Consider the following 116,392-nt stretch of genomic DNA (forward strand, 5'->3'; position numbering starts at 1 on the left):
AACACTAAGGATTATATACAATTGTCAAAAGAAATGGCAGTTTCGCCCGAAGACGAAGCAGTCATAGCGATAACAAGGTTTAGCATCCTGGTCGAGCTCCTTGTTCTAACAACAGTGTTCTAAGTCTTCGCACGATGTGATAACACTACGCAGCGGTGGCATGACGTCACGCAGCGCACGAGACAACTGCTGCGCAGTAGGAAAAACGCCCTGCCATGTCACGTCGCTACCGCTATGAGGAAGGTCGACAACGGTGCTACCGACGTCGCACCCTGATGGGGCAGGAGATTAGACCAATGAAAAAGTGGGAAAGCTGTCGACGTTTGTCAGCGCTAGACTTAGTTTCACGTTTATTTTTACCGTTCCGCTAAGACCAGCTGAAAATTCAAATGCGCATATTCTAACTTCGGCACGAAAATAACGTAGGTGGGAAATGCGCTGCCGCACGACCCATGTCGAGCCCACTACGAGGCGCTTGTCGCGTATAAATTAAAGGCTCACGAAGTACATTGAATTCGGCTAAGGTGGGAGCCACTTATGTGGCACTGCAGTGACCATAAACCAATCGTCCGTGTGCTGTAATAAACATGAACCTGTGAAATTGCGCAATTGCAATTGGATGACAGTATCTGAGGTGGTAAAACACAGCCATCGCAAAAGCAGTTCTTAATATTTTTTTTTTCACTTTCGCCAGATAAAATTTCGTATTTGCAGAATAAAAGATATGTAACAAAAAAGACAAAGCGTTTTTATTTTCTATTTTCTCGGCTAACGCAATTAAGAGCCACATTTAAGGCGATAGCGTTAAGGGAACCGGTTTCGCAGTAAATCTGGCGTCAGCGTCCCTGTCCGTTAGAGGAAACCCTATTACGGTATATGTAATGCCGCGCCTTGCTATTTGACGTGCGGCATATGAGGGTTATTTGCCACACCATTCTATCACTAAAGTTGCTCACAATATCACATGGGAGCGCCTGGAAAGGCCTTCGCATATTACTAGCCCGTACATAACATCACAACCACTCATGTTAAATAGGCAGTGGGAGGCATGGCTTGCGGACGAGGGAAAGGAGAGCCAAGTGGCTCTCCTGGACCAAGCCCAGCGAGCCGCTCGCGCCAGTGGAGCCCTGGACTAAGGGCCCAACCACACTCGCCTAATTTTCTTTTATTGCGATAGCAATTATATGGACACTCAAAAGCAGATTTCTGCCGTCGGCGTCGCCGTCGCCGTGAGGTTCCGTATGACGTCATTTGGAGATGAAATCGTCGCCGCGCGCCGAACGCTGTATGTGCGAGTGAAAGGGCGCGAGGGGCGCGTCTTTCACGGGGAGTGAACGCACGGCGGAGAACAAACGCGCGTTCTGCGCCGTGCTCGCTTAAGGGCTGCAGAAGTAGGCGTCTCTTTTCTCCTTTACAATCACCATATATGTAGAGCAAACGCGCCTTCTTCGGACGCGCGAGAGGCCGTGGGGGAGGGGGAGGGAAGGGAGGCGACGTTTAGCTGCGGCACCAAGTGCCTATTTATATCAGAGGCTCCAGCAACAGTCACCAACGCCGCACGCATTTTGAGCTAACGCGGGCAAAACGCCGATGGCGTCGACAACAGTTCTGCGTGTTGTTGCTACCAAAGCCGCTCACCTTACTTCGTATGACATTGCTGTGTTGCTATCGCATTCATTGCTTCGCCCTTAGGGCGAAACTGTGACATTTTTTTTGAAATAAAGTTTATTCCTCCTCCTCCTCCTTGACTTACATTCTCGGCTAAGTTATTCCTCGGAATTTGGAAAATGACAGCGCCAAACAAATGGCATGAAACAGCATCAATAGCACATGCCTTTTATGTTACATCTTCTCAAACTGAAATATTGAAAGCGCGGAACAATAAAAGAAACTTGAAAATGATGTGTGTGTGTGTGTGTGTGTGTGTGTGTGTGTGTGTGTGTGTGTGTGTGTGTGTGTGTGTGTGTGTGTGTGTGTGTGTGTGTGTGTGTGTTTTCTTGTTTTTTTAGGGGGTGGCGCGGCTCTGCACTGCCTCCGGGATAGGCCCATGCAATAGGCCTATGCAAGAGGCCCCGTTTCTACCAAAAGTTCGCCTTTGTGCATAGCGTTCGCCGCAAGCGTTTCCCGGTAAACATTACGGTTACATAAGCTGCTGTCGCGCAGAAGCGTGAAAAGCAGTCGGGGATCTTTGAATCCTATTGCGTTCCACGTTTAAAGGCGAAGCTTAAGCGTCCCACAAGTTTTTTTTTTTTTTTCAACTTATCACTTGATCTTCGCACAGAATGTTCTGTAGAACACCTACATGCACTCGAAGTCTTGACCCATAGGCCCTTCAGTGAACAGGCCAGTGTCCGGCCCCGGCCTGCAGCTTCAAGCCTCAGTTTGAACCGAGGCCCGAATGTATCCAGGGCCCGCTAACAATCGATTTACCAAGCCCGGTCTTGCCCGCAGGCCGGGTGACGGCCGGGTATTTGTGCAAGCCCCAGGCCCATGTAGTGCCCTAAAATTCTAGACATACAAGGAGACCGAAATGTTATATCACAAGCCACTGGTAAACCTACGGTTAATGCCTTTAATTGAATTTTAACGAAACTTACATAAACAATGCAATGTTTTACGCCAGTTATAAACAGTACGTCAATTTGTCTATTTTAGACTGCAATAAATACAATTTACAGAATGGGGACTTATGTTTCGTTCCCAAAGTTAAGAAATGTTTAGGACTTTTGTAAGGGTTTGCGAAGAATGTGGTATTTTAAGTAAAATTGCTCCCAACAATTCATATAACATTTTTTTTCGACTAGATGAAGCAAATTTTGCACAACGGAATTTACCAACTGCGTATAATGAGAAATTCTACACTTCACGTGTATACTTGAACAAATGGCCTTGCGTTGCGATTCCCTTCCATGCGTAAATGTTGTCCTTTCGGTTTCCCATACTATATCTCAGCTTAATTTTGTCACACTTTACCAGCAACTGCTAGAAAGCTAAAGCAGACATAGCAATCAGGTTTGTCAGAGAACTGACTACACACGCGGGCCCTAAATTTCTATTTTGTTATGTTGAATAGATGTTGGAACGTGCATTTTGTGTCTTCGTGCCGCGAGATTACTCTCAAATAAAGAAATGTTGTCTTTACCGGCAGCCCCACAACAGCGACAAAAACTACTAAAGTTTATCACGGTCTCCCCCCCCCCCCCCCCCTTATATGACTGTTGATGTCCTCATCACACCGGCCATGAACTCCAACTGTCACGCCCACGTGCTCGCACTGTTGAATTCGCTTCCTGGCTTTTTTTTACGCTCGCAGCATCAGCATGTAACGACCTTTCCAACCATATCCCTTCAATCGCCTGTCCATCATGTTTCCTGATTGGCATCACGGGACAATTTTGTAAGCTTTATGGAATATTTGACGGAAGCGTTTAGAAGCCGCTATCTTCGGCTGTTAACGCTGCCTTTTCTACCTAAGAATTGTTCGATAAACGCGTTCAGCGTTTCATGACCATGTTACGTGGCTTCACTTCCCATAAACCTGAGAGATTGTTTGTGTAATAGCCCAATATGACGCCGCCCATGAATTGAATATAAAATCGCCTATAGCCGACCTCTTTTGTAATACCCCGTAGGGAAGGTATATTTTATCATTTGTTGGCCATATAACATATTATCTGATTCATGATTACGTTAGGCTGTTTTACACTGGCAAAAGAAGTTATAGAGAAGGGTACAAGTACGCAACGGGGCGAAGCGCGTCCTTGTTCACTTCATTAATTTTTTGCCACTGTATAACTCAGCGCAAGGTCATCATGAACGTGCACCAACTATAGCACTATTCACTTGTACTATTCACTGCCTTACTTAAAATTATCTGACAAGTAAGCAACAGCTCGACTGGTTAACAGGTGCAAGAACGGCAAGCAATGGTACAAAACTGGAACAATTTCTTTTCTTGTCTAACTTACGGATGTGGGCAGTTTTCTTTAAGTTGCTTAGTGTGGCAGAACAACTGCTGACTAAAGCAACTTTAGCGCTTTAGGCAGCCTTACGAGGGTATCCTGAAACGTCCCATGATGTTTCATTTAACGAGGGGGCACACAGTAAAAACAATTATTCGCATAAAATAAAAGGAAGTATTTAAAACTCTTATTGACAATTATGTGAAGATACGAGGCGCATAACGTCAACACGTAAAGCAATTTTAACTCGGAGACAACAAACCAGGGACAGGCGAGTTGTGTTAGCGTGCTAAAGAGATGGCAGTTCTGTGTAGGCTTTTTTTCTTTGAAACCGTTTTTTTTTTTTTATATACAAGTCGGCTGCTTTCATTGAATCGCACCTAATTGGCTTACGCACGAATTTTCTGATATAGGAATGACTCCTCATAGTTAACAATCCACAGGAAGAAAACATTCCAACAACATTCGATTGTGTTATTGCAGATGTCTTACCCGTCGCTTGAGGTCGCAACCACCCAACTCATGTTTCTCCGCGTTGCCTGCACGCGACAAGCGGCGCATCTCGTGCAAAATTCACGTGGCTGAGTGCTGCAGCTGCAACATGAGAGCGATGTTTGTGAAATGCGTGAACGCGTAGAATACATGTTTTCGTGTAGTTGTGCACGTGCGCTAAAATATATACCGACGATTGTGATCACGCCGGAGATATCCGAGTCCCGTACAATTCGAAGCGAGAGACGGGACAGTATAAAAGTGCAACCGCGCTTGACTAGCCGCCGCACCGTGCCATCGACACGTGCCTCGGAGCCCGTTAGTCCAACATCCTCGCTTGTCGAAAGATAGTCTTGAAAGAATCTGAGTCCCTGCACAGATAGAAAGCCAACAGGGTAGGTTCTGACTTTACCATATACCTTGCCGTGGCCTCATACAGTTCCTCAGCCTCTCATTACCAATTCTTTTGTGCCATGCAAATTACCTTGACTAATATTTTAAGTATTTTATGAGGTGAGAACAACAAGCGAAATTTCCTTCGCCTACGCCTTCCTACATTTCATTTTGAGCGGAATTCACTTCTTCGTAAAAGAAGTTGACGCCGCATGCAAACTGCAGCTGTCTCGAGTGCTACCATTTTTAACATTACTGAGGACGTTTCCCAAGCGATCAGGAAATGTATATAATGCTTGGTAGGGCATCTCATATTCCTAACAATTATTTCTGAAAGAAGTTTAAATAGGCCAATTTAGGCGACATGTAGCGCACTAAAAGCCATAACCATGGGCGCAAAGGCCACGGAAGCCGCAAGAAACCCAGGTGGGAAAACCATGGACAGCTCATTATTTTGTACGTATTGAATAAGACTATGTGACATCATCACGTTTCTCAACTTTAACGCTTATACTCGTAGCTTAACTTCACCGTTCATTCTTACGAAAAAAAAAACTGCAGCTGTCACATGTGGACTCAATATTCACGTCGAGCATTCTAAAGGTCGACATGTGTAAACTTTAGTTCGCCAGTCTGCTAAAGAATGTTTTCATGCGCCGGTCCTCAAACAAAATGCGTCTTTATTTAGATTTCAAAGAAGAGCGAATTACGTATATGGGTTAACAGCGCCATTCTGCAGCTTAGGTGAGAGGAATCAGGCTAACTTGTGTATAAAAGAAACCGACGGACTCTTTCGTGTTCAAGACAAAAGTGCACTTGAAAATACGTTCGTGTCAGGTGCCAAACGTCTGTATAATACATTAATATGTTTGCTTTAGGAAAACGACGGAGGTGTCTTGCTACACCCTGCCCCGTCCTACCACTTTGGATGGCTTGTGAAATTTTTCGTGTCGAGGGGTGCGGCCTGCTTCATTGTGCATTTCTTCCCATTACTTTTCCAGAGCTCACGAGCCAGCATGCAGATGTCGGGATTCCTTGTGCTCTTCCTGGTTTCTCTGTGTGAGTTGTAGGCTTCAAACGTGTTTCCGAAGGCCATCCGGCGAAGCAGCATCATGGCCCTGTTTGTTACTCCATTCTTACTTCGCCTTTGTATTGCTAGACATATTGATACTAATGATAACGTAAGACTATTGGGGTTGTCTTATGTTAATTGTTGTTATTATGTTATTTCGTCTACCACTTCAAGGTAAACGGGAGCGTCCCGCAAGTCCGGTCAGTTTATACGTGACGCGCTTCCTCGTTAACATGTTATCAATGTTAACAATGTCTGCCGTTTTTACTGCGAGGAGGAGTTATGAACTAAACGTAGGGTTTAATATTTCCATCCGTTCGCCGGAATATCGAAAGGTATAGCGAATTCTGCGATTGTGTGGTAAATATAGTCACGTTTTATTGCTAGTGCCGAAATTTATTTTAAATACATTTTCGAAAGAAACAAAGTACGAGTACTAAAATTTATCTGAAATATATTTTCGAAAGGAAAAAAGTACCCAATCTTGTCGCATTTCTTTAAACTCTTTCGTAAAAAAATGAAATGCCAACTTGAGGTAGGGCATAAGGAGCGGGAAGGTATAAAAGGTCGAAAAATCTCGGGCCCCTAAATCCAGCTGTCGGTTTAGGCTCAGCTTAACTCCTTGAAGCCCTTGGGTTCAGGGCTAGCATGCAGGGGGAAAGTAAACATGTCCGCAATAGAAATTAGTAAAAGTTGATTGGAGGCTTCGGTGGCATAAAAGTACGGAGGCCACAGAAAGTTTGATGGTGGGAATTCTTTGTGTGTTTGCTTTTACAAGACAGGTAGGACATTGGGCAAAATAAAAACAAGAGCATGGTGGCGCAGCCCACGGCCCCGTTTCAAAGGCGACGCCCATAGCATCCATCTGTAAGCATCCATCCATAAGCGCCTATATACAGGCACTTGTAGGCGCCTTCTATGGTGCTTATAGATGGCACTTATATATTCAAACAAGACTGAGTATACAGGTCGCGGCGCCGATTCCGCCCAGAAACATTTTAAGAGTTATTTTCTTGTGCCATCGAAGAGCGGCACATACACAGTGGCACTTATCTAGCCATCCAAGTTAGCGTGAAAGAGGTTCTTCGAAGAAAGATACGCAACCGGTGTCGCATACTCAGGTGCCCACGTTGGTTAGACCGTTGCTTCCCAAACAGGTTCGCTCAGCACATCAGCCCGATGCTGTAAAATTAGACCACGGAATAGGCAGTGACCGAGGTATGTGTGAACGGAAACCGTCACACACCGGCATAGATAGATACAGGAAACCACGTAATACCAATAGCATTAAAGTGATATAATGCGGAACTACAGAAATGGCTCAGACCAGGACGACACTTAGATGATATGTTCGTACAGACTCAATGCAAAGATATTTCAATCACTGAGAATAGACCCTTATGGATCGTATTTATAGATACTGTTACGTAAAGAAAACACAGGGTCTGCTTATGTACAGGGTGTATTTACACTGAGATTCAGTGCTCTCAACAAAATGGCGGACAGCTCACATGAGAACGACCCCATCCTCTTCGTCGTCTTTTCCCAGCGACGGTTCTTTCCTTTGGCCTTCAGTAGACGCGTAGTAATATTATGGGAGCTGACGACAACGTAGACCGGGAAATGCTACGGGATGTTCCCAAGTACGAGGTCATAAGTGCAAATTTTGTGGAGGTGCTGAGGGAGGCACATAAAAACAACCGAGTGTAAACCGTATGGTAAGGCCGGGAATTCAAAGGACTAGTGTAAATTCAAGAAGGACAGAAGCAAGAATGCCCTCTCTCTCCATCTCTATTCATCGTTGCTTACGTTTTAAGTAAAAGGCCTAGAAAGACAACCGGAAAACAGTGAATCAGTTGTTGTTTTTTATTTATCTTACATTCATATATAATGAGCAAAGGGTCGAACAGAGAGTTCCTGGACAGATGTATGCGGCCGACATAATGCATTTAGCGGAGAATGCAAGAGATTTACAGAGACTTTCGAATATGTGTGGTAATGAAGCGGCGAATGTAGATCTTCTGTTTAGTACAGATAAATCGGGAATTAGAATGAAGAGACGGGTGATGACGGGGTATTAATTCAACAGCAATTCATACCCATAGTCAAGAAATACAAATGTCTGGATGTATACACAAACGAAGAAAAGACACACAAACATCCCCCGAGATAATATGACGATGAAAAGAAAGCATAATGCAGCAATATCTAAACATATAGCATTTTGAGGCTAGCATAAATATGAGGTGGCGCGAGGAATCTGGAAATGACTAACGGTGCTAGCGCCAAAGTTCGCAAATGTCATTCTGTGCTTAAATTCAAAAATTTTCGGGGACTGAAGTTAAGGCCGCTGGGCCGACTGGCGCGTCCATCATCCCTATACAGGGTGTTTCAGCGAACATTTTCAAAATTTATTTAAGGTTGCCTGTGGCAGATAGCCCAATTCTAGCTAATGAGCTGGTCCACTCGAAGAGGCGGACATTACTTGCACAAAAAATTGACATGCATAATCGATTAATCAACAAAAATTAACTAATTACGTTTTTAACTAATTACCTGATAGCCCATATTGCAATTTACAAATTGTAGCCCCGGAGTTCGCAAGGCGGATCCACTTGGAATTAATTCTCAGGATGACACCAGTTTCGAGATATTAATTCGTGAACTTTGCGGAGAAATGCATTGGCGTTCCAGTTAATTTTGTGCTTCAATGCATAAAGCGACGTTTTCTTAAGAAACTAACTGAACGCCAATGCATTTCTCCGCAAAGTTCGGGAATTATTATCTCGAAACTGGTGTCATCCCGAGAATTCACCAAGGAAGACCCGCAGGGAACTTACTCTTTCCACACGCAATTGGATTCAAAGTGGACCCAAGCCTTATCAGGTCAGGCAGTCGAGACGAGCGAGATAGGTTTAGAGTATTGGTGAAAAAAAACAGAGAAGAGATTGATAAAGCCGGAATCATTAAAGGCATAGTTGACTACAATAAAAAAGATAGAGGTTTTCATGAAGCGAGAACAAAAAACCAAAGACAAATCGGCAAAATGCTAGACTGCAATAGATGTATATAATACTTGATTAGCTCAAGTAGGCTTGGTGAGTATTTTTCGCATCTCCATCTCGAAGTGGACGCCAATAATAATCATCATCATCATGTTCGGGATTGCGCTTTTTTGTCACAAGGCATCTTGTCGTCTGCGCTTACTGGTGATTGGCATGGAGAGCTCAAATTTGCCCGCACAGGACGTGAAGAACGCTTCGTCAAGTAATGTGAACATTTACTGTCTCACCTCACATTACACACATGTTGTGCAGTGTCGATTAGAGCACTGCACGGGCTCGGGCTTACCCGAAAGCCCGGGCCCGGCCCGGCCCGTGGGCCGGGCCGGGCCGGGTAGAGGAGTTTTTTCACGGGCTCGGGCCGGGCTCGGGCACGGTGTGTGCTTTTTGACCCGGGCCCGGGCCGGGCTCGGGTTTTTTGACGCGGGCCCGGGCCGGGCTCGGGCTGTCTGCGAGTTATTCTCGGGCTTCTAAACTCTCAAAAACATGTATTTTTCGGTCTCGGGCCTGGTTCGGGCCGGTTTCGAGTCGGGCTCGGGCCGGGCTCGGGCTTAAGGTAAAGGGGTGGCGGGCCGGGCCGGGCGGGTAACGTAGATTATTTCCGGGCCCGGGCCGGGCCCGGGTCTCGCCATAAAAGTTTTGATCGGGCTCGGGCGGGCCGCCCAATGTAAAAACGGGCCCGGGCCGGGCCCGGGCCGCAAAAATCGGCCCGTGCAGTGCTCTAGTGTCGATATTCTCAATTTCTGCTTACGTTGGGCAGGCGTCTGAGCAACTCAATAAATGTAGCATGGCGGTGCCTGCGTGGTGACCGAATCCATGCATGAGCGCCGTGTGCAGTTTTTCCTCTACAGTTAGTCTTCCTAACTTAATGGTATCGCATTAAAACAAGTGGAAGTGGGGACGCATAATCACTGCTTGCCGTAATTAGGTCAATATATAAAATTAAACTGACTGCTGTTTCTTCTTTCTATTTCCTTATGTCGAAACTTTCGTAATCTACTGTCCTGGCTTTCTCATCTTTCAGTGGTGCCTTGCTGATTAAACAGGCTTATAAAGCATTGATTACTAACTAATAAAACAGTGAGAGTAAGTGCACCTGTGTTGTGCGAAATAAAACAATCAAGTGTGACAATAAATTGGAATCTCTAAAGCGCGCAGACCTTTTACTGAAAGGGCGCATAATATTCAAACTCACATGATTTTGTTGAATTTCTTATATTTGGACTACAAATTCTAGGCCCACGGAGAGAGAGAGAGAGAGATGGTGAGGAAGGCGGCATTGCCTTCTTGACTAATCTTCAAAAAAATGTGTATACACCATTGCGGCACAAAGCTGCAGAAACCATAAATTTATTTACATGTGGCGTAATTCCTTGCTCAAAACACCTCTCTTCACCGTTCTTTCCTCTACAAACATATACGGCCTCAGACCCTTTGACGTCGCTAAGTCAACGTTAAATAACACTGTAAGCTTCCCACCTAGTTGTATGGCGTTTAATAAACGCTACAGTAAAGCATCGCTTCACCTGTATTCCAATATGTGCACTGGATTTGCATTATTTTTTTTTCTTCTTCCTATTCAATGCAGTGAGCCTTGTGGCCTGCACTGCCATTGACCAGGCTGGTCAAATCATCGGCGGATTAACCACGGCTTTGGCAAACGCGGTGCGTGCTCTCGCCGGCAGCGGCGCCAAGTCGAAGGATACGAGTGACTAAAGTGTGATGTTCATCGACCAACGAAAGTAAACCGCGTTGCCTGACCAATCCGACTTCATCGTCTTACTCATGTTCTACAGCTACTGAACCCAAGCCTGCTGCCTTGTTACAAAAGAACACTTTATTGAGGTATGCTACTTCGCAAGAAAACTGCATTGCAATATATATATATATATATGCAAACACCACACACTTTGGGAATCAATGTTATGCGAAGCATTTTGCAGGTAACGGACTATCTAGTATCGTTCGGGGCCCTGCAAAGTGTTACCAGATGGCGTAACGTGTTCGTGTAGGGCGAGCAAAATGTGTATGCTACGTGAGCGTTTATGTGACGGAGATGGCAAGGCGACGGCACGACAACGCCACGAGAATCACACAACTTATTTATTGTATACTCCAGCAACGGGGCGTTACAACCTGCTCCGTTACGACCTTAGTCGATTCCAAAGGTAATGCTCTGAGTAAAAGGCGATGCAATGCCACATGTCGTTCGAAAGCGCTAGCTACTCCTAGGGAAGGAAGATGAAAACGCGCGCTCTCATACGAGTGTAATATGTTTCCTGTTCACGACTTCAAAACTAAATGCTCGGCCCCTAGCGGCCGCACCGAGAACCAACCGAGATAGGTTAAGCCGCAGGTTCTGACATTACAGCGTGCGCTGCAACGTTGCCTCGTAGTTGTCAAATCGTCCTGATGCCGCCGCGCACGAGCCCAAAAAAGAAACAGATCAGATGTCGAAAACATTTTGCTCTGTACCATTATTATGGCGATCATTGCGGTGGAAAGACAGCAATTCATCACTTCATCGATTCCCGAAAGTAGCAGCCGACGCGCAATGGAGAGTGACATGGATAAGCAACTTGCGCATTGGCAAAAGTGTGACTGACATTGTGGTGGTTTGTTCGAAACACTTTCTTCGGAACGACATCTTTATTCCCGGCGAGTAGACCATTGCTTTCTTTTTACATATTTTAAATATATTCCTGGCGTTACAAATTGCGGAGTGCACTTTATTTAGGCAGGCACTTTAATAAATTATTGATGTACGCCTAAGCGTCTTTCGGTTTGGTTAGTTTAGTTTTCTGGTGCAGCCTTAGTGTTACAAATGCCTTAAAGGGACACTAAAGCCAAATACTAAGTCGACGTGAACTGTTTCAATCATCATCACCATCAGCAGCAGCAGCCTATACTTTTATGTCCACTGCAGGACGAAGGCCTCTCCCTGAAATCTCCAATACCTCTGTCTTGCGCTAGCTGATTCTGATTACTGTTTAAGTTCAAGTCCAGAAACCGCGCAACGCTTCTTTCGTGCCAAGAAACGGCTTAGTTTACGCAATAAATTGCACATTAAGGGTCCGAATACCTTTATCCCAATTCAAAACACCCGCCACCCAATCGGAGAGTGGTGACGTTGCATACGCCATCAACGCCCATTGCTGGCGTCGGTAAATAGAACGGGGCCCGACAGACGGCGTTATGGTTTGTTTTTTTTTTTTCGCACAAAACGCAAACGCGCGGCCATGCATAAACCGAGCCAAGACATAGCGGTGGATTCGCCGCTGCAGCTGCTTTTGGTGAAGTGGCGTGGACCGTTCGGGTATCCCGCGATATTGCATGGAAAGTGGTATTGTCTCCTACTTGCAGCTTCTCCTAGTTTCTGAGACCCAGCAAAACCAGCGCAGCGCAACGCGAAAACGAAACTAGTGCGAAAGTGCGGGCGGCGCAGAGTCGAGGGAAAACGAAACCTTTCGACCACCCGCGTCGTTACCAAGGGTATTGCAACAAGTTATTTCTTCCTAAAAATGTAATAGGAACGGGACAAGTAGCATTTTCTTTTGTCTTATAATGCAATACAGTTGTGTTTTTATAACGAGTGGTTGAGAGTACTATAGTGACAGAATTTAAATGAGGAGTGCCTTCATTATCGGGCAAGTACTTGAATGTCCAGGGGAGTCTCTAATCGAGCCCTGCATTTATCCCAATTTCTCGATTACTAAAGCTTTCTTCGCGATAATATTGACGCTTGAAGATTCTCGAGCACTAACCTATCACTTTCGCCTGACTTAATGTTTGCCTTTAGTGTCTCTTTAAGCAGTAGGAATATTATGTCTAATGTACTGTTTCCCGCAGGCACCGGTAGCTAGCTCGGAAGGTCTGAAGTTGATCAATGACACATGTGATGCCACGAGGTGACATGCATTTGTTTTTCATTCAAAGCGGTGAGTTAATTAGTTTATTTGCTCGCAAGAAATATAGAAGCAACTGCAAAAAGCGCTCGTTCCAGATTTGGAGCGATCGGCCTAGCCACAGCGCTGCTCGTTGGCTTTCCAACACCGCACACAGCCAAATTCTAACACAACTGGTTCGACTCGTTCGCAAGTCATGCATGTACACTAATTCAAATGGCATTGCTCAAAAAGAAACTTCGCTAAAATTTGGAAACCTATTGGAAGAAATGCCAATTTGGTCCGATGGGTTGTTATTTACTTTTCACGTTTCACCGGTGTTTGAGAACTCTTACGGGCGCCGGGTGTCTGTTGGGTTCCCAAGCCTGGGCCTTAACCTCGAACACTGTGTACTGCGAGCATGAACAAGCACAAGTCGGCAGACGGAGACTACCTTTTCATATTGATAATCTAACTGTAAATAGAAAGTGCACCCCGACTCACAAACGTAACTCTCATTCATATCTATCCCAAGACACACTGACCAGGAGCCGTATTCTGAAACGTTCCACTTCGGCGATGGTTCGCCTAGGCGACAATTTCGCCTTCAGGCGCGCGCGGATTGGCTGGTTGAGCAAAATTGAATGACGTCGGGCTCAACCATGCCAATCAGCTCATCCAATTTTGCTAAAACTGCCAATCAGCGCGCGCGTGAAGGCGAAATTGCCGCCTGGTTGAACTATCGCCGAAATGGAACGTTTCAGAATACCGCCCCAGGTAACTTGAAAGCTTTTAGTCTCGTTCTGTCAGTGCCCAATATCCGTATAAGTCTTCTGAAAGCACAACAGACGTACTTATTGCCTATATACGGTGGGTTGCTATGTGATATATTGCAACATGAGTCACAGTGCGGAGTCGCCTCTGAAGGTCGAAAACAGTCAATAATCGTACCTGTAGTGGTGGAGCAAGGCCGCGAAAAAGTGCTTGCACTTTTCGGAGACCCGATACGCACAACCACTTCTCTCTTTTAACAGCGAAGCTGTTTAATCCAGCCGTAATTTGTGGTTCGTATCAAGAAACTATGAAGTAATAAAAGAATAAACTTTCTTAGCAGAGGCGGGATTCAAAACCCCGTACCCACGGTCCCTAGGCGAGCGTCGTAACCACTAGGCTACACAGCCATTTTTTTTCTTTAATGCGTGGAAAATAAAACTCAAGGTATATTACAGTGCGGACATAGCTACACACTTAAAACTCGGTCAAACACACACATGCGTCTAACAAGTGCATCCAGTCAGGCGGGGGTTCCTGTGCAGCGTACACACTTCTCATATAAGCTGCCCTTTCTTGAAAGAATGATCTTGTAGATCGCGGGCTTTCGGCATGGCGATCGCACATTCTAGCTCTCCATAGGCTATACAAACCCAGTACTATAAACATGTCATAGGGAGGACCGCCACTAATCTTAAACGGTAGGAACCTAATTACGTATGGAGTGATGTCAATGTCCTTTTTAAGCGTCCGTTGGAGAATGTCCCAGAAAAATATAGCATCTGTACAGTCTATAAAACCGTGATCTATGGTTTCAGCACGTGGACACAGTCGACAGTTCGTGGACCATGGCACGAACCATGTTCAACCAGATTTTAACAGGAAGTGTTTCCGTATGCAATTTAAAGAAAAATGTTTTAGCTCCAGGAGGTATACACATTTTACGGCTGTGTAGCCTACCAGGATGTACTTAGGTAGGCTACACAGCCACGCTTGCCAAACATGCATTTTTGCGAACCATATGATTGCGTTCGAGCGTCGTCGTCTTCGTCCACAGCTGGCGCGTTCGCATGAGCTTGTGCGAATGCTCGGCGAGGTGAACAAGAGGTTTTGAACGCTATGCTCGGAAGAGAGATAAGGAAAATGAGAGAGAGCGAGAGAGAGAGAGACGCATTCACGGAGCTGGTCTGCCGGAAGGTGTTGTCGGCACTGCAACGCGGTGGAACGCGGTGTCGGCATTTCGGCCAGCTTCGCTCTTTCTTGAGCTTTGTGCGGCCTAGTGCAAGCTTTTCTTGGCGAACATTTGAGCGTATCACCATGGTAACGGGTCGTTCTGGAACATGACTTTTACCTCGAGTGGTTTCACATTCCCGAGATTCAACAATTTAAGTTGAGCATTCCAAATGCTATTCCTGGCATTAAGAATACCTAATATCTTCAATTTTCCCTCATTCGGTTTCATTGGGCATTCATTTCAAGCTATATGACGCGTGTGTACTTCAGACGAGGAGTTTTACATTTGCAGGGATGTAAACATGTATCTTTTGTAACTACATTGCTATACCAGTCTGTACCACTTCTCGTAAGCAATATGTGTATACACTGTAATAAAGGAACAATGGATGCGAAAGCGTAGTTGTCCTTGTAGGTCAAAACCCCTCTATTAATTTAAAAAATCACCAGCCCTTCCCCTGTCGATAAAAGGGGGGGAGGGGTAAGGGATGGATGGATGGATAGAAACTTTTATTGAGCGATGGTAAGTATCGCGGTGAGTCTTCGAAGATCGGAGGCTCTTGGTCTCGCGGTGGGGGGGCCCTCAGTCCAGGGCTCCGCTCGCCGTCGCCGCCCTGCGTGCCCTGTCAATCAGGCTAAGCTGATCGTCCAGGGCCTCGCTGGCCAACAGCGACTCCCACCGCTCCGCGCTCGGGTGTTGGATGGGGGGTAAGGCAGTAATTGCACGACACGCCCATGTAATGTGGAATAGAGTGGCTTTCTCGGAACACCACGGGCAGCGTGAAGGGTATGCCGTGGGGTGGATTTTGCTGAGGAGGTGGAGGTTGGGGTAGGTACCTGCCTGGATAAGTCTCCAGCTGGTAGCCTCCTCTTTGGTGAGTGAGCGATGGGGGGGAGAGTATTTTCTTCGGGTACCCTTATAATAATTTAGAATGGACGAATAGTCACACGGTACTGGAACGGGTGCCTCAGGGGCAGGGTGATCGGGTGCTCGGCTTGTATACCCTCGAGCGACCCTGTCCGCCGCCTGGTTTCCCTCCAGCCCCGCGTGGCCAGGTGTCCATATGATCTTATGCCTGATCGGAGGTGTTCGAATGTGCAGCTGTTCGCCAGCGTCATGTGCCCTTAGGAGGATATTGAGCGCAGGTTGAGAAATGCGTCCTTTCAGGTAATTGCGGCAGGCGGCCTGGGAGTCCGTGAGAACGTGAAACGACCGTCCTAGCTTGTTGCCCTGAGCGATGGCAAGTGCGATGGCAACTTCTTCAGCCTCCGTGATGTTCTGGCAGTGGAGGGAGGCACTGGCTAGCTCCCTGTGGTGGTGGTCGAGGACGACCGCTACTGCTCGAGTGCGGGTGGTGTCATACAGTGCTGCGTCGGTGTAGCAAGTGGTGTTGTTCTCACCGTACCTGAGGGTTAAGGCCTCAACTCGTGCTTCCCGTCGACCCTGGTGCAGTAGGGGGTCCATGTTGCGGGGGATAGGCGCAACGGTGAGTGTTGAGCGGACATGATCTGGGACTAGGTGGAGTCGGGCTGCCTCCCGAAGGGTACCAGTGTGTCCGAGGAGCTGCAGGAGGGCGCGGCCTGTGGGTGTGAGCGTTAAACGTTGGAGCTGAGTGGCCATTTGTGCTTCACATAGCTCCGTGAAGGTGTTATGTACCCCCATGGCAAGGAGTTTGCTTGTTGGGGCACCAGGGGGGAGCTTTAAGGCCACCCGATAGGCCCGACGCATCATGGCGTCAATTTGGTCGCGTTCTTGCTGATTTAGGTGATGGTAGGGGAGGCCGTAGACGATTCGACTCACTATCAGACTTCGAACGAGCTTGAGAGTATCTTCTTCCCGCATTCCATGGCGGCGGGTGGTGACACGGGCAATCATGCGGGCCACTTGTAGCGTTGTGTTGCGCAAGAGTGTGAGGGTATGTGTGGCGCGACGGTTGGATTGCAGCCACGCACCTAGCACTCTGATGATGGAGCGTTCGGGGACGACTTTGCCAGCGAGGAGGACCCGGATGGGATTTTCCTGGGCAGTCTGGCGGGGCTGGGTTGTGGAGTGGCGAACTCGGAGCAGCTCGGATTTTTCGGTGGAGCAGGCCAGCCCGCGGGCATGCGCATATTGCTCGACACAAGTGGCGGCTTGCTGGAGGTTGTATTCTTTTTCGCCGAGGGAGCCCTGGGTAGCCCAGACCGTAATATCGTCCGCATACATGGCATGGCGAACGCCCTCGATGTGTTGGAGTTGATGTGCCAGGCCCACCATGGCCACGTTGAAAAGGAGGGGGGAGATGACCGAACCCTGCGGCGTACCCTTATTAGGGACTACGAGGGTGTCTGATCGGATCGTCCCCATCCCGACAGTGGCAGTGCGATCGGTCAGGAATGCTTTGACGTAGTTGAAGACACGGTGGCCGCAGTTCAGGGCTGCAAGGCCTTCGAGAATGGCTGGGTGGCTAACGTTGTCAAATGCTCCCTTGATATCAAGCGCCATGATGACGTTTTCACCATAGCGGGGTACGGGTTCAATGACTTCCTCTTTTAGTTGGAGGAGGACGTCTTGAGTGGACAGATGCGCACGGAACCCGAACATCGTGTGTGGGAGCAGGTTGCCATCTTCGAGGTAGGTCTGAAGGCGGAAGGTGATCACGCGTTCGAAAAGCTTGCCCAGACATGAAGTAAGGGAGATTGGACGCAGGTTCTCGATTTGCAACTTCTTGCCTGGTTTCGGGATAAGGATCACTTCGGCATGCTTCCACTCCGGGGGGATGGTGCCGTTCTGCCAGTGGGTGTTCAAGAACGCCGTGAGATCTTGCAGGGCAGTGTCATTGAGGTTACGGATAAGCGAATATGTAATGCGGTCAGCCCCGGCAGCAGTGTTGCGTGTGCTTGCGCGGACGGCCGCATACACTTCCTCGATCGTTATGGGGCGGTCCAGGAGGGCGTTTGGGGAGCCTTGATAGACAGTGTTGGCAGGGGGTGGATTGTGATCGCCAAAGCATTTTCTCCGGAGCTGGTCGAGAAGGTCGTCATCAGTACCGTCAAATGTGTGAATGAGGCGATGGACGGCCTTGTTCGTTTCAGTTTTGCTGCGGGTGGGGTCGATGAGAGCCCGCAAAATGCGCCACGTGCGCGCCGTCCCCAAAGAGCCCTTAAGGGTGTCCGTGAATTGCGCCCAGTTGAGTTGGGCTAGGCTGGCGGCGTATTCCTCTGCTTGGGTGGTGAGCAAGGCAATTTTGACCTTAAGTTTTCGATTATGTTTTTGAGTCTTCCAGCGGCGGAGTAGACTACGACGTGCGTCCCATAGGTGGAGCAGGTGGCCGTCTACCTCGGGGGTCTGGGTGGTGCGGGTGATGTGTTTTGTATGGCGATCTTGGGTGCGGCGAAGCTGTTCGCACCAGTCCGTAAGGCTGGTGTTAGCGTCGAGGGTTTGCTCGCTATCGCATCGGAATGCATCCCAATCCGTGATTTTGGCTTTCCCGATGGGACGCCGCAGAGCATCCTCAGTGAGTTGAGTGCGAATGATATAGTGGTCACTACCCAGGGTTTCCATGAGATTTTCCCAAGTGTACGTGGAGCTGCCTCTGATGAAGGTAAGGTCAGGGCAGGTATCACGACAAACACTGTTTCCGATGCGGGTGGGTGTGGTAGGATCGGTCAGGAGCTCGAGCCGGTAAGTGTCGACGGCAGCGGCAATTTGCTTGCCTTTGTGGTCAGAATTCCTGTAGCCCCAGCTTGTGTCTTGGGCATTGAAATCCCCGAGTAGGATCAGATCCTTACCCTTGGCCAGTGTACAAGCACCTCGGATGAGGGTATAAAAGTCTGTGTGGCGTTGCCGGGGGGGGACTATAGGCATTGAGGATGAAAAGGCTGTGCTTGCTGGTCTTTTTCCGGCGCCGGAGCACGATCTCTACAATGACATGCTCAATATGAGTGTCTGGGATGACGTCATGGGCAATGACAGTGAGCGCCTTACTGACGAGAATGGCCGCTTTGCCCTCGGTCGGGCTGTCATAGGCCTCGTAACCTGACAGGGTTGGCGAGACACCTGGCTCCTGTAGGGCGATGACGTCTGGCGGTTCAAGCTGGGTGTTTATGTATTGTTGAAGGAGGCTCCGCTTACGACGGTAGCCTCGGCAGTTCCATTGCCAGATTTCTAAACGTTTTTGCTGAGATGCGGTGGTGCTGCCCATGTTAGTTCCGAGAGGTGGGGGGTAGGGTGAGTTGGGGGGCCTTGAGGATAACTCCGGGGCCGGTAGCTGTCTGCGCGGGGGTGACCGGGTTGAGCTGAATCGGGGGGTTGGAGGTAGGAGTGGGCGTTCGTTTCTTGCGGAGGGAGCCGCCTATTTCCGCAAAGCGGGCTTCAAGGTGTGTTTCGACATCCGCGATGCGTGTGCCCAGTTGGGAGAGTTGGGCAGAGAAGCTCTGCGTAAGTTGGTGGTGTTGGTTCTGTTGTTGTTGCGTGAGTTGTTTCGTGAGTTCTCGCAACATTTCGTGTAGTACGGTATATGTAATGGGGGGTTCCTGGGGGGATGCAGGAGGATCCGCGCAGGGAGGGGCCTGGTGTGTGGGGTGGAGTGGGGGGGGTGGCGGCTTGGGTGATAAGGGCGCGTAGTTCAGCCATTTCACGGGCGTGTTCGGCTTTAAGTTGTGAGAGTTCTTTCTTAAGCTGCTGGTTCTCTTGGGCCAGTGCTTCATATTGAAGTGTGGGTGGGGGGTTTGAGCGCGGAGCGACGGGGGTCTTTGCCACAGTCGACCAGCTTACCTTGGCGGCCCTGTCGGGCGGCGGGGCGGCAGGCCGGCCGGCTGGTGCAGCGGAGCCTTTCTTTTGCAGGCCGGTGCGTTGGTCCTGGGTGGCGTGGCGTTCCGGCTGGGCGCGGGAGCTGCGTTGCTCGGGCTGGGAGGGTTGAAGCTGGTCCAGGCCGGCTGGTGGGAGCGGCGGAAAGGACTGTGATCGGGAGCGGGACCGGGAAGGGGTCTTTGAGGAGTCGTCATCGTTACTGAACCACCGGCGGCGCGCGCTTGGCGGCTGGCGTTGAGGGGTTCTGCTACGGCGAAGAGTTTTGAGACGTTGAGGACACTCCTTGGCCCCTGAGAGGTGTCCCTCCCCACAGAACTTGCACTGAGGAGTGCAGGGGTGGTTCTCAGTGGGGTTCAAAATGCCACACTGGCGGCACACGGCAGCGTCCGGAGTGGGGCAAACGTCCGAGCGATGACCAGGCTGGTAGCACACCTGGCACACTTGTCGGGTTGGACGGTACGGGTGGCACGCTACCTCCCCGCCGTAGTAGAGAACGTAGCGGGGAACAAGGGAGCCTTCGAAAGTTATAACGGCCGTCTTCGATGTCCCAAGCATGCGGGCGCTATGGATAGTAACGCCCTGCGTCCGCACTCGCAGGTTAGCTTTTAGTTCATCTGGAGAAGTTCCAGGGTCCAAACCATGTATAACGCCCCGTAGAGTGTTGTCAGGGGCCGCCACGTAGGTGTTGAAGTCATGATTGCTCCCGCCGAAGGCGAGCGTGGACACTCGACGAAGGAGCTCAGCTGTTTCGATGTGTGGAGTGCTTGCGATAATAATGTTCGACCCTGTACGGATCCGCACAATAAAGTCGTTGCCGGTGCACTTGGGGTGGTAGTTGCAGGCTGCCACCACAGCCCGAGACACCTGGTGAGTTGTGAGTGTCTTGATATTTAGGCCCTTTTTGGGGCGCAGAATAATCTTGAAGTCGTTCCGAGGTAGCGGCGGTAGCCGGCGACGCGGCCGGCGCGTCTCTCCGGGCGAGCTCTTGGCGTTCGCTGCGGACGCGTCGGGCGTCGCTGCCGTTTGCGTGGTAGGAGGCGAGTTGTTTACCTGGGCGTTGCTGGCAGAGCCTGGCGGGGACTGAATTCCGGCCGGCCCGGTAGCCTGGCCTTCCAGTTCTCGTGCTCGGTCCTGGCGCTTTTGTTTTTGCTTCTGGCGCCGGGAGAGCGCCAGTTCCCAGTTTGTGTCGGACTGTGTCCCTTGTTGTTGGGCAGCCTGCGGGAGCAGCGGGGAGGACGCTCGGTCGTCGTCACTGGCCGAGGTAAGTTCCTCCATCTCCTGTAGGTCCACGAGCTGGGGCGTCGGGGGGGCTTGAAGGGGCTGCATGGCCGGAGATTGTCCGGCTTGCAGACCCGACGTCGTAGGTGGTGTATCCATGGGGCTAAGGAGGCTAGCAGGTCATCGCTCGCCGAGTGCGAGCTAGGCCTACTTGCGAGTCTAGCGGGTCAGCGCCCGCTTCGTTCTTCTTGAACCGATAGGAGAAGGTGGGATGGTCCTACCGGTTGAGAGTGGGGTCCTCAGGGTCCCGCTGATAAGGGCTCGAATCTCCGGCACAGTGCCTGGGGCGATAGCGAGGTGGACCGGTCAGAACGGGCAAATGTAGCGGAGCCGAGGTGACGTGCGACCGCTCAGCCCGGCGGCCATGTTGATCTCCAGGGGTAAGGGAAGCTTGTCGTGTATGTACCTGACCTACTACTTTCCCGTAGTTACGAGGCGTGCACCACCGTTGTCGGGTTCCTCGAGGGCAAGACGACGCTGTCGCAAGCGTTCGCATCGTTTGCTCTAAACTCGGGGTCAGCGGCTCTTCGCTGACGTTTGGCCTCAACATCGCGCTCCCGCAACTCGGAGTACGCGGCTCTTCGCTGGCATTTCGCCTGGGCTTCGAAAGCCCTCACGCTAGAATCGGCACGTCGACGACGAGTTCTTTCCCAAGCAAGTTCGCAGCGCCGTTGCTCAAACGCAGCCTGCTCCTCGGCGGAACTGATCTGACGCGAGGGAAGCCCGGCGGAGCGCGCGCCAACCCCCTTTCCTTCCCTTTCCCTCCCCTCGACACACGAAATGATCCTGATTGGCAGGGCGCGTCATGTGATCCGGCGCCGGCGCAGCGTTCCCTGCACCGGCTCTGCTATGGGAGCAGCCGGGTTTTTCAGCGTAACACCACCGCCACCACCGCCGACACTTGTGAGCCAGTACAAACGCAGTCGAGGACTGCGTTTATATTGTATTCTAGTTGACATTAGGAGAAAAAAATGGAGCTGGGAAGGCTATGTAATTAGTAGGGCAGATAACCGGTGGACCATTCGAGTTACAGAATAGGTGCAAAGGGAAAGGAAGCACAGTTGGAGACAGAAAATTGGGTGGGTTGATGAAATTACAAAATTTGCACGCGCAAATTTTGGATCAGCTTACGCAAGACAGGGGTAAGTGGAGGTCGCTGGGAGAGGGCTTTGTCCTGCAGTGGACATAAAAATAGGCTGATTACGATTATCATACAGCTGATGAAGATAATAACCTTACTTCGTATCACTGCCTAATAATTTGCTCGCGTATAATCAATGCTTCAGTAATGTGACATTTTACTTTCAAGAAATTTGCATTTCTCATATTCTTTTCAAACAGCTGTTATGAATAAATGCAGATACATTTCAGAAACGCGTACCAGCGCTTCATTTTAGGCATGTTTGCGGAGCCACGCAAAAGTTTTTGCATAGAACGCGATCTATAATATTACTGAACACCGCTGACAAACACACGGACCCGCGCACGCAAACTATAGGGACACAGACCTATTTCTCCACATTTATATGTCACGACAGTTTTACTATGCGCGAAGTCCGTGCTGATAACAGCTGGCTCAAGAATCCCAATGCTTTTAGACGAATGATCTATGCTTTTGTATCTGCATTTTTGGCGTCACTGTAACACTCACCTTTATGCAACCCGACTGCTCCTGTTGGTAACAAAGCCACCAAGGAGAACTTATGAACATTCCTCTCACGTTAATTTTTTTCTCAAGCACAGGAACTGCTATCTGCGTTTCGCATAACTCGGGAATAGAACAAACAACAAAGGATTTTCTTTACATACCTTGAATGAATTAAGGTATACAATGAAGGTATTCATGCAACAAGTGTTATTGCCATTGCTTTAAATTTGCCAGCACATAAGACTGCAAAAAATAAATAATAGGTCATGCATTTATGAGTAGGTTATAGCAAATACAAGACGTAGGTGACTATATGCTTGCTCGAGAAGACTACTTATCTGTTTGAAATAAACTACAGCTTGAAATATTTAGGTGGCTTATGGCACGGTGTTGCTGGAACGCGAGCAGTGCTAGCGTTCGAGCACGGCCTTGTTTGAGGAGAGTTCGATGTGCAGAACTGCGATTTTTTCTGCATTATTTTACACAATAAACACAATTGTTATGCAAACACTGGGCCTTTCATTCTTTTATATTGCCTTAAATAATCTGTTTCTTCTTTAAGAAATAAATTATTATTGAAACTTCAAGGTCCACAGCTGCATTCCTGAACAAACTCTGTCAGAAAGGACAATGTTAAAAGAACTGCGGCTTCTGGTCTTTCATCTTGCCTCAAGTATACTGCTTCTTTTTAAGAAAGAAGTTGATACTTAAAATTCAAGGTCCGCTGTTTCATTCCTCAATAAAGTCTGCGGTAGAAAACAGCCGAGCTTTATAGTGACTGCGCCTTTCAGTTTTTTATCCTGCCTCAAACAATGTTTCCTTTTTTAAGGAAGAAGTTCATATTGAAAAGTGAAGGTCCGCTGTGGAATTCATGATAAAACTCTGCAAGAAAACAGTATGACCTTAAAGCGACGGCGCCTTCCCGTCTTTTAGCTTGCCTCAATTAAGTAACCTGTTTCTTCTTAAAAATGAAGTTGACGTTGAAAAGTCGAGGTCCATTGTTGCATTCCTGAAAACTCTGCCAGCAAACGGACTCCGCCTTCCAGTCTTAAATCGTGCCTCGAGAAATCTGTGTTTTTAAGAAAGAAGTTCATATTGAAAAGTCAAGGACCACTATTGCACTCCTGAATGAATTCTGCCAGAAATGAGTTTAATTTTAAAGCAAGGGCACCTGCCAGTTTTTTTACTTTGCCTCAAATCTGGTTCTTTTTAAGGATGAGGTTAGTATTGAAAAGTCAATGTCTGCTGCTGTATTCCTGAATAAAGTCTGCCAAGAACTGTCTTACTTTAAATGGACTGTGCCTCCCAGTGTTTTAGATTCCCATCAAATAATGTTTTAATTTTTCTAAGATTAATTCCAGAATAATATCTGCAAGAAAACCATCTAAATTTAAAAGGCCTGTGCCTTCCAGTCTTTTATCTTGCGTTAAATACGCTGTTTTTTTTAAAGTTGACATCGAAAAATTAAGATTCACTCTAGCATTCCTGATTAAACTCTGCCAGAAAACCACCCAACTTTAATGGGACGGCACCCTCCAGTCTTCTATCTTGCTTCAAATGATATGTTTCTTTTATAACAAGGAAGATATTGAAAAGTCAAGGTTGAATTGAATTGTTCTTTTTCAATGATGATTTTGATATTGAAAAATCAAGGTCAGCTCTTACATCCTTGAATAAACTCTGCCAGACAACCGTCTCACATTGAAGGGACCAGGTCTTCCAATCATTTATCTTGTCTCAAATAATCTGTATATTTAGGAAAGAAGTTCTCATCGTAAAGTACAGGTGCACAGTTGCATTCTTAAATAAATTCTGTCAGAAAACAGCGCGACTTAAAACAGATTGCGCATTCCAGTCTTTGTAAGAATGAAGTTAATTTTAAAAAGTCAAGGAGGCACTGCTGCATTCCTGAATAAACTCTGCCATAAAACAGTGCAATTTTAAAAGGAAGGCACCTTCCAGTCTCTTACCAAGCTCAAATTATCTCTTTTTATGAACAAAGTTGATATTGAAAAGTTGAAGCCCAGTGTTGCATTGCTGAGTAAATTCTGTCAGAAAATAGAGTAAGTTTAAAAGGAATGCACCATCTAGTCTTTTAGCATGACTCAAATAATATGTCTTTATAAGAATTCAGTTGATATAGTCAAGTCCGAATGTTGCATTCCTGTACGTATAAGCTCTGCCGGAAAGCAGTCTAAATATAAAGGTAGTGCGCGTGCCTACTTTTTACTGCCTCAAATAATCTATTTCATTTTAAAAGCTGATACTTAAAAGTGAAGGTCCACTGTTGCATTCCTAAATAAAGCATGCCTTCCAGTTTTTTTATCCTGCCTCAAGTAATCTACTATTGCGATCGCAATTATATTGGCACTCCAGGCGCATTTCTGCCATCGTCGTCGGCGTCAACGTGATGTTCCGTATAAAGTCCAGGAGTGATAACATTGTCGCCGCACCCTGTACGCTGCATGTGCGAGTGAAAGCGCACGAGGGTGAGCCGACAATGATGGCTGAATCTCGCACGCCTAGGGGAGGAAAGTAGGCAGTAGAGCACTGCACGGGCTCGGGCTTACCCGAAAGCCCGGGCCCGGCCCGGCCCACGGGCCGGGTCGGGCCGGGTAGAGGAGTTTTTTCACGGGCTCGGGCCGGGCTCGGGCACGGCGTGTGCTTTTTGACCCGAGCCCGGGCCGGGCTCGGGCTTTCTGCGAGGTATTCTCGGGCTTCTCAACTCTGAAAAACATGTATTTTTTGGTCTCGGGCCGGGTTCGGGCCGGGTTCGACTCGGGCTCGGGCCGGGCTCGGGCTTAAGGTAAAGGGGTGGCGGGCCGGGCCGGGCGGGTAACGTAGATTATTTCCGGGCCCGGGCCGGGCCCGGGTCTCGCCATAAATGTTTTGATCGGGCTCGGGAGGGCCGCCCAATGTAAAAACGGGCCCGGGTCGAGCTCGGGCCGCAAAAATCGGCCCGTGCAGTGCTCTAGTAGGCAGTAAGCCCGCCGTCTTCCGTCGCACGTGATCCGAGAGGGGGGGGGGGAGTAGTTGGAGGGCAGCGCTCTACTCCTGCAATGGCTGCATATGGCGCGGCCACGCGGGCACTATCTTGGAAGCGATGTGCGATGGAGACAGAGTGTGCCGAGTGCTGATAGCTTCATGGGCGTGTGTTCTCGCCGCTTAGTTTGCGCTGAAGCCCGAAGGTCGATTCGCTCGCTGCTGCCATGATATCTCACTCCAGCGTTGTGACAGCGACTGTGCGCGGTCATCGAGTGATATGCGTTCATGTTTGCTTGTGCGCGCGTAACACCGTGCTTGTTGATTTAGTTCGTACGCGAATGTTTACAAGTTTATACGGCTGATAATTAAACTACTACTCTTACTTGGTATGGATGTCTACTGGTTTGCTATCGCAATCGATGCTTCGCTTTTCGGGCTAAACTGCGATTATTAAAAAAAAAAAAGCAGTTGAGACTGAAAAGTTTAACTGCACTGTTGCATTTCTGAATAAACTCTGCCAGAGCCTGACTTAAATACCACCCCAGTTTCGTCCGCAGCGGTTGCGGCAAATGGTAGTTTCGTTTTCACTCGGTGCGCGCGTCGGCTGCGCGCCTTCACAACTGCGTAGTCGCCGTACATGATCGCGTCGATAGCGGCCGCGGTTTCGTCCGCACTTCTTGCAGCGAACGGTAGTTTCGTTTTGACTTGGTGCGTGCGTCAGAAACACTAAATAGAAGCACCTAATCGCTTCGGACTGATAAACTATTTTTTTTTTCAGAACTCCACTTGCTTTAATTTCGCGGTAAGTAGTTGATTATTGGAAGAAAGAAATGAACGTCAGTTAATGTTTTTTTTTTATTAGTTTGGGCTCTAATTCCACGTAGTCACGTGCGTCAATTGACGTTAAGGATTTCAAAGCGTCTTTATGCATTTAGGCCTTCGCGGTGCAGTAAAAGTTTTCAATACTTACTATGTCCAGTCTTTGGCTCAATTTTGATTCAATCGCGTCCATTCATTAGCAATAAAACATGACTGGGCAGAGAAGACGCTGTCAAAAGCTTTGTCATCAATGTGAGGTGTTGCGGGAAGTTCACGGTGGCATCAAAAAAAAAATTAAATTATAGGGTTTTACGTGCCAGAACCAGTTCTGATTATGAGGCACGGTGGCATCGCCACCGGGGTTTGGTTTTGGGATTTTAGTGTTTAACAAGCTCCCTCTCAATGTAAGTGGCTTTTTTGTATTGTGGAAATGTAATTTACTAATGGCACATTCAGGTGGTCGTGTTTGAGCGCTTTGGTAGCGCTACAAAGGTCATGTAAAATAGTTACTAAGCGTTACCGTTTGCATAAACGGATTCCTCTGATGATAAGGAAGGAGGATCATCACTTTCATACCCGGTTATTGTCGTAATACAGCTTAAAAGTTGTTTTTCATCACTTTTGTAGCACCGCCAGAGCGGTCTGAAACGACCATTCGAATATGCCATAAGAAAGCTGAATTCAGTTTTCTGTTTGATGCTCCTAGTGTTCCGCATTCCAAGAATAAAGTACCGAAACAAACGGTTACTTAATTCTGACATTAGTAAAATTCAAAATAAGCCTTTTACGTTGTTGTAGTGCAGGCGGATCGACAGACACACAGAAAGGCACCTTAGTCAACACACATGTGCCTTTTTGTTTGTCTATCGTTCTGCCTACGCTACAATAAAGTAGATTAGTAGAAGATACATACAAACAAGCGCATATCGTTACCCCCATCAAAATTAGGCAGACGAGTTTACCGTTGCCGAAATGGCCCAGTTCACTGTTAGACTATGTTGCTATGTTGTTAGTGAACACAAAATCACGATATCGTTGGAGTACATCCCCTTGAATTACACTCACATGCAGGACAATATACTTAAGAAAGTTTTTGGTTTTTATATGTGGCATCTTTCGAACTGTATGTAACGGCATGCTACAAGAGAACGTCAGCTGATTCAATCCGACGGTACAAGTGCCATTACCGCAAAAAGCCAGAACAACCACATAACCCATTTCATCCTGAGAATTATTGTATGACTGCTGCATAAACAAGTGGTAACCATGCAGTTGAGGTGCAGCTGAATAACAGTCGATCTATAGGATACATCTTGGAGTTCCACTAGCAGCATGGCCAAGCGAGGCCTTCCTGTTGAGCTCGATGTATTATCTTCACAACTCTTTCAGGAACTAGTGCGTGGAGATAAGCCACTGGGGCATAAACAGAGAACAGATGACATGGCTCTGTCCGATGATAGGATGTTGCACACGGAGAAAAGAAGAAATGTTTAGAGCCTATCCGCTCGCTTCGATGCACATCGGTGTCACGAAGCATATCCCATACATGCAATTCCAAACAAAATTAACTATCGCTTACACAATCCTCCTAGCTGTGTAGGCCATTGTGATACTTTTATGCTAACAGGACAATTAGCTCAAATCCTATTAAATTGTACATCTGCAAAAGCCAATTCCTACATTTCCAACTCATCATTCCTATTTCTTTGCATTAATTTAGTGTCCTGCACATCGAAACCCTACAATCGCGAGCGTTAAAATGGTAGAATAGATTCCCTATTTACTAAGATTTCGCGTGAACCATGCATCAGCTTTGTTTCGCAGGATGTGCATGCATTTGTCGTGACCTGAAGATGGTCATGTAGGAGCAGGGCACCTCATACATACCCGAGGTGTTTCGGGGCTGTAATTTTGTAGTGATTCCTTTTCGCGCTTCGTGAATGGCCAGAGCGACGCTCTTCCCGCGTTATCAGTGAGATCAGCTGGCCATGAACCGTGGATAAGAGTGGCTTATAATTGAATGAAAGGCATCGCTACAAAAACGCAGCAAAAACGCCTTAGACGAGGCAAGCTAGGAAGACTCGGTCGTATGCTTTAATCGCGGACTAGGCCGGTGGGATCGAGTGGCTCTAGATTGCCTGTACCAGGCAGATTTCTTATTGACCTTAGATGTATGCTCTCCGTCACTTGCTCACTTCACGTCCTGCCTATTTTTTTTTTTTAATCAACGAAAAAAACCAGCGAAGTTCGGGAACCACGAAACTTTATTTACTTAAACAATGCAGAAATGATGCTGCGTCTGCGTTGTTTTAACATGATGAAGAAAAAGCAATTACACATAGTATAAAAACAAAGAAGTGTGTAGATTCGTTTAAAGAGACACGAAATAGAAACACATCATCATGTTATACTGACAAAGTGTACTTTCAAAGCTGTATTATCGTCAATTTCCCAGTATAGAAGTTGATTATATCACACAAACTAAAATGAAGGTCAAAGTTACATTTTTCTCAATTTTGCGCTGAAACTCCAGCGATAGCACATAGCTCAGTGTGACAGATTCCAATCGATTTTCTCGTATTCGGGCCATTGTGACCGAGTGAAAGTTTGTGAAACTTGCTTAATTTTGTCTTTGGCACCTTTAAAATACAATGTGGTCCATCTTTATTGATAACAAGAGAACTAGGCCCGAGCAGACGCAGTCAAAATCCGCGATGTCTCGGCGAGCTGGTGCGGGAAGTTCAGGCGGCATAGTGATACTTCCACTATACTTGCATATAGTGCAAGTAGTGATACTGGCACTATATGGCTGCACGTATCACATAAACGAATCAATAGGACTGCGACTCTGTAATTGAAGTCACATCCGACACAGAAACAGATTGGATATAGGGAATATTCGTTATAAACATGTATTAGTTACATGCTGTTGGCAAAAAACACGCTTTTAGATGCACTTTGTCGTTACTTTTTTACATCCGTGTTCGTTACATCGAGGTTCCAATCGATAACTTTTTATCTGCATTGACCAATCTTACACACGAAAAAAAAAGGCACACAGTAACACAAGGTCACTTTATTTCAAAGTCAATGCACTTGCACACAGTCAACACAATAAATGTATCAAATCAGGTATACCACACAAGTATATATAGAACATAGACATTGGAATGTTTTACGTTAATTTATCAGATACGACAAACTTCATTTGAACATATTTTACCTCTTCAGGCAGTGCATGAGCAGAGTGGCCACAAAGTGCCCTGCCATGATAAACACAAAAGAATACCCTGCTCACCACTGCAACAAATTACATTGTTCAAAAGATGTATAAAGTGTGCAACACATGGAAAGTTTCATCACAGCACCCAACAACGCCACTTAATGGAAAAGCATTTACTGCTGCTTTGTTACAAACAGCTAGCATTGGTGCTGAATTGCACATTAGCACAACAGAAACCATATGAAAAGAGCAATTCGAAAAGGCTATAATGCAGTACATACAGTTTGCAAGCTATAATACAGTCCATTCATGTTCATTCAACAACACAGCAAGTTTCAGAACTAGGTAGGCTAGCATGAGTGTTGCCTTTATTTGACACTGTTTAATGAATCTTATTGTGGATTCTACTGACTGTTTGGAAGCCAATCAAATCCATAAAACAACCACTAAAATTTTAATTTTATCAATCCTCATATATACCCTTCAAAAACAAACCGCAAACAAACTACTGTATGCCAATAGAGTGTACTAGGTAGAATGTAATGAAAGATTTTCATGCAAGTTGCCATGTTACGATGCTTCTGGAAAGAGTTCATATCATTTCTGTTCAGTCAACACATCAAGAAATCAGAGCAAGAACACAGTTGCTACGTCTGTAAACCACAGCGCTTAAAGTAATAATTCAGCTTTTCATCATCAGAAAATGCAGCTACATGCAGAACTGTGAAAATAAATTTTGAAAAACGCACAATGCTTTACGGTGTTTATCAGTGAGCAATAAACTCACTTTCGGAAAGAACAAAAGTGTGAAAGATCGCAGGTCAAGGAACAGTATCACATTGGTTTCAAGTACCATTGAACACCTGTTATATCGCTTTGAATCTTGTGCAGTCGTGCATTGCTACTTAACCAAACACACACAGATTTTAAGTACCAGCATATGCCCCATGTCATTCGGTGCCTTCCAGGTGCAGTTTACGCACACAATTTTCGTAGACACCAATGCTGCGGAATAATGAAAATCGGGATCACACACCTGGGCTGCAACAATATAAGGATTTCTTTTGCTCCCGATTCTATTCCTTCCTTATCCTCCACTATTCACGGCCAGGCAATCCAGTTGATAGAGGGTGGAGCACCACTTCGACCACTGACAAGGTGTGAAAAGATCCAGATAGCAATGGAATCGCTACGTCACCCTGAAGCTGCATATAAATTTTCGAGAATGACTAGCAGTAGGCATGACTAGGAAACGTTTCTGGATTTTAGGCTCAGGTGTGTAACTCCTTACTCTTCAAATGGATAGTCTTCAGAGCTATGAGATACACCATAGTTCAGGGCTGTGAGTTGATTTTACACTTCCAGAGCTATTTATTTAATGTACACTGAATGCTTGGTGCAGGTGTCCTCACATTCCCCAATTATCAAGACGTAATCATGGCAGCTGGGAAGAGCACCCGCAATTTCATGCTCCACAGCAGAATGCTACTTTAGCAAAATAAAAAGATAGGCTAAGTCAGGCATCTATCACGCTGTATATTATGAATATATTCATAACAACAATAATACAATATTTATTTATGTACCATACTTATAAACAGCCAGAGGTTTTGGTAATGGTTTCATTTTAAAAAAGAAAAGACAAGAAATACAGAAAGCACTCGCAAAAAGGTGGGCTATCATTTTCAAGAAAGCAGTGACAGTGATGTGGTGTTCAATTACTTAATTTGCATTTTTTCTTGCCTGGTTTGTTACGAAATGCAAATGTTCGTCACATGAGCATGTGCAGGTGTGTATATTAAGGTACATAGTTGTGACTGCAGCACTTGTCAGGTTTCTTTGTCTTTCTTTTGTGTACAGGTACCTTCACTGCCCCTTTTCAAAATGAGAACTTCATTTTTGTCAAGCCTATGTACCAAGCAGGAAACTTGTTACAGCTCCTAGATTACGTTATCAGTCAATGTCAACGATTGAAACAGGAGATCCAATTTACCAGGGAGTAGAAGTTGATGGCATTTAAATAAATGACTGCATGAATACTGCAAAGGCCTATCATGCCAACATCTAAGAACTGCAAAATGACTGGCTTATTTAGGAATGAAAAATCTGACGAAGAAAAGCACATGGCTTGACTTTAGATAATTGCTTTTACAATGAATAGATTCAATAAGCGATAGAATAAGTTTACAACTGGCAATATGAATTTAACCTGTGTCCAAAGCTAATTAATTTCCCATTTACATTCGCTTGATTATTGTTTTTGTATAAAAGTATTAAAATTATCTTAGTGTTCAGCAAAAATGTCTATTTCAGAGCAGTTCTTCATAGGTAGTTTTTTAGTGTTAACATAAAAGTCAAACCATAAATATAATTGATTTTTAACAACGGACAGTAACTCGTATGACTAGCGATCGACATACACATAAAAAAATTTGAAAATTTTGTAGGTTTCTTCTAGAAAGAATTCCCACACTAAAAGCTTAAAAAGAACACAATAAAAAGTGTGTGATAATGTAAAGTGTTTGACATTATTGTGAAGGCAGATCCTATAGCTATGTGTTATTTATCTAAAGTAATTAAAAAAATCAATTTTAAGTGCCTTAAATCATGATCCCATTATTGACCACAGAGGGTTCATTAACATGCACCTAATTTTAAGTACGCAAGTGCTTTTGCATTTCGCCGCCATGAAAATGCAGCCACTGTAGCCAGGATTGTATCGTGACCCCGAGCTCAGCAGTGCATTATCCAAAGTGTTGGCGCTTTACAGAATTTACTGCAAGTTCTAGTGAATTTAGGGCTTATTTAGCTTCTAGAGGATGGTGGATTCTGAAACAATTGTTTTCACCAGACTAAGCTGCTTCACAAAATTATTTGGAAGATTGTATCATATTTGAATGTTTTAACAGTCTCCTTAGAGAACGAAAATTGGCAAGCTGGTTTTCAGCACCTTCTGTTCTAATTTAGCCACTGCGATATAATACTCTGATGTAAATTTTGTCACACATTTAAATTTTTACATAAAAAGGCATTCTTGAGGAACATTGAAAACACATTTTCTTAATGTAAACAAGTGCGAGGCAACAAAAAACTAGGCATCCTATTGGTGCCGTTTTAAGCTGTTTGATTCAATGTTATATTTATTCAATACTTTGATATACCTGAAACTATGCTTGATACTATTTCTTAGAGGAGTTTCTCGTAGTAGATATCTAGCACGTTCATAAAATATTCAGCTGATTCTAGCAGATCCTGACTGTTCTTTTAAAAGAACCTTTGGTATAAAATAATGCCAACTCTGTTTATACGTGATGTGCATAGGTGCAAGCAAGAGTGTAAAAATTTACTCTGTTGTCTTGAGGCTAGACGCACAAAGCGCATGGATACAGACACTGTCGCAGGAAGACTAGTCAAACACACGGACATTTACGCCATTTTTGTTCCAGTTCACTGGCAAGGAGCCACAAATCAGAGAAAATGAAACATGATATCGCACACAGAAGGCGTCTCATTTCTTCACATGCTTCGACAATATTACACAACAATGTCTTAGATAATTCATAAAAAAATAGAGTGTAGTGCGAGTGTGTTGGCCTGCTCTCAACCAAGAAAGGGCAATGCTGGCAAGGGCTTGAAAACGAAGGAAAAAAAGGATAAACTTCGAAAGACAAGAGGGCACGAGATTACTACAGAAGAGCCTCGTTATAACAGTAGCATCTCACACGAAAATACCTTTGTCATTCAATAGTGAATAATATATTCAATATTCATTATTAAGCATATATTCGTTCCATGCCAACATTGGCTAGAAACAGTCTAGATTTACTTCATTATATCTGACAGTTCATTATAATTAGGTTTGTGATATCCAGGTTCAACTGTTATGAAAAAGTTATTAAAAAAAGCAAGATAAAATAGCATGAAAAAATTTAAACAGACCTCTGGCACAAAAAGGACAAAAAAGAAAAGACTTGGAAGGTGAAATAAAATAAGTGCAATGTGCGAGCTACTACTATGATCAGGTTCTGTGCAGCACTTGCAATGTGTAAGCAGCTAAACCTTTTCCAAGCATAGCAACCTGAAAAGCTAGACAGTAGTGTGTAACAGCGTGTACAATATATATCCAGGCAAGATCCTATCCATTGCAGCTGAACAGTGCTGAGCCAGCAATATTGACAGTTTTTCGCAAAGTGTACAAAAACTAAAATTTAACGTAGCTGGGATGCCCTCAAAAACATACTACAGCCGACTTCTATATTAATTAGACACTGGAATTTGTTTCAAGTACCAAATGTTTTGCCTGAAGAGACCCTAAAGAGAAAAATAGGTTCAGCAGTGTAAATTACTGTTCTACTACATTGCAAACGCACTCTCGTGAGAGGAAGCTTGGAATGCCAGAAAAGCTGCAAAAAGAAAGACAGGTGGCGCCACCGCCTTGAAGTTCCAACGCTTTCTCGCCGTGACATCATGAATTTTGATGGTGTTAGCTGAGGCATAGCTAAATATTTATTAGTAACGATGGACTACATTTTACTCAAAAGAAGCCAAAGACTGAACTTAATAAGTTTTGCAAACATTTACTGCCTAACAATGGCCCAAATAGAAGAAAATACTTTGAAATCCATGATTCCACACTGACGCACTGGCACTAGTGTTTCTGAGTGGAAATTTAAAAAATGCAACTCTGACCTCCACTTTTTAAAAATAATCAACCAAGTACTGCAAAATTGAGAAAAATAGGAGTTTTCAAAGAATACTCTATTGCTGTTTCTCTTTAGTGACCCCTAATTACGTTTGGGTGCCCTTGGAAACGTTAAACAGTCGAGTTAAAAGGTGAGGAGTATAATTTGCAGATCTTGAATTCAAAAGTCTATAGTAAAAACATTGCTTTTGCGGCCCGGTTCAAGTAACCCTAAGGAATGTCAGTCACAAAAGCAGCACTTCATGCTCTGAGCATTCTGTAACATCCTATGAACTGAATGTATACAAGTGCTTTTGCATTGCACTATCTTTGGAATAAGGCTCCAGTGGAGCCTGTGTTCCATGCAACTATGTTCAGCAGCAGAACCCCAATACCGCCCTGAGCCACTAGAGATGAAGACCATAGCCATAGCCTCCTGTAGTTTTTCAATGCCTGACCAGTGACCGGGAGTCACATAGAGGGCACTGTTAGGGCCACGCTAACTTTCCCTGAGTGCACGTCATGCTGAAGCAAAGGCATGGCAGCAGTGCTTGGCAAAAGTTGTCCATGCTGTAACGACCGGTATAAAATACTTGGTGACACGGTGACACCATTGTAGACCGCTAGCTTCCATGCATTGTGCAGCGATTGAGCAGGCACTGTGAAAATACAGGGTGCTGTGTCACAGCAAACACAGTGCTATTTCTAGTGTTCCTGGTGGTCTATGTAAAAAAAAAGTATTAAAGGGCCTTTAAAGGCACCTTTGGCCCAGAAAAAGCATTAGTATAAAGGCCAACAGCAATATTACAGTTGACAGTTTAAAAATAAAATATATTGTCTTCAACAACCTTTTTCCTATAGCCCTAGAACAAAAAAGGCACAAAGAAATAGCATAACATGTGAACCACCACAAATTCACTAAAAGTACTGCATTGGCTTGAGCTCTATATACTGAACAAACTTTACAGCCAGATGTCCAAACAAAATCAGCCACCTTGAAACATAATTCAGTGATTTTTAAGCTACTTTGAGAGACACAATGGCCTTTAAAAAAAAGTGTTCTGATATTCAAGAGTTTCAAGGATTGCTATGAACCCTGTGTTTCCCAGCAATGCAACCGGGTTTGACACCGGGTTTATTCTCCACTAGAGACCAGTGTGCAATTGTAGTGGTAAAATTTAAATGTGCGTGCTCATAACAAAAGATATATTTTGCTAGTAGCATTGTCGTCTTTTCATATGCCATGCACAGGTGCATATAAATCATCTTTCATTCATCACTTACAAGACTTGAGTCAACACTTTAACACGTTTCACACACACGTCGGCTCAGGAAGTATGACTAGACAGACACACGAAAACAACGTACAGTTCTGCCCGGCATTCCATTAACACAAATGCCAAGAGCCCAAGAAAATATGCTGACTATAATGGAATTTGTGGTTTTTCAACACGAAAGCATCAACACTCCAGGCCATTCAAAAACATGTAAACAGTAATGGAAAACACTTGGTTAGCCCGGCCGATGTTTAATTGCTGCTGGAATGACTGTTCACCGCACACATGAGAAGGTGGGTGGGCCTGTGTCAACATGGAATGTATCAGACATCACTGCACCTGATGAATATTCACAGCAGTGGTGAAAATTTACAACACCTCCTCAGGCTCCAGATGGAAAGTCTGACTAGGCAGCACTGAAAACAGCGTACAAAAATGACTAGTCATAAGTGTCTCCTCAAATTCGCTCAGTCTGCATGCTTGGGGCATTCAGGCCGAGACGGTGACTCCTAGATCCTGCGAGATTTCAAAAACAAATGGCACTAATGTCACAATTACATTAAAATCCCACATATAGCAAGATCACTGACGTAACGTGAGGGGCAGTTTCAGGCGGCAAAATAGAGAACATGCAAGAACACACATATACATTTGCACATGCATGCACACATAGCTTTGGTCATATTTTCCAAGTAGTAGTCAAGACCAATACATGACCCTGTACTCTGGCACAGCAATTAAAGATGTGACAAAAACTTGACATCCCAAACTTTGGAACGAAGACTTGCAGTTACAGTAAAACCTTGTTATGATTATGTGACATCCAACATGGAAATACCTTTAGTACATCGAATACTCATTATAAGCATACTACAGTAGAACCCCGCTGTTACGTTCCCGGGTGCTGCGTTTTCCCGGCTGTTACGTCGTTTTCGGCCGGTCCTGGCACAGCTCCCATAGAACCCAATGCATTGGTAACCCCGCTGTTACGTCGCAACTGTGGGACCGTTCCCGCATCATACGTTGCGAACTGCCACACCGCGCCGGCCCGAGCGGCCATTTTGACTTTTCATGTCGCTTGGCTTGGTTGCTTGACGATGGCATTGGCCGCCCAAAGTGCTGGGGGCGACATTTATTACGTATTTTCGGTTTCCGCCAGCAAAAGTATGGCCTTTGATATCCGCTTTTGCTATCTAAAGATGATGTCTATGACGTGTTGCGGCCCTAAAATTGGTTTTGGCTCATAGATGTTCCGTATAAAGTCCAAAGGCGATAACGCCGTCGTCCGCGCGCCGTATGCTTTCTTTCGCGCGCGAGACGCAGTCGTCGGCTCCCCTCGCACGCTTTCACTCGCACATACAGCATACGTCGCCGCGCGCCGTATGCTGTATGTGCGAGTGAAAGCGTGCGAGTGAAAGCGTGCGAGGGAGCACGACGTATGCTGTATGTGCGAGTGAAAGCGTGCGAGGGAAGCCGCGCGGCCATATGCTGAATGTGCGAGTGAAAGCTTGCGAGGGGAGCCGACGACCGCGTCTCGCGCGCGAAAGAAAAGCAGGGAGGAAGCGTGCCTCCTTCCGTTGCGCTCGAGGCACCAGCGAGGGGGGGGGGGGGGGGGGGTAGCGTTGTGCTCTGGCATCATACTGCGCGGCGGCGCGCGCGCGGTCCCGCGGGCCGTATCTTGAAAGCGATCTGCGTGGGGGCAGATTCTACGCAGTGTAGGTGCGTCGGCGGCTCGTGGCTTTGTGCGTGCTGCGTGTTCTCGGCGCTCAGTTTGGGTTGAAGCGATAGACAACAGCACGAAGGTCACTTCGCTCGCTTCTGCAGCGACGCTTAACTGCGCGTGTCCGCGCTCATCGAGTGTGATGTGTTCATGTTTGCCTGTGGGCGCTGACACCATGTTTGTTAATTAGCTAATAACCGAATGTTTACAAGTTTATCCAGACGATAAAACTACTATTCTTACTTTGTATAGCTCATCGCAATCGATACTTCGGCTGTCGGGCGAAACTACTTTTTGTCGCACGTAAGAATTAAAATAATATTGTGTGCAGTTCAACACTACTCCCATTTCACAATTTTTCCTGTTTCCTGGCTCTTGCGTTTCCCGGCTCTTATGTTATTTTTTACGGTCCCGTGAAAAACGTAACAGCGGGGTTCTACTGTATATATATTATACACTGATCTCTATGACAGTTTATATTATCTGACAATTTCTTATACACTAGTCAATTATGTCGAGTTCTGACTGTATATATGCTACTGACATGGTGCATATATAGTCGAACACCTCTTCAATGAAATGGTCTCCATAACAAAGGATTGATTATGTCCCGGCCGAATTCCTATCTATCATGTGTATTGTAAATGCCTCTGCAACAAAGATCACTACAACGAGTCTGCCTGTGCAACAAAGAAATTTAGGCGCCCCCAAGGCTGATTTGTTGCTTTACAAAGAACTCCCCATAGCAGCACCCCTCTGCCTTCTGCAGACACCACTCATCTGCAGTCTGCATTAACGGCACACTTTGTGAGCACGCCGATATCAGCAAATGTTACAGTCGATGAAGGCAACATTGATGGAGAGTCAGTAAACAAAGAATTTCGACGGCAAGGAAGGTGATGGCTGCATTCAACAATCTGCAGCTTTACCTAGCGTGGCTCCCATATTTCACTGCCAAGCATGCCTTGAACCTTGGTGCCAATGAGGCAGGCTGCAATCATACATTCCGCTAGACAAAGTGTGCAAAAAAATTAGCGACTTGTTTACTATGTCTCTCTTGAATTCATGTTAAATAAAGGTTTTCTCTTGCTGTATGTGTTTAGCCTGCTCTATTGTGAGCGGCACAGTGCGTGATTTTTACAACGAAGTAACCTATATACAGTAAAACCTCGTTGATACTGAATCTCGCGGGGTCGCGTGAAATATTCGTATCACCCGAAATTCGTATCATCAAAACATACACAATATCAAGAAAAATGAATTTATCTTTACCAGAAAAGATTTCTAATAGTGGAATCCCATTGATACCTTCCTCGCTGCTGCGTTTTCCCGGCTGCTACGTCGCGTTTTTCAAGTCCTGACCTAAATGCCATTGACTTCCATGTATAGTCGAATCTCGATAATTCGAACTCGAAGGGGCCCAAAAATTTGTTCGAATTAAAAAGGCCTTATTTTTGAAATATTCGTGCACCATAGCACAACGTACGAACGGTGCGATTCGTGAAATATAGCGGTGCGCAAGCACATATCGAGCGAGGGCCATGAAACTGCCCGCGCTCGCTCCGCGATAACGGCAGTTCAAGGGCTGCAGAAGATAGCGCCAACCTTTCCCTTTCCCTCAAGAACCACTTATCATCATCATCAAACGAAACTTCAGGGAGCGGGCGGCGCAGGCACGGCGAGAGAGAGTGGTTGTAGTTGTGAAGAGGAAGAGGTGACACAGCGACGGACGCGCGCGGGGACCGCCGCAGGTGAGGGAGGAGGGCGGCAGGGAAGCGGATTTGGCCTCGGCAACTCTGTCGCTTCCTCTCACCCTCGCCCTTCCTCTCAACACCCTCGTAGCCCCCTCACCTTCGACTGTCTCCGTGCGCGTCCGCTGCTCCCGCTGGCCCGGCGCCGCTTAGCCCGCTCCCTGAAGTCTTGTTTTCTGCCATTGAAGCGAGCGTTGGCCGAACTGGGCCTCCGCTGTTGCTTCCCTCTGCGCTGCAGCCGCAGCGTTGGCTGAGACGTCGGCACGTACACGTAACATACACGCTTGTTGCAGCGCCACGCAGAAAAGACGACCTTGGCATGACACCGCGGTTCTTTTTTTTTTCTCCGCGCAGCGTTGAGGGGTCTCCCCTAAGCTTTTGCTGTCGGAGCAATGCCGGTCGGAGGAGCCGCCACGTGATTTGGCGCGCTGCTGAGAGCATTGTCGGTGCGCCGTATGTTCGAATTAACCATCGCAAATGCTTTCGCATTCGAATAACCGGGCGTTCCCCGTGATACTTCGCCAATCCATAATGTACCAGCACGTTACGTTGCGTTTGAATGTGGCGATCACGTAAATTTAGCGGTGCAGCCAGCTTGCACATTGCAACAAGCGACCGATGCGTTTCAACAAGTGACCGGCACGTTGCAGGTACGACGCACCCGCGCGGACCTTATCGTCAAAATGATCTGCGATGTTGACAAAGTGCGCCTAGTGCCAGAAGCTTCGTATGCGCTGTGCCTTCGACGTTTAGTTCGCATTGAAGCGAGAGACAGCGCAAAGGTCAATTCACTCGCTGCTGCGTTTCCGTTGCTTCACCTTTCGGGCGAAACTGCGGCTTTTTTCTCTCTCTCTTTTTTTTTAGCGGTCCCTTGAAAAACGTATCAATGGGACATTTTCTTCTTGTCCAAATCGTCAACGATCGCCTTCTGAAAGGCGTATAAGTGCGCGCACGTGAGCTTGGGAATGTTTTCGCACGCAACTGAACGCCTGAGCACGTCGAGTGCAGGGAGCGTTTTGACCGTCGGGGCTGTGCCTCGGTCGTCGTTGCAGCAGTCTACTTTCTCGCTAAGCATTGGCTAGACTGTGATGTGGTCCGGTCCGCTCGACGTGGAGGTCAATGAGAGGTTGCGCAGCCGCGTGACGTAGTCGATTGCTTGGCGACTATGGATCCAGCCCAGATCCCGCTGTGTCGGTGGCCCCGCTGGCTCGACTGCCGCCGCTCTTGCTCAAGCGTTCGTATGATCCGTAGCGGCGCGGCAAAACGTTCGGAGCAGCTGATTTTTTTCGTATTGTGAGCAATGTATTTCGGCCAGGGAATGTTACGAATTCATATCACACCGAAATTCGTACCAGCCGGATTCGTATCACCGGGGTTTTACTGTAGCAAAAAATTTTGGAGGTACCAAGCATTACGTTATAAAGGCGCTCGAGTGTGCATGCATGTTGTAAATGCACACAGTGATTGTAATTAATTTTAGCATGCAGAATTGTGGCTGTTTACATGGATGCAGGTAAAACTGCTACAGCCAAGCTATTTGCATGAGGCTTTTGAAAGGGTGTTTCACATGGTAAATGGATAACGATGACAATATAATGGCATCCCTTTTAAATCGTCACTTACTCACCAAGCCTTTGTAATCTATTCCCACTTTGCCTTACCATAAGTTAGCACTCTGCGGAGTACAATCAACCTCTCTATATGGCTTTCATAGATTATGAAAAGGCATTTGATTCAGTAGAGATACCAGCAGTCATAGAGGCATTGCGTAATCAAGGAGTACAGGAGGCATACATGAATATCTTATCAAACATCTACAAGGATTCCACAGCTACCTTGGTTCTCCACAAGAAAAGTATAAAGTTACCTATCAAGAAAGGGGTCAGGCAAGGAGACACACTCTCTCCAATGCTGTTCACTGCATGCTTAGAAGTATTCAAGCCATTAGAATGGGAAGGCTTAGGAGTGAGGATCGATAGCAAATATCTCAGCAACCTTCGGTTTGAAGATGACATTGTCCTGCTCAGCAACACTGGGGATGAATTAGAACAAATGATTGAGGAACTAAACCAAGAAAATGTAAGAGTGGGGTTGAAGATTATTATGCATAAGACAAAGATAATGTTCAATAGCCTGGCAAGGGAACAAGAATTCAGGATCGCCAGTCAGCCTCTAGAGTCTGTAAAGGAGTACGTTTATTTAGGTCAATTACTCACAGGGGACCCTGATCATGAGAAAGAAATATACAGAAGAATAAAATTGGGTTGGAGTGCATACAGCAGGCATTGCCAAATCCTAACTAGGAGCTTACCACTGTCGTTGAAAAGAAAAGTGTACAATCATTGCATTCTACCAGTGCTAACATATGGGGCAGAAACTTGGAGGTTAACAAAGAAGCTCGAGAACAAGTTAAGGACCTCACAAAGAGGGATGGAACGAAAAATCTTAGGACTAACTTTAAGAGACAGGAAGAGAGCGGTGTGGATCAGAGAACAAACAGGGATAGCCGATATTCTCGTTGACATTAAGCGAAAGAAATGGAGCTGGACAGGCCATGTAATGCGTAGGATGGATAACCGGTGGACCATTAGGGTTACAGAATGAATACCAAGAGAAGGGAAGCGCAGTCGAGGTCGGCAGAAAACCAGATGGGATGATGAAGTTAGGAAAGTTGCAGGCGCAAGTTGGAATACGCTAGCGCAAGACAGGGGTAATAGGAGATCGCAGGGAGAGGCCTTCGTCCTGCAGTGGACATAAAATAGGCTGATGATGATGATGATGAATTTAGCACTTTGCCTATTGGCTTTGTCTCATAAAGTACCTATGCTTAAGATGATCCTGCCCCCATCTCGTTCCTGCTTTTTTCTGCCAATACTGCAACATATCTTGCTTATCTCTCAACTGCTGACCAGTGAACACTCCCAATAGCTTTGAAACACAGCCGCTCTGTAAGGTGGATGTTTTTCACCATTCTTGGCTGGGTGATTATCTTGGCATTCCATTACATAGTGATGAGTTGTCTCCGAATTTTCGCTGCAGGAAAGATATGCCTCCCTCTCTTGTGAATATACGTTTTTGTTCTCAGGCCGCCAGCTGTCAAAGTTAAATGCCATGGCGCCATCTGGTGTATATTGGTCAAGTTTGGCATATACTGGCACATACAGCAGACTTCTGTCAATTTGACAACAGCTAATTTGATTGTTCAGTTTATTCGATTCCGGCTGAAGGCCCCAGCCAGCACCCATGCATTTCTATGGGCCAAAGCTTTCGTTATTTCTACCCTAAAATTGTCCTTCGCCAGATAATTAGAACTTCACCAGATAATTTGAACAGGCAGCATGCACGCACCTGACCCACATCATGACCCCAATAGCGACCCCTTTACTGGCAGCATCTGTCTAGGCAGAGCTTAAGGGACAGTGAATGTGTTGAAACCACGTAAAATGTCCGGTAGAAACCTGCTATTTCTAGCCTACCCTAGTAAGTTCTTCAAGCAATAAATGGTAGCTAACAATGTATGATTACAGTATTTGCCCGATTCTCACAAGCGTCCTTTGTTTTCCACAGAAATCTAACCAATATCTGCATTTGTGCCGTTTGTATGCTTTACCGTATAACACGGTTGTACAATGGCGAAGCTGATTTAAAAGACCATGTGGCAAAGCTGACTTTAGGAAACCGGCCACCACTGTTCCAACACATAATAGACCCTTGCCCATTTTTATTGCTAAAAAATCAGTTGCACGTAAAAGCTTTAGTGTCACCTATAAATTAGTTTTCTACTTTAGACACATAGAAAGCGCATTTGATTCGGGGAAATGTTAGGATCTGGCAAATACTTCCAAATGAATCAGTGGTGTGTTTTCATGTTTTCTTTTTTTCTAAATCTTCTTTAACTCAAACCGCCGGATAATTCTCCCCATTTTGCCAGTTCCATCCCACTCTAATGAACAGAAGTCGACTGTATTGGACACATTATGGTCGGATTATCCGAAAGGACAAATTAACAAACAGCAGCACAACGATGGATTCCAATCTTTCTCATTACTTGAAGTAGGATGTCATCGTCAACAAACTGCTTCAATAAAGTAGTATTACAATCGATTATACATGTCGTCACGGGTCAGAGGGCCACAGAGCCCAAAAGATCTCAAAAAAGACATTGCCCAGAGCTCAGCGCAAGTCATCTTCATCACTGAAGTAGAGGCCCCTGTTGCTGTATAGGCAGAAGTGCTGTCTGCTGAATTTCTTGCGATCTCAAGCAAAATTTTAGTAACCACTGTGCACATGAAGTGGTGCTGGTGTCAGTCGGTGAGGATTGAATTAAACAGAAGAGGCATGCTTTCCCATTCAGACTAAATGAATTTCCTTCCACTGCCAATGTACGGTTTCTCACCAGGAGTTTCCAGTGTGTATTAAATGAAAAGCCAAATTGACAAAGGGCAAGTCAACGGGAGTTTACTGTAGAAATCATAGCACTTTCGTGGTAACAGTACCATTTTTCGTTAAGGCTGGCTGCATGGAAAGAGGTAACTGATATCAACAATGACGACGAAACATTGCAAATACTTCCGTGTTAAAAGATAGAGGAGAATAACCAAAAGCTGATTCTACCATTTATGTTGTGCTGTGACAATGAAGAGCAAGTGCAAGGTAAAACTAGGATCGAAGTGGGCGGCCTGGGTGCGGCAATGGTGTTACAATAGCTACACAAGTTATGCACAGCCTGCAACACTAAATCCAAATGTTAGCATGTATACAAAACCCACAAACGTCTTCATTCTGCACATGCACATTTTGAACCCGCTATTTCATAATGCATGCAAAGGGCTTTGCACACAATATACTAAAACTGTCTAGCAGTGACAAGCTTACGGCACAAACCTACAAATAGTTTGTGAAATGAAAGCTAGTTGAAGTACTTTTACTAAAGTGTTACACATAGTATGCTACTTGTGCTTCCATTGATATTTCCAATGCTTACCACAGCATTTAAAATGCTTACTGAACTCTCAGCAATAGACAACGTCATGATCTAAGTACAGCAGGCAATGAGGATCGTACACACAGTTTGTCAGGCAACAAAATTTAGCAAGCTGTACAAAAGTAATTCCCTGTAATCAAACCATGTTAAAAAACTAAACGAAAACAATGTAAATCATTCAGAAGAGTCCCACCAATACGGCTCTGCCAGAGAGTAAACAGTCAACAAAAATTTTGCATAAATTCTGGTTTCTACACTGAAACTGAAATTCTGCAGGGCTGCGACGTCAAAATAGAGCAGGTAGTTAATTTTTTAATAATTTTTTTATTTATTGTTTGAGGTTGTAAGCAGAATGAAGAATATGGATAATTATACTGGATAAACCAGAACTGCCTAGCGCAAAGGTCTCCAGAAAAGTGCACAAGCTGGCTCTGGTGGGCTTCATCTCACAAGAGCCGGTGTGTGTGTTAGTGTGTGTATGTGTGTGTCATGGTATGCACTAGCCATATCATGGTGCGCACTAACTCACTAAGTGATCATGGTACACACTGACCAGTAGCTATTTGATGAGCCACTACAGCTTAAGTGGTCAGCCAATTCATTAGGGTCTATGGAGACTGGATCCGGGATTTGTCATAACTATGTTTTCACTGTTAGCACATTTTAAAAGCGGATACATATTAATGTGGATTTACTGTACTCTTTTGTCATGAGTTGCCCTTGTGAATGCCTTTCCAATAGATGTCCTCTAGACCAAAGGCATTTGCAGTTCCCATGTGACACGGGTATAAAATACTTTCAAGTAGGGGTGTGCAAATATCGAAATTTTCGAATACGGATCGAATACGAATACTTCGCTTCAGATATCAAATAATGATATGCAAATGCATTTATTAGCAAGTTGGGTTAATTTTTTTATGTAGGAACATTGCAGTTACATTGCAATGTTAAAAAAAAACTAGACTAGTAAGCCAACACACTAAAACATTGTGTGTGTGGCTCATGTTAACTTGGTAAATTTAGTAATTTCCACTAGCTGTCCTCACCTACCTGTGCTTATTATACCGCATCAAATGCCCGTAAAGTCAGAGGCATTTGAACTTGTGTCAGTCGCCACTCATCGCACTTGCTGTCAAACAATAAGCTCAGCATTGAGGGTAGCACTAAAAAAATTTTTTTTTTAAACTGTGCCCTCGCTGTCCGCAAACACGTACCACTTGCTACTGAGAGGCTGGCTTTCCTGCAAAGTTTAGACTTTTAGTGGCTAAGTGGGCTTTACAGGCCAAATTTCGCTAGCAGCACAAAATCACAAATTCGCCCCAATACAGTGGAACCACGTTAATACGAGTCTGCATATGTAATACGTTTCTTGGGACAATTTCTTTCTTATTCTTTTCCCGATAACACGATTTGGTTGGATAATACGTTGGATGATACGATTTTCGGATGATACGCTTTATTTTCCGATTCCTATGAAGATCGTATCAACGAGATTCCACTGTATTCTTAGATTATATAGAAACAAATGCTAAGAATCGTGTTTGCTCCCACCCAGCCAGCAATATATTCGATTTGATTAGAATATTCGTATGCAACCAAACACTAACATTTTCGAATATTTGCTTTTCGAAATGAATGCAAATGTTAAAAATATAATATTCGATAATATTCAAACTTTTCGAATATTTGCACGCCCCTACTTTCAAGGTCTTTACAGGTTTCCCTTATGGGGAATCTACTGCAATAGCTCACTGGCAAAGATGTTGAGAAGCTCACTGTATCTGGAACGAGGCAAGCAGAAGCAGCCCCCACTAGTCGTTGAGCAGCAGGGACTGCTCGACAGCCGTGGCAACTAAGGTGGCCGAGCTGGCGGCGCTGGCGCCATTGTCGTCAGCTGTGGAAGGTCCCGAGCCGGCCGAGAGCAGTTCGTCATCTTCTTCGTCCTCTTCCTCCTCATCCTGGTAGGGGCTGACAGAAGGGTCCGGGTAGTGGAAGGTGGAGCGTGACAGGTCCACCTCGATGGGGAAGATGCAGCTGCCCTTCATCACCCCGTGGCAGTCGCTGTGGTACTGAGACAGTGCGGACACCAGCCGCTGCAGCTGGAACACTATGTCCTGCACTGTAGACAGTGGGGAGAGAAGACAAGCAGGAAGAACAACAGCTTTTAAAGCAGCAACTGACAGCAGAAACAACAGCCTCTGCAGCAATAGCTCACAGCAGGGACAACAGCTTTTACAGCAATAGCAGGCAACATGAACAGATTTTACAGCAATAGCTGACAGCAGGAACAACAGCTTTTAAAGCAACAGCCGACAGCAGCAACAACCCTTTACAACAGCAGCTGACAACAGGAACAGCTCTTACAGCAACAGCTGACAGCAGAAAAAAATTTAAATTCTAGGTTTTCATGCCCCAAAACTATGATTTGATTATGAGGCACACCGCAGTGGGGGACTTCCGGACTAATTTTAACCGCGTGGGGTTCTTAACCATGCACCCAGTGCACGGTACCCGGGCATTTTCGTACAAAAGTATCAAATGGCCCATTGAGCGAAAGAAGACGGCGTCTGTCGTCAGAACAAGCAAAAAACAGCACCTAAATTCCCATTGGCTGCGTTGCCACGTCACAAGAACGCCTTGACAGAGCACAGCGGGCGAAAGGGGACACCTACTGTGGCAGTAGCGTGCCAGGTGTTGCGTGAGGGGAGAGGGCATCGCCGCCATGCCACGTCACCCTCGCTCCCAGAAAACTGTGTTATTCGCGCGTTCCTTGTCCATGTAAGCTCTCGCCTGCGTTCTAACTCCACCTCGGTAATTCCTATGAAGAAATTGACGTGTACTAACAGAATAAATTCTAAAGGGAAAACGTTGGCGGTAGTGAGTTTCAAACCTACGAGCCCAAGCTCAGAAGCCGAGTGTCTTACTCACCGTGCTAAACTAGCGCGTCCTAGATAGCAGGCCTGTGCACTCTGCTTTACGACGTCATGATACTTGGACCAAAATTTCCATTGCCAAGCCCGGCGTGACAAAAGCAGTGATGTCAAAATCACCGCGGCTTATTCTAGAGTGTCCCCATTAGATTCTATGGCAGTCGGGCAAGGTAACGTGATGTCACGGGTCAACGAGATGTCACGGATATAGCACCGGCCTTGTGCTATATACGAGGCATTGGCCAAGCGTCTCAGCGTGCTTGTTTGCTCGCGAGGACTTCATAACTTAAAAAAGACCGGCCAGCGGCGTAGCGCTCATAGGAAGTGCTTAGGTATCCTCGGATTTTTCGCAGTCGGCCCCTATCAAAATGCAGCTGTCGTGGCTGGGATTTCATCCCGCAACCTCCTACCATAGCCACTAAGTCACCGTGGCAGATAACCAACAGCAAAAACAGGTTTTACAGCAATAGCTGAGAACAGAAAGAAAATTAGATTCGGGGGTTTTACGTGCCACAACTATGATATTATTATGAGGCACACCATAGTGGAGGGAGTCGGGACTAATTTTGACCACCTGGAGTTTGTGTGCCCAATGCACAGTACATGGTTGTTCTTGCATTTCGCCTCAATAGGCGAAATGCGACCGTTGTGGCAGGGATTCCATCCCACGCCCTCGTGCTTAGCAGCACAATGCCAAAGCCACAATGCCACCACAGCAGGTTGCAGTCGCATCCCTCAACATGCACGGAATATAAATTTTACTTTCCCCAAATGTAATATTTACGGCGAAAAATTAACACAATTAAATAGTGCTAAAATCTGGAACAGGATTCCCCCGGAGATAGCACATACTTTCAGACTAGTATACAAGTCGTTATTTCTATCTATGCAAGACCTGTGAACTTATGATATGTACAGTCTGTTTCACACTTAGGGGAAATCTCGGAGCGCATTGCATCGCGATACGGCGAGCGCTGGAGTCGGGTGCCGGAAGTAGCTCGCGCAGGCACAGACGGTCGAGGCGCGTTATCTTGAACCGGCGTCGACTGCTACGGCGGCGCGCACTGGCCGCATCGTCGAGAAGCGTGCTGCTGTCAAGGCCAGTTCATCGTTACTGCGGGCACTAAGCTGATAATGTTAACTAAACGTTGTGCATACATTTTTGTGCCTCTTTCTTGTCGCTGCGTATTACGGTAGCACACGCAGTGAAGAAATAGGCGCGCACGCACTCAGTATCTCGGCCTTTCGAAAGAACAAACGAAGCGTGCTGTCAAAAGAACTTTGTAGAACCACATTTTTGCCAATGAAGGCTCAGAGGTTGGCGTCGCACAACATTTAGCTAATTTATTTTTCTCAGCTGACCTACACATTTTTGGCTGTACAGTTGAACGTCAATACAGCGAAGTTGGTGAAATTGCCAATTTGCTTCACTGTATTGAAATTTTGTTGTACTGAAATTTGACCTTTTATGTAAATAAGCACAGTCACCGATGGATCTTTCAAGCATGGAAGGGGCCAATAAATTTTCCGAATTATTGGGCAATCACATAAAGCAAATTCGAATTAGAAAAAAATAAATTTTGTATTTTTTACATGTGAGAGTCGACGACAACTGATACGGTTTTATGCCGTGTCGACGATATCTTCACATCGCCGGTATGAAGCGAAGCCAGCCACACTTTCACATCAACACCGCCCCCGTGGCTGATAGTGTCGCCCGCACTGGGACTGTCACAAACGAGCGCGCAATCCAAGCGCGCGCCGCGTGTCACGCAAGCCAGCGAAAGAACACGCCGGCCCCGCGACAACTTCAACAGAGGGGGAGAGCGCATTCGCCTCAAACAACAACGCGAACAACGGCGCCTGGACGTCTATCGAAGAGCCTCGACAAAGCGACGTTAACCGGAGAAAGAGAGAGATAGAGAGAGAGATAGAGAGAGAGAGCACACGCACGCGTCGAGACACTTTCTCACCCGGCGAGTCCAAAGAGATCACTACAGCGTGAGCGTGCGCCAACGGGATGAGTCATCACCCCCCTTTTTCAACGCTTCCACAGCGGCGGTTGAAAGTACGAGAAAACACTAGAAGCTTCCTAGGCTTTGGCCATGCTACGAGATCACGACTCCGATAGGAAAGTTCGAGAATGCCTGTGGAAGCTATATAACCACCGTGCGAGAATCGTCAGTTCGGAGTTCGATAGTTCAGTCCGCACCGGTGAAGTGATGTAACGTGAAGACCGAGCGTCTGCGGAAGAAGGGGATTCCCGGCAAGCTAATCGACGAGTTCATCGAGCGTCTGCATTTCCGGAAGAAGTTCCTTCTTCGAGATTTGCCCCGAGCCACGCCGAGGTCGTCTGACAAGACCAGCACGGTGAATACGATTGAACACTTAGTGTTCCTTTTCATTTTGTACTTTACGTGTTGGACTCTTAGTGCTTGTCATGAATTATTTTCTTGTGTTTGTGTGAAGAATATACAGTAGAACCCCGCTGTTACGTTCCCGGGTGCTGCGTTTTCCCGGCTGTTACGTCGTTTTCGGCCGGTCCCGGCACAGCTCCCATAGAACCCAATGCATTGGTAACCCCGCTGTTACGTCGCAACTGTGGGACCGTTCCCGCATCATACGTTGCGAACTGCCACACCGCGCCGGCCCGAGCGGCCATTTTGACTTTTCATGTCGCTTGGCTTGGTTGCTTGACGATGGCATTGGCCGCCCAAAGTCCTGGGGGCGACATTTATTACGTATTTTCGGTTTCCGCCAGCAAAAGTATGGCCTTTGATATCCGCTTTTGCTATCTTAAGATGATGTGTATGACGCGTTGCGGCCCTAAAATTGGTTTTGGCTCATAGATGTTCCGTTTAAAGTCCAAGGGCGATAACGCCGTCGCCGCGCGCCGTATGCTTTCTTTCGCGCGCGAGACGCAGTCGTCGGCTCCCCTCGCACGCTTTCACTCGCACATGCGTCGCCGCGCGCCGTATGCTGTATGTGCGAGTGAAAGCTTGCGAGGGAAGCCGCGCGGCCGTATGCTGAATGTGCGAGTGAAAGCGTGCGAGGGGAGCCGACGACCGCGTCTCGCGCGCGAAAGAGAGAGAGAGAGAACTTTAATGAAAAGAATACTGGCTCAATGGCCTAAGCAGGGGTAAGGGTCAATGGCGAAAGAAAGCAGAGAGGAAGCGCGCCTCCTTCCGTTGCGCTCGAGGCACCAGCGAGGGAGCGAAGGGGGGGGGGGGGGGGGGGGGGGGGGCGGGTAGCGTTGTGCTCTGGCATCATACTGCGCCGCGGCGCGCGCGCGGTCCCGCGGGCCCTATCTTGAAAGCGATCTGCGTGGGGGTAGATTCTACGCAGTGTAGGTGCGTCGGCGGCTCGTGGCTTTGTGCGTGCTGCGTGTTCTCGACGCTCAGTTAGGGTTGAAGCGATAGACAACAGCACGAAGGTCACTTCGCTCGCTTCTGGAGCGGCGCTTAACTGCGCGTGTCCGCGCTCATCGAGTGTGATGTGTTCATGTTTGCCTGTGGGCGCTGACACTATGTTTGTTAATTAGTTAATAACCGAATGCTTACAAGTTTATACAGACGATAAAACTACTATTCTTACTTTGTATAGCTCACCGCAATCGATACTTCGGCTGTCGGGCGAAACTACTTTTTGTCGCACGTAAGAATTAAAATAATATTGTGTGCAGTTCAACACTACTCCCATTTCTCAATTTTTCCTGTTTCCTGGCTCTTGCGTTTCCCGGCTCTTACGTTTCTTTTTTTTTTACGGTCCCGTGAAAAACGTAACAGCGGGGTTCTACTGTATTTTGTTGTGTTTTGACAACTCTGGGATCTGACTCGGTCTTTGGACAGCAACCGGCGTTCGCTGGTGCACCAGAGGGCCCATTCGTAATTGCCCTTGCTTTCGTGATATTATTTTCGGAAGCTGATAATTTGGCTTTGGAATTTGGTCCGGCACCTGCGCCTCGTTCACCAGGGTCTGTGACAATATTTCTGGCATCCGCGACAAGGACCTTTCTGGTGCAAATTGTGTGTCCATAGTAGGGAGAAAGAGCCTAGGGTCGTTTACATTGCTATTGTAAATGATTTTGAGTGTTGCACCACGTTTTGCTAACTTGTGTGCAGAGAGCAGTTCGATTGTTGAAATCTAGGCAGATATTTTTTGCACACGGCTAGATTTTGAAGGGCATCATGGATCTCGAGAAATTAGTTGCCCTTGGTGAGAAGATGGGCCTTTCCGGCGCTGAACTACGGAAGTGGGTTAGTCAGAAGGAAAAAGAAGCTGTAGAAAGAGAGAAGCTAGCAGCCGAATGGGCCAAAGAAGAAAGAGAGGCGAAAGAGCGACAGAGAGAAGCTGAAATAGCTGAAAGAGAAAGAGAAAGACAGCATGAGTTAGAACTCGAACGACTTCGTTTGCAGCAGCGCATAGACACTCCCGCTCAGGCAAGAGTCGATAGCACTGAAAGGGAAGAAACTAGCTTCCGACTGAACCCAAGCAAGCTACTTGTTGCATTCGATGAAAGAAAAGATGACTTGGATGCTTATTTGCACAGATTTGAGACAGTTGCTAAAAGCCAGAATTGGCCAGAGGATCAATGGGCCACTGCATTGAGCACGTATTTGAGTGGAGAAGCACTTAGTGTATACGGTAGGCTGACGCCAACCGATGCCTCTAATTATGAAAGGGTGAAAGCCGCTCTACTAAAGAGATTTAGGTTCACCGTAGAAGGCTTCTGAGATAAGTTTAGAACTGGAAAGCCTGCCGATGGCGAGACCGCCACACAATTCGCCGCGTGGCTCAGCCACTATTTCAATAGGTGGACCGAACTTTCAGAAACTGCACAGGAGTACGGTGCGCTTAGAGAGCTTCTGATCAAGGAGCAATTCCTCATCAGTTGCCACCCGAGCCTGTCACTCCATCTGAAATAAAAGAAAAGCTAAATCGCTTCAAGATATGTTGGAATTGGCAGACCACTTCTTAGAAGCACAGGGAGGCACTAATCTCTCTAAGATCAAAAAAGAGGAGCCAGAGGACTCAAAGAAACCGACATCCGATGAAAGAAGAAACCCTCAGAAGCCTATTCCAAGGTGTTATCTCTGTAACAGACTGGGACATTATGCTAGCAATTGTCGGACCAATTTTACGCGCCCCAACGACGTTAAATGTTTTAAATATGGGCGAACGGGGCACAAAGCAGATACATGCCGCAATGTAGTGAAGGAAACTCCCCAAGCATCCTGTGTGTAACCCCCACCAAAACACCAAGACGTAAATGACGACTTTGTAGAACTCCGAGATGGGAAAAGAATTCCAGTCGTTAATACGGTGATGACACAACACCCAGAATTTCCTATTAAGGGAATGCCCGTCTTTGCCGGAAAAATGACAGGAAAACAAATTACGGTGTTACGAGATACCGGCACCAGCACAGTGATCGTGCGAAGGGACTTAGTCAAAGAAGAGCTCATGGGCGAAACCAGTCTGGTTTACCTGGTAGTTGGTACAGCTAGGAAACTTGCCGAAGCCAAGATTGAGGTCGAGACCCCCTATTACAGTGGGAATGTCACTGCGCTTTGCATGGATAGCCCACTGTATGACCTAATTCTAAGGAACATCGAGGGAGTTCGCGCCCCAGAGAGAGAGAGAGAGAGCACACGCACCGCCGAGACACCTTCTCACCCGGCGAGTCCAAAGAGATCACTACAGCTTGAGCGTGCGCCAACGGGATGAGTCATCACCCCCCTTTTTCAACGCTTCCACAGCGGCGGTTGAAAGTACGAGAAAACACTAGAAGCTTCCTAGGCTTTGGCCATGCTACGAGATCACGACTCCGATAGGAAAGTTTGAGAATGCCTGTGGGAGCTATATGACCGCCGTGCGAGAATCGTCAGTTCGGAGTTCGAGAGTTCAGTCCGCACCGGTGAAGTGATGTAACGTGAAGACCGAGCGCCTGCGGAAGAAGGGGATTCCCTGGCAAGCTAGTCGACGAGTTCATCGAGCGTCTGCATTTCCGGAAGAAGTTCCTTCTTCGAGATTTGCCCCGAGCCACGCCGAGGTCGTCTGACAAGACCAGCACGGTGAATACGATTGAACACTTAGTGTTCCTTTTCATTTTGTACTTTACGTGTTGGACTCTTAGTGCTTGTCGTGAATTATCTTCTTGTGTTTGTGTGAAGAATATGTTTTGTTGTGTTTTGACAACTCTGGGCTCTGACTCGGTCTTTGGACAGCAACCGGCGTTCGCTGGTGCACCAGAGGGCCCATTCTTAATTGCCCTTGCTTTCGTGGGATTATTTTCGGAAGCTGATAATTCGGCTTTGGAATATGGTCCGGCGTCTGCGCCTCGTTCACCGGGGTCTGTGACAGGGACGATGCTATCACAATAAGCGCCGGCAGCAGGGCACGAATGCTTCATCTGCCCCTCGTTTCAATATATCTCCAAAACTCGAGATTACGCAACCTCCAGTACTAAGCGCGCGGGCAGATAACGCACACGATGCCACACCCCCCCCCCACCCCCCCCCCCATCTCGGCATGCGCACTCTTAGCAGACACAGCAGATTATAGTAGAATATCTCACGGGGTCGCGTGAAATATTCGTATCATCAAAAGATACACAAAATCAAGAAAAAATGAATTTATATTTAGCAGAAAAAATTCCAAATAGTGGAACCCTGTTGACATGTTCCTCGCTGCTGCGTTTTCATGGCTGTTATGTCACGATTTCGTGACATAGCATGACATAGCGCGACATAGCACGCCCACGAGCCGCGCGGACTCCTGACGCTTGCGCGCCGCGCGTAGCCGGAGCCGTCGGAGTCGCGAGGTGGCACGGCGTCTTCAGCGCAGCCTCGCCACATAGCCGGATTGCAGAGGCGTGCGGACTCGTGACGCTAACGCGCCGTGAGTAGCCGGAGTCGTTGGGCGATCTCACTGCACAGCCGGACTGCAGACTCGTGACGCTCGCGTGTAGCCGGAGCCGTCGGAGTCCCGAGGTGGCACGGCGTCCGCAGTGCAGCCTCGCCACACAGCCGGACTGCAGAGGCGTGCGGACTCGTGACGCCTGCGAGCTACACAGACTCGTGACGCTCGCGCGCTGCGCATAGCCGGAGTCGTCGGAGTCCCGAGGTGGCACGGCGTCCGCAGCGCAGTCTCACTGTACAGCCGGACTGCAGAGGCGTGTGGACTCGTGATGCTCGCGAGTAGCTGGAGCCGTCGGAGTCCCGAGGTGGCACAGCGTCCGCAGCGCAGTCTCGCCACACAGCCGGACTGCAGAGGCGTGCGGACTCGTGACGCTCGTGCGCCGCGCGTAGCCGGAGCCGTCGGAGTCCTGAGGTGGCACGGTGTCCGCAGCGCAATCTCGCCGCACAGCCGGACTACAGAGGTGTGCGGACTCATGACGCCTGCGCATAGCCGGAGCCGTCGGGCGATCTTGCCGCACAGCCGGACTGCAGAGGCATGCGGATTCGTGACGCTCGCGTGCCGCGCGTAGCCGTCGGAGTCCCGAGGTGGCACAGAGTCTGCAGCACGATTTTGTCGCACAGCCGGACTGCAAAGGCGTGCGGACTCGTGACGCTCGCGTGCCGCGCGTAGCCGGCGCCGAGCGTCGCGGAGATTTTTCTAATCTAAACACCCCCCCTCACTTTGGGCATTGCGATCATGAAAAAAAAGGGGGTGCTTAGAATCGAGTAAATACAATACATCGCCAATCTGTAATTTTCCATTATCTTACGTTGTGTTTGAATGTGGCGGTCTCGTAAATTTAGTGATGCAGCCAGCTTGTACATTGCAACAAGCGACCGACACATTGCCGATACAGTGCTGCCGCGCCGGCACCATATCACATGGCCGTATCTTGAAAGCAATCTGCGACTTGCGCTAGTGTTCGCCTGCACGGGCCTCGTCTTCAAAGCAATCTGTGATGTCGACAAAGTGCACTTATAGTGCCGGATACCTTAGTATGTGCTGTGCTTTCGACGTTTAGTTCGCATTGAAGCGAGAGACAGCCGCTGCTGCCACGCTTCCTCACTCCAGCGTTTTGGCAGTGAACTCCCGCGGTCATCGAGCGAGATGGGTTCGTGTTTACCTGTGCGTGTGTGACACCGTGCTTGTTAATTCAGTTCGTAAGTGAATGCTTACAAGTTTATACAGCCGATAAAACTACTATCCTTACTTCGTACAGCTACCTACTAAGTTGCTATCACAATCGTTGCCTCGCCTTTCAGGCGACAGTGTGATTTTTTTTCCCACGGTTCCTTGAAAAGCGTATCAACGGGGTTCTACTATCCGTGTGCGTTTTCTTCTTGCCCAAATCGTCAACGATCGCCTCCTGGAAAGTGTAAAAGTGCGCGCACGTGATCTCACGAATGTTTTTGCATGCCACTCAACGCCTACGCATGTCGAGTGCAGGGAGCGTTTTGGCCGTCGTAGCTGCTGCCGCGGTCGTCGTTGCTGCAGCGGTCCTCGTCTTCTTTCTTGCTAGTCAAAGCATCAGCTAGGCTGTGATATGGTCCGGTCCTCTCGACGTGGGGAACAATGAGAGATTGCGCAGCCGCGTGATGTAGCTGGTTGCATGGCGACTATGGATCCCGCTCAGATACCGCTGTGCCGACTTGTCTGTGACGGTCACTCTGCTGGCTCAGCCGCCGCCGCCGCTGTTGCTCATGCGTTCGTATGATCCGCAGAGGCGCAGCAACGCATTCGTAACAGCGGACATTTTTCATATTAAGAGCAATGTATTTCAGCCGGGAATTCATATCACACCGAAATTCGTACCAGCCGTGATCATGTCACTGGGGTTTTATTGTATCTCTAAAACAGGCCATGCAGGCTGCGTATGCGCTCAGCCATGTTGACAACCATGTGCAGCCACACCTGCGCTAGAAAAGCAGACGCGCACCGAACCCCCCCCCCCCCCTTGTGCTTACCCCCTTTCCCCTTGCTTGCGCGAGAAGACAGCGCTGATCAAACCACCATGCTTGTCGGCTCACTCCCGCACACTTTCACTCGCAGATAAAGCATACAGCACGCAGGGCACAATAGGATCTTATTGCAATTAGACTTTACGAAGCTCTGCTTCAACAGTTACTCTTGGTCACACAGTGCACGATTTGAGAGGTGTGTTCGCAAGCAGCCACTTGTAATTACACTATTTGACCATATGCATACATGGAAATTTCCATTTATTGTCTCGGTATTCCTTTACAGTGCCAGCTAAATTTTATTATATTGAAATCGTGCATAAATACACTCCATTATATTGAGGTTCTAAATACATGGTGTTCTATAGACAAGTTATCAAAAAGTTAAATACTTCGTTATATCGAGAATTTTGTTATGCTGAAGTTTGTTATATTGAGGTTTACCTGTAGTTGGTAACATGGTATGCTGTCCTTTTTTTCTTTTTTTTCCACTTCAGTAGTTTGGATGTTAAACTAAGAAAATAAAATACCATGCAACACAAAGTTGCACCAATTGACCAGCACTTGCAAGTGACAGTGCCACTGATTCATTGGTGTCATTTCTGGGAGGCACATTCAAAGTTTTAGAGAAGGAGCCAGTGGTTCTGTGAGGGGCGAGACGGTCTTGCTATGCAATGAATTCAAATATGAAATTCCTTGCTGCTTGTCAGACAGTCTGATTTGATTTTTTGTGTCTGTATGCGTTTGACTTGCTTGAAAATTCTTATACAATGTCTTTGTCGACTACCCTTGGAATTGTCCTTTAAGGCTAGTTGTATTCCTTCATGGAGGGACTTAGCGACAAATCAAAGCCCACCACGCTCACCATAAGCACGTGAGTGGACTGGAGCTCGTTATCTCCGTATGAGAGAGCAGATGAATGGCAGAGCCTGTATTTATTAAAAGCCTTGGGCTCCTCACCTTTCCTAATGACCAAATTTCCTCTACACAACTACATAGAAGGAAAGTGAGCATGAACATTTCAAGACTAGATGACAGTTTTTGGCTATTGCTGTGAAGGCTGCAGCAGTTGCTGTGAACATAGTGCAGATTCTTTAAGAATGGCAGAGTTTCTTGTCACGGCCCAGTGGCTGAACACAAAAGGTGAAAAGCTTTCCCTAACTCCAAAACCTGTGATGAAATTCGGTGGTTCTGAACACATCTTTCGAATTTCTGAAAAAAAACCAAAAAAAACAGCGGCATTCACCTACCATGCTTCTGGTCGAGCAGCTCGAGCTTGACGAGCACGTCTGAGCGCAGCTTGGCGAAGCGTACACGGGCATCCTGACGGCAGCGCAGGATCAGGCGGTACTCGTAGTTGCCCGTCTCCACCCGGTAGAGCGGTTCCTGCAGCGCCTGGTAGGCGTACTCTTCGTCGTCCATCTCCTTGACCTTCAAGCAGTACGACTGCATGGCAGAAAAAGGTGTGGAAAAGGGAATTGCATAATAGTCCACACACCATCAACTTGATGCTCAGCATTCAAACAAACTCTGGAAAGAAGCACTGTCATGACAATTTCAACTTATTCTTTAATTGCATTGACTGAAAGCCCGAACCCTCTGATCCTGGTAAAAAGAAATACTGGCAAGCATCCGTGCAACCTGAATAATTTAACATACTCGTTTCTAGGAACCAGCTTTGGTACACAGGAGAGAGAGATGCGTCATGGTGTCACGATACATTGGCTTCCACTGTTCCTGATATTGCTGTAACTATGCACAAGTGCAGCCAGACGACACATGTGCAGCCGTTTTGTCTATATCTTATAAGCAGCACCATCACACACTGTCTTACTGCTACACGACGTCAGAACATTTTTGCACAGTGTCATGACGCCAAAATAATCTTGACACTAGGGCGGCACTTGGAGACAAACTTTAGTATAAAATTCAGATTTATAATGGTTTCCTATACTTGCTGAGTGCAACTCTTCTACATTAGTCCTATTCATATGAAACCAAAAGACAATGCAAGCCAAGAAAAGCATAGTGTAAGTTAATCACGGTTTTAATTGAAATGTAAAAATAACAATGAAAAGGGATTCATGTATCGTACTTACCCTATCCCAATGCACCCCTGAATCTAACATTCACCCAATTTTCCCGGATTTAAAGTAAGAAAATAAAAGTGCACCTGATCTTACCCACCCCCGATTTATATAAAGAAAAATATAGCATGCCCCCCACGTTTGTGATCAGTAAAATCGAGACATGCAGAATTTGCCTCCACAGAAGGAATCCACAGAAAAGATCCGTGTACATACAGGCACACTCTACACTGCCGTGTTGCCACAATGTGCATTGCAAGCTAGGAAAATTTGAAAGTGGCTGAACGTCTGTGATTGGAACGCCTCTTTTGTTACTTATGCCTGTGTCTTTTTTGTGTTTTGTTTTTTTCGCTCTCTTTCTCTCTCTCTTTGCACTCTCTCCAACCACTTTATCCCCCACCCCAGTGTAGGGTAGCAAACCGGAAACTGACTTCTGATTAACCTCCCTGCCTTTCCTCTCTCACTTGCTCTCTCTCTCTCTCTTGAAAGTGGCAATTACTAATCGTACAAAACAAGTCTGGTTGCAGAGCTCAGCTTTGCGCCTACAGTAATCATCTTCCCAAGATGCAAAGAGCGCTTGCATAAATCTTTTTGTGTGAGGCAAGTGCTCACCTCATTTGGAGAGCAAAGCCAGCAAAGCATTACAACCTGTTGCATATGTACAGACTTGTACACGTTACAGAAAAAAAGTAACCAATTACAATTACAGTTGAACCTTGTTAACCCTTTAACTGCCAATTTAACTTCCAAAAAACGTACCAAAATCGACAATTTCTTTAAGTAGTCACAATTTTTTCCATGCAATTCTGATTCTGAAAATATATGTTACATCATTGATTTCCATGTAGAACCCCGAGCAGCAAAGTACGCTACCACATAATGGTTCGTCTCCGTGACGATTAGGTCAATGATGCCCCAGTAAAGAAATACATGAAACCAGCCGGGAATGTCATTCTCGTCAGTGGGCTGCCACAAGATTTCGGGCACTGAAGAGAAGGGAAACCACAGAGGCGCAGGTGGCGGGTTATCGGGTGTTCACGCGCTGCCACACACGTACACTGCTCAGTGCGTCACCGTCGTCATTGTATTCTGAAGCAATATCCAGGGTAAAGATAACGTCCGAGTCACTGTCGGACACAAATTCCATGTCGTCACTAACGTCGCTTTCTGTACTGTTCCAAGAGGCACCTCTTTTTCTTGGAGCATCGCCGCCACCGGCATTCTTCTTGCGAAGCGCCATTATGAAATGACTGTTTCCAGGCTTAAAACACGCGCGAAAGGCACGAAATGTGGTTTTTCATAGACAACTACCGCCATCTAGACAACTACCGCCATCAAGCAAAGCAATTGACGACCGTGATACGTCTTTGGCTGCGGAAGGAGCAGAAAATCGGGCCGGATGAGTCTGACTCGTCGTTGGTGATATTGGTACAAACTCATGTGACGAGTACAGCTCGGGGTTGGGCGCTAAAGGGTTAATTCGAAGTCGCATAATTCGAAGCAATGGAAAATTCAAACTGGCTCACTGGTCCTGGCAAAGTTAAGTGTATTTGAATGAGGAAAAACTCTCCTTAATTTGAACTCTTCTTTTTTCCAACTGCGACACAGAAGCTTTCGTACCACAAGTTTTGCAGATATTTGAACAAGAGTACCCGTCCATACAGACTACCGTACAGACCACTTATAACATAACCGCTTATAGTGCAGGACCGGACATAGTGTGGTCTTTTCAGACTCCTGTTAATTTTCCCATAGCACTCCATGTATACACGTATCGCTTATAGTGCAGTTACGGGAAACGAAATACCTGTTACAGTGCGGCTGTCTGGGACTACGGAAATCAGCGGCGATGGCGAACGCTCCCCTCAAACGGGCGCCCCAAGGAGTGCTCGAGGAAGAAAGAGAGACGAAGTGGAGGAGAAGGGCACGTGGTGCGCACGAACAGCCAGTGAGGCTGAAACCAGAATCTTGAGTGCGAGTCGTGAAATATCACGGCGCGCATAGCGAGCGAGCGCCACGAAACTGCCAACACCGGCCAACGCTTGCTTCCCGATAACGGCAGTAAACGAAACTTCAGAGAGCGGGCGGCGCCGGCACATCACGGCGAAGTGCGCACGTGGACGCCGTGGAATGTGAGGGAGGAGGGCAGCAGGGAAGCGGATTTCGCCTTGGCAACTCCGCCGCTTCGGTGGCTCCCCTCGCCCTCCCTCGTGGCTCTCTCACCTTCGCCACTGTCACCGTGCGCGCCCGCCGCCGCTCCAGCCGGCCCAGCGCCAGCTCCCCGAAGTTTCGTTTTCTGCCGTTATCGGGAAGCGGGCGCTTGCCGGCGTGGGCAGTTTCGGTCGCCGGCCTGGGACAGCACCGCTGCTTCCCTCTGTGCCGTAGCCGCAGCGTGCAAGGTCAACATGTGACTCGAAAGTAGAGGAAGCATAAAGGAGAAAGAAGGGTTCACTTTCATTTTCTACACATGGCTACGGTAGCGTGGCTGAGACGTCGGCACGTACACGCATGTTCCGGCGCAACGCAGAATCGGCAACCTTGCCATTTGAGAGAGGGTGAAATTTCCGCCACGTTTTTTTCTTTCTTTTTTGTTTTGTTCGCACGCAACATTGAGGGGTCTCTCCTAAGCTTTTACTCTATGGCGGTGCTGGAGCAATGCCGGTCGGAGGCGCTGCCGCGTGATTTGGTTTGAATTAACGAGATTCGACTGTAAATTAAATGCAAATGTACTAGCTGCATTCCTCGACTGTCGCATACGCGTGGCGGCTTGGTGCACATGTTTTGCATATGTGCGGGCCTTGAAATTGTTGCTTTGGTTATAGTGTGGTACCACTTATAGTGCGGATATTCGCGACTCCGGCGACTTATGTTATAAGCGGTCTACACTGTACTTTTCATGCAATCCCAAGCTGAATGCCAAATTTCGACACGTCAGCCACTGTAGTGTCGCAAACCTTTAAGGGGGGACGTGGCTTTGAAAATCAACTTCCTGATTTCTTCATGGATTTTGATGAAAATTGGCACAAATGTTTAGAATGTCTCCCTGATACTTCCATAAAAGTTTCAGGGTGATATCTTGAGAACATTTTATTGAGCAGAATTTTTCTCTCTTGAACTTTCTGGAGGGCCTGGAGAGCTTAAAAAACATGATGGAAGGCTCGTTGAGTATTGACTGCATAGCTCAATGCGTGCTGAAGGTCGTGACAGTCTTACTTTTTTTTTTTTCGCAACACAAATTTTTTAGATAGTCATTTTTCAAGTTACCTTCACACCAAGCACACTTATGGGGTAAACGAATAGCCACGCCATAAATTTATAAAATGTCAAGATAAAAATGCGAGACTGTCTCGACCTGCACTGTAGTCCAAGGAACGTGACAAAAAAAACAGAATCAAAATAGGCTAAACGGTAACGAAGAAATCAGCTCCAGAAACTGAGCAGAAAGGCGAAAAAATAGTTTTGAGAAAACGGCTCTCAAAGTTGCACCTTCTCTTCAGTTCTCTAAAACGCACCAAAGTTGTAATCTTTGATGTGTTTTGTGACGTGGGGCTTCTTGGACATGTGGCCTCTGGTCTGCTGAGCCTTCGTTCTGCCTTTTTCATGTTTGTATGGCATTCTTTACTGCTGCTCTACAAAGAGCATGGTGCCTGGGTTTCAAACCAAGTGAGGTGCAGAACTATGTGGGCATAAATATACAGTAGTTCTAGCGTTGTATCTGCAGACTGACTCATTGATAGCAGCCTATAGTGCAGTCAGTGAGGCATTGTTTTCTTTTGGTAGAATCGACCCTGTTACTGAATGAAGGCTCTCAGCAACCTTCTGAATCATCTTCCATTGACAATGGCTATGGAGGTTAGGAGAGCCACTGATAGATAGGCAGCAATGCAGCTGCTAGGTGCTTTCCAGCCTGTACTTTTGTATCATGCCTCACTTCTACAGCCAGGTGTCTGTGCCAGCCCAAGTGGCCTAGTGAACAGAGCTCATGATGAGGTTCTCTTTATGAAGGGGTGGTATGATAGGTATTATTACTAGATATCGTGACATTACGATAACAGAGTCGATCTGAGGTGCCGATGTGCGAAATGCCTGGTCGCGGGTCCGCGGAATAGACGCTCGACGAGCAGTCCGAGGTGCCGATGCGCGAAATGCCTGGTCGCGGGTCCAAACGCTCGGTAAGCTCAATCGCGCAGTCCGAGGTGCCGACGCGCGAAATGCCTAGCCGCGGGTCCGAGGAATAGACGCTCGAGGTGTCGACACTCCATGAGCGATGTGCCGACACGCGAAATGCCTAGCCGCGGGCTCGAGGAGTCGACGCTCGAGGTGCCGACGCGCGAAGTGCCTAGTCGCGGGTCCGAGTCGACACTCGATGAGCGATGTGCCGACGCGCGAAATGCCTAGCCGCGGGCTCGAGGAGTCGATCCTCGATTAGCTTAGTCGCACAGTCCGAGGTGCCGACGCGCGAAATGCCTAGCCGCGGCCTCGAGGAGTCGACGCTCGCGGTGCCGACGCGCGAAGTGCGTAGCCGCAGGTCCGAGGAGTCGACACTTGTTGAGCGATGTGCCGACGCGCGAAATGCGTAGCCGCGGGCTCGAGAAGTCGACGCTCGATTTGCTTAGTCGCGCAGTCGGAGGCGCCAACGCACGAAATGCTTAGGCAAGGATCCGAGAAGTCCGCGCGTGATGTGCTTCATCGCCGAGTCGGAGACGCCTACGCGCGAGAGGCTTAGCCGCGTGTCCGAGCATTCCGTGCCCGAAGCTCGGTCGCGAAGTCCGCGTCACCGATGCTCGGAATGCTTAGCCGCGGGTCTGAGACGTCCACAAAAAGCGGGATCGGCCACACTACTGCTATGTCCACGTAGCGCCCGCTTTAACACTCGTCGAAATTACGGAAACTGTCCGGAGCTCGCGAGGACACCGCAACAAGCGGAGCAGACGACGCCATCACGGAGCGAGCACCAAACCAATGGCGAACCGCGCTTGAGTCACGTGGCGGGCGCGGCCAATCGGTGGCGCCGGCACGACCTTCAATCATTTGCTTTTTGTGTGCTTGTTTCTGTATGGAGGAAATAGCTGAAGCGGCAGATTTGAAGACGGAGAAATGCGCTTTCCAACGAGACCAAGATGGCGGCGCACGGCTGCGCCGTTCCGAAGATATCGTGGCTTGAAAAACGCCGTTTTTTCGCGATTTCCGCGGAATTTTTCGGCACCTTGGCTGATACAAAATTTTTTTTAGAGCACTTCTACTCGGTTTTCAGTGATGATATTTCGGAATCAGATAGAATAAGAGTTACAGAAACTGGAAATGTCATTTTCAAAAAATCGATTTTTTAGCCATTTTTCGCGATGCGAAAGCCGCGTCCCCCCTTAACCAAGTGGCCATTGCGCAAACATCGGAAGGCACCATGTTTAAAGCAGCGGGTGGAAATCATGCGGCATCGCACGCTTGCAAGGGCGCCGTTCTTTCCTGTAAAATGGCAGCACGGTACTTTTCCAGTGAGGAGAATTCAGAGGTTGTGCTTGAGCTTGTGAGTAGACTCCCGTCGATGCTGTTGGAGTTGCACCGAAAAAGGTTACTTAGGCGCAAATTACAGATTATTGGCTGGATCTGCGTAAACAAGTGCATTTTGAGAGGTGACGTGGCATTGTGTTCCTGCATGCGCGCTGCCACAATGCACTGAACGATTGGTGCTGCATGCGATGGTCTGTTCGGGCCCGAAAGTGCGTGCCTGCTTCTCGGGATTCCTGTTTGCCTATTGCATATGCCGTTTTTGCGCAGTAAGTAATAGTTGACATTGCGCTCTTAAAAATGTGCAGTAGGGCCTACTTTATAGCACATACATTTCTAATACAGCTAAACCTGGATGAAAAACTTCGTTATAAAGGGGATTTCATAAATTCGAAAAAGAAACGCTTACCGTATGTACTATCACTCAAGATTTACTCCCAATACACTAAAGTTGCGATGAACAAAAAATGTGGTTGATCCCTCTTATATAGGAATCGGTATAGAACACGAAAGTGAAACGTGTCTTCACAGAAGTAGTGTAATGTTTATTGCATATTGATATATAATGTCTATAGGTGTTTTGTGGCTAAAGCGCCCTTAGGCGTTGATGCACCCACGCTGACGCCTGGTGGCACGTCTCCTCCATCACGACTACCAACGTCGATGACCATGAGCAACCGTCGTGCATATGGAAGCTGCACTACGCTGCACACGCTAGCACAACGCGAAAGACGAAGCACGTAACTGACACACTAATACAACGCGCAAGACAAAGCACGTAACTGAATCGTCACCGAGTCAAATCAGCGCGTACAGCACGTCGTAATTGCAGCCTCCGCGATCAACTTCAGAAACATTTTCAGAGCTGATTGCGGAGGCCACGCTCCGCTGTGCTGAGTACGGTGAACGCCACCTAGCGCGTTTCTAACGCGTTTGTGCTAGCGTGCTACGGCGTTGGTAGTGCTTCTTGATGCCAGCGTCCCTTCGAATGCTGGCATCGAGGCGTCGTAGTGCTGAGACCACCGAAGCGTTCACTGTCGGTGCGCGTTAGTGTCATAATTCAGTACTTCTCTTTTCTGCTCGTAGGCGGCGGCACCGCCCCGAGCAAGAGCGCGGGTACACGGAGGAGTGTTAGATATATAAGGCGCGTCTGTGTAGCTCTCTGCAAATGCGTTTGTGGCGCAATGGGTTAAACGCTCGGCGATCTATCGTCGCGGACCGAGAGGTCGTGGGTTCGATTTCCAAATTTTGCATGTTTGTGGAACTTTTTCTTCTGGTTTCTTTCTTTGTATTATGTTCTATGACGTATTTCCGTGACGGAAATACGTCAGTGAAGTCTTGGTGGACCCCGGCATAAAACACTTTCGTGTTAAAAAGTCCCAGTTTCGGCCGAAAGGCGAAGCATCGATTGCGACTGCAAATTAGCAGACAGCTATACGAAGTAAGGATAGTACAGTCAAACCTCGTTATACGTACCCGCTTAATGCGTAATTGTGGTTTGAACGTAGTCGCAAAGATTCCCCCACCCAGCCCCCATTGAAGCCCATGTATCGGCTGACCGCTTAAACCGTAGTCGCACATTGCCCACCAAAAGGTTAGTGCGTACTATTTTTCTTGTTCTACACGCACAGGCACAAAATCGGCAAAATATCATGTGCGCAGACGTTCGATTTTCAAGTTGCGACGCCCGGACAACAGTCGCCAGCGATAGTGAACTTACAACATGGCCACCATGACGTATTTCCTGCTTGTACAGCTGTTGCCGATTGCCACGCACAAAAGCATGGCCTTCGAGATAAGTTCCTGGTAACACGAAGAAGCTGCCAGTAGGGGTTGCGAATTCGCTGTCGCTGTCGGAGTAGTAACCGCGCAGAAGCACATTTCATTGCGAAGTGCATTTGTGCCGTCACCGTGGACGTCAATTTGAGGTTCCGTGTAAAGTCGAAACACGGCAACATCGTCACCGCGCGCCGTACGCTGTGTGTGCGAGTGAAAGCTTACAGAGATCAGCCGACTCAATCTCGCGCGCGCGAGGGAGAAGGGGGGGAAGCGCGCTTTCGCGCTAGGTACGGCGGGGGAGGAGAGGAAAGGGAGGCGTTTACGTCAGCGGCAGCCGCCGTATCTTGACCGCGATCTGCGATGTGGAAAAAGTGTGATCTTGCGTTTTTTCGTCGAAGCACTCATCCTTGGAATGTGAGACCAGGTACTGGATGCGTGGACGCGTGTCGTTTCACACAAGTGAGAGGCGTCGGAAACGAAGAGGGTGCGACACGATGGCTCGTAGCATCGTATAGTGCCACCTAGTGTCAGGTTAGTGAAGTGCAGAGACTTGCGCAGTAACCAAAGAGTGGCGCTGCCAGTGCGTAAAAAAAAAAAAAAAACGTTTTTTTTTTCCTTCGGTAACATCAATAGGAAAAGGAGAGTGCCGCCTTGGCGGGCTAGGCCAGTTGCAGCAAGCGGCGGGATCAGGTTTGAATGAAGGGAGGGGGAAAGGCCACGCCCACGGCGGCAAGATCACCAGGTTGAAGAATGAAGGCCCGCCTCGCACACACTCGCACGCATGCACACGTGCGCTCGCTCTCGCCTCGCAGTCACCGTGAATTCGAGCGTGCCAAGCGCGACACCACTGCTTCGCACTCCGTCGCAGCGGAGAAGGTGCTTTCGGTTGCTGCTCGCGTAAAAATGACAAAATTTGAGGCGAAATCTCTAGGTTGTCGTCAGGAAAAACTTGTTATTTTGAGGGGGTCTTCCGCTGCCACTTCGTTACGTAGAGGTCTCAAATACATGTGCTTCTATGAAGTAAGGGCGGGGAATAGAAAAACTTCTTTATATCCAGGAATTCGTTATATGGAGGTTCGTTAAAAGCAGGTTTAACTGTATTGGTATTGTGCGCTAGTGCCATTAATAAAAGCCGTACCGCTAGTTCGAACTCCAGTTAATTCGAACAGATTTTCTAACCCCTCGGAGTTCGAATTAACGAGGTTCGACTGTACAATTACTTCTTTCAAAAATGTAATGGACTACAGTTACCAATTACAGCCCCACAATATTAACTGAGCACCAGCTTTTTATTACCACTGCACAACTAACGTAAATAGAACGAGCTGGACTGGCTCTTTCAATGCATCCTATACAGCCCTTCATACATTAATTTCGCTAAGAATTGGTTTTCACAATTTTCTTCATAATCTTCCCTCATTTTCATGTGAAAACATCTACAGCAACACTGAAAACTCGCTCAATGTGCGCGCTGGAGAGAAGTGCTGTGTTGTAACGTGCGAACACCTTGCTCACAAGATAGGGTCTGCTAATACACCAGCATGGTTAATTAAGATGGGTGTATTGGTTCTCTGAACGGTACTGCATGCGAAGATACTGGAGACATTGAACACTGTCTGTGATCTTGCCCAATATACAGGGATGAAATGGATGCTCTGTTTGACAACCTGCAAAAAAAAGGACCTTCCACATGCAACACCTTTTTTTTCCCAGAAGGGCCCGTTATAACCCGCAAAAAAGCTTCAAGACTTCTGGCATTCGAGATACTGGTTTGACGGGCATGTGGCGACATAACCGCACTAAAATTGTAAGAGATGCTATGGAGCAGCAACTACCGCCCTCGATCGCCAGGCTAAACACGCCTGTTGCTGCACCCCGCCACCACCACCACAAGATTGTGGTTACGAAATGCCGCAATGCTCGCAGTCTCTATTCTCTATGAAATGCAGTGCTTAGTTGCTGCAGGGGTTAGGGAAAGACACTTCCGACAGTGCAAGTGAAAAAGTGAAATATCATTCACAGGCGATTCTGCGGCATCAATGTCCGAGGTGGCTGTCAGTATTGAACCATAGATTCGCCGTTTCAATTTATTGGCCAACAATTGGTGGACCTGCTCTTGGCACCCCTCACTCGTTAGTCATTTAGACTTAAAAGACTCATTGTAACAGACACCAGCCAAAATTCATGCTCCCTGAAAAGGTGGCCAAATCTGCAATGTAATTTAATATAAAGCAGCATGTTATCCAGCCCTAAGAACATGTTCGTGTATTACAATCGCAAACATAGGTGTATATCGGTACCCGCCGTGGTGGCATACACTCGAAAAACAGTTTCACCCTTTGGGGTGCATTTTTGCCACACAACAATAATCGTGATCTGTCTTGCTTGCGTTTCCTATCTTGAAAACTCTGCACTTGCTACTTTCCTGTCGAGAACGCTGTGTCACGCTGATAACGGTCTTGTCGTTCGTGACCGAGAAGTGCCGGGTGCCCAGCGTTAAAGAAAGGAAAGCCACGCAAGTCAGATGATGATTATTGTTCTGTGGCAAAAATACGCCCCAAAGGGTGCAACTGTTTTTAGAGTGTAGTGGCTTCAGCGTTCCACTGCTAAGCACAAAGTTGCGGGATCAAACCTCTGCCACGGCAGCTGCATTTCAATGTGGCCGTAATCCAAGAACACCTGTGTACCGTGCATTGGGCGCACATTAATGAACCACAGGCGGTAAAAATTAATTCAGAGTCCCCCGCTACAGTGTGCCTCATAAAACCACATAAAACCACAGAATGTTTAAGTGTATATGAGTCACTTCATAGTCACATATAGACTTCTGTCTATATCAGGAAAGTTGTACACTGCACTAGGCGAAGAAGAGTTGAGCAGCAGCTCTGAACGCCTATGAAAGTTGCTTAAAGGTGCCTCCAGGAGAGATGTAGAGAGAGAAAGAGGAATTTATTATAAAAAAAAACGAAGAAAAACCACAAAGGCTGGACTTTGAAGAGAGGTGTGCAAATCTGCAAGCCTGGCATGTTGAAATAATTGAGGTGTAGTTGCAGGACGTTGATTGTGGGAGGGAGCTTACACATGTACATGCTTCATCCCTTTGAACACTGTACGGAGTTCCCACCAAATCTAAGTGGTCACAGCTGAAGAACGTAACTGGCTGCATGCACTCGGTTGCTGAAAAAAGTAACTGAATTACAATGAATGTTACCAAGTAAACAAAATAATCATTAAATTACAAAATTATTAATAAACATAATTGATTAAAAGTAATTATTTACATGTAATTCGTTACGTGCAAGTCTGCATATGCCACACCCTGCACAAGGCACTCAGCAAGCAGCAGTGAAATGAAAGAAGTTCAAAAAGTATTTGCAGCTGTTTGCCAACTATAATGTGATCATCTGTAGCTGCTAAAAGTTCTATATGTGTGCCGAAGTTTGTTTTTCGTTTCCCTAATGTTCTAATTATGGGCATGGATTACATAAAAGGCCGGTTGTATGAGCAAAAATACTTCAGAACTTAGTTCAAGTGGAGGTCCACTCTACGTGGAGCCACTCACCAGGTATTCAAACTTCGCATCTGCATACTTCTTGATGGTCAATTTGGTGTCCGGTACAGCCTTGTTCAGGTACGTGTTCAGGTCACTCAGCATCTGTGGGGAAAACAGCAAAGATAACAAAAACAAGTGAGAATGGAGAATAACGGTGTATGCATGCAATACAACAAGTTCACTTGCCATAAACATTAATACTTTTTTTTTTTTTTACACGATGAAACCAGCAGGCACATTGCTTTCTGGCTTGCTTAGCAACTGAAACAATGAGCGAGAAGAATCAGTAGTACCGAGAGGTTTTATTTTTTTTTTTGTTACAACTAGGGGTGTGCAAAGAGTGTGTGTGGCATCATGTGCACAGCAAGTTTGTCTACAGGAAGTTTGTCTTCCTGTGCATTTAGTACCAGAGGTTGCGTAATCTTGAGTTTCGGAGACACGTTGAAGCAAGAGGCCGATGACCATTCACTTCCCGCTGCCGGCACTTTCCCTAATAGCATTGACCCTCTGCAGGTGACACTATCAGCTACAAGGACACAGTAGATGTGAAAGCGTGGCTGACTTTGCTTTCGTACTGTCGATGTGAAGACATAGTTGACATGCCATGAAACTGAATCTTTCGTTGCTGCCTCTTAAATTCAACAAAATGAAATTTTTTCTCATTCAAACTTGGTTTTTCCAATTGCCCGGGAATTGGAAAAATTTTGCAGCCCCTGCCGTGTAAGAAAAATACATCGGCGACTGTACTTATTTGCGTTAAAGGTCGAATTTCAATATATAATGAACTTTCAATATAATGAGGCAAATTGCCGATTTTACCGACTTCTTTATATCGAGGTATAACTGTAATGTTGTTTCGTTTGTTGGTATAACTTGTATTATGTAGACTTTGCTCTTCTTTATATTTATGTATTCTTGTAACCTCCACTCCTCTCTGCAATACTTTGGTCCTGAGAGTAAATAAATTAAAGTGTTATGTGATGGCTGCGGTTAGAAAGACATTCCACATCAGCGGCCATGGCCGTCAGTGGTGCTGGCTAACACTCCCAGGGCTAGATCTAGCACATGTATGCAAATAACCAAGAAAGTGGACAGAGAGACAGCTGGTGTCATGGCTGGTAGAGCATTGCACTCGTCATGAGGAAGCTCTCACTTTGGCTCCCACCGGTCGAGAGTTAGCTGTTCTTCCATTTCTATTTCACTTGTCTACAACATTTATACATTAAAATGATAAACGCAGTTAATTTCCCCTATGATTTCCTCAGTTATACAATCGAGCACCTCTACGATGAATGCCTCTACAACGAAATGACCTGTATATCAAAAGAATAATTCTGTCCCGGTTCTAATGTGAGCTATGAGGCGCGCGACCTTTAAAACAAAGTGACCTGTACAACGAATGATTTCGGAAGCCCCAAGCACTTCATTATAAAGGATTTAGACTGTACTGTCTGTTAGCTTCATATGATTGCAACTGAAGCAAGAAGTATTGATGTTAATGCACCTTCCAAAGAGGCAATTATGAACCCACTTTCTAAAGATGCAGCTGCAACAATTCTGGGCACCAAAATGACGGTGTGCATCGCACTCACGGGTCGCACGGTCTTGAGCAGTTTGATGCCATACTTCTCGATGCTACGGTGAGCCTCGCCAAAGCGGGTAAAGGCTTCGCTGGCCCTCGGCTGGGGCTCGCGGACTCCGATCTCAGCAAAAACGTCACCAAATACTGCGAGGGGCCAGTGGAAAAATGACTTAGGCACAATGCGACACTGCAAGACGAGGTGAATAATTCAGTCCATTGAGAGGCCCAGAGGCATGTGCCTTACAACACTACTATCACAGCAGGGCCGGCATTTTGTAGCGATGCCTTTCCGATGCTAATGCCTTTTCGCGCTTGGTCAGTGGTCAGAGCGACGGTCTGCTCACGTTATCAACGGGATCAGCCGGCCGTGAGCGGTGGATGATAAGACTAGTATAGAATAAAGCATAACGCATCGCTACAAAATGCCGGCCCACGACCCTCTAGAGAGAGAGCGTGCTACGAATCTCTTGGGCTGTTAACATGCAACACAGCATCATTTAAATAACTAAGCACTGCATTGATCTTGAAGAGTGGTTCTGTGCAAAAAAACAGTGCGGGATGAAGGCGAGTACGCTGTTAGTATGCTAGAGGAAAGTGCTTCTTCAGTTCAAGTACTGCTTCCCGACACTCCAGCACGACATGGACGATGGTCAGCCTGTCGCCACATCTACCACAGATGGGAGGTTCAGCACCAGTTAAAAGATAAGAATGGGTACCATATGTGTGCCCTCTTCTCAGTCGGCAAAAGAGCACATCACATCGTTGGGACTTCGATAGTGATGGCCTGTTCCCTAAGTAAGGTTTATTACGTGGAGTTTATTCAAGGTTTCGGCATCCCGCAAGTGTTGCCAATAGCTCCTCAGTTTCTTTATGTAGGAACGACTTAGAACTGTGGCAGGAACTGCTATGGAGAGATTGGTAGCTTTCGTTGCTATGGGTTTAGCCATTTCATCTACAAACACATTTCCCTCGATACCTCTGCACCCAGGCACCCAGCATATTACAATGTGTTTGTGAGATATACAAGTTGTACATAGCAGCGAGTAAAGGTAGTTGATTACAAGATTTTTGTTTGTGTAATAACTTTAAAGCTTTTGCTACAATTATGAGTCTGCAACTACAATGGCTTTTTGTAGCTTTGCTTTCCTATTATGCTGCACTGTCACCATCACTGCACAGGTTTCTGCAGCAAAGATGCTGGTTCACCGGTGCAGGACGTCGGATTCCGAAAAACATGGACCAGGAGCTGCATATAAAACACCGGAATGTGACTTCAATGCATATGTGTAAAATTGCTGGTAAGAGTACTTTCACTAGAGTTCGAGGAAGTAAAACGAACGTGTATTTCTGGAGTGTGTTTAGTGATTTCAACAAATGACATGTCACACTATCTCCTGCCACAGCCACGGCGAAAACGGCGTCCCTGGAGCCATTATTTGATCCGTAAGGAGCAGAACACCCAAATCTTCACTCAATTTCCTTACATGCAGTGAGAAGGGCTTTCTCATTGAAGGGTGGTTGTGAAATAGTGTAGTAGAAGTTGTACAGTTAATCCTAGATATATAAAACTCGGATATATGAAATTATTTTCTATATCTAATATCCCCTTCAAGATTGTATGCAAATAAATAGCGACAAAAATTACCTGTACATGGAGCGCCCGTTTACCGCCACATTTGAGATATCGAACGCTGCATCGCACCGCGCCCCTGCAAGTGCGCTTCTGCTAATGGAGAAGTGATCACATGCTCAGCAAGAGAAAGGTACTGTCGCGAAACTGCTGAATCACTCTTGAAGGCCCCGTTAACAGGCTCTACTGTAAATTTTGGTTTTGGAGGTTGTAGGGCACCATGTAGGAAGTGTTTTACCATGACGATTTCTCAAATTGGCAAATCAGAGAAATTGAAATGTTGCATCATCATGCCCCCAAGAGGCGAGCTTCACTGCCAACGTGGACACTTTCCCCCCTTGACCTCAACTAGCGTCCACAGTGACATTGCTTCCCTGCCTTCTCCCATACGGGTGCCAATGAACCGCGACACGAGCACCACCTCTGTTTTTTGTCTGGTTTTCTTGCTGTGCGGTGCACTCCCACTTGGGGTATTGCACGTGCTGTAATTGGACGATTTACCGAGGTCACGTGGCACAGTTAGCGACGTTGCAGGCAGTGCGTCTTACATACAGGTAGGTATCTGTGCGTGCAACATTCATTCTCTAGCTGGGAGTGGGGCTCCCTCGGGAGGAAAGAAGTGCAAGCATCTGTTTCAAATTTTACCTATTATTGTGCAGTGCAACTGTTTGATACTTTGCAGGCAGGAAAGTCAGCACGTGATCTACGTGCGACGATTGTCTGTTTGCAAAGCACAAACCTGGTGAGGGGCCCTTGAAAAAATGTGGCGAAGCATCAACCCGGCACCCAACCTGCTAAGCAGCACTTACTGCGATATATGTGGCACATGTCGAAGAAGGCCTTGAGCATGTGGTGGGTGTGCTCCATGAGGCCCTTGTAGATCTGCTCGTTCCTCGACAGCTCCTCCAGCTTCTTCACCAGGCTGTCTGCAGGAGAGCCACAGAGAGTATATGGGGGGGGGGGGGGGGGGGCGCACTTCTACTCTGCCAACAACCGCGCTCGTCGCTCGCTCGCACCGTCTCTTATCTCCACACGGCTCTGACCTTTATGCGCCGTGCATTCGCCGTTCAGTTACTGTTGAAGCGATAGACCGCACGTACCCTCGCCCGCGGCGGCTTATGCGCTCGCTGCCAGCGTTTTGACAGTCGTTGTCTGCAGTCATTCAGTGTGATCTATTCATGTTTGTTTGTGCGCGCTCACACCACGCTTGTTCATTCAGTTAGTAATAGTCGGGCCACATTTTCCAACGCACGCTACACGTGCAATGCTGCCCGGATCGGCAGTGCAGCACTACAGGTGTGTCCCTTCGCACGCGCTGCCCACGGGAAGCGCTTCTCATCAACACCACGGTTTCACACGCGCCTTCTCGTGGTCATCGAGTCTCTCTTCATGTCGGTCTACTTACGCCGCAGCACACCTGCTTACTTAATCAGCTCATGTTTACTACAATTCATATTGCTACCAAAGCCTATACAGTCAAATCTCATTAATTTGAACGGGGCAGATGGGAGCACGTCTCCTCCTCTAGCCCAGCCGTAGCTGCGCATAGCTGTCAGCACAGCTGAGCACATATGAGGCCAGCACGCCCTGTCCTGGAGGTAATCTGCAGCTGGTGCAAAGTTGCGGCGAGCCGAGATGGCCGCAGCGTTATGTGCGCTGTCTTCCCGGTCATTTAATGCTGGAGGTCGCATAATCTCAAGTTTCAGGGATGCTTGAAAGCAAGAAGCAGAGGAAGCGTTCGCTCCCCTCCACCTGAACTTTTCTTCACAGCAATGTTCCACTGCAGGTGACACTATTAGCCGTCGGGGTGGAATGGACGCGAAAGCTTCGCAGGCTTCGCTTCCTACCCCCCATGTGAAGATATCGTCAGCACAGCAGGAAACCGTATCTTTGGTCTTCGACTCTCAAATTCAACAAAATGATTTTTTTTTCATTAACACTAGTTTTTTATAATTGCCCAATAAGCTGCAAACTTTTACGGCTCCTTCCATGTAAGACAAATCCATCAGCGAGTGTACTTATTTGAATAAAAGGCCTACTCTCAATATAATAAATTTCATTACAATGAAGTAAAGTGTCGGCTTTACCGACTGCTATATCGAGGTTTAAGTGTACTTGTGCACATGCAATAAACTTCGATCAAACATCAGTGCCCTGTCATGTGCCTTCTTCCTTGTGTATATGTCTATTTGCAATGTTGAGCCACAATAAATACATACTGACTAGCTCAATTTCCAATGCTGCTGTTGTACCTGTATGCTTCATTCATGTAATATTCGGCATCAAGCCTAAATTTTACCATCTTGGACTCACTGACAGATCCTTCATAACAATGGAATAACCTACAACATATCTAAAAAAGCACAGCAACAGGAGCCCCGTCAATGCATGCTTTAATGCATTTGTCAACACACTGTACGGGGTAAAACTTGCTCAAAAGAAGGCGCAGTACATGAGCCAACATAAACCCTTTCATTTTAAATAAAAGTGTTGTTATTAGAGTTTACGAATGCAGATGAAAGGTACAAAAAGCTAGTACTTATACAAATCTGCCAAGACAATCTTGCAGAGTCCTGACCCACCAAATAATCCGACTTAGGTGTTAAAATCACGTATAAAAAGGTTTTCACCAGAAAATTAAGGGCTTTACATATACATTCCAGACACTTACAAGGGTAACTGATTATAAACTGTGGTCTGCATCTATTACATTTGATGTAGAAATGTGCAAGATTGGTCCCTATGTAATTATATAACGATAATGACCAAGTTTCTCAGACATGTTCTGCATCGTTTCAAATATAGACTACACTGCACGGCCATTAGACTAAGAAAATACTGCACCCTTTGGAGCTTTCTTGCCCCTAAAAAATAATCATCTATTTTACGTGCATTTTCTTAACACTGCACACCTTTTACTTCCAGGTCCCGAACGGCATGCACATTGTCAGCATGACATAACACTTTTTAGAGGAAAGTAGCGAGTGCAGATTTTTCAAGAAAGGGAATGCAAGCAAGATAGATGACGATTATTGTTTACAAACAAGATGTGCCGCAAACAGCATAAGCTTTCGTTAGAGTGTAGTATAATGCAAGTGATGTTTTAATCTGGGCTTTATATTAAAACAGGTCTGCAGATAAAATTAGAGATCCGCCTTGCCTCAACCAAGAGGCCATTCTTTCCCAAGAGCATAGTTTAGAACAAATGGTGGGGCTATGCACTGTACGCCTTTGTTTGGAGAAGAATATTATTTTTATTATATACCAGAACAGAACCGCAAATTTTCGTAAAAGCACAACAACACCAACCTCTACAATGTTACGTTGTCCACTCACCATTGCAGAGGATGGCCCGACTCAGGCCCAGAGCGTCTGCGGTGGTAGAACTCATGTTCTCCACGATGCGGTGCTTGGCTTTCTTCAGAACTGGAACACCAAGGTCATGACATTGTCTTAAAGAGAGCTCACTGAAATGATTCCTGCTGTGCAGATAAGCTATCAAACACAATGCTGTAGACTTTCTTCATAATTGTAAAGCCAACTTTCCTGTGAGGCAGTTCGCCCAACTAAAAGTGGCCTAGTCGTTTTCGCAAACAACCTGTACAAGCCCAGTTTACTTGTACTAGAGTGTACTTGATTGGGGGAGTGTGTCCAACGCAGGCGCCCCACTGAGGCTTTCTTTATTGAAAAGTTGGTGGCGCCACCATCGCTTTCTCCCGAATGAGCGGCCCCACACGCCGGCCGGACGCTTGTCGCGTTGGAGACCCTACCGCAGCTGCATGGAGCTTTGACAGGCGGATACTTGGTGGCGGCAACACTGATATTATTCCCCACCCATCTATTGTAAATAAAATGGAAAAAGAGCGGTGGAAAGAATGAAAATGACGCAACAACGACGGTGCGCCGAGCAGATGACAGCTATTCAGCCCGTGAGCTCGCCTCAGCTAATGAGCGCTGCCGAAACAGCCGGAGCCAACATTTATTGGCCGGAGATTCAAAAGAAGGCGACGGCAGCGCTGCCACAATTTCAACGTATTTTGTTTCACCCTCGGTGCTTGCCAAGGCGTCCACTGGACCCACTCCCCTATTCTAGTACACTCTACTCGTACAGTAGACTTCCGTTTTTTCGACTCCAGTTAATTCAACACCGACCAAAGGTTCCGGCCAGCGTTCATGCATTTCTATGGGTCCAAACTTGCGTTCTTTCGATCCTAAAATTGGCCTTCCCCGGATAATTGGAACTTGACCAGCTAGCATGCACACCCTATAGTAACCCCAATAGCGACCCCTTTACTGACAGCATCTGTCTCGGCAGAGCTTAGGGGACAATGAATGCGTTGAACACGTGACCTCCCAGTAGAAAAGTTCCTTTTTTCGGCCTGTCATAGGAAGATATTAAAGCAATTGTAATGTGCGCCTTTTTTTTGCATAAGAAATTGAGCGAATAACCACGTTCGTAACATTTTATGCTTTGCCGCATAATACGGCTGTATTGCGGCAAAGCTGACTTAAAACAGCGCAGCGAAGTTGGCTTCAGGAAACCGGTTGGCCACTCTGCAACGTTGATTAAACCCTTGCCCATTTTACTTGCTAAAAAAAATGGGTGCACGTTAGATTTCTACTTCATTGAGGAACTTTAACGTCATCCCTACGTTAGTTTTCTACTTTCGACTCTTAGAAAGCGGGTGCGCGTATAATTCGGGGGCGTGTTAGAATCGGGCAAATACTGACAAATGAATCATCAATGTGTTTTGACGTCTTTTCTGCATCTTGTTTATTTCAACCTGCCAGATAATTTCATTGGTTTTGTCGGTGCCATCAGGGCCAAATTAAAAGAAGTTGACTGTATGATGACATGCAAAATGTAGATGTAGCTTTTGCGATGAAACCATGTGCAAGAGACAAACAGCAGCATTTGCAGCTAGCACTTTGTCTTCATTCAAATGATGACAGGTGTCACCATTAGTGGGGAAAGTGTGCAGTGCATAGAAGTGCACTTGCAAATTATGAAAATGATCTATTAAGAACCACACAATCGGGGCACTACGTTTAGTTTTAATATGCAAAAAGAAGTGGTCATCCCCGTAGTGTGACATGCATGACACAGAACAACTACGACAAACCCACTGGTATGTGTTTTGTTAAAACGCAGGACTAATAAGTTGAGGCAAGTATCAGAATGTCTGCTTTGACTTTGGTGCATGTATAGTCTGGGGGCTCCTGGCACTGACAGCATTAGTCATCCCTAACCGCCTCACTCGCCCCCCCCCCCCCCCCCCTCTTGTCCAGACTGCGTCCACTTGAGAGCTTGCAACTTTCAAGTGGGCAAAGCTGCAAGGGTTAATTTTTTCTGGACAACGTACAACACAGACGTGTGCACCACCAAATTTCTTGATGTGCTTCACATGCATGTTTTGTACCTGTATACTACGAAAAGAAAAACGAACAGCAACCAATTATCCCATTTAATCTATTTTTGTAATAGCATTCCAATTGATCATAAAGTTTCACTACTCCATTTGAGCATCCCTAGTATGTCGGTAATGTGTGCTCTGCGACACTGTGCCTCATTTACAGTGAAACCTCATTGATGCGTAGTTGGCAGGGAACATGGATCAGGCACACACTAAGCGATGTACTAATCAACCGACAATGGCAAATGAGTGGATATAGACTTACTGGCCAGAAAAACGTGTTAATTCTCACTCAAACATACATGCAGACAAATTTTATTTGCGAGCAGGCACCAAAAAATCTGTGATTTTAACTCGTCGCCATTGCGGCGACGATGGCATCCTCAAACTCAGCGAGCCAGTTTCTCCACCAGGCCTCATTTCACTGCGAACGCCCTCACAACGGTCAATGCACTAGCCACGTCGGATACGAAAGGGCCATCATCCACGTCGTCATCCATGACGACAACTTGGGAGCGCTAGATGCTATGGCAGCAGGAAACACGTTATGGCTATCATGTTTTGACATCACTAATGGTGGCTGACTACAGTCTGGGAAAGGTCCGTGCAGTGCAATTTTTCTACCTGCAGTTTGCGCGCACAACATTCTGCCAATTCCATGCTTGTATGTGCCGAAAAATGAAGTAAATACTATGCACTAACCATTTGGCATGCGTTTTAAGCGACTATGGCTTGAGCGGTCAGTCAATACATTAGGTTCAATGGTGACAGGGTGGGGGATTCATCGCCACTATATTTTAACTGGGATTACTTATTAAGTGGGCATGCATTAATAAGATTTTACTGTATCATGAATGCACAAGACACTGCGTGGTCACGGTACCCAAACCAACCCTATTCAGAAACCCTGTTCGGAAACAGCATTGAACAGTCAGATATGTTGCTGTATGGTGATCAAGCCAGATGCTTTAAAACTCATCAACGTTGAAGTAATGTGAAATAGGTATGGGCCATGATGTGACATGAGTGCATGCGATCTATGACAAGCCGTTCCCACGCCGCAAATTATATCACAGGCTTGTAGCAACTTCTTCAGTTGTTCCCCCTCACCAACTTACCAATATCGAGTGTCTTGCCCTGCTTGGGGTCCGCGTGGAGCTTGTTGTAGTTGATGGTCACTTCTTTCTGCTGGAGTGAATGTGCGGGGGAAGAGAGAGAGAGAACCCCCCAAGGAGGTGACCCCAATACCGCCAGGAAAAGGAAAGCAAAATAAATGAAAAAAAAAGGAGGGTGGGCCAGGGTGCAGGGCAAGGGTGGGTGGGGAGTGCACAAGACCAGTTTGATCACCAAAGAGACTGCATGCACTGTGCAGTACCCATCGACACTGCATCATTACACATCAACTTACTCGCAACAGAAGTGGCAATGTGCAATTCCTGACCACAAGCAAAACATGAGTGAAATAACCGTGAGCATTCTTTAGTTGCCTCCTTTTCTAGGGTCATTCCATGCTGCGTACTGCTGAAAAGATGCACTGGCACCTGACTGGCTACTGGCCACTGTATTCAATACAGAAGAACCTCATTCATAGGTCTTGGAGAAAACGCAAGAGAAAATGTACTAACGGGGAAAACGCACCAGCCAAAGTCAGTAAAAGATTTGGCAGACTCAACTGTAGTTGACATCTATGTAATGCAAAGCGTTTGCGTGAATCGTTGCAGCACGAGACGCCAACGCGTATTAATCTGGCGGGGCCCGACCGGCCCAAGATGCATGCAGCCTACACACTAATACACAGCCAACATGCAAAAGGAACCACAAGCTGGTGCTGCATAATGTGTGGTATAGAAACCTGAGCCACCATCATTCGTTACACAGCATCATCACAGCTTCGCTTTTCGTAGTTTACAATGCAACATAAGCATGCATACAGCAACAGCCCTCATGTAATCAGCTACGTGAAGTGGTTCTCGGATTTTAAGCATGTTAAGTTTAAAATGTTACAGATCAACCTAAGCGCTGCCATGAGAGTTGCACATTACTTCACAGAATCACACAACTTGATGATGTTAGAAGTAACAGCATCATGCAAGGAATTGTGATTTTGTCTTTAAGAGCCAAGGCTTGGCACTGCACTGTATGAAAGTGAAGCTTCGTATCAATGAGCACTACATCTCCCTGCAACACAATATTCTTTCCCTCCACTTGCCTTGACACCCTGGATCATCTTGGCAACCTCAACCTTGGTCTTGCCCTTGACGGCACTTCCGTTGACGCCCACAATCTCATCACCAGACTGCAGTGTGCCGTCTCGGGCAGCCGGCGTGTTGTCAAACACCTGCGCACAACGCGAAAATTCGGCTCAGACCAGGTGATCAGGTGAGCATTTTAGGTACTTGCACAAGATATCTTTGAGTGATTGACTACAGTTAAACCTGGATATAACGAAATTGACAAATTCCCGAAGAACTTCGTTATAAAGAGGATTTAGTTATATGCAGGTTCGGCACGAAAATTAGAAAAATAAACGTTTACCGTATTTACTCGATTCTAACGCGCCCTCAATTGTAACGCGCACCCGTTTTCCGTTTTCGTCGAAGCACTCATCCTCGGAATGTCACACCAGGTACAGGATGCGTGGACGCGTGTCGTTCACAAGCGCGAGGCATTGGAAACGAAGAGCGAGCGTCACGATGGCGTCGTAGCGTCGTATAGTGTTACAGTAGTACCTCGCTGTTACGTTCCCGGGGGCTGCGTTTTCCCGGCTGTTACGTCGTTTTCGACCGGTCCCGGCACAGCTCCCATAGAACTCAATGCATTGGTAACCCCACTGTTGCGTTGCAACTGTGGGACCGTTCCCGCATCATACGTTGCGAACTGCCACCCCGCGCCGGCCCGAGCGGCCATTTTGACTTTTCATGTCACTTGGCTTGGTGGCTTGACGATGGCATTGGCCGCCCAAAGTGCCGGGGGCGACAACTATGACGTATTTTCGGTTTCCGCCAGCAAAAGTATGGCCCTTGAGACCCATATTTGCTATATAAAGACGGTGTCCATGACGCGTTGTGGCCCTAAAATTGGTTTTGGCTCATAGATATTCCGTATATAAGGGTACGGCCACGCTAGCCGCAAAAAACGCGCGCGTCATGCAGCGAGCGGCAAGTTGCCCCGCGTCAGCGCCTTGCCGCGAGGCCACCGTGGCACGCGCGTCTCGCCGCGCGGTCAGCGCGATATCTCCCGCGCTCTCCGAAGGGGCGAGCAACACCGCGAGCGCTCGTTGTTTCATGCGAGAGACGACGATCGTCGATTGAAAACCCGGCGCGGACCGGCGGCGTTCCGATTGTGATGGCTCCGTGACGTCACCCTCGTCGCTCTTGATTGGTTCTTCATCTCGCGGCACGCGGCATTTGCCGCTTAAATGGGTATGGAACCCATTTCGCGCGGCACGCCGCAAGACCCCCGATTCCTGCCGCTTTTGCCGCGCGCGGCATGACGCGTTGCCGCGTGTTTCTGACGCGCGTTTTTGCTGCGTGTTTTTGCCGCTAGCGTGGCTGTACCCTAAAGTCCAAGGGCGATAACGCAGTCGCCGCGCGCCGTATGCTGTATGTGCGAGTGAAAACGTGCGAGGGGAGCCGACGATCGCGTCTAAATCTCGCGCGCGCAAGAAAAGTAGGGATGAAGCGCGCCTTCTTCCGTTGCGCTCGAGGCACCAGCGAGGGGGGAGGGATAGCGGGGCGGCACGCGGTCGCGCAGGCCGTATCTTGAAAGCGATCTGCGTTGGGGCAGAGTCTAGCAGTGTAGGTGCGTCGGCGGCTCGTAGCTTTCTGCGTGCTGTGTGTTCTCTGCGCTCCGTTTGAGTTGAAGCGATAGACAACAGCACGAAGGTCACTTCGCTCGCTTCTCCAGCGGAGCTTCCACACGCCGCCAGCGTTTGACAGCGCGTGTCCGCGCTCATCGAGTCTGATGTGCCACAGTGTGTATGTACCAGCGCGTCGGCAACATCAGCTGGAAAAGGAGAGAGTGCCGGCTTGGCGGGCTAGGCCAGCTGCCGCAAGCGGCAGGACCAGATTTGAATGAAGGTCAAATTTCGGGGAAGGTCAAGCCCGCGGCGGCAAGATCGCCGGGTCGAGGGATGCAGGGCCGCCTCGCATACGCACGCACGCACACGTGCGCTCGCTTCGCATTCCATCGCGGCGGAGAAGGTGCTTCCAGTTGCTGCTTGCGCAAAAATGACAAAATTTGGGGCGAAATCTCTAGGTGGTCGGAGGAGGAGGAAATTCGTTATATCGAGGGGGTCTACCGCTACCACTTCGTTACGTAGAGGTCTCAAATACATGTGATTCTATAGAGTAATAGCGGGGAATCGAAAAACTTTGTTATATCCAGGAATTCGTTATATGGAGGTTCGTTATAAGCAGGTTTAACTGTATATCTTATTCATCAATTCCTAGACTTATGGTGAATGGTCACTGTGGCTAAGTCAGGAGAGTGGAGCAGGTAGAAGGATAACTGCCGATATAAGTGTCAGCAATTTTGTTCAGTACTTTATATCTGGGATGCTTTCAGTCATCTGTACCCTGCAAAGCAGAATATGGTGCCTCTGCAAAATCCTTCCAAGTATGCACTTAGCTTTTGCTTTGAACACTTTCTTTGTACCTCCAGTAAAGTTAACATTAAGACTACTGTTACATTATGAGGAGAAAATCTTTTGCTTACTTATTTATTAATTTATTATGCATACCTACACTGCCCAAAATGTATTACTGTAGAGAAGTTTAGTTAGAACCAAAACTGGCCTCCTGCTAATATAGTAATATGAGCAACAGAAAAACTTGCAGGACGCTTAAACTTCGCCTTTAAGAATGGAATGAGATAGCATTCAGAGATCCCCGACTGCTTCTCACGCTTCTTGGCAACTGCAGCTTATGTAACCATAACGTTTACCGGGAAACCATGGCGACGAATGCTATGCACGAAGGCGAGCTTTCCATTTTTTTATCTTCCTTCCACCCACACGGCGGGCACCGCCACTGCAGTGGATGCGAGCGCCATCTGGATGGTGTTGCAAGGAACCGAGCAGCGCACGCCGCTCTGTGAGTGGTAGAAATGTGGCCTCTTGCGTGGGCCGATCCCAGAGGTAGTGAGTGCATGGCCACACCAAAAACACTAAGACACACCTCAAATGTCAGCTGGAAAAGGGGTTTGTGTTTGAGTTTCCGCGTAACAGAATTATGTTTTCTCGTATATTCAAAAAACAATTCGACGCTATCATGTTTGGAGGTTTTGTGTAAGTCGTACCTTACGAATTTTCTAATGCATTTTACTTTGAGAAATTCAATTAGATCAGTAACGCCTATGCACCACATGGAGGGACTACATGGGGGATGCATGGATCGGGATGATTTTTCTCATACGGACAACGCCGCCGCCGCTGCCACCGGATGTTCTGTGTCAAGGGGCCCTTAATGCTGTCGCGTTAATAAGCACTGCCAGATCTGTGCACAGGCTGGGTATTTAGCCATACACAGCGAATATGTTTCATTCTGCAATCCTACGCCATATTGTAAGGGGATCATTGGACAAAAAAAAATAAAAAGGGATAACGGCTGTTTGCAATACAATAACTCGGGTGATGCTCCAAATGTAATTTCCACTGTGCCCCCAACTGCTCACCTGCACAACGTAGAGGCAGGGGCAGAGGGGGGCGCCTCCCCCGATGCTGATGCCAATGAGGTTGCTGTCGTCCTTCTGGATGACCACGCTGCCAGAGGTCACTGTCATGCCCCTGGGTTGCGCAGGATGTGGTACATGAATATATGCAGCTGCGTGATCTCCAAACGCACTGGTCAGAGCAGAGTCATCAATGCAGCCATCCTCTTAGGCCTGCTCACAAAACTGATCGGGGGTTTCATTTTTTGCCGGGTATCAGGCTGCATAATGAAATGCAGCTCACAGCGAAAATCAATATGGGGTATGGGTCGAAAGGGGTAAAACCCGGTAATTCCCATTTTTTGCACACCTAACAAGTTTTACCAAAATCGAGTTAAAGCTGATTTCTCCTTGAAGTTTGCCCTCTTGTAAAAGATAATAAATGCATGTGTTGCAAAACTAATTAATGCTGCCCACCTTATGTGAGCAACTGGTCAAGATATATTTCATTAGTAATATTATCCACATATGGATACAAAATATACTTTCTTTTCACTGAACACTCAAGCACAAACTGGCATATATAATATATTCAGCGCCTGTTGGCCTTCAGTGAACAAAAGCTTGTTGCATTTTTCACTCGCCACATTTGTGTGAATACGACAATGGCCCATCACATCCCATTTCCCGCATGTCACATACATGTAAAAGGTGGTAAAGCACTTGGAAGTGAGCACAGTGCTGACACTGCTCTGCAATGCGAACAGTAGTTGTAACATTGAAAGGATGTGTACTCAACTATTTTACTTTCAAAGAAGGGTGGCATATTGGACTAGTTGATATTCCATTAATTTTGTTGTGAGAGTATAGCATAAAGCAGTTAAGACAGACAACAGACAAGGACGAAAGGCCCAACAGGTCTCGGATATACACGGAAATGCTCAAAATGCATATGATAATGTACGTCAACAAGGCCTTGTAAGACCAGGAAAAGCATTTAACCTCTTGCAAGGCATGCCCGTGTGCACTACCATATTTCTTTTAGAGCGCAGCTGTTAGGCGCCCCTTCCTATGGCCGAGCGTCGCCGCCAGCATAGTCGAGCGAATGAGCACAGCGAAAGATTAAAGCAAATGCAGATCGCAGCGGGGGATGAAAGACATGAGAAGGAAAGCGGAGAGGAGGGTGCGGCGATGATGGCTACGAGATGGCGCATTGTCTTGTAGATTTTTCGGTGGAGGCTGCTCTGAATCATGCCCTCGCGTCACCCACGTGCTGGCACTCGCTATCTCAAGATTAGCGAGGCAGTCGTGTCACACTTCGCTCCATTGGCAACGTGCCACACCGAGACAGATTGTCCACGCCAGCCAATGTATTGCAAAATGAAAATACATCTACAGCTGGGCGAACATTTCGCATTAGGGAGTATCGTAGCGGTTGGTGAATTTTTAACTTGTTAAAGAAAGGACCGAGAACAAAGTAATGAAGGCAGCACCAAAAACGTCTCTATTTGTTGTTTCTGTTTCTTTTAAAGCTATAGATAATGCCTGCCAATTAGGATGTGCATAAATGAGTTCATCACATGACTTCTGAACAGCTCTCTATTCTATTTGCCCGTGGGTGATTTTGCTTCTTCATATAAGTTTGCGTTCAAAAAGGATCCATTGCCATGTTATTCGTTTGTGTAAGTTCACAGGAAAATCCCAAACTTCTGGCTAGCAGAACGCAAAATTCCGATTCATCCTCGATCTTCCTTTTTAAAGATAACACCCATTCCCTCTCCTTGAGTTTCCAAAAATATAACACCTCAAAACGAAGGACTGTCCCACGTATGAAGTGCCAGATCAATGGAAACAGGGGTGGCTGATATTCCAGTCCATGTTAAGAAGAAGGAATGAAAGAGACAAGGGCGGTATTCTGAAACGATCCACTTCGGCGATACTATCGCCTTGGCCACGCCTCCGTCAGAACGCGCGCTGACTGGCTGGTTGAGCATGACGTCATCCAATTTTGCTCAACCAGCCGATCAGCGCATACCTGAAGGCGATATTGTCGCCGAGGCGATACCATCGCCAAAGTGGATCATTTCAGAATACGTCCCCAGATGACTGCTGCTCTATTAAATTAACAAAATTGGTGCCAAAGAAAGGAAAGTGCACCCCGCAACCTCCGGAAAAAAAAAAAAAGTTTAACTGAGGGGTTTCATGTCCTGAAGCAGCATGCAGGCTGTGAGGAACGCTTTGACCACCCGGGGTTCTTTAACGTGCACATAAATTTGATTCTAAGAGCATTCTTGCGTTCCACCCCCAACAGAATGCGGCGGCCACAGCCTAGAGTCGAGCCAATGACCTTATGCTTAGCAGCAGAAAGCCACAGCCACTGTGGCGGGTGAAAATGCAGCCAGGAGCAGGTGAGGGTTAGATTGAGTTGGCTGACACACAACAAGGATAACTAGAACGAAATCATTTGAAGAAGCTTTGGCCTTTCAGTGGGTTTGAGCAGGCTGATCATGACAATGAGGGAGAGATACAAGGGTTAACTGCAAGACAGCCACGTGGGCCATGTATGCATGGGCTGTGCTGGCATGCTTGATCCCAGAAACGTAGTAACGTTTGCCATAAAAAAAAATGCAGCACAATATTTAAAGGCAATGAGCTTGCGATCCTGCAATCTTTTGTGGTACACATCTGTCAAACAGCCATTCCATCAAGAAACCACGAAACACCATCCCAGTGACAAGTCAAACGTGTAATGCATCAGAAACATCTAAAATGTCAGTGGTTGGCAACTGTCATGAGAAAGTAAAAACAGTGCATTAGAAAAAAAAAAGAAAAAAACTCTCCCACCCCGTAACACGAGCACATAAAAACACAAATGAAGTACGCAACAATCCTTATCCAGCTTCCAAAATATTGTCGGGCCATTAGGTTGCCCATGCAAAACCCAGCAAAGACTGCCCTCTTTTTACCATGCATTCCCGAAGGTGCATATTGACTAAGATGCTTCACACAAAAAGCAGCACAGCAGCAATGAGCTGGCAGTGCCAAGAGCAGAGCAAGTCTCACATTTCAAGGGGCTCTGCAGAGGAAGCGCATTAAACAATAATGTCCTAGCTTGTACTGCGGCCTAAACCCCCCACCAGGTCTGAGCATCAAAAACAGCCAAGCAAGGTGCATAGATCATGCGCTGACGATCGTGTCTATGAAGCATCAAACTGCTGCATGCCACAAAAACAGCTAAAATTTCAACCAACACCCCATGCACCCTACCTCTTGAGGGAACCCCACTTCCTGTTGAAGAATGAAGGTCAAACGTATAAATGCCTCTACAAAAAGTGCACTGCTGGCAACGTCACTGATCGTGGCATGAGACTTCGTAAAACGTGCAATAAAAAAAAGAAGAAAAACAAGGCAGGGCTCGTGACGTTAACGTGGCAAGGTTTCTCAGCTCTGGTATCGGTGAAGGCAGGGAAGGAATGTCCCTTGCAGACTCTTATCAAGCAAATGGGGAGTTTCTAAGTTGGCAGTGAAGCTCGCCTCTTGACAGCATGGCAATGCAACATTTCGCTTTCCCCCATCTTGTCTAAGAAAAAACCTCTTGAAAAATCCTCATGGTAAAACGCTCCCCAGACCGCCTTTTACAACTAGCAGTGTACTAATAACCGAAATTTCTCAGGAGACCAGGTGAGGGACCCTTTAAACGACTTCTTTCACTCTATGCCTCACAAGGGCTTGATAAGGTTTGCAGCACATGGACAGGAGGCCTCCCTTTACTGTTCTCCAACAGGACATGAAAGCCCACTTTCGCTCATCTTGAAATCAAATCAAATTACGGTATTTATAACGAGCCATAGCAGCACAAGGCTATGAGGGGTGCTGTAGTGGAGGGGGCCTCTGAATTATCTTGAACCGCCTGAGAGTCTTCAACTAGCCCCTAACTATACAAATGTCCTTGCATTGCGTCCCCGTCATAATGTGGCCACCACAGACAAGAACCAAACCTTGTGCTCAGTAACACAATGGCATAGCCACCAAGTTAGCACAGCAGGTGTCAGTTTATATTTAAGAATAATTATTCGTATGAAGTTTTACAATAAACAGCCACCCAGATAACGAGCATATTGTGACAGTGCAGGCTTGTTATAACTGGGGCTCAGTGCTTTTGGTTTTCACCAGAAAAAATGAAATGAAATAAGCCGTTCGGCTGCGACGGAGAAAACGACGTCACTGACGATATGACCACAGTCCGCCATTGTCGCTTGCAATTCTTCAAAACTAAATCTGTCCACCACGTAAGACAATGAATGGCTGATACCCCCTTGGGCAATGGCTGATACCCCGGTAAACGTGGCCTCCCCATTACGACAGAAGAGAAACTCTACACTGGAATGATGAGCGGCAATGGAGCCAGCTGTGGATGACGACGACAATGCTTGCAGGAGCAGTGGCACAAGCACGTTTGCACAGTTGCACCGAGGGGCACCAATGAGAGACGACGCGAAGGCGACGACGCTCGAGCCATTGCTGATGATGATAGTTTCTGCATACAGGACATGGATGAGCAAATCGGCTAGCCATATACAGCTTCGCTGTAGAAGTGAAATGTCCTAGCAATCTAGAGATTTGGCCTCAGGTTGATCTATTAACTCCTGTACTGTTTTGTATGTATATGACAGCACGTACATGAGTTGACTCTGTGCTGCTCTCCTCGGCAGCAAGGATATTCAGATTTTTTTAACACCTACAGCGCACAAGCTTTTGTACCCCGCAGCACACAGATGACTGTGGTAAGCACTGTGAAAATTAGGCTTTGCATTACCTGTCCTCTGCCTTCCTTTCTGTGTTGATTCTGTTGCTCCACATGGTTGCTAATCACAACGCACAGGCAAGCTAGCCCAAATTAACCCTTTAACTCTCAATTTATTTTGCACACGTGTACAAAATTTCCCCAATTTGTTGTTCTTATCCTAGCAAATTCTTGTGCATTACATCTGCACTTGAAAGATATATCACATGTGCAATTTACTTCTTATTTTCGCCCGAAATATCAATGAAACACCTGCTCCAAAAGAAGAGTCTTTCCTTCGACGCAAGTGTATGACTCAAGTGTAATTATCTCAACAGATGACAGCAAAAAAGAAAATTAAATTATGCGGTTTTACGTGCCAAAACCACGATGTGATCATGAGGCACGCCGCAGTAGGGGACTCAGGAATAATTTGGACCAACTGGGGTTCTTTAACGTGCATCTCAATTTAAGCACACGGGTGTTTCACATTTCGCCCCTATCGAAATGTGGCCGCCGTGGCCTGGATTTGATCCTGCGACCTCATGCTTAGCAGTCCAACACCATAGCCACTAAGCAACCACAGCGGGTCAAATTACAGCAAAAGCAATCGAAAGCATAGAATAATATTTTGAAGCATCAAAGCTCAAATGCCCGGCAAGAACCTGGTTGACAAGTACAGCTCGGGCTCCGCTGCTAAAGGGTTAACGATATGCCCAACCTCTCTGCAAGTACTGTCTATTATATTATTAGATTTGGTGACTACCAGTTGAAGTATGTTCCTAGGTCCATTTCTTTTGCAATCCCCTCGCACACACATATACACACATCACAGGGAAAGTGCGGAATATCACCATAGCTTCCAAGCAGTCATCAGATCCGTTAACTGCGCCATCTCGGAAAACTCTCAACAGCCTGCACACCAAGTCAGACTCCTAGCCGAGGAGCTTCTATCAGTTTAGTTTGGAATGCCTCGGTATATTATGCCTACATGCACATCAGGCAACTCTTCTAACCAGCTGTGAAATCCAGTCAACAGCTGCTGACGCTACCATGTACAAAGAGCACCTCAGTTAACTGACAACAATAACTTTGTGGTTTTACAACCAAAAGCTGCACCTGGGTTATGAGAGACTTACTATTGGACGGCTCCAAGTTTACTTAGACTACATATAGTTCTTTAGAAAGGAAATGAATCTTGGCGCATGATCATTTCTGCACGGCAATACCACAGCTGACATTCGAACTGCCAACCAGGGTTTTTAGATGCAAAAAAAAAGAAAGAAAAAGTAACCAACCCAGACAATCGAGGTAATCAAGAAATTAGCCAAGTCACAAATAAATTATCAGAACTCAGTTTCCTGAGTGAACTCAGTTTTCAAGAGTGAACCTGATGATCTGCACTAATGAAGAACTCCACCAACAACTCATAAGTTGTGGGGATGCGCGACTCTCACGTGTCTCCTGTAATCCGGCTTCACCGCGTGGCTAAGCGCCGGCGGCGGTCGTGGTGGTTGCGGCGCATTGCGAGAGATGGCGGGAGTGTCGTAATGCTAACGCCACCAAACGGCGGGGCGGCTTGGGAGAAAAAGGTCGAAGGCGCTTCCTCTTTGGCTTGGGATCGGTGACCAACACGCACGAACGCATCGTGCGTGTGCCGGCCCGCTTCGCGGGACCGTCTCGCGAGGCTAAGAGCAGGACACCGGTATGGACGAACACGGATCGTTCGAACGCGCTACCATTCGCGTGAACGACTAGGCGATGGTGTCATAGCATGGGGCGAACATATTCACTCGCTATCTGGTCGCGGTGAGTCGGACTTCCTTGATTTGTCGCGTGCCCATGTGAATGTTCTATTGGTAGTAATTCGGCTAGCATGTATTAGTGTATGAAAGGTGCATTAAATGCCCTTTTGATTGTTTGCACTACTGTGTTGTCGTTCCTTTGTCCCAAGAGCATGTGTGAGACCCCACAAAGTGGAAGTTTTACAGAAGAATATGCTATATATAAAAACCCAAGATGGATTGGCAGACTACACATACAGAATTGCAAGTATGCCTATCAAATCACAATGGGTGGCCCTATTGGCTAGAGAGGATAGAAAATCAATTCGTATATACACGTTGCAACATCGCCTCAAATTTCCATTGCCAGATCTCTGTGACATCAGCCAAACGCAGTGCTATGTGGCTAGTTAAAAGCACACAAAATGAAAACACAATGAAGCTGGGGAAACCATGAAAGAAATTAGGAGTTCTATATATTTTTTTAAATGTGGAAATAATAAGGAGAAGGGAAATGAAAGTGGAGAAAAAAATTCAGTGCCAAGAGAAATGTGTGAACATTACGTCACACCTCTTTGAGGTACTGCGTTCACCACATTTCAAAGTGTGGTTCACGAGCTCATTCGACACGGAGTGCAAATGACAGTGGTCTGGAGCAGACCACCATCAGTTGCACTATATATATACACACACATGCACGCTATTCTAAGCTTCCCACACTTCACACAAATACTTTTTTTTCCCCCTTGACCCTGCTAATGCTAACACATTAAAAAAAAGTTGTCACCAGTGGGAGCCAATCCCCTTTCTGCTGCATATAACGCATGCAGTGCTTCTACCATTTATGAACTGCAGTGGCCATCCTCCCATCCATTTTCTTGGGTGTTTCTGCGTGCATACCGGATCTAGCCCTGCCAGTGTTAGCCAGCACCACTCACGGCTATGGCAACGGTTGCGAGACATCCTTTCAATAATGGGCACATTGATGTGTCTGCATATGTCATTTGTGAGTCTTTACGTCCTGTCTATTCAAGCTGCAAATTTTGTTTTAAAGATCAGGAAAAGGGCCTAGACATGGTTGACAGACCATTCAGGGCAGTACATGTCTGATTTATGGTAATCACCACGTTTCCCACCATACTCTTTCCTGCTAACATCATTAGAGGAAAACCTGGCGCTAAAGTTATTCGGCCACAATGGGAAAGATGGGCAGTGCATAAATTTTACAACTTAGCATAGCTTCACTAAGAAAGCAAACTCCAACTTCTTTTATTGTTCTTTCTTGTTCAGCTGTGTTGTAAGCTAAATGGACGCGTTTCTAGAGCAGTGGTGTGTTTTCTGTTGACAACTACCTCAATCTGTTGTATAATTTCAAATGCTTAAGTACTCATTAAGTATAAATACTTTTCAGATTTGGGCAGTGACACTCACCATGGCTTACTACTTTAAATAGAAGAATTCTTTTTTATTTGCAATATTCTGAAACCAATACAATAGTAGTAGTTAGAGACCAAATGAGGCTGATCGTTAGCATAGAGCAAACTTGAGATTACAATATTAGGTTAAATTAAGATTGTGGGGTTTTACGTTCCAAAACCACGATCTGATTATGAGGCACGCCGTAGTGGGGGACTCCGGAATAATTTGCACCACCTGGGGTTCTTTAACGTGCACCTAAATCTAAGTACAGGGGTGTTTTTGCATTTCGCTCCCATCGAAATGCGGCCGCCGTGGCCAGGATTTGATCCCGCAACCTCGTCCTTAGCAGCGCAACACCAAAGCCACTAAGCAACCACAGCGGTCATCACGAAATGCGCCACATAAGAGAGAGAAGCACAGAGCCACATCAAGGCCAAATGTTATAACCCATGAAAAAGCACTAAAGCTTTGGAATCAGCTCCCCCACCCTGCTAAACTTGGCAACAAAGTATTGCACTGGAAAAAGTGCTACTCATGATGATTCATCATCAGTAGATGGAAACGGCTAAGAACAATGCAGATAATGCGGCGCGTGATGCAGGCTAGAGTTCTGTAGGTCTGCAGGAAGATTATTAGCCAACTAACCTACATCGTGGCATGCAGTGGGTGGAATTCAAAAACCAGACAAAAAAAGAGGACAGCAGAGACCTATTAAGCTGCCCACATCTGGAACCTGACTGCTCAAAAGCCAAACTAACCTAAGCAAAGCAGAAGCTAAGTGACTGTTTTGTTCCAAGAGTTGTAGCCCTCCATGTGTCTGCAAGACAGGCATCAACACCGACGTAGGGGCCTCGAGAAACTTGGATGAGATGAAATATCTGACAGAATGCATCTTCGAAAAATTCACAAATAGGCTTCCTTTTTGTGTTCATTTTCAGTACCTCGATCATGTCAGTTGAACTGTGCGCACTGAAATGCTCTTTGCTGACAACCAAACAGAGTATTACATGCAATGCAGAGAGGCAAGCAGCAACAAACAAAAGGTTGACAGGTGTCCCAAAGCAACTTTCGTGATCTAAGCAATTGCACCTCAGCAGGGAGCCAAACAAGCATGTACAAAGATGTTTCCATTACAGTCAAGGTAAAGATAGCGGGGTCATGAACAGACATACATGCGGTCTTCCATTGTGAAGAAGAAGGTATCCGTCGAGTCGTCGGGGTCCTCTTGGGGTACAAGCTGGTAGCCACACGCCACATCAGACATAGCATGCGCCCGCCGCGCTGCCACTACGTGCCAGCGAACGAGAGAAAAATAACAAAAACAGAAGAGGGAGGGGGGGACGGGTGGAGGGCAAGGATGCAAAAACATATCCGTGCATGTAACAAAAAAGCACACACGTTTCACATTACCCTCGAGAAGGTAATCGGCAAAAACAAGGCATAAACTGCAAAAGAACAGTATACAGGGCATGCACTAGTGAACAAGAACAAGCAGGAGTATGTTGGTCAACCTTGGAGACATCTGTGGGAGCCCGACCTTTCCTTGGAAAGCAAAGTGAGAAGTGAAAGAAGGCTCTTATTCGCCATGTTCGACAGTTTCATGTGACAGCATGCTCCTCAACCCAAAAATGGGCATGCAGTTGAGGCACACCCAGAATATAGGCATACATGCATTACAGGTTAAAATGACGTTCTTACAGTTTCTTAGGCAGATTACAGCGCACAATAATATTTGCCAAATGGTGTATATGCTGCCACAGAAGAGCTGTCAAGTTAGTGTGTGATGAATTTATGCCAAATGCCTCAGCCGTGTAACGTGAACCGCAGCAACGACGGAAGCCTGGTGCAAGCATTGCAACGACAACTCGTTGGCTTATACTGCCTTGTGACAAGCAGTTAAGGCTCATCTGTCATTAACCTTGGCTTGCCTGTGATGAGGTAAGCCTGCCATAAATTATTTTGCTCAGTACTGCTATGTCAACAAGGTATGCTCATCGTTAAAGGCTCAATTTCTACAGTTGCAGTGGCAAAAAATAAGTAGTATAATATAATATGCAGTTGGCTTCCCAGCAATACAAGCGAGTAGTGCGGAAAAGAAGTCTTTAGTCACCTGCCCAAACACTTTTTTTTTCGATAGCCGATCTTTAATTTTTTGTCATGTCTAGTCTGAAAGCTCAGTTGTGTGAGACTCGGCGTGTCATAAGTACGCACTTACAGTGTCACGCGCAGTTCGTTTACTTCAGTTTCACAACGGGCAACACCATCAACTAATGCGCTGTAGTAGAATCGTGTTCTCTCAAGGCAAGATATACATACTACCTGAGCGCGTGCGTTCCCGAGTCTATGAACCACGGCAGCCGCGCACGTAATCCGCAGCAAGCGAGGTGCCAACTCGACACACATATATCGTGTGTGCGCGGCAGCAAACAGCTCCAACACGAGCGCCTGACAGCAGCCACGGGTGTAGCATCGCCGCCAGCATCTGAACTTTGCGTGCGAGGCGGCCAAAGTAAAAGAAAGCAAGAGCAACAAAACATCGCCAGCAGCCGCACATGAAACACAGCCGCAGCTGCGTCGATGAGAAAGGCAGCAGCTGCCCAAAGCTCGACACGCCGCAAAGCGGAAATGTCGCGAGTTGGGCTACAGCATACGGCGCCGTACTCGTTTACGTACATTTTGTCCTCCTCGAAGTAGCAGTTTTCTTCAAGATCCAACATGTTTGCGACGAGGTTGGGGCCCCGCGAAGGCGCCGGCAACGAGAAGAGAGATCGCGCACGGGGGCTTTCAAGACAACCGCACCATTCGCGTAGCAAGCTTCGGCATAGAACACACGGCGACGTGCCTCTCCGCCTGCGTGCGCGTACAGGCAGCGCAAGCGCCGCAAGCCCGCTCGGGAAAGAAGGGCGTGAATCTTTCGTTATCTCTCTAGGCCGAAAGCAAAACCGAAACAACTTCAAGTTTTTTTTTTGTTAGGTTTCACCTTTAACAACAATTATTTAATAAAGTACACATCCCTCAATAAATTTATACGTACAATTTTACTTTGGTTGTTTATTGAATATGTTGTTGGCAATATTGCTCAAGAAAAAAAATAAAATGAGATTTGTTACGCATTTTTGTATGCCAAAGAAAATATGCTATTTATGAAATTTAGCAATCTTGATTTTTATGCTCTCTCATTTGGAAGAAGGAACAACTCTGTAATCTGAACGGCCCAAGGAGGAATGGCCCGATCTTTCTACTGTACAATCCGTACAATCATCCATCCTTCGTATACTACTTTGTGTCACGTGACCTCCAAGCTGAGGAAACATGGCGGCAAAAGCGGGCGCTTCGAAACAAACGTCGAAAGATCGAGTAGACGACGAACATGTTGAAGTGTTGGACGACAACGCCGAAGTAGTCGCCAATGAGATGATCACGCGGACGACGACGTTTAAAGTAGTAAGGCCTACTCGTTCTTCCAGCTTGGTTTGTTTACCCTTTCGAATGACTTGCAAAGGTTGTTTGTGTGGGCCATTGCGACTTCCAAATTATAGGACGAATACCTATGCCATGTTCTTCAGATTGATAGTAAATAAAACTTTCGTCGCTGACAGCGGTTGGTGCTAGTGAAATACTGTCGAGGCGCTTGTGTCGTTTACGATTTGCGGTAGATTAGCTGCCCTGCAAATATCCGCTGTAAACAAGAACGCTTGCCCACGGGTCGACTTTTGCGTCTATATTAAAACGCGGAAGGCCATTTCCATCTCGCCCCGGTACGTTGTTTATCGATCTCAACGCTTTGAGGTTTCTACAAAATTAATTCGCTGGCGCGTCTGGTAATATCTTATCGAAAGGAAGCTGCAGTTGCCGTTTCGTTTTGCAACACTAGTTCCTTCCTGAGATGTCAGTGTAACACTTCGTGTAAATCCAGAACACAAGAAAGCCAGTTCAGTCAACCACGCATCCGTGGCGACGTTCTGCAGATGTTCTAGTATGTTTCATTTTCTTTTTGGGATATGAGGAACCCAAAGAACACCTCGGCAATCTCACGTTTTTGACCTTCCTGCTCAAACAGCAAAGCGAATGAGATCAGGCTCATATTATGAATTTCACTTAACGGTGGCCAAATTTGGCCACTCTTAAGCACAAAAACTTAAAAGATCCGTGCTTCCTTTTCCATTCATTTTCTTTGCCTTTGGGCACTTATGAAGAGAGCTAATCAATTGCACTGCATTAATGTTTCACTGCCATTCAGTTAACTACTCTCCATTTTATAGTTAGCAGGCGATGCTAGAAAGGCTGTGGAGATTTCTTGTCCAAACTCGCAATCCCGACCAAAAAAGGGTCAACACAAATGAAAGAATTATACAGGTGTATGTCATGTAATGCTATGTCACATTAAGTTTCTTACTTATATGACGTACGAGGTCTGTTAGAAAAGTTTCCGACCTTTGGCCGAAGAAAAAGAACTGGCATAACTGGAGCGTTGGAAACCTAATCACCCTCCTTGGGACTCCACACACTTCTCCCAGTGGTGCTGCCATTGTTGGAAGCATTCCGAGAAGGTCTCTTTCGGAATGGAGCTTAGCTCAGCTGTTGTTGCAGCCATAATGTCCTCTCTTGTCTAAAATCGCGCTCCTTTCAATGGCCTCTTGATTTTGGGAAACAGCCAGAAGTCGCAGGGGGCCATATCAGGAGAGTAAGGAGCCTGTTGAACTACAGGAGTCTGGTTTTTTGCCAAAGTCTGAATCAAGTGCGAGGAATGTGCAGCAGCATTGTCGTGATGGATGCGCCAATTTCCTGTTGACCACAACTCTGGTCTATTGCACCACAGCATCACGTAGGTGACGGAGGACATCCCTGTAGTACTCTTCGGTGATTGTTTGACCCTGTGGTGCGTACTCGGGGGTGTACCACACTGCGGGAGTCAAAGAAAGCAGTCAGCATCACTTTGACGTTGCTGCGCACTTGGCGGGCCTTCTTTGGTCTTGGTGACGTGGAATGCTTCCACTGTGACGACTGGGATTTGGTTTCCGGGTCGTACTTGTACACCCAAGACTCGTCAGTGATTATGGTGTTCATGAAGTCGGGGTCACTGTGGAATCCAGCATGTCCTGTGAGACTTCAACACGAAGTTTCTTTTGCTCCGCCGTGAGCAGCTTCGCACGAATTTCGCCGCAACTCTCTTCATGGTCCAATCTTCGGTCATAATGGAAGGTGCAGAAGTGCTGATGCCCACCTCTTCCGCAATTTCTCGGATAGTCACACGACGATCCCACATCACGACAGCGTTCACTTCGGCAATGACCTGGTCATTTTGGCATGTTGATGGCCGACCGGAGCGTGGCTCGCTCTCCACTGATGTGCGGCCATCTTTAAACCAGTTGTACCACTCCTGTGTGCTGCTTAGCACATAGCACCGTCACCGAAAGCCGTCTGAATCTTCCGAATGATTTCCACTTGGCTGTTGCCCAGTTTCTGGCAAAATTTGATGCAGTAGCGCTGCTCCACTAGCTCCGCCATTTTCCTTGCAGTAAAAAGAACCGATGAGAGCACTGCGCACTACCTCACTCAAATGCTGCGTCCCAGCGACTGATGCTATCGCCAGGTGGGAAAAAATTCGCGCATGCGCGCGAAGGTTCAAGGTTGGCTGATGCAAGCGCGCTTGTTTCATATCCATCAGGTGTTCGCAAAAAAAATAAGGTCGGATACTTTTCCAACAGACCTCGTATTTATTTCACGGAAGGCATCTCGGATGTGATCCCATTTACCACTGAGCAAACGGAGTGACACATTTCTGCAACAAGCAGCTAGAGTGCTCGCGACCGCAACATAGCATGTCGCATACTGGAAGCACAAAAGTGCTTGAATAATATGTAACTTTGCATAGGCTTACGTCCATAAGTTGTAATTGTGGTAAAGCCGAAGCCAGGGGGATTAAGTGTATTTTCAGTACTGAACACGCGGAACTTACTGCTCCATATTCATGTAAATAACTTCTCCATGATGATGAACATTGGATATATCAAACATCGGGCCATGCTATTAGGCGAGGAGCCACCCCAACCGACACTTTATGATGCGCTTTTGCAGTGGATGCGCTGTGCCGGTACTGTATGAGCATTGAAGGAAGCAAACAGGAGCAGGTCTGCGCAATCTCTCACATTGAGAATGCCATTCTTATTGATGCTGAGGAACACTTCAAGGCACCAGCAAAAATTGCTGCCCACTATGCGTACTGTTGTTTTCAATATATGGATTCCTTCCTTGCTTCTCTTCTGCACAAGAGATAACAAATCCGTAAGTTACAAATGCATAACCAAAGTTCACTTAAGTTTGTTATAGGTGAGTTTGGGTATATTGAATTGCCTTATATGTCGGAACTATTTATGGCACACAAAACAGTTTGTTATCACTGGGTTTGACTGTAGATGAAGTAATTGTTCCATAAAAAGCGTTATAGACCAATGAGAGCTGCACTGTCGAGCATGCTGAGTGAGGCTTCTGTGACTGCACTACTTGCCAGGACCAGGAACAAGGCTATTGGGCCCGACTATCTTTATAAAACTTTTACTATATGTGTCAATAAAGCTGTCTTAAACTTCTACTTGCGTAGCTTACACAACATTGCTTGCTAAGTATGAAACAAAGTATAGTGCCAAGCAGACTGTATAGAGTTATATGACATTACTGAAAGCTGGTACGGTAATTACAACATGCTGGCTGTGCTGCCCGTTTCGTGTTTTTGCCTCCTTTCTGAATTACTAAGACCTGCATTTATAGTAAAACTATCCTAACAAAAACTGCAAGAGCTGCTAATCTATCAAGCTAGGCTGACTAAAAGGTTCTCTTCATCTCTCTCTTAAAGGAATTCAAGAGCACAAAGGAAGAAATTATAATGTTAATTATACCCTACTATTCACCAAACACCTCTCCTTGCAAGATTTTTTCAGCGGTACTTCTCAGAACAAGTTAAAGTAGCATTGTCCTTTGATGGCCTCTGCGACCTCCACCGTGTTTCATTTATGGCTGGAGTCGCTCAACAGTTCTTTGTACTTGCTGATCAGTGTGCATGTTGGTCTAGTGTAGGGATTGCTGAGCACACCACGCCCATCCTCCCGAAAGCGGAGAGTATAACTCTACAGAGTAATCAGGGAGAGAAGGCAAAGAAAGACATGGGGTCCTCAAATTCCAAGAGAATTGACAGTAAAGGACCACCTTATCTCACATTGAAGGTGGAGAAATGCAGAGTGGAGGAATGGATAGTCACTGTGGCAGTGGAGGCCTAGCTGCACGCTCACGACCGAAATGAGGGAATGACGCTCATAGCTGGAGCTACCGTATGAGCTGTTTAGAGAAACAAAAAAGGTGAGCAGGGAAAGATATTCTGAAGACTTTAGTATGATGATGATGACCACTAATGGTATCCCCTTTGATTTGGGGACGGTGACGCTTGGTCACCTAGCCTGTGTGACCTAATTAGGTTATATTATATCTATTTGAATCCAGCAGTGTGCCTATCTCTGCTTTATTTTGTAAAGTCATCTGTGCCTATGACAACTCACTTAGCTTCCGGTTGAGCAACACCCCTCTGCGTCACACTTAGGTTCACATGGAGTAGAAGAGCATCTCCTCTGACATTGTCGGCACATGCACTGTTCCACCAACTGACCTCGGAGACTGTGGCCAGCAATGATATTGTTTTCCCATGATTATAAGTCATCAGTGCTGGAAACAAGAAAAACAGTAATTTTGGGGGAATGTAATATTTCACTGTATGCAAGCTTGATGTTTGCTCTCAGTGGCTCTTTAGAACAGACCTAATTTCTCGCTATTTATGAATCTAATGCAGAAGACCATCCAAGAGCTGATGAAGCTGAACTTTGAAGACGAGAAGACAAGGAGTGAGTAGCATACAGATTTTGCCTAAATATGAAACTATTTGCTGCTGCTTTAGCTAATTTTGCTTCAATCTTGTCGATAGGTTCACTGTCTGTGACTCAGGAGTTGCGGAGAACTTGCCCTTATTCTGTGGAAAAGCATATATATTCTCACAATGCCGGAACAGCAGAAATGAGGAATACAGGACAGATCACTTTAACTAAAGACGAGATTGAATGATCAGGCGTGGACCTCGTGTTTTCTATCTGCCTGTGAACTTCGTCGTCATTTACATTCCGCAGATTGAATGTGGCAATATATAGACCTACACCACGGCGCTACGTCACGAAAATGCGGCGGTGCTGTCGTCGGAATTTAGTTTCGCATGGTAGGCACTCTGCCGCCGAGCCGCCGCCCGTGTCACGCCTACCACAGCAACCTCTGGGTTTCGCGGGTGGTTGTGCAGTTCCATGTGTGAGGTCTCTATTCTGTGATCTTACAACGAAGGAAATGCAGTATGTCGGCGTGCTGAGTTGCGTTGAAATATGCAAGAAGCTTAAGTTTTCATAGGTTTCCTGTTGATGAAAACCTTCGCAATTAAGCAATGGGCTGCCGCGGTAAAAAGCAAAAGTTGGATTCTCATACCAGATCATCCATTGCGCGCAAAACATTTCGTAACCATTAAGCTTCTCTTTTATTTTGAGTGGCGTGCATGATCCAAACTATCATCTTAAGATCATTATTAGAGCGTCATTACAATTTCTTGCTGCACTGTGGGACAGCTAGATTAGGATTAGCCTGGAATGTAGGTCGAGTGAGCAGATGCCCCACAAAGCACGTCAGATTCAAATTTATTTTCATCTCAAGGAATTGTACCACTTGCACTGTAGATATCCTATCACACGTTCACATGCGCAGGCAGCTCAGTCACAGATGCTTTAGTTTCAGTGTGGATGTCATAAACGCGCCTAAACGCGGTAATTAAATTTCGAGCGCGAAATAAAATGTACAGGGCTTCGCTACTGTTGCCACTCACGGCGACGTAGAAATCGGCTACAACTTATTTTTAACATGAAATAGCTCTTAAAAGAAAAAATATTTCGAATTTGCGTGTGTTTCGTAAAGCAGCGCCCAGTACTAAACCACTGGCGCAATCAGGAGCAACGATCCGACGGCATTTTGTATCGCGGACAGAAACCCAAGCACCGGCCGTCTCAGCGAGGTAGCACGGCTGGCTTGCAAGTATACTACGTTTCGTTTGCTAATGGCACCAAAGACACCATTTGCTATTTGCACGAATTCATTTAAGCCCACGTTAATCGTGTTGTCAAATATAAGCGCACTATGATGAGAGGCAGGCCAGATCGCAAGCTCTGTCGGCCGTCACTGTGCGGTCAGCGAGCTAGGCCTACCGTCTCATTCGGCCGTATTCCTATGGGGGCGAAATGCAAGATGTTTCCCTGGGTGCACATTAAAGAACCTCACGTAGTCAAAAATAATCCGGCGCCCCCACTACCGTGTGCTTCATAATAAAATCAGAAAAACCCTCCACCCCACCCCATTCAATCAATCAATCAATCTTTATTAATGCAACAATAAGGGATTACAATTCAACTGAATATGCAGAAGGAGGTCCCATGGTTACAAACCGCAGGCGGGACCTCCTATGTTAATAGTTTAGAAAACTAACAAAGTGAATATATAGTAACCAACAATTTCGAAATGTAACTCTCAACAAAGACAACGTGGAATATTTCAGTGATTACGTAGAAAAACGTAATGAAAAACAGAGTAAAGAGAGTTAAGGGAAAGCATCAGTTATACATTGAATAAAAACATTTTTAGCTTTCGCTTAAATACATGAATAGGCATTACTTCTTTGAGTACAGATGGGAGTGAGTCCCACAATGAAATGAATGAGAAAACAATGCTCATTTTTCCATAATTAGTACGTATTCTGGGGTGCAGAAGGTTATTATGGATTGCAAATCTTGTTCTGTTTGTATTAGATAACATGACGGTAGGGAAAATATCGATTATGAGCATGCAATGAAAAACCTTAAAAAACAAAACACACGTACTGCAAATATATAGTTCGGAGATAGGTAGTATGTTAAGCGGGACGAAAATAGGATCTGATGGCGTCAGTCGAGTAGCGGAGGTAATAAGTCGCACGGCTTGCTTATGCAGTACCTTCAGAGGCCAGATGTGAACTGAATATGAACTACCCCATGATGTAATACAGTAAGTTAGATGACTGTGTATGAATGCATAATATAGCGCTTTGAGAGTGCTTATGCTAAAGCACTTTCTTGATTTTAATAATGCCCTAATGCCATATGAAATCTTTTTACAAGTGAAATTGATATGTTGGTGAAATTTCAGATGAGTGTCAACTATAACTCCTAAAAATGATGTGTGATAACTTAACGGAATGGCGACAAGTTGACATAGAGGCAGGGAATTGATAGCTGTTTTTTGTTGGGAGTATGGAAAAAAAACGCCATCCTCGCGTGCAAGTGGGGGCAGCGAACGTGGGCGGAGCCTACGCGTCGTCGCCATAGGGCCTAAAATATATCGATGGTGCTGACCGCTTTTTACAAACATGGTGTAGGTCTATAGGGCAGATGGGACACTGCATCATGGGAATGTGCAAATTTTTTAAAGTGTACCAGATTCTTACCTGTCACCTATCACTAGTGTCGTAGCATGCTCTCCTTTGACAGCACATCGGTAATCATAAGGCATCGTGATCACCACTTGCCTGAAATAGCTTATGCATACTGGCTGTCCTGACTAAACGTCAGCAATAAATTAAAAAATAACAGAACGCTTTATGCAAATGGCTCCTACTGTATGTAGATGGGCATTATTCATGCCAGCCATGAGTACAATTTTTTTTATTTGTGCAGAAATAATTGTTTAAGTGGGTTTACTTAGCTAACTGTTATTCAAATTGCTTAATGGATGTGGTGTCAGTGCAGAAGTCCTTGAAGGTTCTTGAGAAGTGACTGATAAAAGCATTTAGAGCAACCTAACTTTTCTCTGGTTCTTTTTTTTTATATGGAAAAAAAAAGAAAATCCAACACATGTCATTGTGTCCACACACCAAAAAAAAGCAGCATTATGAAATGTAAATACTGCGGGAGTTTTGGCAGCCCCAGTCGGGGCCTTCTTGAGCTTTGAGATAGAAAACCAGATCAATCGGCATTTCGACCTCAGTAGTCCATCGCAGCAATGAATGGTAGTATCACTCACGGTCCCTTTTATGCTGCACGTCATTGCTGTTCACGCTAATCACAAGCGAGCTCTTGCATTTTGTTTTACTGTTGCTTCTCATTCCATCCTCGCAGTAAGTGCCGATGCAGTCAAGCTGCTTGCAGAGTTCTTCCGGGTGTTTACAATGGGTGAGTCTTGCTCCCTTCACCGTATCCTTATAGCGGTAACCAGCTATGGGCTCTTTCATCTCTCAATGTGCTCACATGTCGATCCATTGCCAACACTACAAAACTAGCCACCTTCATGACCTTTGTAGTTACATAAGATATCTGCATGCAGGATGTTGATAAATGTTTCAATAATGCTTAAACATCTTTAAAGAAGCACCAGGAGTTGCATTAAATAATTCAAAGGCGTCAACTCTTTCAGTACCGCTAGAAACATGCTCATTTTCGGTGCTTTTATCTTTGAACATTTTATTTCAAGACGTAGTAGTCGCAATGTATACTGCGATACATAAAATTATAGCCTGATCACTGGTGTCTTGAGTGTATGTAAAGTAGTAATCATTGCTCAGACAATTTTTAAAAATAATTTTCTTTTTGTAGTATCAGTACTGACAGTTAAACAAAATCTAAAATATACGAAATATGCACCTTGGTCCTAGTTCCCAACTTTTGTAAATCAGATCATGCAAAAAAATTATCATGAAGATATGTTAGTGTCATTACTAGCCTCTATGGCTAGTAATGACACCAACAAATCTTCCTACACAGCATGGGCATCACTATGATGCCCATGCTATGCAGGAAAGCAGAAAGCTTCACAATTGTGAGAACAGGTAAGTTCCTATTGTACAGGGAGCATTTCTTTTTACTCATTGCAGCAGGTACCTGGTTTGCTTTTACTGCATTTAGGCTCACAAAGCAATGGTTGTTAGGTCAGGGAAGCATGCAGAAGCGTTCTCATACTTGATCATTTCATTCAGTCAGCTTTTCTGTGCAAGCAAAGTGGCTAGTGCGCATTCAACTGGCGCTGGAACCTCCACATGCCTTGTTCAATTCCTGTACAGTGCTCCACTGTAATGTGGAGTGTTGCACAATATTGTACAGTAATTAATACGGCCACTCGCACAGGTGGTGTTGTAAATGTAAGATTATACAGCTAGTCAAGCTTCGGTTGAAGGTCAGTCTAAAATTGACTGAAAACCCCGCACAATGCGAAGGATTGCTCGTAATAATTTATGCATACGCTGTCGAAGCACTGACAGATAAAAGCAGCCCACGGTGGGGAAAATAAAGTTGCACTTGATGGTAGTAGTCGAAACCTGATTACCAAAATAACACGCACCCATTGTTTGGGACATTGTTAAGACAACCTAGGTGTCGGATCAGAAAATTGACAACCCGAGAGAAGCTTCTGTGTCTTCACTGCTGCTGTCATTTAAAAATCGTGTTGTTGAGTCAATCGAAGCGCAAATTCTGCATCTTTTTGGTGAAGTGTTAGGAGCACTGGAGGCTAGTTGCAAAGGTACTTCCACTCGAAGTTTTGTTTTTCAGACTACCCAGTCTGCCAAAAATTGTCAAATCTGACAGTCATCATTTCAGATGGTGCATGATGTTACTAGAAGAATTCCAAGAGAAATGTTTAATAACGCATAGGAAAACTGCCAATCAAATTGATTGATTTCTATCGGTGCGGTAACAAAACAGCTAAGGGATCTTTATGGCTTTGGCTTGTGATGAGTGATTGCCACTTTTTAGCCTATTACGAGCTTGTCAAGAGAATTCAGTCGCGAAGACCCTGTTAGTGCATGATGCCAAAAATGGAGCTCCTGTGGAGCCGCTACTCTAGCTTCAGCTGTGTTGTGTGTGCTGTGCAGGCCTGTGACCTTTTTGATTTACTTAGATTTTTCGTTATTTTCAGTCATATTTCTCCATTTTAATCATATGATTAAGCGTATAAACTTATAAAGCAATAAAAATGAGCCATTGGGCTACACGTCTTTCGAAATCTTCAGCTTGATTAAAGAAGCACCAATGGGTGGCCTTGTAATGGGACCAAAAGTGATTGCAACAATAGCAAATGTGTCGCTCCACCTTGTAAAACAATGCAATTGTACTGCACTAAGCTGGAAAGGTACACTAGATGTTCCACATGTATGACGATGATGATTTAACTTTATTAAGAGCAGACGAAGTTGTTGGGTCGCCAGGGTTGAGGCCGGTAAGCTGAGTCTGTATTTAAAAAAAAACACTATGGAAAAAATTATGTTGTAAAGGCCCACAAACGCAGAAGCTTTTTACTACCATTACTAAATAGTGAAAGTCATTTTCCCACATGGCATAGTGTGGCTGAAGCTAAACATAACATCACCACAGCAACAAATCATTTGAACAGCAAATACAAACAGTAGCAGTGAGCCATAAAATATCATTGGAAAAGCCTGCTGGCGAGCAGCGATTAACAGTGGCATTGAGGGTCTTCCACAGTGTATCTTCTGAAATTGATTTTATTGTTAACAATACATCCACAGACATGCCGACCTGTTTGTATATGCAGGCACTTTACGGGAGCTATCAAAATTTATAAATGTTGTCGTTTATTTCTACTAACAGTACGCAAATTTTTTTCAGGGCCAATTGCTATAGGGAAGGTCAATTATCACATGAATAACAAAGATAACACAAGAACAATTGGTTGGAGTGACATTCAGAGCTCTTATATTTGCTCAACAAAAATATAGACAGCTATAGATAGTATAAAATGTTTTATAATACTTTTTAGCCACATCTATTAACACATGTGAAGCGCTTGGCATCTCAAATATCTCTTTGCTCTTATTTTCATGCAGAAGCGGTACAAAGGGCCACTGAGCAAGCAAAGGTACGTGCTTCAAGCTTGCATTTTGTGGTACTCTTGGACTGCTATGTTTTCTGTCTGTCCACTGTGGTCAGGTCTTCACGTGGTCTCTCCATTAATTAAAAGCACTAGAATGCCTTTCATTTACATCGACACCAGAGTCTAATTTTAGCAGTGGTCCACTATTTGCTACATCTTTTAACAAAAACTGCTGCAGATATGCACAGGAGATGCTTACTGGGTTTGATCCGTAACTGTTCTGCATGACTGCAAAGCCAGATATACTTTCTCTCCTGGCAGCCTTGCTGCCCTGGCGGGTTTTGAACTATACATCCTTGTCCGGGGTGTGCCATTATTTAATGGTACAGTGGTCTGAACATTTAATAGTCTTATTCGGCCTGTTGTACCCTGAGTATCCTGTCTCGTATTTTGTTCCCCCTGTATTGTGCTTGACTATACCAAGTATTATACCTTATATTACGTTACTGCATTTGTCCTTTAAACGGTTGATCTTATTTTAGTAAGCTGTGGCATAATCCACATTTTCTGCTGTTGTTACTGCGATTACATGCATTGCTTATACACCAGGATTTTATGTGAATTGTGAATTATGTTTACGTGTATTTCAGTGTTAGCCCTTTTCTGCTATGGTCTCTCAGGTCAGCAGTCTTCTTAAATAATGAAAAAGAATGCTTGTGTCATCAGTGAAAGGAGTACTGGCCTACCATTGTTGTCTCATTTTTATTGCTTTATTGAGTAGTGGTCAAACCACTCTGGAGCCTAAGTTGCCTGAGAGCGCAACAAATAATTACGTTACCTTTTAATGTGGCGAGTTCAACACACGCGCCAAGCGCTGGGCGGCTTCACACATGAAACAGGAGTCTCATCACGTCATTGGAACGTGCTGTGGCAGTCTTGTAGTACCGGATGCCACTGACTCATGCACACACACTACGACTGTGCTGCTGAATGCCCAGACAATTCAGCACTCAGCGGGACACGATTGGACAGCGTGTCCCCCTGCTTCTCCAAGAGAAGCGAACTGTTGCAAGGGCCAATTTTGCAGCTTTCGGTGACAGTCTCATTATATGGCCTTCAACCACGACACTGGGTTGGGTGGCACATCCTTTACTTTGTGATGCCACATGACTGCAACTTCTGCTTTCAGTGGCTTGATGAGTCTCGTTCTCCATGTCCGAAGCCATGCTGTGCTTGACAAGCATTTTGAATGGGTTGTGTAAAGAGGGGATGGTGTAGTTAAATATTTCTGGCACTCTCCATAGAATTGAGGCTTCATACAGTAAAAATTGAGTCGACAGCTACCAAAAAAAGTGGCAAACAACATTTTCATGCCAGTACTAATTTTAGATACAAGCGAGAATTAGTTTTCTTCTATGCTTAGTAGTGAAGACTAATCGGCTGCTCTAGGAAACCACTGTGGTGCTGCATGGCCATAGTTTTTCTACTGAACACAATGTCTCAAACTTGATTACCACTTGTGGCTGCTGCATTTATTTGGGGGCAGAGTGTGAAAATGCTCGTTTAACAAGCTGTAGATGCAGATCAATGACTTAGCCAGTTCAAATCAAACTCGAGCCCTCTATTGGCATCTTTCACAGTGCTGGCAATGCTTTGGATTCTTGAACCCTCATCAGTTAAACTAGCAAATCACTAAACCTTCTTCATGGTTTCAGGTTCAGTGTGACACTGTCGTCACAACGGAGCACCTAGAGAAAGTTCTGCCGCAGTTGGTGAGTATCGCGCTTACACACTCTTTACCATAAAATGAAAGGGAATGGCTTGAAGATCATTCCCGAAATTAGCCTCAACATGTTTCCAACGAAGTCTAGATTGCTTTTGTGGAATGGCAAAACTTGTCTAGCTAGTAAATGCTTGTTATTACTACGTCGTAAACCGCCAATAAATTGTAAAATGGAATCTGTCCTGATGTAGAGTACTACATCTTGTATTGTTAGCACCTCATTCCAGAGAAGGAGAGACTATTTTACAAATTACGGCGCAGACGGTCCCTGCTTGAGAGTGCAGGATTCAAGAGAAGCACGAATAACCCGAAGTAAGATCTTGTGCATTCGAACAATTTTGTAAGGCTGTGGACCCATGGGCCAGCGTTAGCATATTTTATGTTCTTGTAAGTGCCACTCCAGCAGACTCTGAACCCATCGACTCGCTATATCCCATTTTGTGTCCTGGAAAGTGAGACTTAGGTTCGGCAACTGTCTGCACTGGCTGCAGGGGTAGTAACACCATCCAAAGCAAACCACCAAAATTACGAAATGCATTAAAAGGGTTCGAATCAGTTGGAAAGTTAGGCTCAGCCATTTCCTAAAACAGGAGTAGATCGGTTTCAAAGGTGTGCTAGCTTGGTTAGCAGGTACACTGCTTGGTGATTGAAACCCGGTACACGAAGGGCATGGCTGCCGGCACTTCTTGCACCACCAGTGGGCGCTGCGGTATATGATGAACATTGTGGTATATACATCGTGGCATATGACCGCAAGAGCCTTTGTGACACATGACTGCATTTGGTTCCCAGTGATCAACCAGCGTTCACCATGGGTGAGAAAAGCACCGGCCAGCACATAGTTGGGTTGTCGTGTTTGATTCGCTGAGCACTGTACATACCTGCCAACTTTTACAATTTTATCATAAGGTGCCCCATTTTTAGAGCTTATTTATGATTGTTGTAATAATACGAGTGCGGTTTCCTTTTTTTCATGCCTCCTGTGTTGGACAAAAAAATTTCAAGAGATTACAAATACAGTCACCAGCCGATTGTTCAGAAGCTGATATATTGGATCTATTCGAAAGTTTGAACTTACACGCACCACTGGCACCCGCTCCAGAGAAGAATTGTATAATAGCAACCAAAATTTCAGCTGCTGTTACGTGAATATTTTGTAAATATTATGAATATTGCCACTTGGTCTATGAGTACATCGTTCTATAGCTACAGGGCAGGGTGCCTGTTCACAGCGTTTCTGCAGAACTAAGTCTGAATTTTACAGCGAAGCTGTTAAAGATAGTTGCGCAACGGTTTTCGTGCAGCAATGAAAGCCGGCATGTGACGGCTTGGTCGTATCAAATGCAAATGCCACGTATCTCAGAGTCCCAAATTTGCTTTGAAACATAATGATTAATGATTATAAAATAAGTTACTTTGCATGTATCTACTTTAAATAGACAACTTATAGGCCCATTTTTTTTTCTAACCAGTAATTCATAATTATTGCTTTTAAGTCGCATTACACTGGCTTTACGTTGGCAGTCAGCTAGGTGTTTGTACGGCTGTGGCTGTGGCAGTTGGCGCTGTAGAACAGCAGCAGCAACTGCTGCTGTGTTTGAGCTAGGCCATGAGCCAGCAAATAGACCTTTAGTAGTACTTCTAAACAGTGTGAAAACAGGCCTAGTACAACTTAGTTATCTTTGATATTTAAGATGTCAGATGTGCATACATCTGTGAAGATAAATTTTTAAATAAACTGGTAGCAGCTTGAGCAAAAAATTAATAGAATTTATCAGGAAAAGTTATTTTTGGCTTAACCCTTTAAGACACTATGTGCACAATTGTGTACGCCAAGAAAGTCAACAGCAATACCATTGAATGACAGTAATGGTGCTTAAAATGTGTCACATACACCTCGAAAATGTTCTGAATGGAATCGAGTTGCAAGTTTGAATAACAGGTTCAAAATGTTTTAGTAAAGCGAGTGGGCAGGAATTGTTTTTCACAGTGTGTTGCATCAGGAATAATTATCAAGTGCACGGATGGGCGCTTTTCAAGCCTGCTAGACATGTCCTCATATGTAACGCTCCTGTAGTGAGTTTTCACATGATCTTGTGTAAACTTGACAAACTAAAAGCTTTCGCACTTGAATCTCGGAGGCCGTAGTTTACCACCATGCGCCTATCTCCTATTAGGAGATAGGGTAGGTGCCGATAGCGTGCGCACTGTCCTATACGTTGGAGGAAAAATTAAAAAAAAAAAAAAAGAAAACGCGGAGCACCGCAAATGCGCGCCGCAGGAGAGCAAGAACAGCGTAGCGTCCAACCGAAACGAAGCGGCGCAGTCCGCATCGCTGTGGTCCTCAGCGGCAATCGTACGCGGCACGTGACTGACAGCAACGCCGAAGCGCGTCGTGCCTAATTGTGCCTTTAAAGCCTTTATTCTTGGGTTTATCGCCGCGCGTAACACCGCGCTGGCGGCTAGCCGCGTGCCTCCGTAAGTGCGTAGTCGCTATCTCTGATCGCGTCGATAACCTCCGCAGTTTCGTCCGCAGCGGTTGCGGCAAACAGTAGTTTCGTTTTCACTCGATGCGCGCGTCGGCTGCGTGCCTTCACAACTGCGTAGTCGCCTCCCATGACAGCGTCGAACTCACTAAAGAATTGAAAATTCTTAATCTTTTCTGCAGCTGTATGCTTTTTACGATTCTGAATATGCAAGAAATGGGGTGAAAGTAAGTTTTCAGTCAACAGAATTCGTTGGCGTCTGAAAGGGTTAGACTTTGATAAACGCAACATCTGGAGTTAAAGAAATTATAGTATTTGTCAGGAAAATTATTTTTTGGCTTAGACTGTGGTATGTTTAAAGTTTCAGGTCATGTTAATACAGCACAGTGAATATGATGGCAAAGAAACGGTTACGTTACTGAATGCTAAGCTAGAATGCAGATCACATTAACTGCTCGGTGACCTGAGCATATGAGCCCCATTGGAACACTGGACAGTGCCATTAAACAGATGAAGAAACACACTGCTTTGTTATATTGCCCAGCTCTGTGCTTGGCGTTTGTTTGCCAAGGTAGATTCTCGGGCAGAACCTTCAATGTGGAGCAGTCCTTGAGTCGGCCATGTTATTCCATATGAACATAACTAGAGGTTTTGTACAAGGCACTCGTTTTTTAGTGCAGAATATGGCTTTCACTTAAAAAAAAGGGTTTCAATTGCTGCATCTCCCTTCAGGTATTGTTTCTTTGGCATAGTACTCTACTATATGTATTTGTCAGTTAAACTATTCTTTAATTAAACAAGAGCCAAGTAAGCTACACTGGATGGCGGATCATAGTTCTTGATTCTCGTCCTAGTGGGGTGTTTTTTTCTTTAATTTAGAAATTTTCATATTAAAGTATGAGGACTGCTTATGTCCTAGCTTGACTAGCTGTGTTCGAGAAAAGCCGATGACCTCCAACTTGTGCTATATGATGCTTTGTTATATTAACTTTAGCCATTAGCTGTTGTAACCACAAGGTTTTGCATTTTCTTTTCGTCTTTTAGGTGTTTGACTTTCCTTGAAGATTGTGCCTAGCCACTTCAACTACCACTTGTGCCAGACAGCCGGTGTTAACAATAAAGCTAAGGTTTACAATGCTGGTGCTGCTGTTAACTTGAATAGAAGTCGTCATTGTCATCATGTATATATTTGTGTTCACAGTCTGAACTACTGAAATAAAATGCATTTATAACTGATTGTCTTGTAGTTCTTTTGTGTAAGATAATTTTAGTGGTGGGAATGTGGCACTAATCGTGACAATATGCCGCATTTCATTAATGTTGCAAATGAGAGAAACTGCCAAGAGTAGCTGCAGTCAACAAAGGTGGCGAGAGGGTATGTGATCATTGTCGGTACACCTCTTGCAATTCATAAGTAAAGGCCTTAGCTTACATTTAGAAATGCACTTCTGTTCATGATTCATATTTAGTTGTCTGTCCCGCTTCAGAGGACTAGTATATGTTGGTTATTGCTGCCAGGGGCTTCGTGCTTTACTGTTAAATTCGCCGATTGATCCTAAAAATATCTGATTTCTTTGTGACCTGCTCAATTATCTGAGTTAATGTTCACCATTTCACACATGGTGAAACCAAATGGGTGAAACAAAAAATGGGTCATATATGAAAGATTCATAATGTAATTGGATCTAATAATAATGAGTCTTGGTACTTTATGTGGCATAATATGACGTAAAAAATAAATGTAATGTCGCAGATCTGTACCTTTTGTCACTGTACAAAGTGAGTGACATGTTTCTGCAACCAGCTGCGACAGCACACCTTCCATGCATGATGAGCTCGGATTAAAAAAAAAAGCTCCCCGATGGCTCGGCTGGACGTGTAATCCAGGTGCCACTTCAACAGGAAGATTTAGGAAGGTCTTCAAATGATCCAGCGTCCTGGTGGTCTTTACCAGCCTGGTCATGTCGCTCTTGTTGGCTTGGGAACACGGTGGTGAACCTCGGCGCTATCCTGCCTGGTCCTGGTGCTCTCGACCAGTCCTTGGACCTCGGTGGCCTGGTGTCCTAACTGGCATGATCATTTCGGGCGATCAAGCGGCATTACGGTGTTCCTGAGCGCTCCTGGCCTCTGTGCCTTTTCCCAGTCATGTTTATTAGCGACATCCATTAATGGCTGCCAACTTCGTGTGCCACAAAATGCAAAGCTAATAGCACCAGAAACTGCATGATGCATCATGTACTGGCACAATTAGCCCAATTAAAACACCGAGCTTTAATGTTCTGTCTACGTGATAGTCGTACTTGTGTACAGTGTTTGTGACATAACAGAGGTTGTATTGTGCATGTTTCCACTTATCCTGGGCCAATACATCGCATACTGGAAGTACAACATTAAGGAGCAAAATATGCGATGTACCCTAACCTTACATCCACAAGTTTTAGCTGTAGTTGCAAGTAGTTCGTAGAAAGTGTAGCACATCAAAAACAACTGCACTAGTTGCGAAAGAGGTTAGTGAACGAGACTTCTATGACCGCACTAATAGTTGCGTAGCTTTCGCAGCGTTGCCTACAAAGTATGAAACGGAGTATACCAGCACCGCCGCCTAGTCAGATCCATGCAACCATATTTAAGAGTGATCGAAACTTTGGAAGCCACATGGTGTCGCTGGATTCTCAAGCATGAAATGCTTTTAGCTTCACTTTTCAGCGACTTTCGAGAGACCTCGAGCCAAAATCCAGAGCCGTTATGTCGACACTCAAGACGAGAATGGGGCGAGAACATCCGGGCATCGTTGCGAGAGTAAAACGAGATCATCCGGGCAACCAGTCAAAACTTAAGAAAATGTGGTATGAGACAGGGTTGCCTGTGCTCTTTTCAACGCCAGCGGTCCGTGAGTTCCGCGGCGTGGGTTTTTCGCCATCTCCTTCGAGAGATGGCGCCACGCTGCGTGACCAGGCCAACAGTGTCCGGCGCGCTGCGGATGATTGGCCGAGACGAGACTTGCAAGAGGTCCATTTCAAAACAGGTTCATTTCTGCTCAGTAAGCTTTCAAGCCTGCATCGCGGCACCAATCTGCCTTGCCAGTAGCCATTTCATGCTTACATCTACTCTCGACTATAGGAGAGCCAGCATTTTTATGAAGTTATCCACGCATGTAATGTCGCAAAAATGGCTGCGGTCGTAAGCAACGTCGTCACTAAATTCATGTTATTGCCCTTACATTTGCTTGTGAGGTGATTTCTCGGCTTTCATCACGCCGGTCAGATACTGTAAAAGCAGTGGAAGTATTGTTTTGTTGACCTAGTAACAAACCGAAACTTTCGGTTGCCGACTTACAACACCGGGCGCGCTAGGCATAACGATGTAGCGTGACCGTGACAAAGCATCGTAGGTCGGCGTGGCGACAGAATAGCGAACAATCGTGGGAAAGTTACTGCTAATATATTTGCAAGTGGGAGATAATGTCACCACTGGAATGGCTGGAGCTGCAATGGGCGTGACGTGGCATTTGTGGGCACAGCTGCCGCGTCAAGCTTAGCACGGAAGTTTTAGCAATGCCAGGAAAGCCTCAGCCGTGCTGTGGTGCGCAGTTCACGTATGATAAATACTGATATTTGTACAAGAATTAGGAAAAAAATTCGTGGGCCGCAACATTCATATAGCGACAGATTAGCAGCGAAGCTGTTTAGGTTGCATACATTATGAAATATTTTTTTTTCATATGACGCCTCACTACGCTGACACAAGCGCCGCCGCAGTCACCGCACCTCCCATGCATCTGCCGCTACCGCTGCTGTAGCCGTGTCGGCACCTTCAATGGCGTGACGTATAACCACAGAAGCGCAGGCCACGTGCACAGGCACCGTCGCCACACTGTTCCCCCTCTCCCCCTGCCCGTCTCCATTGCTGCAGCGCTGTTGTTACACTGTTCCCCCTCTCCCCTACCTGTCTCCATTGCTGCAGCGCCTTCGCCACACTCTTTCCCCCTTTCCCGTCTCCATTCCTGTCCACATGCCGGGACACGAACATAAGCCGCCCAGGGTACCCCCCTCGGCAACGCATGCGGGGGATGCATACGGAGGCTAGAGGTAAAGAGCTTCACTTTAAGATAAATGGAATTGTTGCGAATGGCCATCCAATATGTGCCCGCGGGCGACGAAGTCTCTATGGCTGCTTAATGAGAGCATATTTTCGAACAGCTCCGGAAGCGTTCGCACAACCATGTTTGCTTTTCTCCTGTCAAATGATCATATGTTGCTACCTAGAGCCCTCGGTAGAAACACGTATGTTACCTACTGGTATATCAGGTTTGTGAAGAAAAAGAAAACGCTACAAGAGAGGAGAGAACACGGCCTTGTCCTGTACGCTCTTTATTGTCCTGCTTTCCTCGTTGTTTTTCTGGAATCAAGCCATATATATAACACTTAAATGCAAGCGCGTTTACAACATTTGCTTTCTCTTTATCTGAGGATTCTAGGGTTGGTTTAAACTTGATTCTTCGTTGTATTATTATTAACAAAGTGATTTATGTTCTGCATAATTGTAAGCTCTTTATGCTATGTAAAATTTTTGAAGCTCCCCTTACCAAATGCCCATTCTTCGGGCCTGTATAAGGTATTTTTAATAAATAAATACACCGCGTTTGTTCTTTCTTTTAGGTAATTTTTATTCAGATTGAAACCGCAATGGCGACTCTTCAGATGGGTGTTCTTGAAGAGACGGACATGCATTACTTCCTCAGCAAATCATTGTGCCCAGCTAGGTATAATTGAAAAGATTCCCCAGTTAACTTTTTATTCGTTCACATTATGTTAAATGGTGAAATTCTGAAATTGAGCATTTGTGAAGCCGTGCCTACTTAGAGGTAATCCTGAGATGATATGTGTCCAAGAAACGGCACGAAATATATTGGAGTTATTTCTTAACAGTTTTTCCTAGAGCTACCCTCTACACACTAAGAAGAGTTGCACCCTTTGGGGTGCATTTTTGCCACACAACAATAATCGTCATCTGTCTTGCTTGCGTTTCCTATCTTGAAAACTCTGCACTTGCTACTTTCCTGTCGAGAACGCTGTGTCACGCTGATAACGCTCTTGTCGTTCGTGACCGAGAAGTGCCGGGCGCACAGCGTTAAAGAAAGGAAAGCCACGCAAGTCAGATGATTATTGTTCCGTGGCAAAAATACGCCCCAAAGGGTGCAACTGTTTTTACAGTGTAAGAGTTAGAGCGATAATAACTGCAACATCAGTGCATATCTGGGGTCTGATATCTCGAAATCAATGTTATAGCCTCAGAATTTCTAACAAGCTGTTATGGCTTCGCCATATCTCGGTTGCTATTTCGCAATTTAAACAAGTGAATAAATAAAAAAGACCGTTTCGACCGATAGGCGAAGCATTGATTGCGAAGCAAATTATTAGAAAGCTATACGAAGTAAGGTTAGTCGTGTTATCAGCTGCATAAACGGCGGTAAATACTTTCTTACTAAATTAGCGAGCACGTCACGCGCGCACGTGGCAGCAGCGGCGGGCGAATTCCCCTTCCTGCTGCCTCTCGCTTCAACACAAACTAGGCGCGCGAGAACACAGCGCACACGAAGCCATCAGCTATACCCGGCGGCTATCCATCGAACCCAGCGCAGATGACCTCCAAGATAGGATGAGCGCGGTTGCAGCCGCCGCAACTGGATATGCACTAGAGCACTGCACGGGCCTGATTTTTCGGCCCGAGCCCGGCCCGTAATACAAAGCCCGGCCCGGGCCCGGGCGTACATGACCGAGACCAGCCCGGGCCCGGCCCGGGCGCGTGGTTCCAAGCCCGGGCCCGACCCGGGCCCGTGTTACTAAGCCCGGGCCCGGCCCGGGCCCGGGCGTTCATTACTAAGCTTAGCTAGTGCCCGCGTGTGCATGACCAGGCCCGGCCTGTAAGAAAAGAAATTCTTTTTTTTTACTTACAGATTGTACCGTATCTGTCAGCCTCACCTTCTCGAGGTTTAATCAGCTGTAGTATATAAGCAATAAAAGGCCGAAATCTTTGTTTCTCCCACGGAAACATCAGTAATCCGGCCCATTGCCTGTGCGACTATTTTTCTGGTGGTGCGCATGCACTTACCTTGATTTGTACAATATGGTTTTATGATGTCATTTAGCATGCAAATATACCGGGCGTTTCATTTTAGCTGAACCAAATTTTTAAAGATTGCCTGTGGCAGTTCTAAATACATGGATGGCATAGAGCCGGGGTGCCCGCGCTGTGGCCACCCCAAATGTACCTTACAACACATGCTGTGGCAATGCCCTTCGTTGCGCGAGAGCAGCGAGTCTCCCTCTACGGAGGCGGACTGGAACTATCTTCTCACTAGCCAAGACAAAAGAGACCAGCTTAGGGCCATCCAGAGGGCCCGCGACATGGCCGTGGAGTTTAACCTCCCCGTCGTGGGAGTGGCCCACCGGTGTCACCCCCTAACGGGGGTCGAGCGCCGCCTCCGGATAATAATAAAGTTCTTTGCCTGCCTGCCTGCCTGTGGCAGATAGCACAGTTATAATCCTTGATCTAAACAATAATTCACATATATTTTCAGCTATCGCTGGAATTCCTCATAGACGAAATAGCTATGAACGGAAAGACAAAGAATATTTGCGTCACGGCGAGTTAACAGAATTGGAAAAAGTTTTAACAGAATGCATTTTAAACAACACTAGCTATACAAAACAACGCAACACCAGCTATACAAGATAGCATGAGACTGAATTTTACAAGATCAACATTTGCTAGGAAAACGAAACAGGATTTACATTATATACTCAGAACCATACACAAAGATACAATAAAAATCACATCAGATACATTACAAGCGACCAAAGTGTCAGCTGAGTTCTTTCTTACTGAAATTACCGCCATTTTGTATCTGTTCAAAGTGAATGGCAGGTAATGTATTAACGACTGATGCTTATAAACTGTTCTGAAGTATGGAATTGAGCATATCTCAGGATTTCTTGTGTTCGCATTATTGCGACTACGCTCTAAGGAGGCTAATTGTTTTATGTAGTTCCAAGCTAATTCGGACATGGATGGCCTAGTGGATGGTCAAAACGCCTAATTGAATATTTAACATAATACGCGAATTAACTTTTTAAT

At 46.2% G+C, this 116,392-nt stretch overlaps 2 protein-coding genes and 1 long non-coding RNA gene across 8 annotated transcripts; 2 read left to right on the forward strand and 1 right to left on the reverse strand.

Moving 5' to 3' along the window:
- Positions 1 to 4,723: 4,723 nt before the first annotated feature.
- LOC119452469 (uncharacterized) lies at positions 4,724 to 10,745 on the forward strand. Its single transcript, XR_005191955.2, has 3 exons — positions 4,724 to 4,849; positions 5,849 to 5,906; positions 10,570 to 10,745. It is a non-coding gene; the product is annotated as an uncharacterized LOC119452469 (long non-coding RNA).
- An 18,702-nt stretch (positions 10,746 to 29,447) lies between these two features.
- On the reverse strand, positions 29,448 to 93,939 carry LOC119453522 (PRKCA-binding protein-like). 5 transcript variants are annotated; one of them, XM_037715564.2, is made up of 12 exons: positions 93,734 to 93,939; positions 92,233 to 92,347; positions 83,099 to 83,210; positions 79,635 to 79,763; positions 78,544 to 78,610; positions 75,348 to 75,437; positions 72,821 to 72,937; positions 70,392 to 70,525; positions 68,809 to 68,901; positions 57,126 to 57,321; positions 45,804 to 46,146; positions 29,448 to 36,088 (listed from the first exon to the last, which is right to left on the reverse strand). In XM_037715564.2, exons 2-11 carry the CDS (start codon positions 92,322 to 92,324, stop codon positions 45,839 to 45,841), a joined length of 1,338 nt encoding a protein of 445 aa, XP_037571492.1. In that variant the 5' UTR covers positions 92,325 to 92,347; positions 93,734 to 93,939; the 3' UTR covers positions 29,448 to 36,088; positions 45,804 to 45,838. The 5 variants fall into 5 exon arrangements, with proteins under 5 accessions (XP_037571492.1, XP_049524188.1, XP_037571491.1 ...); XM_049668231.1 differs by having other exon boundaries at positions 45,816 to 46,146; positions 78,544 to 78,613; XM_037715563.2 differs by having other exon boundaries at positions 78,544 to 78,613.
- Positions 93,940 to 94,320: 381 nt separating this feature from the next.
- On the forward strand, positions 94,321 to 110,491 carry LOC119453523 (centromere protein X-like). 2 transcript variants are annotated; one of them, XM_037715566.2, is made up of 6 exons: positions 94,332 to 94,504; positions 98,898 to 98,949; positions 102,280 to 102,333; positions 105,000 to 105,031; positions 106,702 to 106,758; positions 110,300 to 110,491. In XM_037715566.2, the coding sequence occupies exons 1-6, from the start codon at positions 94,373 to 94,375 to the stop codon at positions 110,315 to 110,317; spliced, it is 345 nt and encodes a 114-aa protein (XP_037571494.1). In that variant the 5' UTR covers positions 94,332 to 94,372; the 3' UTR covers positions 110,318 to 110,491. The 2 variants fall into 2 exon arrangements, with proteins under 2 accessions (XP_049524190.1, XP_037571494.1); XM_049668233.1 differs by lacking the exons at positions 105,000 to 105,031; positions 106,702 to 106,758; positions 110,300 to 110,491 and adding an exon at positions 104,782 to 104,906 and having other exon boundaries at positions 94,321 to 94,504.
- The last annotated feature ends 5,901 nt before the right edge of the window (positions 110,492 to 116,392 follow it).

This window comes from Dermacentor silvarum, chromosome 5 (assembly GCF_013339745.2).
Source record: "Dermacentor silvarum isolate Dsil-2018 chromosome 5, BIME_Dsil_1.4, whole genome shotgun sequence".
Lineage (NCBI taxonomy): Eukaryota > Metazoa > Arthropoda > Arachnida > Ixodida > Ixodidae > Dermacentor > Dermacentor silvarum.

Excerpts from the sequence above, each read along its gene's own strand:
- LOC119453522 (XM_049668231.1), bottom strand. The coding sequence starts at position 92,324 with ATGTCTGATGTGGCGTGTGGCTACCAGCTTGTACCCCAAGAGGACCCC. Across the intron at positions 75,438-78,543 it reads GGGCAAGACACTCGATATTG|TTCTGAAGAAAGCCAAGCAC; the intron begins GTAAGTTGGTGA and ends TTGGTGTTCCAG. Across the intron at positions 68,902-70,391 it reads TGCTCAAGACCGTGCGACCC|ATGCTGAGTGACCTGAACAC; the intron begins GTGAGTGCGATG and ends TTTTCCCCACAG.
- LOC119453523 (XM_049668233.1), top strand. The coding sequence starts at position 94,373 with ATGGCGGCAAAAGCGGGCGCTTCGAAACAAACGTCGAAAGATCGAGTA. Across the intron at positions 98,950-102,279 it reads TGAAGACGAGAAGACAAGGA|TAAGTGCCGATGCAGTCAAG; the intron begins GTGAGTAGCATA and ends CCATCCTCGCAG. Across the intron at positions 102,334-104,781 it reads CTTCCGGGTGTTTACAATGG|GGCCAATTGCTATAGGGAAG; the intron begins GTGAGTCTTGCT and ends AATTTTTTTCAG.